This window comes from Cyclopterus lumpus, chromosome 1, assembly GCF_009769545.1.
Source record: "Cyclopterus lumpus isolate fCycLum1 chromosome 1, fCycLum1.pri, whole genome shotgun sequence".
Taxonomy (NCBI): Eukaryota; Metazoa; Chordata; class Actinopteri; order Perciformes; family Cyclopteridae; genus Cyclopterus; species Cyclopterus lumpus.
This window is the reverse complement of record NC_046966.1, coordinates 5,975,547-6,119,725: the sequence shown is the minus strand read 5'-3', so window position 1 is coordinate 6,119,725 and position 144,179 is coordinate 5,975,547. Positions and strand designations below refer to the sequence as shown.

Sequence of the window (144,179 nt, the reverse complement as noted above, 5' to 3'; positions counted from 1 at the left end):
TTCTTGTTTCCTCAATCAAACAAGTTTATTTGTATATTGAGTATACTGATGCATTGGAGACAGTTGGAATCTGTAAATTAGTAAAAAAAATGTCCCCTCTTGAAAAAGTTATCACACATTCCCTCCTTGTCAAACCACACTCTTTTTTTAGGGGTTGTACAAATGTGTTTTTGTGGACTTTTGGACAGAGCCAGGTTACGCTATACCAGTGGTTCTCAAACTTTTTTTTTAAATAACAAAGTGCAACCTGTGAAAAACTAAATGAAACAAGTTAGAATATTTGGTAATAAAGAGTTTTACACTGCATACATTTTCAAACCAATAACGTGCAACCTGTGCGAAAACAAAAATAGTGCAGATATGTGTGTCAAGTTTTGTTAGTATTAGTGGCTGCAATGAGGCCGCTTTCCACTGCACATCTTTTATTAATGGGGTTGCAGGCTTGATACAGCCACTCTCAATTCATGCTCAATGTTGAGCTCTTGTTTTGAAGGGCAACAGCAGAAAAGAGTGGCCAATAATCTTGGCCGTCGCGAAGGTACAGGCATTTCAACATGTATTTATTAATGACTTAGTTTTATGTCCGTGTACTTTGAACTGGTGTAATATGTGAAGTTCTCAATTAAGACCGTTTTGCATTTCCTCCTGCGCCCCACCTGTAGTACCACTGCGCCCCACTAGAGGGGCGCGCACCACTGTTTGAGAACCACTGCACTATACTAACCTGGCATCACTCTCTTTTCTTTTTGTCCAACAGAAGCCGAGTTTGTCATCTCACTTCTGAACATTGCAGCTATCTTCGACTTCACCAAAGAACTCCAGGACTTCATCCTGCAAGAGTGAGGAGCCATCTTGCCCAGCCATTCAAAACAGAACGTCACTGCTAAGCATGAATGTAACCCCCCCTCCTCTCACCCCTCTCATTGTATTGCAGCTTACAGACCAACTACACAGCAGACAGCTTGACGTGGGATTTCATGGCTAAGAGGGAGCTGGAGGCCCCGGGGGCCGGGGAGGAGCTGCAGACCGCCAAAGGCCGAGCCTCAGACATCAACCGCAGAGAGGAGCGCTGCTGCCAGGTCTACGAGGAGGGGGTCAAGAGCCTCAGCGCCGGTAGGTGCTCAGACACACAGGGCTATTTTCCGAAAGGCAACAATCATGGCTTGGGACTGAAGGTTTTTATCACCATGCGGTAACGCATTTCTTCCCGTTGCATGTTGTAGTTTTTACAATGTGAAGAAAAGAAAAAAACATTTTATTTTGAATGTCGTGGTAGCTGTATTAGCAGAACCCTTTTTACTTCTCATTACTTATTAATTCAATTCCCGCAGTCTATTGTGTATATCAAAGTTGTTTCCATTGTTGAATTTGAAGAAAGTCAGCTTCTGCCAGTTAAAATAAGAAATAATAATAATAATAATAATTCAGACCCAGGTAGCCGATAAAGGTATTAAACATCTGGTGCTCTGCCCTCTAGAGCCCATGTGGTCCTGCTACGCGACCTTCTGCTTGGAAAGGCTGAAGAGAAAAACCAACGTCGAAGAGCTGAAAGAAAAGGTAAGTGAGTGCACACAGGAACCAATGTCACAGGCTTCAGTGTACCTGGAGGTGGATGTTTACGTGTGTGTGTGTGTGTGTCACACAGAGGCAGCAGCGGCTACTGGGAGTGCTGCAGCGCGCCCACGACTCCTCACTGCTGAAGGAGGATTATTACAAGAACTGGGTAAGATAATTGCATCATTAAAATGTGTATCACAGGGCCCCCTGAAGCCTCAATAGTTCAGTCTCCCCATATTTGAATAATGGCTCCGGGTGCCTGCGTCCTTGCTTTAGTTGAGCTTGCTCAGGGCCGGGCCCGTCAAAGTTCGGGCAGGGGGGGGGCATGAGTGCTCGGTCCTCTTCTAAGTGCACTTCTAGTTGCTCGTTCTTGGAGCCTCGAGCGCAACAAAATGCAACCAGACGGTCGGAGACGTGTGCGAAGTCTAATGCCAGGCAGCCATCTTTGAAACGAGTGGACTTTTGCAATGCCAGACCACATTTTCCTGTTGATCTCTATTGTTCACCATTTCATTAATTCAGTATTTTCTGCAGAGGCACAGCCGGGAAAAAAAAATGGAGATGGAAACGGGAGGAAGTCTGTTCTTGGATTTAACATTCTCTTTGATTCTCCAAACAAAGTTGCAGATCCTGCTCTCCACCGGAGACGCCGAGGGAGCGGCCGGCGTTGCCACGGCGGCCACGCGGCGTTACAGCCAATCGGCGGCGATGTGGAGCCTGAGTCTGCGGACGCTGATGCAGCTGGGGAGTGGAGACGTGGGCGGGCTATTCCAGGAGGCTCTCGCACACGTCAATCCCAAGGTACACACACACACACACACACACACACACACACACACACACACACACACACACAGACACACAGACACACACAGACACTACATATATTACTCTGAATCGAATCAAGTGTTTGCAATACTCTCTGCTCACACCGAGCACGTGCACCACATCCGCTGTGCTCCTACTGTACACGTTTAGTCGCTCTCCTTGGAGCAGGGAGACACTTGGATACGCACACTGCTGTATAATTGGGCCATCTTAGTGGCCCATTTAATCTCCATTTCCTTTTATTAAAGTTCCACAAACGGCCTCTCCTCCCCCCCCCCCCCTCTCCCCTCCCCCCTCTCTGAGCGAGGAAGGCTTCAGGCACTTAAAGCGAGTTTGTGTAATTATTCATCATTTGATGTCAGAACCAACATGTTATCTTAGTTTAACGTGACGGGTAAATTCGACAGGATTACTTTTTAACTCTATATTCTGAATATAACTATGAACTCTGGATGGATAATAACATAATCAATAGAAATGTGGTTTCATTTGTATAAAAAAAACCTCGTAGGCCACACATTGCTTTCCTTGGTTTTGCGTTACCCGTCACATCGCAGTAATATACCATGCGGTATTTCTATGAACACACTTGGACACAGAGCCTTTTCAGTAATGAGCAGAATAACTGGTTGTTGATGTGGGTGGGCACTGGGGGGGGGGGGGTTACATAATGCCGCGGCCCTGAGAAGTAGCAGTGGGAGGATTACTACACGCTGCTCATTAGGCCGGCCTTTTGTCTCAAGAGGACGCTCTCCCGAAGTGTTGGGCAATCGCGTAAAACCTTCAGGCTACGTCAAACAATTAAATGTTTTCCGGCGCCGAAGCAGAGCGCGAGATTAATGAAGAAAATGTGGACGTGCTCTCTGGATCCAGCTCGATGTTTGACGCTCGCACACTTTCTACAGACGTCTTTTTACCCGAGCGACAGTCATCTGTAGAACGGCCGTATATTAAAGGGTCCAAATGAAGCTTGGTGTGTTCGCGCCGAGACGCGTGCCAACAAGTAATACATGTATAACGATGCAACTGTAACGTTGATTAAACACATTGGCGCTTTATTTATTTGACCCCTACATGATTTCTAAAAATCATAATTTTATGGTTTAAAATCAGTCCTAATGTTGAAGCCCAATTCTGACATGTGACCGGTTGGGATTGATCTGTGTCACCGGGACTGGAAAAGTTGAATCGGAGCATCGTCGCTAACCCGCCGCGCACCGCCACTTTAGATTTCGAATCCGACTAACGCCGCCGTCCTTTCTGTGTCCACAGGAGAGTCTGCCGCTCTGGCAGCTGCAGGTCCAGTGGAGCGCGGCCAGCCAGAGTCCAGAGGAGACGGACGCCGTCTTCCAGGTAGTCCGCTAGCACCTCGATGATGCTTACAGCTGAATACTAGATGAATTGTGCTTGTTTTGGCCTCTGAAATGACACAGTTTGTGTGTGTGTGTGTGTCCCTGTTTGTTCCCAGAGAGGTCTGCTGTCTGCAGTCGCAGCAGTTGCCATGGCGATTAAAGAGAGCTACCTGGATTGGTCGTACTCCACTGGAGGCTACAAGAAAGCGAGGAGGAACTTTACGAGGTAAAAACTAGATCCCCTTGCTCATGTTGTGATTTATTTAAATGACAGCAGTAAAAGAATGCAACATGAGTCTGCTGCAAAATACCGTCCAGCGAATGTCATGTGACGAAGCCGACCCGGAAAAGAAAAAACTTCTTTTTTTTTTCTCTCCTCCGGTAGCTTACAAGAAAACCGTCCCTTGTCCAAGGCCTTTTTCACCAGAATGATTGAGATCGAGAAGGAACAAGTACGTATAGCACCTCCGCCTGTATGTCGTCTTTAGGATTTAGGTGGAGAACAGATAATATTGACTCTAGTTTGAACCCTTTCTGAATGTTTCAGAAGACTTCAAACTCTGCCAAAATCAAAAAAATAAGGAAGGAAAATTGCGTGGGCAGATGGTGGACTTTGGTATTGTTTGGATTAGACAATCCCGAGCTGTGATCACACTCTTGTCTGTTCTTCCAGGAGACTCCACGGATGAGCAGTCTGAGAGACTACTATGAGAGAGCCCTGCAGGAGTTTGCTACCTCGGATGACGGTGAGCAGAGTTTGAATGCCAAACAAAAGGAAAAGCAGCATTAGTTGAAAATATTTATTCACAAGTATGGAGGAAAGCCTCTTTTCTTTTTTTTTTTTTTTTCTTCTTCTTTCGTTACCTTAAAATGTTTTCTGTTCTCCCCCCCCCCCCCCCCCCCCCCCTGAAAGATCTGTGGCTGCAGTACATCCAGGAGGAGCTGGGCCCCCTCGGACAGCCAGAGAACTGCAGCAAGATCCACTGGAGAGCCATGAAGTTCCTGGAGGGGCCGAGCGTGGAGAGCTTCACCTCCAAGTACACGCTGATGCAGACCGGACACTTATGAGGGGTCCCAAGGGGTTCAGAAACAGACGCCAGCAGTCAACATCTGGCCCCCCCAGTGCTGTGCCCATCCACAAATTGTTTCTTTGCTTTCAACTGGAAATGCCAGTATTGCAGTTTCTAACGTTCGCTGTCTATTAAGAAAAAAAACAAGTGTTTGGGGGGGGTAAAATGTCCTCGATTGAGCTGCCTCTGATATTTGCAGCTTTTGAGTACTTCTACAGCTGTAATTCACAACTTTCCATTTTTTCCCGTGCAGCCGTTGCTGCATTCGATACCAGACTGAGGTTGGTCACCCGTAGTGTCGTAAAGGGCGTCCACATTTATTTGGCGCTTTGAGAGGACACGTATTCGGCGCTCTTTTGCCGATATTAAAACAAGTCTTTCACTCTGAGGCGTTTCACTGTTGTGTTCCCTGTGAGACGGGGGCGTTACACGTGCACACAGGTTGTTTGTAATCCGAGCTCTGGGTTAGTTCTCAATGAGACACTACTTCTTTAAACAGTTTCTCAGAGTAGCTTAGTGCAGTTAATATAAGTTACGGCAACAAAAACAAATCTTTATCCTCAATTTTTTTTTATTTTACACATCGATCCACTTGTTGGGAGTCAGTACCAAGAGTCATACTGTACAACACGCTGCCTTAAAAAAAACATCCATAAATATCAAGCAGCAGTAGCACTCTGAGATAGTTAGACATCTCTGACACATTTCAATGGCCAGCAAAAAAATTAAAAGTTTTAAAATATATATATATATATATATATATATATATATATACACACACAATTATTATTTTTAAGGACACGTTAAGCCAGCTACATAAATGTATAAACTACGAGGTATAAAAGAGGTTTATTTAAAAAGCATTATACAAACTGATCCTGAAGTCTAAGAATATAAATAATACACCCATAAAATTCTTTTTCCAGTGTTTTCTTTCTCCTTGCAGTTGTCTGCCTCCACCAAACAGTCAATGAACAGTTTACATCCATATCTGTCAGAAATGTCATTCTATCCTGGGAGACATTTTGGGAAAATCATCACAATTGGCAGTTAAAACACGTTTTATTTTAGGTCACAGTAACCTTGACTTTTGACCACCAAACTAATCGGGTGTCGTGTTCACATGAATGGATGATTACATTTATAGTATATAAATATTATAATATAATATATTTATAGACCGTTGCGATATTAAAAAGTTCCTCTACACTCAAGATACTCGTTTCAGGGAAATCTGAAATCTGTCAGGCTTTGAGGAAAAACATTAGTGCGAACATGAAAACGACATTCAGAGCCTAAAAAAACAAAACAAAGTGCTTTAAAGGCAGAATTAGTTATGACAATGATCCCTTTAGCAAATTGGGGAATTACCAAAACCACATTTAATCAGCTTCGTCGTGTAAATGGAGTTTGAATATTATACAGTGTGAGTACTGGTGTGTTGATATATTAAGGAACTTGGACTATTGAAAAAGAAATGCAAATGACCAGCTTACTGCTGCTATAACGGTGCGTCTGCCAACGCTCTTTTTGTATCCAAACTGAGAAAATATGAAAATGTGTTAAGAACATGTTGAGAAAAAAAGTCCCCCCTCGTCTGTCCGGTCGGCGTTTCGGTTTTGCCTCAGAGCTTCTTGAAGAGGATGTAGGTGAAGAGGACCAACACGCCCGCAGACAGAAGTCCAATCGCACATTGGTGGACGGTGATGACGTCCTCCAGGGCGTGGATGCGCTCCTCCATGGCGTTGGTGTGGATGTAGTCATAGACGGAGGCCCCGATGCTCCACACCACCCATGCGGCATCCACCAACGCTTTCATGGTGGGAGAGACCATTGGGAGGGCCGCGGGCAGCCGGGCGCCAGCTGCTTACTGGCCCCACTGCCCTGCTCAGAGAGAGAGAGGGAGAGAAGAGGGTGACACATGGTGCAGGGAGGAGAGTGCCTTGTGTGGGCAGACTGATACAGCAGGCGCAGGTGCACGTCTACAAACACAAGCCGACCACTAAATCTTCCTCTGGTCAGAGTCATTTTAAAGTTGCCATTTGATTCAACCATACAGTATAATTATGGACAATTTTGGAATAAGAAAGAGGACGAAGTGTCCAGAGTCCACGGTCCCCTTTCATCAAACGTGATAAAGTGCCCTCGAAAGCAGTGGGTCAGGGGTCACAGGGGTCACAGGCATTTGGTTTCGCAAAAGACTTTTGCAGAATTTCGTCTGCAAATTTATATTGTTACGATCATTTCAGCCGACTTATAACATTGAATTGAATATGAAAGGCGAGCGTACACTCCGTTTGTTTAGGAAATAAAAAGAACAAGATGTGTTTTCAAAAGCAATACAAAAGTGTTTTACTGAACGTTGTTATTCTACAGGTCTTTACTTATTTCTTTACAATTTTTCTTTCTTTACAATTCAGAGTAAAAAAAGTTTAATGGTAGACTTGTTGCTTGCCATTGTTAAGTAATGCGAGATGTGTTTATGGACCTGCTTTAGCACCAGATGCAATAACTTTCAGTATGTTGATGCCTTGAAAACAAAAGGTCCTTTACTCGCTGACGTCATTGCAGTATCAATAAACTACGGATCACTGGTCTCGTGGTGTGACGTCATGGTCTCATGGGATCAGTGCACTCTGAAGGGAGACGAGGGCGCACACGGGCTTTATGTTGGACACCGAGACCAAACTGCGATGACGTCCATTGACGGACTCGAGACTCACCCACGGGTGTCAGACGATAGTGAGATGATGATGAAGATGATGATGCACATCCGTCCTGCTGTTGCGGGCGTGGTGGGGTGTGTTGTTTTTTGGGGGAAAGCCGGGTTTATTCCCGACTGTTAGAACATCGGACGCTGCTATTCGGCGTCAAGATCGCCGTCAGTCAAACACACCTCTTCCGGTCAACACCCTTATCAAATAAAGCGGAAAGGCGCTGACCTCGATTACCAGTCATCTTAGTTTCAGAAAGTTCCAAAGTTAAAGGAAATGTGCACGAGCGAATGGTACACGCTGCCGAAATACACCACGTGACAAGTGAAATTAGTTATTTAGAGAAGCAGCAAGCGAGTTATTTTATTCTTTAAATTAAACCGCCCAGTTTCCGGCGCTACGGTGCGCGTCTCTCTTCACGGAGCAGCTGACTGAAGAGCGTCACCACGGGCACTAAAAGTGGAGCGCGACCTCGAGAATAGAAAAGAATACAATAGAAACGAATAGAGAGTAAAACGTGAAGTATGACAATGAAGGAAGATTTTTTTTTAAAGAACAGTATTTTATTATAATAGAAAATAAAGCAAAACATGACATTAGTATAGAACGTCACATATGATAGTATCATAATAGAATATAGACACCTTAAAACCTGGGATGAAGCTGCTGATTACATCTACTGCAAATAATCCAGCTGTCATTAGTCCCCCTGATGTGCGGAGCGCTGCACGTGCTCACACTCAGTGATCTATAGAATAAAGAAATGAAAAGCATGTGATGAAGTGTGTCGTGGCGCGCCGCTGCCGCCAGGGGTCGCAGCGCGCTCACGTGTTGCCGGTTTCAGGGAGGTGGTAACGTGAGAGGTGTGATGAACCTGGGATGTTCGTCGCCGCCCGGTCGGCATCGATACAAAAGAGGGGAACACCTTCCAGAGCGCCGCAGACGCAGCCGCGGCCCGCGGTGGCGCATGTGGGACGAGTTGACACACCGCGAGAATGTGTGCACTTTACAGGCAAACACACGCACGCGCGCGCGCACTCGGACGTTACTCAGTGCAGCGCTCTTTGGCCGTTATTTTTTTTTATTGTTATTTTTTTAAAGTCCTCTGACAGGAGTATTGGAAATACTGGGGAGGGGGGCACACCGACGGAAACCTATAATTGGAGACGAGCCAGTGACGCGCTGAAAATAACCAAGTTACCACTTAGCGCCGGTCCATTTTGGGGAGGGCCCAGCACGAGGGCGCAGCTCCATATATCTGCTCCTTCCAGCTGTTTGGGAATATCCTGCTCGTGATATCGAGGCTGTGCAGCATGGCCAGTAACGACAGAGGGCTCCGTTTCCCCCCCCCCCTCCCGGCTGTCGCTTTCTGGATATTGGGTGAACTGGTTGGGTGTGCACGGGGATCTCTAGGTGTTTTATTATTTTTTTCTTTAAAGGGAGAGGGGGCGGGAGGAGTAGGGGGGGGGGGGGGGGGGGGGGAGAGAGAGACTGGCACAAGGCGCAACACTGTTGCGTCTGCATGTTGCGTTTTTCCCCCATCGGACAGAGGGGTAAAGATATAGGCCTAGGGGGGGCGGGGGGGTGGGGGGGGGGCTGTCCGACTTTTTACCCCCCCCGCCCCTCCCCAACCCCCAAAAGGATAATCTTGCTCAATCTGGGATGCGTGTCACACGGAGCGATCACATATCACCGGGGCGGCGGCGGAGCCGGAGCTGCCACTGGATGGACGCTCTAAGTTCCAACTTCGCTCGCGGTCTCCTCGGAGCAGCCGACGCTTTTTCACGCGAAGTCTCCCCGCGTGTCTCGCGGCGATGCCGACACCTGCGCGGCACGCCGACCGGGGCTCAGCATCACCTCCTTCAGCGGGTTCACTGGGTACGTATCGGCCAGATCGCAGGGTTCTTTTAACACCCCTCCTCCCCCTTCCTCCTTTTCGCATTCCTTCATCACTTCGCCTGGAAGTAAAAACGTGTGGTATAAAAAAAACACACTTGCAGGATCCAGTGGTGAACCTTTAGTAGCTGCCTCCACACTGAGTGATGGTGGTGGTGATGATGATGATGATGATGATAAGGGTGTGGGTCAGAGGCTGGGTCTTTGCGGGCAAGGTGAGTCCGACATTTGTTCAACTGGCCTACAAAGTCCCAGTTTCTGGCTCATGTGACCACCAAGTTACAGTTGATACAGCCTGCTGCATATTAAGAAAAAGCAATAGGGAACAGATGGGGAGTCTTTCGGAGAATATAAATAGTTTTCTTTATTGGAGCACAGGAGATAAAGTCTCACGATGAAGCCCGATAGTTCAGTCAACATACTGCTGACATGTAATAGGATCTAATATATTTTTTTGTGGGGGGATATTATGGCGATGCCATCGAGACAAAACGTAGGGTAAAGTAGGCTCCAACAAGGCCATCACAGAGTCACTAACAGTACCACAAAACCCAATGTTTAATAAGTAAGTAATATCGTACGACCACTACACAAAATTATTTCAATGTATGAGAACGGCTATAGGTGGTCCAACAAGAGGAAATATATATGTCAAATTAATTATCTAGTAGCTCAGAGGGGACGACCGGTGAATATCTTTGCTTAATAGTCAGTGAAAATCTTTTGTATTTGTCTTGAACTTTAACTTTGCAGCCTTGCGAAAGAGAAGCATGCTTCTTAAGCGAGTCAGAAGAGCAGAGGGCGTTTCTTGTTACATCGATGAACAACTTTCCCGTGCCCACTTCTCCAGAAAAAAGAAAAGAGAAAAAAAACTGGCCTCATTCTGCAGTGCAGTATTTGATTAATATTTTTTTAATCAAATCCTATTCTTTTATAGCCCAGTCAAAAATAGATTAGAAAAATGAGAAAAGCTCAATTCAAAGTGAAAATATACTTTATTGCATGTATCTCTCTTCAAAGAGCACAAACGAGTACAACTTAAGATTGGCTGCGTTACAAGCACCCTCCTTGAATTTTAGACTGGCAATTTAGTCCAAAATTGAACTATTTCGACGTAAACACACTGAAGGGAATACAAATCCCAGAGTGCCAAACTCCATTATGTTGAACAAGAGTGTCAAGTGGAAAAGAAGTTGTTTCAGAGGCCCGTTTCTATATCCGTCCTGACCCTAGCATGCCGTAGATGCCTCGCTAATGAATTTAGCATCCTGACACGAGATGCTTTATGTAATTAATAGAGCGCAGGGTCACCATGGCATCTCCATGCTGCAAGTGACACATAGGTAAGACATTTGCTGAAGCATGGGATTTTAATTTGAAAAAAAAACACGAGACCTCAGAGATTATTAAAACGCACCTAAAAACAGTCCTGTGAAGTGACACAGACTCCCTTCTGGGCGCCGCCGCGGTGAGTGGGAAGCGGTCACGTTAATCATTTACGTCAGTTTTATTTATTCAAAACTTAAGCGCCTGACCATACGTTATTTGCGGGCTGTTGATGTCAGCGGCAGGTCGTCCGTTTCTCCACGCCCGCTGTTACTTGTTACGTCTGCAAAGGAGTTGCTCGGGACTTTGTCCAACTCCTCAAGTTCTAATTCAATTATTTGCGATTGTTACGCACGTAGGAAACATTTCATCCGAGTAATCAGATGATATGAAATAAATCAACTAAAATAAAACAAAATATAGAGAATTAAAAGAGCCCAATGACATCATCCCTGGTTTCCCCTGCAGCGTGGCCCATTAAAGCTCTACGGCACCTTCGCAGAAAGCAGCTAAAACCCCTCGGGCCAAAAGCGCTCCATATATGCCGCAGGAGAGGACGAGCCAGTACGAGTACGAGAGCCGAGGGCCTAGTAAGGGAGGCCTGGTGGAATGAGCCTGCTTTGAATAAGCAGCATGGCTACGGGTGAGCTCTGGGAGAGTCACCAAGAGCGCTGATTAAAGTTGTGATATTAAACAGTGTGGGCTGCTCCCGCCTGCCAAGCCTCTCCCAGTGGCATTTCATATTGTTTAAAAAGGCCCAACCGGGCTCATCTCGCTACGTGCTGCGCAACGTTGCTTACATCTTTTTTTTCCACCAGGCTGTCTCATATTCTCTCCTCGCACCATTTGTTTGCAGGGTTGTAAACTTACTTTAAATAGAAGGTTTTTTTTTTCCTACAGGTTGTTCTGCGCTCTCGGTCACTGGGTTCGCTCAGCTCTCAGATTGGCCATTTGTTATTGTGAGCATCCTATAGAAAAGCTCTTCACCTTGTGTTTACCCTTTTACGTGAAAGGTGAGCTTCTTATGAACACGCGAGAGCTCCCCTTCTCTGAACTCATTCAACCCTCCAAAACGCCACTGAAAATCCCAATAAAACTCGGCCACTATAAATATACAATTCATAAATACTGTAAAGCGTGCTCGCTTTTCGTGAAAAATATAACCCGAACCGCCCCTAATGTTACTCTAAATTGTTGCGTTTCTTCAGCTGAGTGAACAGACACCAAAGCAATGCACCGAGCCAGCATAATGTTGTAGTTTGATCTAAAAAAATTTTGGAATGAGACGGAGAGAGAGATTAAGCTAGGGAGGGAGGGAGAGAGAAAAGGCAGCAAGAAAAGTGAGGGACTTTTAGGGGCAGCTGTGTTTTATTAACCCAGTCATAATGCCCCTAAAAATCCTTATTGCTCTTGCAATGGTCAACAAATCTCCTGTTTGCAACGTGCAGAGGTATCTGTGAGCGGGGATGCACACGACAACCTGTCGAGCTGGGGGGTGGGGGGGCACAGGTCAATGTATGCTGTATCTAGTGGCCACACGTGTCGCATTCAGAGAGCGTAGAAGCACTTATTGAATCACAGAGCACGTGGGGGGCTCCATCGAGCGAACAGTAACATTCCTCGTGAGTTTCCCAACACGATGTGGATCAGCACAACTCTATCCGAACCGCACGGGCTGAATGAGCAACGCACTAACAATACCAATGTTTCCCTTTTGGCAGACTTGTGAACTGCGGCTGTCATTGGGGTTCTGCCCAAGTCTTCGTAGTTTAACATGCAGACGGGGGAGTCGACGCTACTTGTCCTTCGGTATTTTGACTTTGCAATCAGGTGCCAAGGGACAGACAAAGATACTGACAGACAGTGAGAGAGAGAGAGAGAGAGAGAAAGAGGCTAGCAGCAATGACAGACTCACAGTATCAAGATACACAGTGCAGGCCGCTAAAGAGACAGGCGGGCAGATGGGCGCATGAAGACAGGGAAACAATGAGACATCTTGACAAGACGGCAGCGCCACAGAGAGATATGGGGAATGGCAACAAGGCAGACAGGAGAGGAAGAGAAAACAACAAAGGACACGCAGCGATACAGGCAAACCACACAAGATAGGGAGAGAGAGACAAGCAGGAGGGACTGGGATCCAGGTGTGGCGAGGTGGGCTGTCGCGCCGGGAGAGCGGGTGGTGTGGGGTAGAGCGCTCGATGTCGGTGAGTGAGTGAGTGAGTCATAGGGAGGTTATTCTGTCGAGTTTGGGGACGGCCGCCGCTGAAGAGAGGAAGGAGGAATCCTCCTCTCGTCGGGGGGACAGAGGCAGACAGACAAGGGAGTGAGGGAAAGTGTGGACGATGACTCAGGACCACATGGCGATGAAGGGAGGGAGGGAGGGAGGAATTACTCATCAGAGCATGTGGACTCTCATACGAATATCACAGGACTGACGGTGTGCTTCCCCTCACGGCTGCTACTCGGCCTCCACCCAGCCGCCGTCCCTGCCCGAGGCGCCGACACCTCGCTTTTACCAACCGAGGAACTGAGTGAGCCGGGGGTCAAATTATTTAGTTTTTCCTTTTTTCATTAAAGCCGATCCCTTCCAGTTTTAGCACCCCAGGGCGTCATGAGGCACAAACTGACTTTTTTTTTCTTTTTCTTCTTCCATCAAGCTCCTCCTCCACCCCCAAATGTCTCCGTCACCTGGCTTTCCGCAGCCTGCGCGTGACTGCCGAGTGCATGCTGAAGAATCAGCATCACTATCTGACAAAAGGCATTTGAATTTCAGCGGTGGCTGTGAGAGCCCTGCTGATAAACAAGGGTCATTCTGGGTGTGAGACAGAATCACAGGCCAAGCGGGCCAGGCTGCTACAGTTTTTATAAAAACCTGGCTCAGGTCCTGTTTTTAATCAAGACAGATAAGTATTATCGCGTGTAAATATTGAGGCATTCTGAAACAGTTTCACAGCGGTCCCCGTCTGCTTACGTTTGGGTTTTAAATTACAGCAAGTCGGTGCAGGCCTCTCTGCTCTTTCTCCGAATTAGGCAATACTGTCAAAATGTGTAATCAAAGGAACTGTTCAAAAGTATTGAAAATGGCTTCGTGAGCGTGCGCCTACAGTTCCCTGAGAACAGACATCTTAAGTCCAGCAGCTCCTTTTCTTCTCCGAAGCCGGGCGGACAAAACGGCCCTTTCATGGCTGCGTAGATCCATCTTCACGGTGATAAATGTGCCACTACAGCGAGCCTGTGGATGACAGAGTTGTCATGAGTGATGACAACACCGAGAATCATCAACGGGTGAAAGGGCTACAGGCCAGGCATGCACCATGGCTTCTCTTTATCTGCTCGAGACTCAGCAGCTGAAGCTGCAGATGTCCTTGAACGTGAGTGGTGGTGATTCAAGCTTTAAACCACAGCTCAGCGGTGGAGGGGCGGGGGGGACTGTATAAAAACACACATGCCGTCAGGTCTACTTTATGTGTGTGTCCTATACACCTGATTCTCCCAACTTTTTAAATGTTTGACATCTAAAAAGAAAAAAGAAAAAGATGTCACTAAGTACACCGCAGTGGCATGACTCAACAGGTGAAAGGAGTTCGCACCAGAAGACTAGTTCAGCCTCCCCCCCCTTTACCAGTGGCCAGGTTGCCTTCGGGGTGTGGGCTGACGGAGCTCCGACATCAGAAGAACCACTCAAATCCAGAGCAAACACTGCAGACAAAAGAGTGCAAGAAAAACTGGAGCAGAGCTTCCCTCTGTCGAGCAGCAGCCCGCTTCAAAAAGGAGAATGAACCCTCCTGAACTGCTTTTAGCCAATCAGCTTGTGCTCGCTTTGGTATGACTGCAGCAAATTATAGCGAGGAGGGCAATAAGCAATATATCAATATATCTGTGATGGTAATCTTGGTCTAGGTAATACCTTTAGCCAAAGGAATGTGAAGCTGTTTGACGTCCACTGCCTTTGTGGCTTGTTGAATTAGTTCTTTGGATTCATTCTTGTGATAAGTGTAAGTGTTTACAGAGTGGAGATTTAAGAATCACTTAATTAAAATGGGTTGCATTCACGTGAAATGAGTTGTTTCTTGATACTTTTACCCGATAGCTGTGTAGCTAACGGGATTAACAAAGCTAACGTTAGCTTTGTTAATCTGCATGTGGAATATGGGCTTAATAAAAAGCTGTTTGAAAATGTTGTTAATTGGGAAGAGTTTAATTTATTTAGTAATAATTACAAAATGTTATTCGACACAGCCTGCCTAGCATAAGCAGCCTGTTAGCACAGCAGCTGCTTCGGTGCTCCGCCTGTGTCCGCGTTCAGGGACAGTACTGAGTGTAGGTCGCCTGCGTTTGGCTCGGGGTCGGCGATACACTCAGCTGTGTTATCACTCAGCTGTGTATCGCCCCTTAAGAGTAGTGAGTGAGGAGTCAGTCGATGGCGATAAAAAGGTGTTTCCAGAAAGAGTACGTCACTGCAAACACGAGGGGTCCTCGACTACGCAGCAATAACTGGCCGCCCAAAATAATATGTTGTTTGCTGCGGCGGGATGCGGAATGAGCCGTGGACAGACACCGCGGCCCAGGAGGGCATAATAATGAGGCTGCACTAAAAAGGTTAAAGACGTCACACAAGACTACAGGTGTAGAAGGTGTGCCTCTGTCGAAATGAGCTCGCTCGACTTGGGGATCAGCACTGTGTGCACACCAATGTGTACTCACACTGCCAGACACTTTAACCCTCGACCTCTCCTCAAAGCTGTTTGCTTTTCATATGGAACGTCAAACTCCTCGCGGCTATGGACCTTTTCCGCGGCGGCCTGCGTTCAGATCAGTTGGTAGCCGGGCCTCATCTCCCAAAACTGTTTGTCTTTGTGATTAGGTTTGTATGGTGTGAGTTTGTGCAATAGTGTGAGCAGAGACAGTTGAGAAAATGCTCCACTTAGTTTGAGTTCGCCCCGACATAGTTTTTGAAAAGTCATTCCTCCTCATATCACCTGGAAACCACAAACTGGGCCACGTCGGGTTTCCAGTTGTTTTCTGTCTATTCGGGGTCAACGATGCATGCTGGCAGACCTCTTTGCATTCTCGGCAGGAGCGATTGGCAGACGTCTGCTCGATGCCGCAGCTATGCGGTCACGCCGTCGTGCGGCGTCAGCAAGTGCGTGGTCACGTGCGCGTGTGCACGGGGGGTGAGGAAGAGCAGGTGTTTGCTTTGGCAGCGGGTAAAAAGTTGCCAAAGAAGCGGTTTAACTGCACACAGTCACCAAACAAACCTGCGGCGGTGAACGTCTGATCCGTCACAGTGGAAACGGTTGCCATTTTACTTTCCCTGCGTCCTCCTCCTTCACAACTCCTTTTAGAGCTAAGAGGGCTAATGCCGAGCCCGTTTCAGTGTGGTGTTTCTTTTAAAATAAAAAACTTTAAAGCGCCGGTCCTTTGTGACATTTGCAGCAAACAAGAGGGTGAAGTAAACATTTGCAGCTAATTGGGGGCACGACAGAGCCTCATGGCTGCTCTGATCTTTTCTTCTCCTCGCTGTGGCTCTCTTGAAGTCCCATCGACTGGCTCGAGCCAACATCCTCCCCGTCCAGAGGGCCGTCCTCTGTGCCAAGCTTGGCTCGGGAGATTTTATTGAATTTTTTTCAAAAAGGGAAAACCCAACTTCCCCAAAAACCTTTCATTACAGAGAAGAGGTTTTCCGCTTCTATCAAAAGCTGTCAATGGAACTTATTCAAGGCGCGTCATTTTCTTTGGGTTGGGAGGGGGGGGGGGGGGGGGGGGGGGGGGGCGTTGGCAAAATCATCGGTCATGGGGCAACGTGATTCAGCCACAGTTGGTTTTCAGAAGAAGAAAGGGCGATTGTGCGGACGTGTGCATGTGTTTTTATATTGTGTTGTATGCAAGTACTGTGGCTCTGCAGAGCACACGTGCAGCTGGTCTGTGGAACATCAGCATCTGCATCGCTTTTCTAACTGTAACCTTTGCAACTGATGTGGCCATGAGTAAGTTGCCTGTGTGTGTGTCTGTCTGTCTGTCTGTCTGTCTGTGTGACCGACCTTGAGCCCGGTAATGCGCCTTCTTGGAACTTGACTCTCATTCCTCGTGGAGAACGAGGAGAATGTATTTTACATCTGCATCCCAAATATTCACATACAGATTAATGAATCTCCATACTTGGGTTGACAGCGTTTTATTTTTCTTCCTTTACGACCTCGTGTTTTCTTGTTATACTTGGCTACTTGTGCCTTGACTCGTCCCCTCTGCACACAGCAGTGTGGACGTGGGAATGTAAACATGATGTACGGACAGACAGTATGACTATACGCAGGAACAGTGTGTACACATGTGTGTTATGTCGGATGTCATGTCGCCACTTTTGACGATGGTACATGTTTGTATATGTGGACAGTACCGACAGCGTTGCTGCTTCCAGCCTTTCTTTCTACAAAGAGTTTTAACCTTTCACGATGGCCAGAAGGGTTCATTTAATTTCATCTTAAATGTAATACATTACAGTAAACCTTGCACTTGATCTTTTTCTGTCTAAAGTGAATTTTAGACAGAAAGAGGTTTGCTCATTTGTAAATAATACGCAGGTCATTTTTTTATTTATAGGGCCGTGTATCTGCAACTGCAAATATTTCAGAACAAAAGCCTGGTGTTATGAAGGAATCCTGTACACAGAACGACTCTGTAGAGATCCCTCTCAGGTTAATATGTAGTATATGACACTACCGCGAGCAGCCTGTTAGCGTAGCTTAGCATGAAGACTGGAAACAGCTAGCCTGGCTCTGCCCAAAGGGGACAAAACCCACGACCAGCACCTCTAGAGCTCAGTAACAAACACTGTTCCACTTTCTTTGAAGCACACCGAGGCCGTTCAGTGCAACAGCAGCACTACGAGTTGCACTTATGCTCATCTGTTCGGATTCTGACCACCTGCATCACGGCCTGAGCTCTCATTCCCTCCGGTTGCTCGCATGTGACGACATTCGAAACTCCCCGTGCACTTCATTGTCAAACGGCCCTTTGGCTTTATCAAGCAAGAGAGCCCTCATCTTGCCAGCAGAGCCTTAGCAACAGCTACAGTCTTCTTTATAAATCAACTTGTTATACAGGAACGTCTGCATGATAGAATAAACACTCCCCCTTTCCCCAAGGCTGAATGGGAGGATGGGGGTCAGAGGGTGATGGAGGTTTGGAGGATAAACTCTGCTCAACTTTGGCAGTCCCCATCCCTCCATCGTCCCCCTGCACCCACCCATCCCTCCATCGTCCCCCCTGCACCCACCCATCCCTCCATCGTCCCCCCTGCACCCACCCATCCCTCCATCGTCCCCCCTGCACCCACCCATCCCTCCATTATCCCCTCTGCACCCACCTGCTCCAATACGTGTTGCAAAGCAGTCAAAGTCTCCAAAGAGAACCTGAGCGACTAACACAAATGTAATTCCCAGTGACCGCCCTTTCTCACGTAAAATAATCCGGTCTAATAGAGGCGCGGCTAGAAAAGAAAATCTAATCGAACTGAACCAATTTAATTAAAAAAATAGTCCCAGAGGATTTTCTTTCCCCTGAAGTTGGGCTTCTCAAGCCGTGCTTACTTTGAGACTGGGCATCATCCTCAACAAGCGCACTGACATCCAATAATAATCCAAGCCATTTGTAACATGATACCTGAAACTAACCCCTTTATTAATGCAGGCAGTTGAGTCGCACTTGAATTTATATCTAAATTAAATCAGATATAGCATTGCTGCATGCCAAGTGCAACGCAACTATATATATATATATATATATATATATATATATATATATATATATATATATATAGTAATAGTTTAATCCTATCATACATGTGAGACACAAGACACCAGCTGACCCATGTGACCACCATTTATACTTTTATTGGGAGTTCATACATAGTGTTGTATTACCAGTGAGCTCTTTCCTGCTCTCTTATATAAACCTTTTTTCTGACATTTCTTTTTTAAACACAATCTCATTTTACTGCTATTGATAGTCGCCCCGGATTCACTCATTTTCTGGCTGCAAAGATCACAAAAGTATCTTTGCAAGATCTCGGTGAGACCAAAACCAGCAAGAGCTGTGCTGTTGCCCGCTGAGGTGTGAACCGGCATGCCGGGCGGCGTCCACCTCGTCAGCAGTCAGATGAACATGGGGAGAATGCAAAGCTCTGGGCTCGTTTACGTGAAGAGCAGCGGACACGTTACCAGTGTGCCGTTTCTCGCAGCTGGAGAAATTATCGAAGATCGCTAGCTGTGGGAATAAATAATGGGTCGTTGGACTCAATATAATATGACGCTCCACCCATTACTACCAAGTCAACGGAGACAGGCCTCTGATTACCCTGATGTACTTCATTTAGATTGGGGAGAACCCGAAACAGCAACTCAGGCAACATGGGCCACTTCTAAAGCGACCCCCCCCCCCCCCCTCTCAGTCCGATAGCTCATGTTGAAGACAATTTGGTAGGCAAGCATCCCATTTGTATGCTGGATGCTAATCTAGAAGCAAACAGCATTTTATTCGCACCGTGTTGCGTTAAGACGACTTATTTGGGTGCACTTTGTCACGCTGCCAAAGATACTGGCGCCTTCAGTGTCATTATGGGACTCTTTTCAACGTCAACGTGATCCACTTTGGTTGTCAAAGCAAGTGGGGGTTGTTTGCAAAACTCTGGCAGGCAAATGAGACCCTCTTCAGCTGGTGAGCGCCGTGTTAACGGCCTTGTTCTTTGTGGCGCCTGCATGGCTCGGGCACAGAGGGATGCGTTGTGTTGCAGATGATCAAGAAAATCAAGCGGTCACAGTGCAGAGTTCCTGGAAGTTGACTGCATGAGCGAGGTCCTCTTTATCTCTCACCTCCTTTCATTTCTTTTTGCTCCCCTCATTGGCAACTTTTACACAGGGACGCATCGGAGTGGGAGCACATTAGAAGACGTGTGTTTAATGAGTGTAAAAAAATGGCTTCTTGTTTTAGCAACTTAGCTCTGCCTCCTGATCGGAAAGTCGAGGCGCTTAATTAAGTTGTCCGTTAAAAAAAAAAGAAAGAAGATATTTGTTGTTTTTGACGGTCACGTCTTGCGAGTGGGATGTGCAGTGCTGGGAAAGTAAAAGAAGTAAGGACTGGTTTTGTACTGTCAGATTTACAGCCATGGGGTCACCAGTTGAAGCGGCGCTGGAGCAGAGTGGTGCAGAGCTCTCCTTCCTCCTCTTCCTGGCCTCCTTCGCCTCCCACCCGATTCCTTTCCTCTCCGTTACAGTGTGTGGGTCACTCCGCCATTGTGTGTTAAATAAGTTCTTCTTTTTCCAGTGAGTGCATGGAAAGAACCATGCACTCAAACCTGTGCCTGTAACCGAGAGGAGCGACGCGGCGGAACAATGCGGCATTTCTATTTCTATTAAATTTTATTCATTTATTTTGCAGGGACAATGCAAACTAATCAAGTGAGCCAGAGTTAGCAAATTTACATCTGCTGTCCCTGGCCAGATGTTTGTAAGGCAGCCTAAAATAACAAAATCTCAAAATAAAATGGAAATAAAATACATAGACAAACTGACAACACATAAACAAAACCAATATACAGCAAAAAGAAAGGGTACAACAATAGACCAGAGACATAACGGGCTGCAGCAGAAGGTCGCGCTCACGACGTAAACCCACGCAGGTGTTGCATCAAAATGGACCCGAGAGTCGCTGCCTTGATTCATTAACCGGCGAGACATACCACATTGCACCTTCTTCTCTGCAACTTGTCATCGCAACGCTCATGCAACCCATTCACACAGCGACATGAACTTTGTGGGGCTCTTGCTCTTTTCACATCTGTTATCTGTGTGCATCCACGTGTGTGTGTGTGTGTGTGTGTGTGTGTGTGTGTGTGTGTGTCTTTGCATGAAAAGCCTCAGCACTATGGCATCATTCGTAATATGGAATCCATACGGCGCCCTTGGTTTTGAGGGATTTGCCCATGGGGCTCCTGAAGTACATTTGGCAATTTGAGGGGGAAAGCAGCGGCGATTGCAATGTTATAATTAAATAGCAAATAACTACGATTGTTGAACAATTATTGCAACTGAATTTGAAATAGACAGTATATGATGTTCTCTTCCTGGAAAAGGAAACCGTGGAAACAAGGCAACATTTCTGTCTTTTTCTCAGCGAGGCTGTAACAAAACGTGTGTGTGTGTGTGCGCGTGTGTGTGTCTTCCCACTAGTTTACCTGCGCAGCCCTCATGAGGTCGAGGCAAGCTCGGTCCGAGCAGGAAGGCAGGATGTTTTTGATGAGGCAGTGGGCTTAATTTAGGACCACGCGTTTTCAGCATCCGTCGCCTAAGTCCTGACGATGTCAACACACAGGGCAGCAGGCGTTTGTGTTTGTGTGTGTGTGTGTTTATCCTGGCAGACGGGTTAAATGTTCACGACGCATACACTGACACTTGCTAAAAGGACTCTCGTATGTGAAGACATGGCCATCCTCCTTTTGAGAAGTTGAACAATAATAACTGCAGCTATACGACTGACTATTGTGATATGCTGTCTCTTTGATTTCACTATGATGTATTAATACTGGCGATTAAAAAGTAAATTGCCAGTATTTAACCCTGCCAAACAACCAAAATCTTGATGTCTCCCTCTGAAAGAATTGGCGTAGCTTCAGCTCCTGCTTGGCCGTAAAATAACCAAACAGGCGTCCTCGTTGCCAGCAAACCAGCGAAAAGCAGAAGACCAATGCCAGCAACCTCTGCCAAAGACTTCAGTTCGCACCCAGTGTTCTCGTACGGGTACAGAAGAGAAATGTTCTGCCTACTTCTTTGAATCAGACTGTTCTTTTCTGTTTTTTTGCCTACATGAAAAAAATGTGTTTTATTCATAAGGCTAGAATAAGAGCAAACCCTGTTGTGAATCAATGTAAGCCCTTTTTCTGAGCCTGAGGCCTATTTGATGAGCACACGCACACATGCTGAAAAGGAGCAATGCGTGTGTTTTTAAATGTTCTCATTTTCTTTTAAACAGCCAGTATAAGAGAACCCCGTGACGCTCTGACCCGAGCCTGCCACCGCGCTAATGTGGCATTGAGCGAACGGGCTCCGACTCGCAGAGAGAGCCCAGAGAAGAGGGCGTGTGGTCGTCACGCATCCGGAAGGAATGGAAAGAACGGAGGACCACACAGTGGCGTGGTCAGATCGGGTTGTCGGGAGGCCATATTTAAAAAGTGGGTCAGAGTCCGCACCCCTAACCTCTCTCTCTCTCTCTTTTCTTCCTCGCCACACAACTTCTTCCCCTCAACAAACTCCACACTTCCACGTCTGTATTTCATGCTCGCCGTTCTTTTTCCTCCTTACGCTGCTTGGCATGTGCAGCCCGAGGCCTCCACGGCGGCAGCAGCTTTTTCCTTCAAGTATCTTCAGATTAAAGGGAACCGTCACTACGGGGTGAACTTTCTGACTAATAGACATCACCATGAAACCTCTCCAGTTTTATTAATAACATAAAAGATACTTTTTTTCTTCTTCTTTCGATTCTAAGTTTCCGGGAAATTTTATTTTGGAATATGAAAACCCGTAGATTTCCTACAGAATATTTTCATATATTCGCGGAACAGAAATGTGAACCAGGTTCATAAAGATAGTTTCATTTTGTTGACATATTTAGAGTCGAAAGGTTTTTACGGAGGGAGTTTTGGATAAATCAGAAAATTAAAAAAACACCCATAAAAAAGAAAAGTAGTTTTGTTTTTAGGAATAGAATACATCAGGCTATGAATAATATATGAACAAACCCCTCAGTAAAGACCTTCAGAATATAGAGAGGAATACAACTGGAAGGTGTGGTGGATGTGAAGTGAAGATTTATGGCTCTGAGGAAAAACTCATTTTGAGGAAACAGCCTTTAAAAGATAAAATATCATTTAATTAAACTAATGGATATCACCATGACACTTTCCTCAGTTCATTACTTAGACGAAGACTAGTTTCATGAAATGTTATCCCTAAATATGCGAATGAGTTATTATCTCGTGCTAAACTTTGGAGAATTCAGGAGGAATCTACAGACGCAAATAGACAAAGTAGTAAAATACAAAATACCTAATGTATATTTTAGGTGCTTTCTTTCCATCCATTAGCACCCGCTTCTCCGGGGTCGGGTCGCGGTGGCAGCAGGTTCAGCAGGCCGACCCAGGCTTCCCTCTCACCCGCAGCACTTTCCAGCTCATTCTGGGGGATCCCGAGGCGTTCCAAGGCCAGCCGGGAGATATAATCCCTCCAGCGTGTCCTCGGTCTTCCCCGGGGCCTCCTACCAGTTGGACGTGCCCGGAAAACCTCTAATGGGAGGCGTCCGGGAGGCATCCTGACTAGATGCCCGAACCACCTCAGCTGACTCCTTTGGACACGAAGGAGCAGCGACTCAACTCCAAGCTCCCCCCTGATGTCCGAGCTCCTTACCCTATCTCTAAGGCTGAGCCCGGCCACCCTACGGAGGAAGCTCATTTCCGCCGCTTGTATCCGAGATCTCGTTCTTTCGGTCACGACCCAGAGTTCGTGACCATAGGTGAGGGTTGGAACGTAGACCGACCAGTAAATGGAGAGCTTTCCACTAGACTGAAAGAAGACATGTTATGGAAGCAAAATAGCCCAAAATTGAATAATTGACCACGGCATGAAAACAATATATTTGCCTGTAGCGTTTTGCCTTCAGAGAGTATTAGATGGATAATTGAATAAAAAAGCATCTGAAAATGTAGTAATCTAAAAAATACAACCGTAGATTTTTAACTATGGCTCTTCTCCCAAAAGGAATGAAGAAATTTGAGGCGGGTTTAAGGAACAGCCATATGATTCATATGCGGGTCCAGTGGCAGCCGGATGAGTTACGAGTTGTTACAATAAGCCTATTCAGTTCATAACGGACAAAGAATAAATAAAGTGCAGATGTTGCTGCACAGGGCTTAAAAATGCTGGTACTTTGATAATATGGTAAACCAATCAAGACTAAACAAATGAGCAAAGTGCCGTAATCAGCAGCGTTTTTTCAGAAATGCTCAAACATTTTGGGAATTCGTCTCGATTGGCTTGAAAAGATGACGTCAGTTTTATCTCAGAGCAGCTACACGCCGCACAGTCGCTGGTCCCCATTGGTTTGTAAAGAGCTCCAACGCGCCAGTCAACGGCTGGTTAAAACACATTGCCTTTGTTTTAATGCACGCGTTATTAAAAAACATTAAATACTTTATAAAGGAGACCAAATAAATGCATGCAGGCGGAGTTAACAGTCTTTTACCTCTCATCGGTTGAACAAACGGGAATCTTTCATTGTAGATTCAATGTTTTAAGTCACAAACATTTAGGCTCCCTCATGAGGCTCAAAAGTACCCAAGATAGAAACGTTAAATAAAAGCTCATTTATTTGGCGACCCTAATAAAAGCCCTTTGGGGAAGCCTGCTTTAAAGTTGTCGGTCAGATAGTCGGCGCATGCTTTTGGGATGCACTGCAGCTCGGAAACTGTTAAAGAGCCAGAGATGGAGTACGAGTTAAGGTTTAGGAGGTGCCACACTGACGCTCATTCTCTGAGGCAGACCTGCAGCAGCGCCCTGGCTGCCATTCATCACGGGGAAAATGGCAACCGGCGTACAAATCGGCCCGACGCAAAGCGGAGCGAACATGGCTGCCAACAATAAGACACGATGACATTGTCCCGTTTTCCACGCTGGAGGGCCTCCCGGTGAGGCGTTTCTTTTCGACTGCCTCGAGTGTGGCGCGGAGTCTGGGCCGCAACCGGTGGCGGTGGAGCCTTCTGCCTCGCTGCTCTTGAGCCTCGCTGCTCTTGAGCCTCGCTGAGACCTGCCAGACCCCCGGCTTCCCCTGCCAGGAGCCTCGGCTCGCAGTCAGAGTGAGTTACAACCCGTGCGGCTGACGCGCACCTTGCTAATCCCGAAACACACACACACACACACACACACAGGCGCCGGCTTAAGCGTGTAAATGCAGGCGCACATTCAAATGTATGCACACACATGCTCACGTGTACTGATCCCACATCAACAGCAGGCACAGCCCTGTTGGGCCAGTTAATGCACAAGGAAGGCCACTGCATTGCACACGCTACTGATACATATAGATAGGGAACATGCAAACAAAGCAAACGTGCGCCCGGCCTGCACACATGCAGTAAAGTGAGCATGACCTCGTACGGGCGCTCTCTGGCAGGGTCAGTTTAAGGTCAAGGTCTGGCTCCTGCTGCTGCTGGATTGATCTGTCTGGGTAAACATGCCGGGTGAGAATAGGCATGTTGTCTGTATTAAAGGCTTAGCAGGAGGTGTGTGTGTGTGTGTGCCTGTGTGTGTGTGCCGTGTGGCATGGAGCCCTGTGCAGATGTGTCAGTATGTGCTTCTAAATCTTTTTTTGTCTCCATCCCGTCTCAGGATGATGAGACGAAGCAAGGGCTGTAAGTTTAGAGAAGGGGATCAATTCCACGAGCTTCAGGTTTGCTGCCAATGATTCTGATTTGTTTTCTTTTTAAGCCAATGCATCGTCTGTCCTTCACAATGAAAAAGTCTTAAATGATTCATACAGGGTGATTTCCATGTTTGTATTGTACAACAGTTTACACTGTTTTCTTACCAGTTGAAAACAAAAAAAGTATTCCACGGCGTCACGTCCCTACAAATTAATTCAATTTTAAAAAACAAGGCGGTGCATCAAGGGCGTTTTTTCGCTCACATAAAGTTTGTTTGTGCCTCCCAATCATACAGTATTTACTAGGGAGAATGAATTGTATTGTACAATGACATGAAGAAAAAGTCCCCAAAGGCTTTATCAACATCACCAACAACGTGACTAAACCTTGTTTTTCCCAATCTCCTCAACTTTCGAAACCAACTCTTTTCAACCAATTCGCTTTCCCAACGCACACAAGTGCCAAATGTAGTACAGTTGCATTTGTTTTAAAGCTAGGGGAAGGTTGTTGTCATGGTGAGGGCATGGTTAAATTTGGGCAACTAAAAACACTTTCTTAAAAGGCAAAATCCATAGATTGTACATATTAAAGTATATTTACAAGTGTTGCTGAAAAATAAAAAACTGTAATAGGTAATAGGTGCCAGGTTTTTTTGTCAAGTTTAAATTGAATATCGCAAAGATCCGCATAGGGTCCATAAAGATGCGCCGACTGTACGCACATGTGTGGAGTTTACGAGGGTTTTTAGAGACACAACTGGAGGAAGGAACCCGAACACACCGGTTTTATTGTCCTGCTTTCAATTATAGAATTGTTGTAGTTTATAAACGGAGCTGCATCTGCAGGAAGTGTTATAGTGTGTGTGCGTGTGTGCATGGGTAGCTATAGAGCTTGTGTCTACAGTAAACTCAGGAATGTTCATGCTGTCCAGAGTTTAACGGAACGAGTCGTGGGTGTGGAGCGAGAGTCCCCCGGAGCAGCGCTCAGGTCTTGAAAGTCCTACAAAAGCTTTGACCCCACGCACAGAGACGCACGCACATGCTTTCATACTTACGCTGGGCGGCCGTGACAAACGCGGAGAGGAAGGGAAGGCGAGGATGTGGACCGAAACAAACAGTACGCCCCTCTCTCACACGGGGACGAGCACAAAATGTACCCGTGCCTCCGCTCCCCTCGGGCTCCAACCCAACGCACACATACGCGGCCCGAAAACACATCCCCGTTGTCTGAGCGCATGACTTAAATCAGGTGCGGTGCATGACCTCTTCATCGGACAAAAGCGGCCCACAGAAAGAACGCGGAGGAGGGGCGGGGGTTGGGCTGCGCCTCCCCTGTTTGTCCTCTCCCGTCGGCAGTCATGAGGTCTCCATCCCGTTCGCCACGCCGTGTCTCGTGGTTCAAAGACCAGAACATGTTGGCGACGTGTTGTCGATAATCAGCTGCTTAGCCTGAGGGGAGTGGCAAGGGGGCGGGGCGGTTGGGGACCTCTTTTTAAGGCGTGATTTGCAAGAATGGCCCGTGATGCGGCCTTATGACCTCTTTTTCAGCATCTCCCTGATATGAGTTTGTATCATTTAGCCTTCATAACAAGATAATATCTGTATGTTGGTATATAATAAGTTCCATGTCTCATCCTCCAGGGATCTCAACAGCTTCCCACCAGCTCTGACGCTTTCCCAGAAACTTCTGCAAAACGTTTTGCAGCCCAACAGAGCTGATATCATATATTTTTATGTTGCATGGTAGGTTTCATAGGCAGGTCGTTAAAATGCTTCTGACGGTGTTAAAATGCCTAATAAAACAAATGGTCCCACAACCCTGGGCAAGGAAGCCGGGATGAGGGTTATTAAAGTTTACTACCGAACATCCTCCCCCAATGTTCCCTCTTTGATTTGGGTGCGATCGCTGAAACAGGTTAGCAAAGTGTAACCAAACGGGTGAAATCAAAATTGAGCAAAAATGTGTGTGCGTGTAGCATCACAAGGTCAGATCATTCAGAGGCAGCCCCCCCCAGGCAGCTGACCACAGGCCTTTAAATCAAAGTAGTGTTCACTAACACAAGGTTATTGGGTTCATCATGAAAAAGGGACGGTTGTCTGCTGATGGCTGCTTGAAAATCAGGCAAAAAGGGGCCTCGAATCGCGGGCCCATGTGTGACCGTGGCTGATTGGGGAGGGAACAGACGCAAAGATGGCCGCCCCTAACGAGTGGCCACTTCCTCCCGGAGGTAATGACTGTGCAAGTTGAGTTAACTGAGGTCTGTAATGAGTTGTGTTCTCTTATTGTGTGTACTGGGTTGAATAAAGAGTCTGTTCAAAACTATACGAGCTGTGTTGTCATTTTTGCGTCTTACTTTATATTCAGAACTTCGTAACAGAATAGAAAATGTGAGAATTATTAATATTATGTCCATGACTTTATTTTGAAGGAGCAAACATTACTTAAACTTGAGTAAATGTTGGGGACTACTTTGATTGATGCGTTTTTAACAGTTTTAGGACGGAGTGAGAGAGGAATGAACAGACAATACCTGAGAGAAGGATGTGTCAATTAATGGTTAGTGTTGTTCTACACATATGATTTGTTGACGAGTACGAATCTAGAATATCTCCAGGACAGCTCTGAAAATCCTTCCAAAACAAAGCACACAGCTCATTTGTGTGAATTCTACTTGTTGTCTTCTTGACTTGCTGCGCATGATAACAGCTTGTTATTACATACTGCTCCTAATGAAGAAAGGAAGACAACAAGTATGATTCATTAATTTTCTTGAGTGCGAGTCACATGCAGCCACACACAATATATTTCCATTCAGAACAGTATAACACATATTTGAGGTAGAATACATTTTAAAAAGTAGTTGGGGCATTAATCTTCATGCAAAGTGGCCGCTAAAGACACAGTCCCCTGAACTCAGCACACGCGCACGCACGCACGCACGCACGCACGCACGCACGCACGCACACACACACACACACACACACACACACACACACACACACACACACACACACACACACACACACACACACACACACACACACACACACACACACACACACACACACACACACACACACACACACACACACACAGTGTGTTTGATAAGCTGGGTCATTGCTTTGTGTGTTTCTGTGGTATGTCACACATTGCTGTTTGCAAGCGAGACACTTTCTTTCCTTCAGACAAACTGTAACTGTAAGATGTTGTTGTTGGTTCGGTACCTGGTGTGAGTTGATATCAACGTTATTCACGTCTAAAGAATCTGTGGCGAGCGTGAGGCACAGTTTGGCAAAAAACGAAAAATTCCTTCAAATCCCTCAAACTAATTATTAACTGCTACAAAGTAAATTGCAAACTGCTTGGTAATGTCACATGAAGCCAAGTTTGGATAAAAATAGAGAGCTGATGTAGATATCTTTCTCATATTAATCTTGACTCAAGTCTTATCAAACCTTATGAAACCCAAAGCGCTTTGGGGAAAACACTGATCTCATGAGGTAAAAAAAACAAGCGGTGATGCGCCCCGCCCAAAGACCGGCATCGTGGGACCTGTCCATAAAGCCCACAAGCCCACGAGCCCGAGCCCGGAGCTGCACCAGGAGGCCCGGTCGCACGGACTTACGCTCCACACCCTGGAGCTGCGTCGGAGGAACGGCCTCCGCGGACCGCCGGGACCAGTCAAGCATTCGCAAACGTGAGGACACGGCTCCCCCGCGCAGACTAACGCGGATTAAAACGCCAAAGAAGGCGCAAAGCCGTAAAAAAACTCACGCCGACCAACTTCGAACAAAAGCCCCCTCGCATCCTACACTCCATAAACACCTGCTGTTAACAATCACTAAACGTGGTCGCAAAAGGCCGCAGTTAACCCGTGTGTGTTTATCTACGGCAAAAACACACAGCTGTCAGCGTCCAGTGTAGCTAGTGAACAATGCTGGCAGCTCCACACCTCCAGCACAAGGGACACATTAAGAGAAATAGGAGGAGTAACTGGCCCACTCACTCTCCAGACCAGTCTCTAGTGTGTGTGTGTGTGTGTGTGTGTGCTAAATGTAAAATGTCCTCATCCTTAAGTGCAGGATGAAACTCTTACAGCAGTCACAATGATTACAACATGCCTGCAAAGTCTCAACGTAAAAGTGCAAAATGAACTAACGCAGGAGTGTAATGAGATCCATTCAAAGCCAAGACTTTGAATTCACATTGACTTTTAACGAAGGCTGCACATGAATCAAGAGCTCGAGAGCTTCTCAGGGAAATGTTGCACTCTGTTCCAGTTTGGTACTTATCTCCGATTTAGGCCACTTGAGAGCTGTTAGCATACGCGCCTATTGGTGGATTCAACTCGCAGAGTTAATCCTAAAAAGCCATCGAGCACGATGACTCATCGTGCCTTTGACCGCGACACGTTTCCTTACTTGCATTAGTCAAGTCCCACAGAGGGAGATGATGTTTCAGATGCAAATATAGAGAGCGAGATGCCGCGCTCCTTTGCTGGCGTGCCCCGTTGCCCAACCCGCTGATCAGGCTCTTTCCCCCAAAGGGCTCCGAATGCATGTTTCACTAGGGGCCGTTTCTGTGTGGCAGGTGGTTTGTCTGCCAACCGCCTCGAGCTAATGCAATACACGTTTGTCGGAAAAAGAAAGATCTAATAAGCCTCTATCAAACATGTACAAACTGCACGTGCAAGTTTGTGCAAATCACCACAAAAAGAAAAAGAAAAAAGAGAGAGAGAGAGAGCAGGGAGCAGAAACACCCTATCTTGGGTATCTAGCAAAGATATCAATAACTATGGGGGGGGGGGGGGGGGGGGGGGTGCTGCTGAACTGACATCGAGTAGTTGCCAGAGAGCGTCTGCCTGGGTTTTGCAAGAGTATGAAATCTCCAATTTCAACAGCAATCCCTAAAGCCTACAGAGACACATGACCCCAGCACCGCACTTGGTCACTGCTATGGTTGGCTGTGAACACACACACACACACACACACACACACACACTCCGCTCCCTCTTTGTGACCCCTCTCCCTCTTTTTTTTTCTCTCTCTCTCTGATGGCCATCGCAAGTAGCAGACGGTTTTGCCATCCCTCTCCCAAAATAGCCACCCGTTAGCACAGCCAGGTCAGATGGTTTTGAAACATCCATGGCAAAACGGTGCTGGAGTGGAGGGGACAACAAGTGCGTGACCGACCTGTAGGAGAGCTCCGGTCACGTATGGGCCCTCGAGTTGGGGGGGGGGGGGGGGGGGGGGGGGGGTTCTTTCACACTTTGGTGACAATGAGTGCCGGGGGAACAAAAGGAGGGGTGTGGTAGAAAAATGGGTGATGAGCGCACAAATGGGATTGTGTGTATCCAAGCTGCAGGTCCGGGGGGGCGTCGTAGCTTTTTTAACGTAGGGATAAAGAGAGACGAAAGTCGTGACGCCACGTAAGCCTCTGTTTCACTGGCTTCTGTCTCAGCGTGATCCTTCTTTGATTATTTATTTCCCTTCAAAATGAAGCATGTTTTCTTGGGGTTTTACTTTCCAGACGACACACAGAAATTGACTCGCCACTTTTAACGACTCGTGACGTTCTCTTCGAGGTGGTCTAGGGCTCATGGGAATTGAAATATTGAATATCATTTTCTTTAAATCACCACCGTTAACAAACCATATGGAGCCGCATGACTCCAGGGCTGGATCTTTAGTTATTAGAACTGTGCCTACGCTGCGTGAATGTGTGCGAGAATGTTAGTCCTGATGAGCAGGTGACACCTTGCATGGTAGCTCCTGTCATCATTGTATGAATGGGTATGAAAGATTGGAAAAGTAGCGTCCATTTAATGTGCCGGAATTCTTTTTTTCCATAGGATTTCCTGATGTGCAAGAATGTGGGCGTAATTATTACAAAAGAAAATGTGAAATTGCTTACAGTACCCTAAGCCTAAAGGCACAAAAATGCTAAATAATTGTGTGTGAATATTATTTGGCTCGGGCTTTTACTGTGAAAGGCAAGAATGGAAGGAGTGATTCTGGTCTGCGTTGCCTTTGTCAAGGTTGAGTAGTAATAACCGGTGTCGTCCTGGTTTGCACTACCGAGTCTGTGCGGTTGTCTCTGAAATATATGCTCAACTCAACTCATTCCGCACAATTGTGCTTGGTCGGTACCTTGTATGGAAGAAAATATTCTTGCTTTTTCACCGTGCTATATTTCTGTTCTGTGTGAAAAATATATATATTAACATACAAATCAATCACACACAAAAAAAGTATGAAAAAATATAACAACGTGCAAACAATCACACAATAATAATAATTTTTAAAAAAAGGTTAAACACTGTTTCAGCGCCTGAAGAGTCTTAAGAACCTGGAAGAACAAACACAGGCTAACAGCTATCCATTTGCGTTTACTGAGTAATCAGAACCACGACAAACGGGTTTATGAACGTCAACTCCTTAAAATGCCGCTGACAAAATTGACCAGCAGTACAGAGCAATCATATGCAGCATCTGGTTTGACTGATGGCATATCGAAGGTACTTTTAGCACACGATGTGCGGAGGAGTTGGCTAACAGTTCAAATGATCTGGAGCCAGGCAAACCAGAAGATGGATGTGTGTGTGTGTCTCTCTTTATATCTCTCTCTCTCTCTCACACACACACACACAGGCAGGCATTTTGGATTATGGATTCATCAGAAAAGTGGGCCGAAGCTTGACATAGCAACCAAAACATTCAGTCTCCTAATGACTTAACCACATCAACTCTTTTTCATCGGTGCCATTCACCCTCCCTCTATCTCTCCCTTCAGGCACCAACCGTGGCTTGAACACTGTGAGTCACGTTGGAACAAAAAGCCCCATTCAAAACACACGCACGCACGCACGCGCGCACGCGCGCACGCACACACACACACACACACACACGCACACACACAAACTCCTGATCAACTCTAGCCAGCCAGCCTCTTCTCTTCTTCAGTATCCTCCCCCTTGTCCTTTCAATCTCCAGACAGAACCAGATCACCACGGCCAAAACCCTACGAGCAAACCAAATCTATTTTTGGACTTCCTTCTTCAAACAAGGCCTCGGTTGCTATTTTTTTGGCCCTCGTGACACATCATCACGGTCACTCACTGGCCTTTCACAGGCCTTCACTCTGGTCAAGATCGGATTAACATTGGCTTGAGTAAAAGCAAGTCTTACAATTAAAATAAGACAGAAGCAAACTCATAAACAATGTGAGAAGTACTCGGGCCAAATATACTTAGAAGTAAAAGTATTACTATAGTTGTACTATTCTTGTTACATTAAGCAGTGTTGCTCCTAAACCACAGTGGAGTACAAATAATACAATATCCTCCTCTGAAAAGAAGTAAAATACTAAATTAATTGTGGTCCTTGTCAAAAGTTGCAAGAGCATTTCGATTGCTTCTCAGCGGCTCTCAACATGTCGACGGCGAGCCGGCGGCTCATAGCTAACAGTGCTAACAGCGAGAGCCGAAGAGCGGTGGCCGTGAGCGAGCCAGTGGGGCACGCTCACGTGCACTAACATGCACTGAAAGCCCTTGTGTGGCTATGTCAACAAAGCAAGGAGAAGCTCTGTTTATAAACACACACACACACACACACACACGGCGGTACGGCGACTTCCTTCTCTGCTCAGGTAGACTTTACTCCACCCTCTTTACATTGCTAATAGTTGTTTGCTGCTATATCAGTGTTTAGAATGTTAAATGCAGCTCTTTCAAAAAATTTCCAAAAGGAATGCGCATTAGAAGACTTTCAGGAGTCGCCGCCATGTTGCCTGAACTCGTTTGCCATGACAGCAGTATATAACATGCTTTCTCTAGGCGCTGTGCCAGTATTCACACCAGCAGTCTACATACGTAGGAGGACTCTCTCCACGGGTCACAGAGTTCGAGTCACACGCAAGTGTGTTTGCCATGTATAGACTGTGATAATAGGATCATAAAGAGAGAGTCCGCCGTCAGCTTTATGGCCTTTTCATCCCATGATCGCCTGTATTTTGACCCTCTCTATGGTTCAAAAGTTTCTAAACCGTCTTCCTTTTCAGGTGGTGGAAATAGATATTCTATTAACTTCACAATTGAATGTAATGGTAATTTTTAAGCTAAAAGTGGTTTCCCCAGAGAGACAGCCACGACCAAAAACAGAAATGAGGCACGGAGTCAAGGTAAAAGGCCTCTCCAAGAGTACAGTTGAACTAATTTGCCTGGAAAAAACTTGGAGGTCATGTTCCCAGTGAAAAAGTAAGTAGATTATTTAGTACATTTGCCTTTGATATTTCGTTGGATGAGGGTGGAGTAGAAACCCCAGGGGGGGAAACAGTCTTCCTGAGAGATATTAAGACAATTATTAAAACACACAAGGCTTTTACTAACGAAAACCTTTCATGTGCGGTAACCGTCTCTGCATGTTCTCTTGCTAAGGACTGTCTGGAAAATAGACAAAGTACAAGTCCAATGCTACATATTGACATATTTAATATGAAGAAGCTTTTGAACTAAGTCCAGTTTACACATTTTAGGTCAAGCTTGCCCACAGCAGTTTTTCATACAAAAAAGGTTAATGTGATGCAGATCAAAGTCCCAATAGGGATATAGTTGTGACTAATAAGTTATTTCAGATATTTGACTCAATGGACTGTGGCCAAACATTGGCTTCGGTCCAGTGTAAGCACAGCCTTACAATCATAATCCAGGTTATAAAGTTATGGGCATGAATGGCTCGTCTGTACATTTTACCTCATAATGCTGGTGGGGGGACGAACTTCTTATGTTTACAGGTCTTTATTAGAAATCAAATGTTTAATCGCGGGAGTTCTCGCTCAGGAAAATGATGGTGATACTGTGGTTAGAATTTAAATGTATGCGCCATTAGTGTATATTTCTATGTAATACAGTCCAGATGTTACTAGTTTTTGTGTAAAATGAGCTCAAAAGTACTTAGGCACAGCGGTGCTTTTGAGCTAAAGGCTAACTTCAGCATGTTAACATCCTTACAGCGAATAAGCTAGCATGCTAATGTTTAGTATAGTTCTTAGTTCAGGGTGTCAGGGCACAAAGTACAACTGAGGCTGATGGCAAGGTCATTAGTTGTGCAGGTATTTGGACACAAACCAAAGTACAGAGCCTTTTACAGGCAGGCAAGTGTGCAGGTCTTTACATCACAGTGTTAGCTGGAGGAAAAACAAAGGAAAGACTGGAGGCAAATGGAAAGAAATATTGCTAAAAGGCTAAACTGTTGAGACAGAGATATGTCTCACTGTTGGGCTTATTTTCTGTAACCAGCGTAGTGGGAAAGCATGGTGGACTTAGCAAGCTAACTAGCAGATTGCTGGCTACTTGGGTAGCTTGCTAATTCTGCCATGCTTTCACGCAACACTGGTTGCAGAAAGTGATTCAAGCAAAGCTGTCACATATCTGGCAATAGCAATGTGCTAGTTAGCTAGCTGCTTTGCTAATTCCACCATCCTTTCTTACAACATTGGTTACAGAAAACGATTGAGCTGGGTGGATCTGTGCCTCACTCTTCGCGGCGAGTAGACTAATTTGCAGAGGAGAGCAGGCGGGAGCTGCGGCTAACATGATTTTATATGGTTAATATAAACTTTCTCAGGTAACACTAACAGTTCCGGAGAGCGAGTCAGTGTTTGTATTGAGAGGAACCTGTATATTCTTCAGCCTTGATAAAAAATGTTTTTTTTACTAAATATTCTGCCTCCACCTACGCTTTGCCCACAAATGATGAACATGTCATCTTGTTGAACAGAAAAGAGGTCTATTGAAACCATTTAAATGTTAACCTGATGATGTCATTGAGTGGAAAGTCAGGGGATTTCAAATGTTATCAAATTCATCCGCACCAACTCTCAGAGCCATTTATCTTAAAGCTGTTGAAACATTGCCCACAAAACCACAAATGTGAACCTTGTGTGGCTGGTGGTAGAAGAAATGTCACAATTTGAAGTCATTTGAATTCGTTGTCTGAGAATCATGAATGTCTGTATAAAATGTCACGGCAATCCATGTAGCAGTTGAGATATTTCAGTTTGGACCAACAGGCAGACTGGCTGATGTACCAACAGTGATGTAACGCCCCCCCCACCACACACATTTCCTCTGTTTCTGTGAACTGAATGAATACACAGTATGTTTTGGAAGAGGCCTACAGTTCGCACTACTGGAGTACAGATCTATACATAATATAATGGCAGCACAGTACAGTTTGAGTGAAGCTGGCCATCAGTTAGAGACAATGTACATATATCTCTCAACATATATTTCCTTGTGAACCCAGACTATTGTGCTTGCTTATTTGCAGCATGAGTTGCATCATTTGGAGTACCGTACAAATGATGCAACTCTCTCCCTTGGCATGAAAAATGGCATATCTACAGGTTACACTCTATTTCATCCTTACAAAGCAGGGATTCTTTGTCTGTGTATAAAATTAAAAAAGAAGCGTTTCACACGCCAATTTTTTCAGAATATTTGAGGCACATTTTAATCTTCCCTTAACACTCAATTGGGTCCTGACCCAGATTTAGAGAAAAAGCCTGCAGGGGACTGTGCAGACCTACAGCACAGTGTACAGTGTACGCAACACCAGCAGGGTGTGGTGAGAACAGGAGCCATGATGCAGAATTATACGAAGAAAGAGGATAAATTAGGCTTTAAGGATGACTCAGTGTCATCACCTAGATTGTATCTCACGACAAAAGGACGGGGGTTAAAACCTGTCTCCCCACGCCCACTCTCCAGCCATCCCATCCACCCAGACAGGATGAGGAAGAGACCAGAGGGTGTTGAACTTCACCAAACCCTACACCAACCCAGATTCAGAACAAGCCAGCATCGATTGAGTGTGAGTCACAAAGGAGTTTCCCTGACATAGTTTTAACCAAAGACTTCTGTCTTTCAACTTCCTATTGGAGATCTGTGGCATCAAGTGATCTGGGTCATGTGCGCGATGGCTTGCGAGTTTCGGCTTCACTCAAGACACACCTTAACCGACATTAGCAATCATCAAAACGTATAAATCCGTCACCACTGGCTTTTCTGTCATTATGCAGCGTTTGCCAAGCAATTATTAAAATAACATGGTCTGAAATTGTCACATAATGGGAAGTTCTATAGTCTTAATCCACTGAATGCTTCTGCTCAACCTGTAAATGAAACCAAAGCTGACAGATGGACAAGACAGATGACTGCCTGGAATGGAGAAAGAGGAGAGTAAAATACCTAAAGCTTCATTGTTTGATTTTTGTCTCAATGCCTTGAAAAAAAATTAGGAGAAGGAGATCAGAATAGTGTGTGTGCGTGTGTGTGTGGGGGGGATGTGTGTCTGTGTGTGATTACAGGCTGAAGGGCTATGAGTTGAGGTGGTGTTTGATGCTTGTCTCAGTGGCAGGCTTCAAACAAACTGTCGCTCTGCATCTGTCTAAGGCGCGCGCACACACGCACAACATTTTGTAGCGCTCTTGCTATGCTTCTCTAGCTCACAGAGGGATTTATACCAGCAACAGGGCTGACTGTATGAAATCCCTTTGAGCCCACTGCGCACTTGCCTGCCTGTCAAAGCACACAAACAACAAAGAGGCCAAATCCAGTTCATCAAAAACACCGGTTTGCACAAAAGTAATTTTAAAAGAGCACTGTAAAGTGTACACACACACACACGTGTAAAACCAATAACGGTTTCTCACGTGCACACACGTGCACAGCACCCTCAGTAGGGTTCCCTTTCCTTTACAGCGCAGGGCTTGACCGTAAGGGTTGCCAGGCTGCCATTGGCAACCGTTAAGAGAAATTCCCATCAGCGGCGACCGCTTTTTAAAATATAAAAAGTAGGGAGAGCAAAGCATGCTTCAGCTAGAGATGATGGACAACTTGATCTTGAGGGACCCACAATCCAAGGCTTCAATGCCAAAGGGCCAGTGGATCCGTGGTGAGAATCAGCACAAGGATTCAGAAATCCAAATAATTGAAAGGGAGAGAACGGCATGAAGAGATGGGTGGATGGAGAATGGATTCATTTGTGAGGGATCTGTGATGTACAAGCCAACAAACGCTTGTCTGTCATTTTGGATACCAGGAATTGAAAGTGGACACGCTAAGCGATAACACTTAAGATGCGCTAAAAATCTGATAAAACGCAAGCTACAAAAAACATTCTGTTTGGTTGCTGCAATAAAGCTTTTGTTCTTTTATATTATTAAGCTGACGTATAACCGCTCAAAATGAAAGGGCGTCTAAAACCGGCAACCGTATTTTGGTTTCCAGCAAACAAAAGCTGGTGCGTCGTTGCAAGCCTGGGAACCGCTTTTTAAAAGTTACGGCCATGCGATGAGTCATTTCCTTAAACAGATTAATCAGCAGTGCTGCACAGGCCATTCAATTATGTGTGTGTGTGTACAGTGTGTGTGTGTGTATGTGTCCTTTGTAAGAGAGTGACCAACTGAGCTGCGTCTCTGTGTGTGTTTGCCTGTGTGTATCAGAGGGCCGTAGGCTGAAGCTATTAGGATCAGTATAGCGGTTAGATGTGTGATCGGAGGGATGATACTTCAGAGCTGAGAACAAAGGAGACGCTATTCCAAGGAAGGAACTGTGCAGGGCCGACGTACAAGCCCTGGGGGACCCCTCCACAATGCTAGCTTTAGAGCAGCTATTGTAGCTGGCCAAATACATTACATCCAACAGTTAAACCCAATACACTATGAAGCACTGCCAACAGAATCTGCTGGGCTATTACGGCCACATTTAACCATCTGTGTGCAGTGCGTTCTAATATTATACTTTTGGAGTTTTGTCCAAATTTCTAATTCCTCTAACATTTTCCCAGAGAGGAGGGGATGCAACAAGGAATTGATTGTTCTCGCAGAAACTATCTGGGGCTTTTTGTTTAGGAGTGTGTGTTTGTGTGTGTGAGTGTGTGTTTGTGTGTGTATGTGTGTATGTGTGTGACAGAGGTGGGTGATGAATAATGAGAAAAGCAACAATAAAGCAGAGCCGAATTAAAAGATAAACAGAGACAAAGGATATTGATCATACAATAAAAGCAACAGTTGAGAGAGATTGAGAAAGCTAGATAAGAAACCAAAAGAAGAGGGAGGGAGGGCATGGAGGAGAGGGGCATGGTGGTCAGCAGATTTAGGAGAGTCCAGGCTAAACACTGACTACAAAAGCCCACGAGATCAACAAGAGCAACGACTCTGCAGTATCCAACGTACAGTCCATAACACACACCTTCACACCACTGACGGCCCGCAGTGCGACTCGCTGCCAGAGCTCTTTAAAAACACATCGCTAAGAAAAGCCAAAGTTTGGAAGGCCGACTGGACAGAGAAAAGCCAGAGCTACCATTTTAATTTTGCTTGGAGCTAAGAATTAGCCACAGTGACACATAAAACCTGAATGAAAGAGCCAAAGTGTTGAGACAAGAAGAAACAAGAACAAGAAGTCTGTTTGTGAGTCACTTTGTAAATCATTTAAAATCCTTCTGGCATACAGTAAGTCTGTGTAATTCATTTAAATGCGTCCCCTTTGTATTTGAATTGCTTTACACATATTTAATATAGATATAATCAAGTACATTATATAACACCGTAATAAAGTTATTTATTAGAACAATTTAAAATGGAAATCTAATTTACTTACAGTGCATTACAGAGGAGGTGAATTGTATTACCGGTAGTTATATTAGGAAAGTGTTCAGTGTGTGTATAATGGGGATCACATGGAATAAAATTAACTATTGAAGATAGAATTGCACCTGTGATTAGAAAATGTTCAATATACAGTGATGTATTATTTAGGCTTATTTAACAGTGAAAGGAAATTAATGAGTAAATGTACCCATATTACCAAATAAAGCAAATGAGCAATATACCCACTGTATAGCACCTAGACAACCTATTATTTGATTTAAATAATGTTAATGTGCTTCTTCTTGTGCTTCTTTAATGAAACATTTTATGTTAGAGTGCAATCACTTACATTTTAAAAGGGAAACTCATTTGTTGAATTGACATGAGAAAATACTGAGAAGAAATTAACTTTGAAAAATTGTCAAGCTTTTAAATGGTGTCCTTATTTAGCCATTTATATTGTTTTGTCATCTGAAATGTTAAAGTGACAATATCATAAGTTCTGGGGCTAATTATGTTATTTATTGTTAATTATTCTAAATAAACATTCAGACACACACTACTGGTGCTATTTCTACAATATATATATCATATAAAATGCATGTATATATATATATATATATATATATATATATATATATATATATATATATATATATAAATACATTTTTTCCAAGAACTCACAGCCTTGAAACTTTGCTACGAGGTTTGCAGCCTTCAACGACAGCGCAGGCACATCGATGTATGAAGTTCAAAGCTGTGAACCATTCGGCCCATCTTTCTCTTTTATTGCACTTATTGAACCCGGTACATCTGAAATAGCTTAAAGCCTCAAACCAGCTAAATTCTTGTAAAGGAATCTTCTTCGAGTTTCACTCCATTTTCATCAGACCTCGGTTTGCGGGAACTGAGCCAAGCACATTTCTCTGAGTCATCAGTGAGAGAAAAAGGGGGGTGGGGGGGGGAGAAGGAGAAGGAGGAGGAGGAGAAGAAGAAGAAGGGGGAGGAGAAGAAGAAGAAGAAGAAAAAGAAGAAGGGGGAGGAGAAGCAGGAGGTGGCAAGTCTGGAGTTTCCCTCCTGCTCTTTGCAGGCGAAAGCCTACACGGAGCAGCAACAAGCTGAGAAAACTGGCTCTATTGTTTTTAGGCCCGCTGGCTAAGTGAGCCTTCCTGAAACTCGGCAAACAACTATCTCTCTCTCTCTCTCTCTCTCACACACACACACACACACACACACACACACACACACACACACACACACACACACACACACACACACACACACACACACACACACACACACACACACACACACACACACACACACACACACACACACACACACACACACACACACGAGGGAGACCTGCCAAAAAACTGCTCACTGAGAGAGACCTGCCAAAATGGAAGAAAGCTGTTGTGTGAGAAGCTTACTTTCGTAGAATCTGTTGTTTTCTTTGCCTGGCAGCCTGAACAAAAAAAATAAAACATCTGATACAATTCTAAAAAAGAAAAGAAAAATGAATCGATGAAAGATGAAAAAAAGCACCTATTAAATGTGCCTCATCATTTTGTTGCAATGAGGGGAGGATTGCAACAGCCTAAAATGTTTAGCTCTAGGTAAACAAAAGGCACCTTTAAAAAGGGACTTTGTGGTCATAATGTGACACTTGTCCCATTAAACTGCATACTTCGCAGCCCAAATATGTATAATTTAAGTGCCTGCCTAGAGACTGGAGGCTGGAGGCGGGACCCGGCAGCTGTAGGTGCTACTTGGAAGAGGAAAGAGACAATGCTGTCGCATGACTGATGACGGTTTCTAGGAAGTGACTGAACATCGCTCACCTTCGAGGAATCCTCGCGTCTCAATAGAACCGTTTTCAACATGAGGTTATATCGATTGTCGCAGCATAGAAAGAAAGAAACGTCTTACAGCTTGGCATCTTCGTACCAGCTGAGTGTGCAAGAGGCTATTTATGTGGCAGAGTGATGTATAACAGCAGGTTGGGACGTACAAGGGGGGGGGGGGGGGGGGAGAACATGACGGCAGACTTATTGTCCTGTGTGTCTGGCAATAGGTAGAAGTGGCGTGGCAGGACAGCGGGTGAAATGCAGCCGCTTCGAAAGCACAATCCGTCCATCCTCTACAGTCCGCAGGTTCCTCATGTCCCCCCGGACCCGTCAGGCAGCGCCACCGTTTGTTTTCCACTCCAAGCGCGCGGACAGATTTGGACAAGGCTGACAGCAGAGTCTATTTTCTCCACCTGGAAGCTTGGAATGGAGAGGAGGGAAACTCAAGACTGGTTGTACCCGCTTCCTGGAAACTGTAAAGTAAGGAGGAGGCCCCACTGTCAGGGAGAGGGGCGCAGAGAGAGAGAGAGAGAGAAAGAGAAACCTCTGGTCAACAGATAAGCGTTATGTGTGAATACATGAGTGGGAGTGTTCATTTTCCTCTGTGTGTGTGTGTGTGTGTCAGGGAAAATGTTAGAATGGTATAGAGCGTGTGCTCCAGCCAGAGGATCTGCTGATGCCCACGAAGATCTGTTTACAGTGAGTGCCTCTGATGACCCCCCAGAGGATGCAGGAGTCACTGCCAACACGCACACAAACACACACCCACATACATCATGCAGGCCACATTTCTCAGCGGACATAGATACAGGGGTGTCTAAGGGCACCTGTTAGAAACATCCGGAAGGCTGGATTCCAGACAAAGCATGCATCCCTGTCGTGACCCCGAAGACCAAGCCTGGGAGGTGGGCGTTCCTGGATAGGGGGCGAGAAACACTCCAGCCGACGATGCGAGGTTGTGCACAAGTAAAGATAAAACAAGCTGAGCGAACTCTGGCGAGCAATGGAGGCCAACTAGGAGTATCGAGTGTGGGAGTCTAAAGGCTTGTTCCGAGGTCCGAAGGTAGGGAGACCGGAGAGGGAGATTTGTGAGAGGAATGACAGACGACGGCAACAGGAGCGATGTGGTTGAAGGGCAAATAACCTTGTCACAATAAGGTTCACCATGGGGGGACTCCGGGAAGTCACAACTTGGCTCTAAACTCTGGATTTTGTATGTAACAAACAGACATAACGTCTTAATTGGTGAGCTTCTGGCTAGTTGGCTCGCTAGCTCACCATTTCCACCGGTTACGGAAAATGAGCAGAACAAAGATGTCACTCATTTAGTGTCATCCAGTGTTCTCTCCTACGCTGTGACGAGAGTCAGTGGGTGAAGCTTCAAACAGTTTCATTTGACTAATTTAGCTGCTGGCAAGTTAGCCAGCTAGCTTGCTAATTCCTCTTTCGTGCCACACTGGTTACAGAACTTGAGCGCACACGGGAGAAAGACGTTTGCCTCTGTCGAAAGTCTCTTTAGGTCAAAAGGCAAATAACCTACATGGTTCGTTTTAGGAAATGATCCTGGTTCGGGTTTCAAATGAGCTCTTTCTAGCAGAAAGGCAAACTTCTGCCATGAGCACACCGTCGCTAAGCTAACTAGCTTGATATTTAGTGTAGACGTGACAGCGGTATCAATCTTATTCTCTTGGAAAGAAAATTAAATAAGCTTATGTCCCAAAATGCTCAACTAGTCCTTTAAATCCCCACCTTTACTCTCTGCCCTCCACAGAACAGTCATGCTGTGCTTTGCACATGCTGGGCTGGTTTTGAGCCTGCCTGTTACATTTCAGTGGTTGACACATATGGTCGTGCACGCCCGCTGACTCACCAACCTGCTTGTCTGTCACACTGATTAAGTGCGATCAATGCCGCGCGGCAAGCATGGCAGCGTTAATGTACAATAATACGACCTGCACAAAAAGGAGCTGACTGGGATGAATAAGGTGGCTGAGACAAAGAGAAAGTCACAGATAACCTTAACATAGGCTCTAAATTATAGGGCATTGCTTTGATGTCATATAATGAGCCTGGTCAAGGTTCAAGGCCTTCATATGGTGGCGTGTAGGCACACCAAAGTACACGCAACATGTACGCTCAGCGTTTAGTGTGTTTGGAAGTGTACCCGTACTGTACGGTGTACATTTGAGTGTATGGGAACGGAGGACGTGTCTGCGAGTGTGACCACAGGCACAGAGATGGAGAAGGAAAGAGAGAGAGAGAGAGAGAGAAAAAAAAAAGTGGGACAGACGGCAGCGACACAAGCTCTTAACTCCATCCTCCTCTCTCTGTTGCCACTGAGGGGAAGCGAAGGAGGTCACCCACTCCTACGAGCACTCAATCAACCTGCGCCGGTGACCTTGCTCGTCCTGGATACAGTGTGCCCCCCCTCCCCCATTAGTCTGCCTGCTAAACTGCCATTAGTCTGCAGCCGGTGCCAGGTTACACCGCCAGGAGGTGCCGCTCCACCAGATGCACACTTTCCTGCCCCCGCGCTGTGCCAGAATTTCCAAAGCAGATAGCTCTGTTTTTTTACGTCAATGTGTCGTGTTGAGGGAGGTCTTCGACGAGGATCATGACAAAACGTGCCCGCGTTAATTAGTATGTGGGGGCTCCTCTCGTTCTTTATATGCAACGAGGACGTGCTGCCCAGAAGTGATTTAGTCATCCTCAAGGGAAGGGATGGTTTTGCTAAAGTGAAATTGTGTGAATGAGCGACATGTACAGTATTATACGCATCATGTGAGGACGCCTTTCAGGAAATCCTGTAAATTACATAAGGAGTCACATTCAGTTATTCATAACCAATAATCTGCTGACCAATGAGATAAAGTTGCAGAATGGAAACAAAATATGATTCAAACCGAGTCCTGCAACTAACAATTATTTTTTATTTGATTAATGTTCAAATCATGTTCAAAACTAACAATTATTTTCAGAATCGTTCAGCAATTTTTCTAAAACTCTTTGCAAATAGTTAAATATGGCCATGAAAATGTCTCAATGTCTTAAAATCCAAGGATATGTGTGTATTTGACCTTTGCCCAGAGCCAGGCTAGCAGTTTCCCTCTGTTTACAGTCTTTGTGCTAAGCTAAGCTAACCAGATATGATACAATATATTATGACAAAACAGAGGGAAGCAGAAACTCATACCAACTTACTCTTATAATTTTTCAGCGATTCATTCCCACTTTGTTAGATTCAAATGGCTTGTTTTGTATGAAAAACAACAAAAGTATTCGAAGTATGCGAATTATCATAAAACACAAAGAAAACTTTCACAATAGGGAGGCAACCTGAAACCAGGAAATATTTGGTTATCTTTTTTTTAAACTGGCTTAATTGATTAGCCGGCTACCAAAATAGTTGCAAACTAATTGATCAATCAACTACTTGCTCCAGACCCCAGAAAACAGCATCCCACTGTATGCTCCTCCATATGTCCTCCTGGATGAACCTACGCCTAAAAAGAGTCAAATTGAACAGAACAAACACATGTTGTGCGCAAACAGAACGGCAGTACAGCTGTACTTTTGGAGAAAGTGTCACCACCGAAACCCGGCAGCATCCCAGCACGACAGATGGCAAAAAAAACACACAAAAAACACATCGCAATATAGGAATCCGCATGTCACTGCCTAATGAAAAAGTGCCGCTCCTCATCTCCAAAATAATCCATTCCTATGCGCATCACCGAGAGCTGTTACAAATGTATCAGGACTAAATCAGACGTGCACTGGAATGATGGAGGAAACAGCTGAACTGCGAGGGTGCCATTTAACACACAATGCGCGTGCAGATATCTCTATCAGCTGTGACAGTCAAGTCACATTCCTTTGTTGTGTGCTGTCGGACGGGCATTCCCCTCCGGAAAGTTAGTTAGATACAGCTGCACAGAAAAAATAATAAGGAAACAAATGGGCCGAGACAGACCGGGGATTAGAGGGAAAAAAGGTTGTTTTTCTGAATGGATGGCAGGAGAGCTGTGGACCCTTGGACTTGGTCATGTATTCGCCTGTTCAGTTCGTTGATTTTGTGTGTGTGTGTGTGTGTGTGTGTGTGTGAGAGATAAAGGGAGAGGCAGAGCGACAGGAAAGTGAACGTAATTCATCTTTGAAAAGGGGCAGATTCCTGGGTGAAGCATGGCGTGCACGGAGCGAGCGCGTGTGTTTGTGTACTGTGGAGGCCGGCGTGGGAGGTGGAAGCTGGCGAGCATCAACTCCTCTTATCGCTCCACGGAGCAATGTGGAGAATGAGGATTCTGGGTTTAGCCCTGCTGATCAAAGACACACAGAGGCTGATATATATATACACACACACCCTCACCCTCACACACACACACACACACACACACACAGATTCACAAGCTCAGCAGATAGCTATTATTCTATGAGCAATTACTCTACTGTGGTTATAAGGCAGAGGGAGTTTAGCTAAATATGCGAATCGGACATTTTTAAATGAAGAACACCACCCGTTTTCTCTTCTTCTGAGATATAGACTGTATATTGAAAAGTCTGTTTGCTGCATCTGACACAGGAAACAGTTAACGCAAGAGGTTTTTAACGGTGTGTTCTACGATGCAACACACGTCAGAACATAATCCTTTTGTACCAAGTGACATTTTTTTTGGGAATGCACATTAAAAAAAAGGGTACCAGTGTGTTTTCATGGATACTGTTTGAACTGTATCGGTATTGTCGAGTACTAATATTGGTGTTCCGACAAGTAAGCATCACAAACAACACTTATTTTCCGCATATTCTCCAAAATCCCATGATTGGCTTTTTTCTTGAGGGAACCAGTGCGATGCCGACTTCCAGGGCCGGCCTGCAAAAGAAAGAAAGAAGCATCGTCCCTTTCACCAAACTTTTGGACCGTAGCACTAAACTAACAATAATTTCATCATCAAAATGCGTTGCAATTAATTGTATGTCACTTGATGGAATGATTTATTAATTTCTAATTCAACGCGTAGCGGTATTTCATGCCCATCGAGGTTCTGGAGAGTCATTTATGAATAGGGGTCGGAGCGTTTGGCCGTTGCGTCATGACGTTGCGTTTTATACAAATGAGTTGCACATCCGTAACTCTGACTGCAGCACTTTACACTAGACCGGTCTCGCCTGTAATTCACATGCAGGTGTCATCCCAATGGCGGTGTGGAGACCCCAGCAGTCTGACACTACATGCTTGACTGAGGGTGTGCGTCTTTCACTCACTCCGATCTGCTTTCCCGGAGCTCAATCCATCTCCTTCATCCTCCCTTTCCGTTGTCTCACATCCATCTACTTTCACTCATTCCTTCCCCGCCTCTCACTCCTTTCTCTCTCCACACCCTCTCTCTCTGCACTCGCTTCCCTCCCTATACCTCTCCTTTCTTTTTTCCTCCCTCCATTTATCTCTCCTTTCAACCATCACAACCCCTTGCCCTCCCTCGCCTCTGTTCTCGTATTGGAGTGGTGGGTCTGCGGGGTGCTTGTTATCCAGCACCTATCCAGACACCCCTCCGCTGGGAAGCCAGACAGCCAGACAGAATGACAAAAGAGGGCCGATTAAGGAGAAAAGGCTGACAGCCCGGCAGCTACTGCAACGAGACTGACACGAAAGAGGAAAAGGAACATTAAATAATTAAATCTAAAAAGCTACCGGACGGGAGGCGTCCAGAGAGGCAGCACTGAGACAACCAGGCGAGTAGTTCGACAAGAAGACAGACAGGTTGTCAGTAAGAGGCTACCAAACAGGTAGGGAGGCGGATAGATAGGTAAGCGGGTAGGAGGCGGACAGGTAGGCAGGGCCGCCAGGCGAGGTAGCAGCAAGCCCGGGGCTACGAGCTCAGCATCCCAACAGGAGGGTCAGGAGCTGCACGGCTGATGAACACTGCCTCTGTCTGGGCTTGGCGCAGTACTGCAAGCATGGAGACTGGTAACCCTGTAATTACTGCGCTTTCACGAGCCCAAAGAGTCGAAAAGACGCCTTCTTCTCCTCCTGAAACCTGAAGGACGTGAGAGGAATAGTGCTGTGAACAGGAAGGTCACTCCGGGGGTTCAACTCAACATGGAACATGGAAAATGTTAGTGGGAAATCTGACATTTAAAGGAGTTTCAACACAGAGCACAGATGCTCAGGTGATTAATTAAACCAGAAGTTCTTAAATATTAATATTTGCTGGTTTTCTTGCAGCAAAATGAATAACTGTTGGTCTCAATGTCAATTTGGATGTAAGGGAACGATAATGGTCATTTTGCACTATGTATAGACATGTTATAGGCCATAACAAAAAAGATCACAGAAGAAAATCCCTGTCAGATTATTTTAGAAAATAAATAATGAGTTGATAGATGATGGGTGTGAGGTGAATGACTATTAAAGCAACAAATCCAGAAGAATCTTTCAATCTCAAAAGTAACTGTGTAATGATAACATGGCTCCTGTGGTGCAAAGGAAGGCCATGATGAGAACACGGACAAGTCTAAATGAGTAAAAACTAATATATCATATATATGTATAAACTAAAGCTACAGACTTTGTGAAAAGAAAATCATCCTGGCTTTTCCCTTTTCTCCCATTTAATTCTCTGTGGAAATGTCTGTGTTAATGGGTTTCAAAACATTTCAGGATGGCACAATCTCCTCCCCATCCTAAGTGTCCACAAACTGGACTGTCATCCACCAACCAGCTCAAAATATGCTGCGGTAATTCAAGTCAGGGGGAATACGTTTTAAACATATGTATTTCCTGAACTGTGCCCTAATTGAAACCATCGTGTTACAACAAGAATGTCATATAGAGTAGTAATACAGTGACACTCCGGAAGTGAACTGACTAGATCCAGGTTGTTCAGCACTGGTGCAGTGCTCCAGTTTCCCCATATGGTGAAGATTTCCCTCCAGGCCCGACGCCCTCTGATTCCAATCACTCTGACTCAGCTAAATCTGTTGCCCTTCCTCTGCTCGACAGATGTGGCAACGGCCTCTTTCACAGCAATCCACCCAAAAGAAAACCCAGTCAATATGCGGAAAAACTTAATTACGGCGCACCTAGATCAAAAATGATGAAACACCAATAAGCGGAAACGTCTTTAAACGGCTGCAGATGATTCGGCGTGTGAGCTAACCTACTTGGACGAAAAGGCAGAAGCATTGCAGCACTTTTGGTTTTATCACAACGTGAAGAAACAGCGCGCTTGTGTCACCAGGCTGCTGCAACCTTTCCAGGCACAGCTGCCAGCTATTTCCACAGGCCATGTGCGTTGCTCTCTTCTTTCCTTTCTGCTGGATGGTCCGTCCCCCCAGATCCCTCCACGCTTGGCTGTCTTCCCACTGGGTCAAGTCACAATGACAGGAAGCCACGGACCGTCTTCTTCTCCTGGAGCGATACGATTGGCTTTATGGAAGCTCAAGAGAGAATCAACGTGTTCACATCCTCAAAAACAAACCGTGAAATACCATCCACCATTTCCAGAAGGTTCAGGAGACTTCTTTCTTCTTTTTTTTTTTTTTAAGTGCCAGGGAGTCATTAAATTTAACGCTGCCAAATTAAATACGCACTGGCATGAATCAAGCCTGACTGAGGCAAATTCTTCCGGAGGGCCTTGTAGTTTCCATCTTTTACCAATTTTCACGAGTGGACTGCACATAATTATTCCAGTTTACCAGAATCCCAAAACACCCAATTTATTTATGTTTTCGCACTGGTTAGCTCTGGCCTTGGTTAGCTAGCCGCAGGCATCTTCCAGTTCTTGCCAACGTTCTGTTACAAGATCAATCGAGGGCGGACGCGGGATGAAAGGAAGCCGGGACTGGAGGTGAGTCACGGAGGAGAAACAGAGCGAAGCGCCTCGTCTGAACTGGGTGTGCAAAGTATCCGGATCTGCATGGGGGTCATTAGGAGGAGGAGGAGGAGGAGGAGGAAGGGGGACAGGATCACATATTACTTGCTGTTTATTTGGAAGAATGTGAAGGAACATTGGACCCCCCCCCCCCCTCTAATTGCACCCTGCATCTATAAAGCCCTTTGGATTAGGAGGACATGCCATGAGTAGAATATTTGGTTACTTCTTGGTTCCCTTTCTTTGTAAACACGCAGTTTGGGAGACCCAAGCTCAAAACTGATAACTTGTTTGAATTGCAGTCACAGAAGATCAATATTCGACAATGTCTATTATTGATTTTCTACATTTTCCTTTGGTCAACAAATCCCAGGAACAGACCAAAACCAGCAATGTGTTAGCACGTCTCACATTACTTCGACTCCCGGACCTCAAACTGTTCACACATTACAAAACAGGGCATATAGATTTCATTAAGACATTTGAAATTGTTCTAATCAGTATATAAATTCTTACCCCCATGGACCAAAATGTTTTTTTGTGAGCTCCCAGTGAGCGTTGACCACCAAATTCTAATCAGTTCAACCTTGAGTCAAAGTGAACGTTTGTGCCAAATGTGCAGAAACGTCCTCCAGGCATTTCTGAGCGATATCACGAGGATGAACCGGGAGGACAGTCCGCAAAACATATTACCTCCGGCCATTGAATCGGTGAACAGCTGGGCACTGTAGCATTGAGCAACGTTACTCAAACAGGAGATAATAGCACACTTGTTGGGGACTATTTTAAGTGGCGCACTGACACACATCTGGTTCTCTAGTGACCATTAATGGCAGCAGGACGGCGCATGTGAGACTGACTCTTCATAGTCAGAGTGCACCGGCGTGTGGCTCACTGATGCTTAACAAAATGAATAAAAAATACTATTTGGACATGACCTTGCTGGTTTTGCTCCCTACACGGCGTGTTTACGTCAAGAGAAGAGTCGACCTTCAGTTACCACGTGTGCAGCAGGGCCGAGTGTTTGGCTGCAGCTCCCACGTGGACGCACAGGAAGGACGAAGCGATTTAGGACGGCGGGTTGAGAAAGAACGCTGACAAATGACCGCTCAGTGCGCCGCAGCGCGTTTGCGTCGGTTAGCTGCCGGAGGTTAAACTGACCACAGCTCCCACCCCCCCCCCCCCCTCCCTCCTTCTCCTGGGTGTCTTCCTGTGTCAGGCTAACAAACCATTATGTTGGCAGATCAATCAAGACGCTGAATGCTAAATGACTGGCCCCGCTGGAACCAGATGAAATAACTGGTGCTGGTGAGTCACATCTGAGAAATGTGGCACTAAAAAAAAAAAAAGGGCCTGGAGCTGATCTCCCGAAGTCATCTCAGCAGGGGAGAAATGTAACTTATCACCAAAGTCTAATACTTTTAATCGTGTGCTTATGAACAAGCATAATAATAATAATACATCGAAACACACACAAAGACGCTTAACTTGACCCTCACAGTAACTGCAGAGTGGACGTGGGAGGGAAAGCAGTCTGAGAACTGGTCCGAACGCAGGATGTGGAGAAACGGGTCCATTGAGACATATAGGGGCCTTCGTCACTCACCAGGGTTACAACACGCCATTTCTGAACAATGCAAATGTGCTGCCGCCCCCACGAAATCACAAGGCAAGACTATGGCATCTACTGCAGCAATTCGAGAGTTGAGAGATGTTTTTTTCGTTTAAATGATGCCGCTTTAGTCGAGACCCGTGAACGTGAAGCATCCTCTCACAAAAGCTCAACGTGAGAGGATGCGAGCTGCTGCAATGACAATGAATACAAAAGACAATAAATAACAGATGGGTTTCGAGAACAGAATCTGAAGGGGAACTTTTTGGAGTGAATAGTATTCAGTTCACCGTGGGTGTGAAAACGGCATCGGTGGAACACTTGGCGCCAAAGAAGCAGCTACGAGGCTTTGGCTTTGAGAGAGAGACAGCGCGAGTTCTTCACACTCACAAATGTTTATTAAAATGTCTGAGATCAAACAAAACGTTGTTTTCACTGTAGGGCGAGCCAACTTCGCAAAGAGGGATCATCGGCGGGGTGAATTAAAGAAGGCGTTCGGAGAAACGGACGCGTCAAACAGACAAAAGACGTTTACACTCGGACGGTCGTTCCATCATCCGTTTTGTAAACCGCCCATCGAACAGTTCAGCGGGGCTTCAACGCAAAGTGCTCGGTGACCATTCACTCCCCATCCCAAGTGTCTGCTAACGCCAGAAAAGTAGGACATCATCTCCGCCACCGCCCCATCATCACTCCTCCAGTCACATCAACAATGAGCTTCCCATAGATGGCTGGGGAACATTAAACAATGCTTCATCTCTTTGATACTCACTGATCTGATGCTGTATACTTTTGAAGGAAAAAAATACTAAATAAACCCCAGCGCTCTACTTTTCAGAATCCAACTACAAAGTCTCATCAGAGCTCACGACTGGAGATTATGACCTCAATCTATTATTGACATGGCGTCTGTGGACATGAATGATTTAAAGCTATTAGATGACATTAATCAGCCGCGCAACAGTTGCCTGCAACGCCATCTTCAGCTTCTGAAGGAAAACAGAAACGGGGGTTTGAACAACCGTGCCTGCGAGTGGGTGCTTGTCTCTCCCAAATCCTTGGGCATGAACCCAATGAACTCCCGGAAGCTGTGTGGGATCATTTGGAGGAAGCTTTAATCTCACAGCAGCCCTCCCATCTAGTGGCCAAAAGTGGTCATTGCTTCTCAAATCTCCCATCAAATATGAAGAGGTGGGATTTGAACTGGGCAACGTCGTGACCAGTGGATATAAACATGCACGGTTTGACCACAAAAAAAGTAGAAGAGAATTTGATTTATTGCCATCAAATTAGAGTCTGAAAGGGCAGCTCTCCATTTGTTGTTGTTGTTACATAATCAAACCAGAATTATCAGGTCAAGTTGGATGTCCCCAAACTAAAATTGCTGCTTCATGTACTTGTTGCGAACGTGCAAATTCGATAAACAGAATTAATTACCAACTATAAGAACGGTGTTCCTACTTAAGGCATTTTAAAACACAGGAAAAACATGTACATAAAAAAAAACATTGCTTCCTTTCTTAGAATTATAGTGAAAAATGAAGACGAGGAAACAACACTAAATGTTGCTGACCCCCAGCAACGTCTGGCAGTTTATCTAAAATCATTCCTTAAGATCACAAAAGTTAACAAAATTAACGTTGCGATATAAAATATAAAATAAAAGCTAGAAATAAAAAAACTAAAATAGCAATATAATTTGATTTTGAAGCTTTGCATAGATGCTAACTTAAGAGAAAATGTCATATTCATCCACTAATGTTTTAGATGAGGAAAAATGGGAAAGATGCTGACCAAACAAATATTCTAAGCAGGATCCCCCAAATCTGTACAATGCCAACGCGGGCGAACTAGATACACAGTGGAACTCCTTAGCTTCTCTTTTTCGGCACGCAAACACGTATTTCTACCAATCCTCTGGCGCAGCAGCATGTCTGCTTACTCGTCAGCGTCTGCGTACTGGTCTTGCTCCGTGGAGACGCTGTAGCAGCGCCAACTGACGGGCCGTGGGTGGTGCACGGCCGGGCTGTAACCGTCGGTCACCGGCAGGTCGACTGTGTCCCTTTGCTGGAGCGTCAGATCCCGCAAAGAAAAATGGATCACATCCTGTGGCCCTGGAGGAGGGCACAGAAAACCAGTCAAACGTGAGTAGAACTAGTGAGACAAACCTTGAAAAACGGTCAGGGGAAATTAGTTACAAATGGCAGACCAAAACGTTTCAACGGTTCAACCACACAGACAACCGAAAGGGTACAAAGAGACAACGATCCCTCTGAGCAACAGTTCCATAAGAACAGAAGAAAGCGTAGAAGAGATAACCGGATGCTTAGCTTCTCAGAAATGTGTGCACATTCAAAATAGGGACAACTCCCTGTTTCAGTGTAAAGTGCACATTAATGCCGCCTCTAGCAAGCTAAAATACATACAGGCTAAAGCAAAGCCATTACAATAGCCACGTCCCAATAGAAATAGAAGGTTAGCACGACTGGAATTGGATGACAGAATTAAACTTTTAAATCTGACCACTGGGTCGACTGCAGAGGAGCTACCCATAATATTTAGATCCCACATGCATGCCGCTGTGGTTCAACGATGATCTGGGCTCACTTCCACTTTCCTGGACTCGAAAAAAGGTATAAAATGGTTCAAAAATTATTCTCCCGGGCATGTAACACTGTGGGAACACCGACTTAACAGAAGTCTTAATCATTTCATTCTTCTTCTTTTTGGGCCGAAACTATTTAAAATGGACATTTGGTGGATTAGAATGTTTTTGTTTCATTGTCATTATTGAAGGAAAGAAAAATACATATCAGTATAACAGGTGACTGATTGTGTATACATACACTAACGAGTGTATGTATGCATCACAGGCATTTTGTGACATCAGCATATGGTATACATAGTGCTGTAGAGGGAGACGTTGTAATATTTAGATGTTTTTTCTTTACCGTAGGGTTCGATGCCGTTATTTTTCGAGTCGGCCAGCGTGACCTGGATCTCATTTTCCCAGTCCTCTTCCTCCTCCTCCTCCTCTCGTGGTGGCATCAGTGGGAGTGGAGGGTTCTTTATACTGGCTGCCGTGTTTCTAGAAATGTTGGAAGATTGAATACATAACAATTTCCTCTTTGCAAAAAGACACCAATTAGCCAATTATTGAAAACATATATAATTGTTTATTATCTGATGCTGTGTATACGTGTATCAAACACACACACACACACACACACCTCAAAAACAAGCTAATGTCTATAGACACCAATGGGATTTTGGAGATATCGTCCGTAGCGATGTCTGCATTCTCTCAAATACAAATACAAATTAAACTATATGGCACTTAGCCTGTGGCGCTCAAAGCAGCAAAACAATACATATCGAAAAATTAAACTCAAGATAATCCGCGAACCTTGTTATGAGCAGTTTCATGAATATTATGGAGAGAAGGCGGACATCTCTACGGACGATAGCTCCAAAACTAGATGGATAAAGAGCACTACAGCCGATACGGAAAATGTTTGTTTCTGATTTTGGGGTGAAATGTCCCTTTAAGTAAGTAGAAAACCACCATATTTAAATCACTTGTCTGATGGAACAGAAACATATCCATTTTAACTGATCCAATTATTTACACCAGCCCTACTTCAAGTTATACCGGGGAGATTCGACTGGCAGGTGTGAGATAAATACAAAAAGGTCGGTGGCGTACCTCTTCCCATGTCGTCTGGATGTCCTCCTTCTCCACTGGTTCTTGGCCGTCGCCGACAGGATGATTTGTGGTGCCATTTGTTCAGAATTACGGGGCGAGGCGGCAACGCGTCCAGCTGAAGCGCTGCCTCCCTGTTTCACGAGTGTCCTCGGGGGCGCTGCCTTCGCGCTCTTGCCCTGGTACCAGTGGTTGACGTCACCGTTGACCACGCACGGGGGTTCGGCGCCATTCACCGTGCCGGCCGGCTTGCTCTCGGTGGCAGCGGCTGGCCAGCCGTTGTGAGCGACGGCTCCATTAAACAAACCCGTGAACGGGAACCGATAGTTGTCTCTACGAGTGCTGTGACGCCGCGTTGCTCCTCTTCTACCCTCATAGTTCAAACCGTTCTGAGGCATCACGTCACCTGTGATGTATAAACAAAGCGTTTGACGCAAGTGCAAAATATATATATATATATATATACTATTTTAGATATCTGTGAGAATATCACATTTGGTAACTATTGGATTCATTGCCATGGAACTCGATACATTCATGGTCTCCAGAGCATGAATCCTAATTACTTTGGTGATCCCATGACCCCTGAAAATAATAAAACCAGTATCCGTAGCTTTGACTTACACTCTTATATTTTAAAATGTTGCAAAATGCACTTATGTGCAATATGCCATTCTTTACAAATACTTGAAATTACTCTAATTTGCACTTCAATTGTGCCAAAAAGGTTTTGGATGGCCTTGAACAGCTTTTGTCAATAGAGAAGAGAAGTGGGAGGATGAATGTTGGACGTCCACGGGTTATGGAAGCAAATCCTGATCAATTACTGCTCAGACATTAAGTTTTGAAGTCTTGCCGTTAAGAATATCCTCAAGGCTTTAATATGTTTCCTTTATTTATTAGATTTTTTACAGCTTTTGCAAATGTTCTACACATATATATATATATATGTATACATATATATATACACATATATATATATATATACATATATGTATATATATACACATATATATGTATATATATATATATATATATAAATGTATATATATATATATATACATACATATATATATACGCACATATATACATACATATAACGTTATATACATATGTCTGTGTTAGTTTATGTATGATAAAGTATGTTTATGTTGATAAATTGACATAATTGTAGTCAGCTGACCTTGAGGTCTTGCATGAGTACCTTATTAATCCCCCCAAATGAACCTCCTCTAACAGGTGTCGATTTGATCCTAAATAAAGCCGATTTATTTGTGTATCTTTTGTTTCTCTACTGGTTCCTCTCACTGTGCTGGATTTGCTTTCATGATGCCTTGAAAATAAATCAGTTTGATACAAATCAATCAAATACACTCGACGACAAGCTGCTCGTGAGACGGGAATTGGATTTTCACACCATCGTTTTAAACGGGTCGTCAAACTATTTCAGAACTTTTCCAAACGCCCGACAGAATAAAAACATTCGATGTTTAGCTAGTTAGTGAGTTAATCACGTGACTTTGTCTCGCGCCGGTCGACCTGTAGCGAGCTAACGGCCCTCATGGGCTAGCTGAGCTAGCGTTAGCTGAGCCTGGTGGTTGACCCCGTTGCGTGTCGGCCTACATGTCTGAAGAATGGCGGAAACAACCATCCATATAACACAATACAGACACGGGAACCTCCCTATTAATCTTTTAATGGTAACCCAATCCCACCATTGACCTCTAGCCGTAGACCTAAATGACCTAGTTAGCTACCCTTACCTTTACTGGCGCCTGGTAGTGTGGGACTGGGACGGGGAGGGAGACGACGGGGAGGGAGACGACACGCAGGTAGGTGGCTTAGGAAAAACTATATATAGTTTGCAGAGTTGGGTTTGTGTAGACATTTTAAAACGTTTAAAAATAACAACCTACAGTCTGCTTAGAGCATCAAGTCCCTCGACCCATGTGGGCCGAAACGGCTATTCAGTTTGTTGATTTGATCCTGAGCCGAGGACGATGGAGAGTTGTACTCGTGTCGTTTGCTTATTTCTGGGACGTTAATGATCGAACAGTGACCCCTTGCGGCAAAGAAAGGAACTTCTCACACAATGCACGGAGAATTAATTAAAATATATATAAAAATGTCAGCTTGCGTGCTACTTCACACATGATGTTGTAAAGGAAAACAAATGTACATTTCACACACATTTATATATGTGTATTTATATGTATACATATATATATATATATTATGTATACATATAAATACACATACATATTTATTTATATATATTTATTTAAATATATTTATTGAAATAATATATATATATATATATATGCATTTGTTTTCATTTACAGCAGCATCATGTGTGAAGTAGCAAGCAAACTAAAAAAGTAGAATAAACAGCGTTTGATATCAAATAACAAATTTAAACTTAGTTTAGGCTAGGCTCAAATTATGGTAATAGTCATGCATTCCCCACACAGTGGTCCAACTTTGAGGCAAGAGACCCTTTCCTGATTCCAGGTTTGGTGTGGAGGAACTCGACTGGCCTGTACAGTGAACTTGAGAGCTACTGGAAAACCCTCCCAGTACAGTGCAGGCTGTTGCAGCACTTTGCATGTTTTCAATGATGGATGAAGTGGATGTAATATTGGTGTACATACTTTTTTCTGCTGTTCACATATATCTTTTTTGGGCCAAACACTATAGATACCAAGATTAACTCACCCCTCCCTCAACATGTCGTTCAACTCCAGTCGTGTGAGCCCCCACTGCTTCTTCGAATGTTTGAACACAACTCTGACGCAACCGGCTTTCAATAAACAGTGATTGTTAATTCTAAGATCAGCGATGTGCCTGGATAGGAATGGGTTATCTTACTGCCAGCAGAGATATTTTTATTTACAGCTCAGGATGTACAAAACAATCAGCAGCATACACGGTCAGCATAGAACAAGTGGTTTCTTGTTTTAGAAATGACACAAATGGAAATGAGGAGACATGAACGTAATTTAAAACAAGAAATTTCACGAGACAGCCTCACTGCCAAAGCCATTTTTATTGCTGTTTATAGTGACTACATTGTATAAGATAGCCCTAATTATTCCAAATTTAAGAGCTACATAAAATGGGTTTGTGACAAATTGTACAGCTTATTGTGCTGCGTATTCTTTTTTTCTCCCATCTGGAGCAGCTAGAGCAGCTATAGAGGAACAAAGATGGTGTGAAGCAAAACAAGACACAAATCAGCAGGTATTGGTAAATAAGTTAATATTGCTCATAATGCTCACCATTTAGTTTAAGTTAGGAAGACAGTTTACAACCATATAAAAGCAATTTTAAAGCAGATTGAAAAGCAATGGACTTACCGTGAACTGAAACATTAAATCCTGACTGCATAAAAAATAAAAAATCATCACATTGACAAAATATTCCCAAAACGCTAACCTGGCCTGCGTGCCACACAAAACATTGTGCTACACCGCTTTTCTAATAGGAAACCTAAACGCAACTTGCCGGTTCCTTCTTGATAAAACTGTAGAAAATAGTTTTTGTAGTATCAATCTGAAAAAAGAGTGGTGAGTGGCACATGAATACAAAGTATCACTATATAATTACAACATTTACAAGTCAAGGAAATATGTCGGACGTAGACATAGAACGTACCCTCGGAAAACTATGTGAATCTATAGCGACGTCGTCTTGAAAAAAAATGTCCTTAAAAAAAAAAAAAAGGCACAGACAGAAGAAAAAAAAGGTGAACCATGCAAACAGAAACAAAGTAGTTGTTTGTTTTTTTTTGTGCAAGGAAGCAAAACTTAAGTTTGGAGTAATTACGTAATACAGCAGAATGTAATCGTTTCCTTTCCCCTGAACAACGCCCTCTTCATTACAGTACCGAATACTGTACGTGTGTGGTCCAACGTACCGTACGACAATTACAGCGATTCAGAGTCAAAAGGCTATTTTTCGGCCTTGACAGAGAGGGGAAATATCCAGTTGTACATTCATGATATTTACAGTATTAAGAGGGTTTCAGGGGGGCTTTTAAAAACGATCTGCAACCCGTAGGCCTCAATGACATCGCCAATTCCAGTTTGTTTGTTTGTTTTGTTGTACCACAAAGTGAGTCTCCTGTGCTGCTCACGTACAATATCTGAGTTGATTTCACTGAGCATCCAGAGTTGGCTCGGTGACCCACGTGACACTGGCCACCAGTCACCACACTACATTCATATCCATACATTTCTGTGCAGCGTCATCGGATCTCCTGCTAGCAACTGCTCGTACTTCCTTTTCTTTTTTTTCCCCCCCAAGCCAAAGCACTGCTGGCAAACGGCAGCAATGGAAGTCACATCTTAAAGACACTCCTCGGTAGCAGCTTCTGCTTAAAGTGACGCTCATCTGAACCGACTAAGGGCCACTTCACGGTGATTCACTATCGGACTGATTGACACCGCACGCTCGCTGGAAGACACGTTCTCAAGAATTAAATCAAAACAATTCACCTTCTCTCAACCATCGCCGACTTCACTTAAACCCTCTTTTCGCTTTGCCCGCCATCCGACGCCCCACGTCTTCTGCTTCCCTTGTAGTCGTAGGGGCTCTCATTGTTTCCCCTCTCTGACCACCTTTGACACTTTTCTCTATCCTCTCTAAGAACGCGCCGGTCCGAATCAAAATGTCAACATGCATTCTCCAGAGAACGCCTACGTGAAGAGAGGAGGCCGTTTACCGATCAGGCGACACTGGACTGGTCTGCCGTCAAGCCTCTTGAGTGTTCTGGTTTCACTGCATTTCCCGAAAACATCATATCAAATATATTAGCCGCCTGTGGATAAGACGGCTAATATTACACCAGGATACAGGCTGGTTACATTGTTCCAGTTGTTATGCCAAGGTACACGTGTCCAGCGCACTACATCGTGGCATGTCACATCCTCAGAGTGTGTTTAGCGCGGGGTATTCCAGCGGAGAAATCACATGAGATCAGAAGTTGTTGACAGCAACTACAGTTCACAGCATAAGACAGCGGATAAAAAAAACAGAGCAGGGTAGAAGAGTCCCAGTAGTATGGACCTGCAGTCAGGGAGCGATCCCTGGTTGAGACAGGAAAACTCCCTTTAGTTCTAGAGGTCCTCTTCCCACCGCCGACAGCAGGTGGCGACGCGCGTGTATTCATAGTTCCAGTTGCCTCGGACTGGCTCTGGTTCCCTCTGCTCTCCTGCACAGGTTCCTGACTCGGGTCGCAGGTTCGGCTCAAACAACTGGAATGATCCCCGGCCCCCCGAGATCGGGAACGATTCTCATTCCAGTTGAGTCACTGCTATTCGCCCTTGATCTCCAGGATGGAGGGGTTGTGGTCCAGGATGGACAGGATGATTTTGTCCATGTACTGTCGCAGGCGTATGTTGATTTCCTCCTGCTCCTTCAGGGCCTCCATTAACTGCAGAGAGAGATGTTTGTTTAACACGTTTCAGTTCATCAACAAGTAGAGTCTCTTAAGTTTACTCTAGGACTTCTATAGGCTATTAATGGATGTATGGGTATACCTGCAATAACCAGGTGGATGAATCATTTTATATATATATATAAAATACATTTTTGGCATTTTGGTTTAAACTAGAATTAGCGCCGTGAGGTTGTGTGCCTGTACAAATATCTTTATTATTTTATCCTCCAAGACATTTTGTTTTTACCAGATGTGCTTGAGTACCTTTTAAAGCACGATACAACATAAATGTATTAGCATTATCATCATCATTATTTATATTATTATTATTATTTGTGTGGAATTGTCATAATTAGCATATGAAATCATGAGCTATGGCCACAAACTCGTTTTGTGAGGTCACGGTGATCCTTTGAGCATTTCCGAAATGTCACGTTCACGAGAATGTACGGACATCCCGAAAACACAATGCATAAACATGACTTTATGACTAATCAATTATCAAATGAGTTGCCATTTCATTTTCTGTTTATCAATCCACCGCCTGTTTCAGCTCTAATGCTGCTAGAGGAAGAGATTTTATCGTGCTCAGCTATTCCAGTTTAAGAACTGAAAGTGTGAGAAATGGCCTCCATATTATGCACAATACATTCAAATCTACAACAATGTAATATCTAGAACACTGTCACTGCTGTGATATGTCCAAGAAACACCTTCAACATTGTTCAGATCTAAGCCCTTAATCAAGTTCCAGTGAGAAGCTGCTGAAGAATGCAATGTGCACGTGCGGTACGTCTCCCCTCCGGATGTTCACCTGGTCTCTGGAGGCGTTCTCTATCTCGGCAGCGAGGGACTGGGCCTTGGTCTGCGTGGCGAACAGCGTCTTGGCTTCATACAGACTGAGGCTGAGGATCTGACCGTTGAGCTCATCGTTCTGCTCCCTCAGCTTCTGGTTCTCCTATAAAGAAAAGAATACGGATAGAGAGAAGAGATAAGTACCTGGACCAGAGCCTCGTCAGCGGCGATGATGCTTTATGAAGCTACTCAAGCCTCACTCAACCCACGCAACTAAACACTGCACTTCAGGCGCCTCATCTAGCAGCAAACACAGCTAACTATTTTGCCAACGCCTACAGGACGTAACACGGTGTAACATGGGTTATGCGTGTTACAGAACAAACTGCTCCCCTGCCCTTGTTTCTTTCCCCCTGGCGTGTTATGAAAGCTCCGTGATTAAGTTGCCTTTGAGCGCCGACAAGAAGTCAGTGTGCTTTTTTTCCCCCTCGCTCCACCCAGAGCCATTAGCGAGGGAATTGCAGCACTGACCCCGGTTCAGCTCGGGCACGTTCACTCTACTCCATTGGGATTAGTGGTTAATAGGGAGGTCACAGACGCAATTTTACCATCAGACCAGGGCGGAGCCGAGCCCCAGACAACACCAGGTGCTGGAGTTCATGGGGGAGAAAGTCCTGGGACGCAAATCGCTGGACACACACAAACATTTACAGAGGGTAAGACAGTGAGCTGATCCTCATGGATGTCACAGGGCAGTGTCTACCACATTAGATCAGAATGAGAAGCTAAAATATTGAGAGAGCATGAAGTATTATCACAGTATGATCATTCCCCTTCTGGTCTGAGGCCACACACACACACACACACACACACACACACACACACACACACACACACACACACACACACACACACACACACACACACACACACACACACACACACACACACACACACACACACACACACACACACACACACACACACACACACACACACACACACACACACACACACACACACACACACACACACACACACACACACACACACACACACACACACACACACACACACACACACACACACACACACACACACACACACACACACACACACACACACACACACACACACACACACACACACACACACACACACACACACACACACACACACACACACACACACACACACACACACACACACACACACACACACACACACACACACACACACACACACACACACACACACACACACACACACACACACACACACACACACACACACACACACACACACACACACACACACACACACTTCAAGGTTTGGTGTTTTGTCTTGAAAACGAGCCAGAACACAGGCTTCTGTGCCCGGCGCATTAAGACCTTTTTTTTTACTATCAGAGAAACACTCTTTGCTTTGCACAAGGTCTGTGCACTTTGCAGGTAGAAACAGTAACGTGACATTTAAGCCTGGCAGGCAGGTAACTATAGGGAAATGTCAGCGGATCTTGGAATACAGACGGCAGAGAGAATGGACTCGACACGTGTACTCGGCAGCTGGTGTTAAGTGGGCATGAAGTACAGCGCGTTGAAGTGCTTTTAAGGGAATGCGAGGAGCCAATGTGATTGACAGAGCGTTGGCCGCCCCTAACTCCACTGGCAATGCGTGATAATATATATAATATAATCACCCTGATTTAATTTGATGCACTTAGCAACCACGAGAAGAACACTAATTCATCGTGGTAAATGGAAACTTCAGAGTTCTGCAGGGGTAAAGTGAACTCAAGAAGCCCATCTGAATCCCTGTGCAGGTACGTTGGCCACAGTTAAGACTGAGGCTCTAAATTGGCCACGGTGTGTGAAATAATGCAGGGGTTGGATAGCAAATGCCTGAAGAGACCGACAGAGTCAGTAAGTAGCATCGAGCCCAGTCATGTTAAAAGGTTAAAAAAAAAACATATATCTTTAAAGAGCTTGTGATAAATAAATAAAATGAACCTGTACCCCATCAGAAATGTGTCAACATTTGAGACACACTTTGGACAATAAAGATTGGAAAACAGGTGATCTGTTCAATTGCTGAATTAAATTAAAAGCCAACAGACATTAAAAAAAAGTATTCACACATAAAAGATAGCGTTCAATCTGTGAGGGTATAATTATATAGGGTGCTTTGAGACGTAGCATCTCTGTACATCTCGTCCTCTTCAGTGCATTTAAAGCTGTACATTCTCTCAAATCAATATGAAATGACCATCTCTGCATGACGTCACTCTGACTGTGCACGTACAAAGGCGGCCTTTTTGTCAGTACCTGCTTGAGCCTCTTGACCTCGTGCTCTAGCTCCACCTCCCTGGTCCTGCTGTTGAAGTCCGCCAGTCCCGAGGAAGAGCTGCGACCGCGGCCGGTCCTCTCCGCGTCCAGCTTGAAGAGCTGCAAATGCTCCAGCTCGCGACGCAGGTCCTCAATGAGCTACACACAGAGACGAGGAGACATGGGCGATGTTACATCACGCCGGTACGGTGTTCTGTGGGTGTACGAGGCGGCGGAGCCAACGGCCCACACAAAATAGTCCCTCCCACCTCCTGCATGGCTTCTTTTTCCTTCTGGAACTGCTGTCTGTTCTGTCTGAGTTTGTCCATCATTTTCTTGTAGAGGTCCATCTCGTCCCTCAGGCGCAAACTGGTGTCCTCCAGCTTGTCCGTCATCCTTTGCTTCTCCTGAGGAAGGACAGTTGGTTTTGTGCGTGTCAAAAAACGGACAGGCAAACATACACTCCCTCATGAGACAGGCGTTCCTATTTACAGTATGCAACCAGTCAACATGTGCAAACCCACTAAGACTCACACAAATATACAACGATAAGACACTTGTATATCTACTATTAAACGTCTTTGACGTGGTATTTCCATATTGAGTTAGAGAATAAGTCAAATGTGTCAGTTGCAGTCAGTTTGAAAACACAACATTCAAAGTTGGTCCCTCATCCACGGAGGCAACACCAGAGGCCACGCCCCTGATCAAGGTTCGGGTTTATGTAGCCTTTACTGTCAGACTCACAATGTACAAGATGTTTATATTGATGGACCTGGAACTGCACTTGTAGAGCGCTTTTCTAGGCTTTCCGACCACTCAATGCGCTTTAATACTACGTGACATCGTTCACATCCAGTCATACACTGACGGGAGGAGCCACCTGCCCATCAGGAGTCAAACACAATCATAAAGTGTAGTTTATATCGGCTCTTTGAACCCAAAATTGCTTAAAAAGTAATGAAATATACGATCCATTAGTGACGGCTAACAGCAGACTGTTTGCATAAATTGTCTTCAAAATACGAGAAAATTGGTGAATGCGACAAGTTCTCCAGAATCACTCGTACATTTAAGAACAAGTCTGTTCGTACGAGGGCTTCTTGCATGAGGCCCTTTGTCCTTTTCCTTCCAAACATTCTTCTACCAAGTCAAAAACCCGGTGCCCTCGTTGCCGATTTCAGTTGGAAATTTGCACGTGTCACGCAAGGAGCGGCTCATGTATGTAGCCTCGAGGCCCTAGCCTCAACGAGGAGCAGCTACAGAGGTCTGGAAGTTCACTTCTTTCTAACTCCACCCCCCTTTGGAGCCACAAGAGGCTTCATGACACTTTTTTTTCAGAGATAAAAGAAACACACAAAAGACGAGCAAAAAGATAAACATGCCTTACCTCATCCAGTTTCTCCGTCTGTGATTTGAGCCGGCACATGCTCAGACCCATCTCACTGTTCTCCTCCTCTACCTGCTTCACTCTACAAAACACAAAATCCCTTTTACATCAGTCCCCATTCAGATTTTTACATTGAACAAACCCTCATCTGTACTGTCTCTCTGCATCGGATTATGCACTTTCGTGAGCTCATGCATTTGCGTAATAACGTGCATGCATTTGTGCTCGGCCGTCTGTGTGCTTCTCACCGGTTGGTCAGCAGCTCTATCTGCGTGTTCTTGTCCCTCTCCATCTTGCTGTAGGACTCTCGGTGTCGCCTCAGCCCCTCCTGCAGACTTTGCTCTGCTCGCGTCTCCTGGTCTTTCAGCTGCTCCTCGAGCTCGTGGACCCTGAGGCGAAGAACACGAAGGAAAATACATTTAAAACCGCGTCCCAACTGCAGCTGAGAGTTACTCTTCTGTGAAAGCCAGTTGTCTGACTCTACCTGTGTACTATGTGCGTGTTCTCCTGCTTCAGCTTGGACTTGACATCTCCGTTCATCAGGATCTCGCCCTCCAGTTCTGCCACCTTCTTCTCCAGAGAGCTCACCTGATAGAAACAGAGACAGTTGACTTAATCCAGAAGTTCCTATACATAATTAATGTGACAGTTATGTGAAAAGATTTAAGATGATTTTTGCTGATGAAAGTTCGGAAGTATCCCTCAACAAAACAATAATATCACATTGGCGTTAAACAAGAACATTGTTCCGACTTCCTAAATGCCATTGCGCAACTCCCGAGGCTTTAAAAGGCTTCATAATGACAACCCTGGTCCTTGAATTTGCAGCCGTAAGAGGAATCCTGACGGGGCTCATCCTCTGAATTAGCATTCTGAAGGCGCGCACCATCCAGGAACGAATCTGCACTCTGTGATTTTATTGCCAAGAGCGTACATGATGCTGAAGGTGAGATACCTTTTATGAGTTTGTCAGTATGCACACAGAAACAGGAGAGCTCAGTTTTAAATACAGGTCCGCTGACACAGATCCACATATGGATGGACAACACACACACACACAAATAAGGACACAAACGCAATGGTACCTTCTCGTTGATGTCGATGTCACAGGAGTCGATGCTGTCTCTGGAAAGGTCTTCCGTGCTGCCGTTACTGCTGCTCAAGTTGCTGTTGTGAAGCAGCTGCCTGCTCAAACACACAGAGACACACACTTAAAGAACCGGCCCCGAATAGACCCAGGTGAGCACTAGCTGGTTCAGAGTGTGTTGAGAGTAAATATATATATATATATATATATATATATATATATATATATATATATATATATATATATATATATATATATATATATAGTTGTGTGTGCGTGTGTATGAGAAAGCGTGAAAGGGAGTGTGTAGTGATCCTACTGCGAGATTGCAACGAAGGTTTCGGACGATGAGAACGGTGCCAAGAAAACACACACACACACGCCCACCCTCTTTTCCCCTTGATGGAAATAACTTGATCCATTACTGAGATTAGCAATATGGAGAGGAGAAAAACTAGAATCGCTGCCTCGTGTCTCTGCCAAACTGCGGTTTAGATATATCAATGTCTGTCTAAAAATTCCATCACCTCATCATTTTTATCCTATCAGCCATTTGAGTGAAAGTGACACATTAGCATATTCATTCTTGAGTTATGGCCAAAAGGTGTGACAGTGACCTTTGACCGCCAAATTCTAAAATAGGATCAACCTTGAGTCGAGGTGGACGGACGGAAGAAAAGTCCCTCCGGTCATGTCTTGAATATCGCGTTCACGAGAATGGACCGGACGTACGTACGAATGACACCACGCCTCCAACCGCGGCTGTTGCTGAGGCATGAAAAGGAGGAAACAGGAAGGAGAAGGAGTAGACGAACAGATAAAGAGGGCAATAAAGTGGAAGAAGTAATCAAACCAGACAGAGTACAGTAGCGGGAACGGGGCGAGAGAGAGCCGAACCGTATATTGAATACATAGATCAGGCCTGACAGGCTGTAACTCAGTTACTGCGGCTGGAAGAAGGACAAAAGCCTGAGACACAAAACATTTCACTCAGTACAGACCAACGTGGCAAACACATGGGGGGGGGACACAAAGCTGATGTCCAAAGTATTTTGGTTTTGAATCAACCCCGGAACAAAAACAAAAAGATTTCACAGCTTCAGATCAGATTGATTCCATCCAGATGTTGTGCGTTTTGTTTTCTGAATGACAAGTTACTAATTAACCGGCTGCCCGAGGACAATGGTCTGGCAGGTCGAGGGATAACTAATCTTTCTGTGTCAATAAATAGAGCAAACACGTGGTTATATATCGCCTCGAGTACAAGTGAGTGACCACACACACACACACACACACGCACACGCACACGCACACGCACACGCACACTCACACGCACACGCACACGCACACGCACACCTCTTACCTTCCGAAAGCAGTGCTGGTGATTTTCCTGTTGGGGCTGCAAAGGGAGAAACAAAATGACAGAAATTATTTTTTTTTATTGTATTGAAATGTCAGCGATACGTCTCGACTCGGTCGGCTCAACAATGCGGTGGAACTAACTGCTGAGGACAAATAAGATTTTTGTCTATTCAGTGTGACAGACGTGCAGGAAAGAGAAAATAGTGAAAGAAAGACTGAAGAACATGTCAATGATAACACAATATCGCTCCCGGTTCAGTGAGCGGAGGTTCAAGCGCCCAGAGACTCAGTCAGCGTGACGTGGCCGTCTGTGTCGGGGATTTACGTCGGATTAACAAAAAAGAGAAAACATACTGTCGGGCCAACACAAATGGGCCTCTCATGTCGTACGATAAATATCTGACAAGGGTGTCCAAAAGGCTGATCTTCCACGATCCTGAGAGACAAAACGATTCCCCTGCAGCTAATGTTTCACTTCACTTAATGTCCTCTTTTCAGTTTCAGATCCTAAGTGGTAAGAGGAGAATTACTGCTTACAGTGTGTATCTTTAATCTCTAAACTTCACTCATTTATTATTGAACATTTTTGTGTGAAAGTGCCGGTGATCTACACTGATGTAACGTCCATATTTTAAGCTTTGTCCCATTGCATGCGTTTCGAGTAGATTTATTTTTACTTGAATCTCTTGTAGCTCACTAGCTGATCTTCAAAAGCCCCCCCCCCCACACACACACACACAGTTTGTGGATCTGCTGCGATAAGATGCTTGTATCCCCACAAACATACGGACATTTGAATTGGTTAACACGTAACCAATATGGATATGGATATGTGGGGAAGAATAGGACATAAATTGCCTTCTACTAAAATATAGCATTCCTACTGAAGCTATAAGGAATCTAGTGTACATCCTCCACATTTAGGCTCATTTTCAAACCCCACCCACTAATTTCCCACGTTCATTACCCATGCTTCACTGTGGCTAATTTAATTGGATTAATTGTGTGTAAAAGAGCTTGACACGCACAAGTGATCCTTTAAATACTATTTGCTGCTACGTGGCAAAAGCTGCTTCCTCTGTCCATTCTGAATCCCTCGAGTCTTGCCTTAAATCCACCATTCTTTGGACTCAGCTATATGGTGCCTTTTTTTCCCCCCCATTCTCATCTTTTCTCATCGAGATCCATTCCTACCACCGTCCTATTTAATCCGTATCCACTTCCTACAGGCTCACTCCATTCGCCAATCAATTTCATATTCATTCTCCTTTACCTCTTGCTCTTCCCACTCTACCTCTTTCTCTCTGCCCATCCCTACTTCATTATTAATAAAAGGGAAGTGTAGGTCTAATTAGGAGAACGCGTTGGATTATAGAGATGTTTCTCTCTGGGGAGGAACCCTGCAGTCAGCAGTGAGTCCGAGGAGGAAAGAAACAAAAAGTAACTTCTCCACTATAATTCAAAAACATTATTCTAGGACGGTGTGTTGTCTCTGTGTTGCACTGGTGCGTTTGCCGGTAGCCAGCGGTCTGTATTAATGGATTATGTTTCCACTAATAGATTCCTATTACAATGGTTGATGAGGTAAGCACAAGGAGTGACCGCATTAGGTAACAATCGATTAGCGTGTGTGTGTGTGTGTGTGTGTGTGTGTGCAATAAACAGGAGGAGGAACACTTCAGACATTAGTTACAGCGGTTACAGCGTGCTGTATAGTTCCTGTGGCTAATTATTCAACGGTGGCTCCGTGGTAGAGCCGTCCGTCAATCAGCGGGTCGATTCCCGGCTCCTGCAAGTCTATGTCGCTCACAAAGTCACTCCCTATTGCACTAACATTTAGTGGGTGTAGATCTTGTTTGTTTGTTTGTTTGTTTGTTTGTTTGTTTGTGTGTGTGTGTCCTACCTGTTAGACTTGAGGTTTTTGAGGCGAACCTCCAGGTCGTTCAGCAGGTTGACCTTCTTGCTGCACTGAGAGCAGTAGACATCCATCAGTTCACCGTTGTAATGCTGACGCACCTTACGAGGAGTCTGGCCCGCGCTGTACACACACACACACACACACACACACACACAGGTGAGTGGCTTACCTTTCGAAAGCAGTGCTTCTAGTATGTCGGAGAAGTGTCGGCCCTCAAAGCGAGACAGCGACACAATGACCTCATTACCAAATCTGTTGCCAAAATAAGGATTGCATTGCATCAGGATCTTCCAAGTGGGTCCTCGGGCCATTACCACAAACCCATATTTGTACAGTTTTTTTAGTTGTAACTTTACTTATGTACAGATGTACACATACCATCAATATAGTCAAAGTGGGTCATTTGTATTGATTTAAAATTGTAGGAACGAGCAGCAGATAGAGAAATACTTTTTTTGTAATATGTGTGCACACCAATAAATGACTAATGTCGTGGGGATTTCTGATCTAGAAACATTGATTTCCATGCAGTGCAACTGGTTGAAAACTATGCATTGACATACATTTTCTGTTTATGGGCCACAAAGAAAAAAGTGTGCCCACCCTTGCCTTAATGCATTACACGTGCCTGAAGATACGCTCCCTGTTCCCGAATTTCAACACAGCATTCTCAAAATCTCAACCTCAAAAACTCAAAGTAATTGATTTTGGAGGTTTTTAACCCACTTTGTACTGTAGTCACTCAAACTTCTTTCAATTCTTGTAAATCCGGGGCCTCATTTTAAATTTAAATCTCCATGCCAACTCCATTTGGTGAGTTTTGTCTGCTTGGTATGCGAGGAAGGAGCGGCGTCGCCACTCTATCAGCCGGGAGACTTAATCCCATTAAACACAGGCTTTTGTTGAATATTAATGTGGCCTTCAGGGCAAGAGCTCCTAAGCTACACTTCTATAGTCCAGACTTTATTAATAACATTGAGTCAGGTTCTGATTCGGCAGAGTGGAGCCTCAAGTCCATCATATTTAAGTTGGAGCTACAGAAAATGGTCAACGTCTTTATCAGAACTTAACCTTTGAGAACCTTTTATCTGCACTGCTGGGCCACCAAACATCTGCTACTGGCCCTGGAAGAAATTATTCTATTCATTTGACCAAACTTGAGTTTCTTCAGTAAGATGTTAGGGAGGGACTAGGGACGAGTGTTTTAATATTCATTCGTAACAGAAATACACCCGGCCACCCTGTTGACCACTTTACAACAATGGAGCCTTTACTGTGTTGAGGTTCAGCATTCAAACACGGGGAGCGATGTCTCACAACGTTTCCCTCACCTAGAGGGAACAGATGAGCCGAGGTCGGAGCACCCGTTGGTTCGAGTCTCGTCGTCCGGGCAGGGGCTGCTGGGAGCGTAGTCCGGTTCCTCCCCTTCGCCGTAGTCCTCAAACTGCTCCTCGTTCAGAGAGGCCGAAGATAGGTCAGAGGTCACTGAGACGCTGGTCTGACCACAACTGTGGAAAAAGAAGGAGGGGATGTGATATTTATTTATTTGAGTTTAGAGGATAGAGGTTTCCTGAAAATGTCCCTTGTGTTTTGTGAATAATGTTTTTATATTTTTATCTGATTGAGAAAACAGCCACGAGGACAATCACGCTAAACAGAAAGCGATATGTGTCCCCATGAATGAAGGTCTCCACCGTGTGAAGCAAAGGAAACGAGGAGCATCACCGCATGTCGACCGATTTAGAGACGGTGAGACCGACAGTAAAGCAGTAGTAGTAAAAAAAAAGAAAAAAAAGAAAGATGGAACAAAGTCGTACTTCTCCCCAGGGAAGAAGAGATGCCCCAGTGCGTCTTCCTTGTCTCCAGGTCTGATCGGCCCGTCGGAGGTGTCTGACCCTTGGGTGCTTTCCACTGCGCTGTCTCTGTCCGATTCCCTCTCCCTGCCCTCGTCTGCCACCTCCTCCTCAGGCTCCTGCACCTCTCCCGGTAACAGCTGGCTCTCAGGGACGAGGTCAGGAAAGGCCCGCGTGCACATGATGGCCGGACAAAGCCGCTCCTCCTCAACGCCCTGGAGCATGATGGGAAGAGGGGAAAGAGTCAGTTTACAGACACATTCGCAGGCCCTGAACTGCAACAGCAGAAACAGAGTTTGAGTGTGGCCGTTATTGCGAAGACAGTTAATTAATGACGTTGCCCAGTGACTCTTTACGCTGATGGCATCATTTATACCATCATTTTCTATTGCAAGCAAACATTAAAAATCCTTTCATTGAAAAAGATGTTCCTTAAAACTTAAAGATGTTTTCTTAAAATAACCCGATAGAGCGGGCTCTATTTGTAGACAGAGACGGGGGTCATAACCTTAGAGGACAATTTAATTTGAAAGAAAACACTGCATTTGAGCGGGACATGAATGAGGAAGGGGCCTTGTCTCTCTTGGTCTCACATGCTCATTGTTGATGTTTTTGTTTGTCCACTATTTAAGTTAAAGAAGGAGGTAAGGCCATATTAATGTTTACTTCTGCATATAACATATATAATATTCATATAGTTAGTTGGTTTATAATTTGCTGTCTATGTTTATTGTTTATAAATGTATACATATCTAATGTATACCATAGGCTGTATATAAGAAGTGGAAGTAGTCATCGTGGCATCACCCATTTAGCCAATGGAAGTCCTGTGTTGTTCATATAACAGCATGACTGTTTTAGTTTCAGGAGGGCTGCTCACAAATCATGGCTGCTGAGAGTTTTAACACTAGTGGATTTCTTTGTTGGGTTAAACCCCCCCACACACACACACACTTAGTAAATTCCTTCACTGTGGGAATGGTCTTAAGCTCACATTGGGGGTGTGGAGGACTAGAAAAGGTAAAAGGGCGACGGGTCAAAGGTCACAGGTCCCGCTCCGGCGAGTATCACTCTTCGCCGCCTCAAATCTCTTCCAATGCAACAGAGAACAAGGACTTAGCATGACGGAGCACTGCAGCACGAAGGAGGAGGGCAGGTGAAGAGGTGATCAGAGAGGACGGCGAGCAGGGTGAGGAACAGAAAGGTGGGGAGGGGGTGGACGGCAGTATGGATGGAGGTTTGGGGGAGGAATAAGTATGGTGGAGAAAGTTACCAAGCGAGGAGAGGGAAAAGACCAAGAGGAACAAAGCCAAGAAGGAGAGCTGTGAAGAAAGATATGAGAACACTTTACAGACCACTACAGCGTTCAGGCTGCTCTCACAACGCTGACTTTTCATCCCTTGAGCTACACTGATCTTGGCCGAACAGCAAATTGTTTCATCCCATAATAGGGGTGTAACGCAGAGCCACTATCTGTAGGTCGCAAAAATTTATTTAGTCGGATTTATAACAGTGAGCGAAGCAGAAAGGTGGAAGAAAATGTCCAGATTGTAAGAATAAGTATGTATGAATAACAAAATAAAAAACAATTTAACCATGTACCAGAATGATAAAATAACGAAACATGATTTGGATTTGATACCTTTTAATGTTCTTGGTGGAAATGAATAGCGGAAATAAAGGGAAAATACAGGTCAAAATTGCATTGTACATTGCTTCTATGAAAAATTAAAAATGTTTTGGTATTTTGCATTCAATTGAATGAGGTCTGTTACGAATGTTACTGCAAGGAATGAATGCAGTTTGCATCAGTTTTGAGATGATTATCTTCTCATATCACAATAGTGTTTACATCTCTATCCTTTACACACACACACACACACACACACACACACACACACACACACACACACACACACACACACACACACACACACACACACACACACACACACACACACACACACACACACACACACACACACACACACACACACACACACACACACACACACACACACACACACACACACACACACACACACACACACACACACACACACACACACACACACACACACACACACACACACACACACACACACACACACACACACACACACACACACACACACACACACACAACAGAAGCTGAACTCATGAACTGAGGCTCTGTACTGTAACAAAGAGACACCATGGGGTCTGGAGCTGAGTCACCCAGAATAAAACCAGGGATAAAGACCTCTTTAGCATTCCTTACACCAGCCTCCTTATTTCCCTGCAGCAGGAAAAAAGAAAGAAAGAAATGGTGCGAGGCCCCCCCCCCTCTCTGTACTCCAACACAACAATAGAAAAAAGAAACGCTGAACAAGCTACCACAGCGGGGAAGAGAGACACCTGTTGTGTTTGTTTTGGTGAAGAGAGACAAGGACGTTTTTGTTGCAGTGCGAGCTACAGAACTAAGCTTCCCAATGAGGGTTGAAAAGGTGAGCAATACACCTCGTGGAGGTTGCATTTAAAAGTGTTTAAAGAGCTTTATTTTCCTGTGTTCAGGTTAACACTCAAGTGTTCAGTTAGTTGCACTCTTTTTGGGAGAACGGAAGGCGCCAATTAAAGTGTTTCTGATTGCTGCTGAATAGTAAAAGAGTGATGATGGAGGGAGGAGCTGTGTGTGTGTGTGTGTGTGTTTACAGTATGCCTCCCTGGACCTGGGGGCCTTTAACTGCCACAACATGAGCCTGCAGAGTGTTACGAGTCCCCCCCCCCCACCCCCATTTTTAGTCCAAGGAGGATATGATATGTTTGCTCGGGTTTTACCCAGCTCTGTTATTGATGATTTATCAGAAGGTTTTTACCATCCGGTAAATTATTTGATGAGCGTCTGAAGCCTTTCAATGTTTGGGAGTACACCTAGTATATTACACCAATATCTATGTTTCTGCAGGGTGCCTGAAGCGAATTGAAAACAGTCATAAATCTTTCAATCTATATCAAATGTCAGGATGACGACTTAAAATGGATCCAAATGCAAAACAGAACATCAATCGACGTTCACGTCCAGAGATTACAAAGACATGAACTACACCGCTTCAGAGCATTATTCTGCACACCATCAATGCTGTTGCACATTTTTCTAATAAACTAGGAAAAGGATTTCTGATCTCTCCGTGGGTCCGTTGCTGCAGGGTCTGACCTAGTTAAAATACAGACATCCTATCTCTTCCATGCTTTTTCTTCCCGCTGTCCCAGGTGAGGCCAACGCCAGCGAAGAACCAGAAAAATGCTGCTTCCATTTTCTGAGATGAGAAGGTGATAAGAGACGTATGCGAAGAACAACTGTAGCCATTCGTGTCTGCGTGAAATCTCTCTGTGTCCGGCTTAGCAGAGCGGGTTCCAGGTGTTTGGCTGAAGAAGCAAATGGTCTCAGACACCTGGAGTCTGGAGTATTAGAAGTAAAGCTTGGTAGCCCAGATTTGTCTGACAAGAATACAGAAGCAGCTCTTAACACGGCCAAGCTCTCAGGGAAAGGTGTATTATTTACATCCATTGCATCTGCAATAGAGATGAAAGCAGGGAGGAGGGGAGAGGGGAGAACAATAGAGAAGGGGCATTTCTCTAAGGGAAGCTGAATAGAGAAAGAGAGAGTAAATAAAATGAAGCAGAGAAAAAAAGACTGAAGCTAACAACAAGCAGTGCCACAGTGTACATATCGGTCCAACTCGCACGCCTCATCGCGAGTACCGCGGGAATCATTTGGCAGCCGCGCCGGCTTTTTCTTTCTCCAGCCGTGCATAAATGGGACTTTATGTAACATGACTGATGACTACGAATCACACCATGTTGACAGAGTCACGCTGCAGCGGTTGAGCGACACCGTGGAAGACGATGCGGTGCCGAAAAACCGCGAGGCGCAAGTGACGACACCGCATCGCGATGGCTGCGACTGGTCGCCGACATACAGTATTTACACGTGTGCGCTTGTGCAAGGGAAAGAACCGGAGCCAAAAACAGGTGACCGGCAATCAAATTATGGAACCATCCGGGTGCAAATCCCTGGCGGACATCACAGAGGCACAAACAGGAAAGACCATCACCAGGAAGTGGAGTGAAATGGAGTCGGTATTCGCGGGAGGCCAGATGTGCACATTATGTCAAATGATGAAGTTCGTTCTGTTTCTGTCTCTTCGCCGTCTTCACTCTGGCATCTCTGCTTTATAAATCGGAACCAGAAACAAACTTTACAGGCAGAGTGTTTCTGACACGCACTTCACATCCACGTGGCGCCACTCACTGGCACAAATCACACTTGCAGCGGCCGACAAGGCGGAGTGACGTGAACAAACTACTCACTGAGAGGCCAATTAACGGGAGGTCACCGTCAGGGGCCAGAACTCGCCATCGGGACCACGCCGCTGCGGCCGTCATTAAAAAAAGATGGACTCTCCATCCGCCTCCTCTCCCTGTAGTCTACGCCGAGTGCTGAGGGTCAATACCAGTTTAGTGCTGAACAAGTCATTAATCAGCCCTCCTGGCAGGGTGGAGAATTACGTGGATGACGATGCGTGTCACGGTTTGATTAATCGAAATGTAAAACGAGGGAGACGATGGCGTTGAGCAGGAAGCGGTGCAACCTGAATGATATTTTCTCAGCTGTCAGGAGAGGTTCCCACGTGCGTCTCATTAACTTTCACTCATTTATCATAATCGTTCAAACTGGTTTTCGGCGTTGACAGAATCTTCCATTAAAAACCAAACAGCAACGTTGAAATCAATAAAAGACACACGAATCGAAAGAATTCGTGATGCAGGTTGATCTTCATTGAACCATAATAATTATTCATTTCAAAAGTAAAAAAAAAAAGGAGAGTTCACCCCAAAATGAAAAATACACATTTCTCCTCCTACCTGTCGTGCTTTTTATCAGTCTAGATTGCCTAGTTTTGGAGAAAAAGATGTCTGCCTTCTCTACAATATAATATGGCACTCGGCTTGTGTCGCTCAAAGTGGCAACAAATCCACAGCAATGTCTCTTTTACAGCAATCGTGACCCGGTTACTCAAGATATCCCTCAGACCTTGTTGTTTTCTTTCAACCATAGTTTCTACACAAAACTGCTCGCAGCGAGGATTGTTTGGCCATTTGCCAAATAGCACTACAGGTAAGAGGCAAAATATGTATTTGGGATTTCGGGCTGAACCGTCCCTTTAAGACAAAGCCTTAAGTGAGCTATGATCTCTTTTGAACATCGCCTTTCACAAATATTTTTGTGGTTTCGTCATTGGAGCCAAACTAGAATAAAAGGACATATACGGCTTATGAAGTAATAAGATGTTGTTCCTGTTGTCACGTCTTGCACAACTAGTTGGGACAGTAACCATCTTGTTGCTCTACGATCACAAGTAAACATGGAGGAGGACAAAACACCAGCGCGGGGAGGGATCGGATGAGCAGGCGCACACAGCGACTGGTTTCCATCCACACTGATGAAGCTTTTGATTCAGTGCGACTCAGCAGCAGAGGGACTTGAGGTTGAGCTGAAGAGTGATGGTCAAATGGAAAGAGGGAGAACGTAGAGAATGGATCGGGGAGAGGACGGAGAGAGAGAGAGAGAAGCAGCGCTCTCTGTGCTTGTGTTTGTCAGACTTGAGCTTGAGATAAGAGGCGTTTCTCTGCAGAGGCTTTCCATCTCTGCCTCTCTTTGTTCATTTCATCCTCTCTTTCTCCTGTTCTTCTAAACCCTGAGCCCCTCGACTGCTGCCGCTACAGAAATATTCACCTATAAAGTGGATTGCTCTGCTTTGATATTCAGCGCTTTGACTAGTTACCGGTCGGGGATTCTGCCATCCTGAGCCTCAGATCTCACCAGCTGGTAACAAGAAGCTCTGGGACAAGAGGGCATAAGAGGCTTTTCAGAACCCTAAAAGGATATTCGGACTCACAAATATGTACAAAAACCGCAGAAAGGATGAGACAATTACTTGATTAGTCAGTTATGCCAAATGTTTCATCTTCTCAAATGTGGGAATTTGCTGTTTTTCTCTGTCATAAATAATATCTAATTGAATTGTTGTACTTATGAAACTGTTGTTTCAACATGTCTCATTTTTGCCAGGTGAGACTTTGAACTATTTTCGGATATTTTGTAGACAAATCATAGACTGTATAGAAGAAGTTCTATAAAACTGAAAACACACTTTCAAAGAAAACACAAACAACTCTTCAACCAGACAACGCCGTGGTGTGGACCTGTCAATCACAGTAGCCCCACCCTAAAGAAAATCCTGCTTTATGGTCTATTTTACTCAAAATGGACCGTAATTTATTAAATGAACATCATGCTGTATTGAAGAGACTTGAAACTAGACTTAGAACTAGAGATTGAGACCATAAACTCATGTTTACAATGTTTACTGAGGGTATAAATCAAGAGAGAAGTAGGATCATTTTCTCATAGACTTCTATACAAACATTTTTTTTTTACAACCAGAGATGTCGCCCCCTGATGGCCATTAGAGAGAATGCAAGTTTACGTGCATTTACACAAGTTTACAGACTAGGAGTAAGCTATCTGAGACAAAGAAGCAATTAAACCAATAAATAATAAACAGAAGTCTGGAATAAAATCAAGTTAGTTCCCATGTTGCCTCTTCAGTGGATGAGTGATGTTCATATCCATGTATAGATTGCTTCAATACCAGTTTTCCAAAACACCATGTCAGTGGATCATAAACACTCCGTTTGTGAGTATGTGCATGTTTCTGTCTGCGTGTCTGTATTATTCAGCTCCTATTATGAGCAATACTCTTCCCACACACACACACACACACACACACACACACTACACAAAGGGGAAGTAATGACTCATATTTATCGACCATTTCGTTAAGTCAACACCGTGTGAAACACACACACACACACACACACACACACACACACACACACACAGCACACAGCACACAGCACCCGAGACTCCCCATGCTCTTTAAGTCAAAGCTGTAAGTCAAACATGAACACTGGGGCTTTTTAGTACAGTTTGACACGCACAACTACACACGAATAAAAGCATCACAGACACACAAATGTGTTTCCAGCTGAGTCTAAACAGGTAGCTGCATTGGATTACCAAGAATGTAGCAGTGGACAAAGAACAATGCAAGGAGGGACCGGAGCCGCACACTGGTGACTGTGTGAAGGTGTTCTCAATGATGGAGCAACGCCAACAGGTGAAACAGTGTGACTGTATGCGTTTTATCATTTCTGAATAAATAGAAATATGAGGAAAGTAGTGAGTTTATTTTGGCTAATTCTGACTTCATCAAGGGAGTATTTAAAAAAAGAAAAAGCAGCATGTCATTGTAGATAAGTGTTTGAATTCTAAAGAGAGTGGGTGTGTAGCTGTATATACAAGAGGCCCGTTAAACAAGGAGAACTTGAAATACGTCCTTTGATTAAGAGCAATTAAGCGGTGTGGGAGTTGTCTGTGATTTTGTTCTACAACCTAAAGTCTTTAACAGTCTGTCCTCAGTTCATGAAAATTAAATCGGAACATGTTGGTTGTTCCGTCGAACTTAGCACCGCCCTCCTGCGGCCTCGACCCATTTTGTCCTGTTTGTGTGTGCATGTGTTCTAAAGACCCAAAAGTCGGCCTCACAGCGTCATTGACATATCGAAGTGTAATTTAGAGAAGCTTTCGCACGAGGCAGGCCGGTTGGGTTATTAGTGCGTTTGCTCTCTGTGGGCCAGTTGCAACACGCTCCAGAGTAAAAGTGCCACTGCTTCACATCAAAACACGGGAGCTGGCATCAACCTGCAGAAGTCAGACCAAAGTAATATAATGTGCTTTGTTTACATACAGACTACAACAAGCACCTTAATAAAGCTCAGTGGAGCTGCTTCTCACGACTTCTGTCAGAGAAAAATGTGTTTAATTAGTTTCATCTTGGAGCACTCTTTTGGTGTTCAGATCATTTCCTCTATGAGCCAAAGTGTGTTGTGTCTAGCGCGCTGATTGTCCTCTCTGTGTCATCGAACTCACATCCAGTGAAAAGAAAAGAAAGTGTTTCACAAAGTGCTTTGTCTGTCTCTTAAGGGCCTGTTTGTCAGCTCTCCTGCTGTCGGCCGTTGAATGGCATTTCAATCAGTGTCGGTTAGTGGCAGACCCCTCGGCAGGTGGTCGGGACCCCGGCCTCTTTTCAGCCGTTGCCTGAGAATTACTTTAAATACTTTCTAAAAAAGGAGAAAAAAAAAAGTCCAGAGACAATAAATGTCTTGAAAATAATGTGAACGTGTTAAAGATAATCATTTGTTTTTTTCCAGGACTAGTCTTCTCTCTATCAATGTGTGAGAGAGCATGATGGACATCAGAGTGTGACTGTCCTAAACGCATGCAGATTAGCCTCCACTCAGCGCGGCACGTTAATCTAGTTATTCTAGTCCCGGGGTAAACATTATAAACACCTGGGGAAAGGAAGAAGAAGCTAGATTACTGTAAGAAAAACGACTTTAGTGAAGGAATACAATATTTGTTGTGTATTTGTTGTTGTTGCCCGAGACAATCCACAAAGAGCGTCCTGCTCGGATGAAGAAGAGTTAATCTCGTTATGTAATGTCCAGTCACAGACCAGGAGCATTCAAAATGACGAGAGGGTGACGTCACGTGTTGCCATTGAAGTAAAGCGCACCTTGCCTTTTCTATTTTGGGACCAATGAACGGATGCATCAAAGTACAATAAGTATCGGTTGTATTGTACATTTAGATCTTCTGAATTCTCTTGATGATCTCAATGATCGTAACTGTGTCAACTGTACAAACTTTCCGGTAGTGAATCACATTTAAATCCGACGACATCCTTGCTCAGCCCCGCTGTGTGTTGCGTCTACACCGACATTTTCAGTGTAGTAGGTCCAAACCACGACGTGATTGTTTTGGTATAAACTTCCCCCCTTTTCCCTGAACCATGCCCCAAAATAAAACAGACTGGAATAACTTTACACCGAAAAGGGACGATTTCTAAATGACTGAATATTTACAGCGAAGACGTTAAAACACACATGACAGGAGGAATCATACCAGCCCACGCGCTCTCATATTTAAATGCCAAACATCCTTCTCCCTTCAGTCCTGCAGGCTCTTCCCTCTTTCCTTTCCCGTTCCGTGTGCACTTTGCTCTCCGCCCGGTTTCCCTGCACGCGTCTTTTGATCTCACTCGCCCTCTGCAGTTGCCTCTCCTCGCAGCCACCGATGCTTTCCAATTAATCACATTACTGTCACAGGGATGTTGAACCGCCGGCGACCGGGGCCGCGAGAGGATATGATGGTGAGGAGGCAGTGAGGAGCAGACTGGGGAGGAGGAGGGGGGGAGCGACGGCGAAGGGACGGGACAGAGTAGCGCGAGGACAGCCGAGCGAGACAGACAGACAGGCACACATACACACACACACACACACACACACACACACACACACACATTCAACTGGGCACACCCGTCAAACTGCCCCCCCCCCCCTTTTCCCACTCACCCCTTCACATACAAACTACCCCTGCTCCCCTTATGTTTACGCCTCTCTTACCCCTCACGTCCCCACACTGACGCTGTGTTGTTGTTCTCATTCCGTTTGAGGGCTCCCTCACCTGCCTCGCTTTTTCCAGCGGGTTGCATGCGGTCTGGTTGCTTACCCCGTTTATCAGTCCATGGTCAGCAGTCCCCCTCTTCCCATCGGCAAAACCCACGTCCACTGAAGTCATCCACTGTTCACCGGGGCTAAGTCCGTTGTTTCGGCGCACGCACACACACACACACACACACACACACACACGCACAAACACACACACACACACAGGTGTTCCCTTTAAAGGCAGGTGGAAGAGGGAGAGTCGGGATAGTCCAAAGGGTGAGTCCTTGTTAGTGGTTTAGTCCAAAGTAGAGGCAGAGGAGCGGATGTATCGTTCATTTTAAAACACTGCACTGGCTGCCAGGCGTCTCACTCACACACACATACATACACTCACTCGCACACACACACACACACTTACTCACACACAAACACAAACACAAGCACAGACTCTGCACCTCACACTCTTTCCCTCCCTCTGACTGCCTCCGCCGGCTGACTCGCATTCACAGTGAGAGCAAAGATTCAGGCAACAGTTGTTGAATTCATGGCCCCTCCTCCCCCCCGCCCCCCTTGCATGCGGGGTTGCTTAGCAACTGGCTTCTGTGGGCGGGGCTTGTGATAGTCCTCACATTGCTGCACACCCTGCTCACGGGCTGCCGCCTACTCAGGCTATATTTGCATGTCAAGCCCTGCCCACCTCAGTGTGAGAGTCTCTTCTGTGGAAGAGGCCAGTGCCTGTGTGGGCTTGTGGGGGCTGTGGGGACGGGGACGGGGTCATTGAGACCAAGCAGGTTGTCTTTAGTGATGCAGCAGATTCCACGAGGTGGGTCCAAAAGAAAAGACGAGTACTGGTTAGTCACAATGGAAAGGAGAAAAAAGGGAGGGGGGAGGAAGCATTAGAGAGAAGGAGAAAGAGAGAGAGGTGACGGCAGAGCAGCTAGGGGCATTTGTTTGTTCACTTCACGCCTATCTATCTATCTATCATTTCTGACATTTTATGGATAATCAACTGATAAATTGAGAACATAACAGACAGATGAATCAACAATTAAATAAGTAATCTACACAGCATTAGAACAACCAAAATCCAATCGCACACCATTGTAGAAACTGCATTCCTCCGCTCTAACACATTGGTTGTAGTGTGAGCTAATCCAGTGAAAGAGACTGATGTTTTTGTGTAGGATCATATGATTAAAAATGGAGAAAATCTTCAAATATCTTTTGAAATCCTTTCAAAAATGTGTGGCGGTCCGTATGCACATGACGTAGTTTTTTGTAATTCCTGAGAAGTTGTTATTTCACAAATACAGTAGGTTTTATGGATGTATTGATAAAAAAAAATGATGTGCCAAAACTCAAAGTCTTCATACTGCTTTTAATTCCTCAGCGGGCGAATGGAAACTCCATATTCCCTTTGAACCAGCGCCTCTCAAAAGCAAAGCTCTTTTTGAAATGTTCATTTCACAAAAACAACTTCTTATTTTTCCTGCCGCGCCATTTCTCCCTACATTTCTAAATCCTCTCAGAGAACTTAAGGTCTTACTGACGTGCCCTTGGGCATTTAATCCATTCCTCAAAGAGTTTTAAATAATTGTGGGGGAATGTCCTTTGAGTGGGCTCTCCGTTAATGTTTACCATTATTTCTTTCTCCACTCCACAGGGCCTTTCAATCATTCTCTCGGCCGCCGCTCTCTGCTCTACTCCTCACGTGTATCTTTTAAATTGCCCCGAGCGGTCTCTCTTACAGGAGTCAGGGATACGGAGAGCAACTTGGAGATCCCCGGCTTCCTCTCATTCAACGTGAGGATCGCGTGTGCTGCTGTTATCTTTGTGGCGTCCGCCCCCAGTGGAGCCATTAGTGAAAAGGTGTCTGTGGCTTCGACGTTACAACCGCCGTAGGCAACTCCTCCTGAGAATGAGGAGCAAGCGGACGTTACCGCCGAGTGCTGTACAGTGATTGCGTATCGAGCGTTGGTTAGATAACGCCATCAGCGTGCTTTAACGGCCAGCGTATCCGCGCCCCCGTGCAGCAATGCATTTTCCACAAAGACACCAGGATGAACCGGTTACGGCCGTGCTGCACAAAGAGGGGGACGCCTCGATCCCACGAGCATGCGCCACTTGTATGTTTGGTCGAGGAACGGCTAACGCACGCCTGTGAATCTGAATCCATTATATTTCCGCTTGCCCTCACTTCGCGCCGTGTGTTTGTTTGTGCACACGATAAAAGAACTGATGACAAACACGCTCACATTTCACTGGGAATCATGTCTCTATGTTTCGGCCTGTATCTGCCCGGCTGAACAAGCTGCTGTCGTGATCTGCTCTCTCTTGACGTTGTCGTCCCTGCCTCCCATATATCTGCTGTCCTACTTTCATTTGAAGGACCGGTTCCCAGCACTGTGGAGACATACAGTAAATCACACACTGGACTGCCATCACAACAAATCCCCTCTCGTCTCTGTGCCACTTGAAATAAATAACAGAAGGATTTATTTTTGCGTCTAGAAATCCTATTAACCTGTATTGTCATTATTATGCTGATACAATCACATGTTGTCTGCGTTTCCAAGCTTTTGTTTGTATGGCGTCAGCTCAGGTTTCACCACTTCACGTCTTGTTCCAGTACATCTGATGGCCGCGGAGCCGAAACACAATCCCGCTAAAGTTACATGGAAATGTCCGCAAACTTGTTTCTTTTCTCTCCCGCCTGGTGACATATTTTCGAGCGCTTCAGCGTCGATTTCACGACTCACGCGATCTCTGTTTCTGGTACACTGTGTCAGAGATGATGCTCGGTGTGAGAACTCCTAGCTGATGGAGAGGAAGAGGGGGAGGTGGGGAGAAAGATAAAGAGGAGGAAAGAGACGTGATACGAGCTGAGGGAGCCAAATACAACCTGATTTCGAGGAAAGGAATGCACCCTTTCTCTCTCTGTCTGCTGCTCTCTTGCTCATTCACTTTTAAAAGATGTTGGCAGTGGCTCAACCAATGGCCTGCTTCTGTTTGTTGATGTGCAATTTGTTAGAGGGCTTGCCCCTTCCCCCCCCCCCCCCCCCCCCCCCCCCCCCCCCCCCCCCTCTTCTCAATGAAGCCATTTACAATTCTATTCATGCCTACCTGCCTCATTCAGAGGGCGACACACAGTTTTGGACCGAGGGCCTGGTTTTCACAAAGTGTTATCACAGTTATGTCAACCCTCTTCAGAGAGGAGAAGGCGTTACTGCAATAAGTTAAGTGCCAAAGAGAGAGACGGTGGTGGAGAACTCTGCATTAAACTCCTCACAGGCGAATGGACACCGGGCTTAATAAGCAAACACACATACAGAAGTAATAACAACGACACACACACACACAACTAAATGTGCGTGTTGCAGCTGAAACCTCTCCATGGGGATTCTCAACCAGCTGCTGGGCTTCGCAATGCAGCAAGACGAATGATAGAGAGGGAGAGAGGGAGAGAGAGAGAGAGAAGGTTGTGGGCAGGAGAGGCCCCGTATAGAGAAAGAGAGGGAGGGGGGAACGAACGCGGCACAGATCCTACCAACCAACTGCTTAGTTGGGCCGAGTGCTGTGAATCTCAGCATTCAAACTTGGCATGTGACAAGTGGACATGTGAGGGAACTAGAATGAAAATGCTACTCATACGTCAACGTTTAGCCCTGTGAGAAGGAAGTTACATATGAGACCATTAGGACGTTTTGAATGATCGAGCATTGACAAGCGCGCATCATTTGAAATGCCATAATCATCATTATACAGGGTCAGGGGTTTGGAGAATGTGCAAAGTGAGTATCTGTTGCAGAGCCTGAGAGCTGACGACATGCAAACACCGACTGCACAACTTTGTGAGATCCGCGATAATGACAATGTCGGCGAGGTGAGAGGAGGGGTTCAGTTACAGCGTGAGAGCGTGAGAGATTGAAAAGACTGAATACTATCTTGAGTATGCCGGGCTTGACAGAAAGAAGAAAAAAGTGACACTGTGAATAACTGAGTGTCAGTACACGTGATTGAAAATGTGAAGGATGACATTTGAAAAATATGGAAGATGAACGATGAATACATCATTTCTATTTCGTCCTGACTGCATCAGGATGCAATGCGCACAGATTGTGCACATACCCTGTATTGACAACCACAGAGAGAGATAGAAATATTCTCACAGACACAGTCTCTCTCTCTACATGTCTGCTCGGCAACGACGCCTGTGGTGTTGCTGCTTGCAGCGTTCTCGGGGACCGCTCATACGAAAGCAGCTTCACACTCGACACTGCGCCTCCTTCTCAGCAATACGCCTGCCCTGACATAGTTCACAATAGTCACAGCTACTCAAGGTCAGAACGGAGAAATGTCACCAACTTTTGACAAAGCGCCCCCATTGGGGGTCCCGAGCAATACGCCCACCAAGTGTGAAGTAGATCGGAGGAGCAGTGCTGGAGACACGTGAAGAACTCGCTTTATGGTTAGGTATTAGTCTTCATTCTGCATATACTCTGCACACGCTAAAGTACATTTTGTTGTCTCTGACATGGTGACGAATGACGGACAGTTACTGTATACAATACACTCCAATTAGAGAGGAGGGTACGCACTTTAGGGTGATGTGCAAACACCCGCCCACATACTGTGACAGGATGCTGTACGCAGCGAGCGTACCACCGCAGTAGAATATCTTCCAAGTCATCCAGAGTTCAACACCCGTGTTTTCCTGTAAACAGACACCAAAACATTCTCTGTGTTTTCATTTTATTTAAATTGGCATTTTGACTTTATATTTATACGCTGTTGGGTAACAAAGAGGACTTTAAGATAAGACTTGTGGCTGCAAACCACCACAACACTTTGTGTTATTTCAAATTGGCGTGCGGGTTTCGATGACAGTCGGATGTTGTCCAAGTCTCCATTATGTGCCAACTAATCATGAGTCAACATGCCTCACAACCCGTTCATGCACGTAGGCCTATGGGAGCCAATGCAATGCCTCGGTATGCCGAACGTCTGCTCCGTTAAAGAGAGGCACACGTAGATCGCTGGTGAAAAGAGACGCGACCAACGCACATAGGCTTCTCCGCCGGTGTACTGAGCGGCCCGGCTAGCGTCTGACTGACAGCAGATCAAAGCCTGATGATCGATGCACTGCGTGGCGCCGCCATCTATCAAATCACCACCAGACACCGTGGGACGGCAAGCGACAGAGGAATCAATGGGGAAGTGAGGAAGACAACGTTTCTGTTTTCTAAGAACAGATGGGAAAGGGGAGAGGGGCTGAGAGAGAGAGAGAGAGCGAAACCACAGTGTTTTTGCAGCTCAGGGAAGATGAAGGAGAAGAACTACAGAGCTCTTGCAGGATGTTCGGGGGTTTAATGGAGGTTTTCACTCCCTTTATTAAAAGGTTACCTTGGGCAGAAAGGGTACTTGTGTGAGCTCAACCGAAACAACGCAACTAGACAATGGCCGCTAATTAGGCCTGACAGACAGGAGGGAACCATGAAAGGAGCTATTGACCAAGGTCATGTCATATGAACACACTTTGCAGAGAGATGAATGATAATGAGTCTTTTCCCCTAACCGGGCGCTTTAAATTCATCCATAATCATGAACTTTGTGGTGGTTTACAGCCGTCGTTAATTTTTTTTGTGGTCGTCGTTCCATGTTGCACAGCGAGCAGTGCAGCAGCGTTGTGGGTGGTTTTCGGTCACGGGAAACATTTACGCCAGGACGTGACCCTGTTGGGACACCGTGGAGGACGCAGGTATTCTGGTGAAACACCTGTTGAAACAGTTAGCCGCAATGTGACCACTGAGGCGGAGGCAACATCTAAGTGTGAAATTGCACATAAACCTGCCACATGCGCTGTTCATCCCCCTACCTCCTCACAGCTGGAGGAATCATTGATGGAGGTGGAACAAAATGTCACAGTGCAAACATTTGCCAAACATAGCTGGAACTCCTCTGCTTCGTGGGTGAGTTGGACTTTGTTTTCAGTTTTTTGGTAAGATCCAATGACGTGTCTGTCACAACAACTTTGAGTTGATTGCCTGCTTGTTTGTGAGTTTGAATGAAGCGTGTTTTACGATGCCTTACAGCCCATTGTTGCCTGGACGGGGGGGACGGGGGACGGGGAACGGGGGACGGGGAAGCTGGTTGTTGTTTGTATTCCTTCAAAACAATTCAGTCCCTTAAAAGGTTTGTGGCGCTTGAGGTCGTTTCCAGTCAGTTTGGTGAATCAACCCCCAAGTGTGATGCAATGCCACGAACTCCCACTGTGAGTGGGAGTTGGTGTGTTTATCTGTGTTGTTGATGAAACAGAGAGAGAGAGAAAGGGAGAGAAGGAGGAGGCAGTGATCCAGAACTGACCTCCTGTGACAGCTCCTCTATTCGGTCCACACATCACAGGACAATCAGCGACCTAATTAAACAAACAGAGAGAAAATGAGGTCGCAAAAGAGAAACAGAGAGGAAAGATGAGGGGAAGGATAGAGAAAGTGAGACTGGAGAAGAAAAAAAGAAGAAGATGTGTGGACCGATCGAAAGCTAGTGAGAAAAACAAAAAGGAGAAAATGTGGATAAAAGAAACAAAAGAACCGCAGAGAGGGGGGAGGGGATGAGAGGATCCAAAGACAATCAATGAGTTAATCGGGCAAGGCTCAAATAAAACATGAGCAGCAGGGTAGAAAGAAGAAAAACAAAGTAGGAAAATGGGAGTTGTGTGGAGGGGTTGACACACTGGTCTTGAGCAACATGAGAAATGCTGGCTCAGATTTGGGGGGGCAATAGTGCTGTTGCAAGCAATTCAGTTGATCTTCTTTGAAAAGAGGAAGACGGGGTCTAGACACTAATACCGGGACAGACGCAGGGACACCAGACCTCCAGCAAGGGAGAGAACCGGAGAGAGAGGCGAGGGGAGAGTTACAGCAAATTAAGGAGGGGAAGAGAGTGGGATGTAACGCTTTCCAACGGCCACAAAGACCCAGCAGCAATCAAATGTCCCGTCATCGCAATGCCCGGAGTAGAGCATGAAAAGTAAAGAGAAAAACAGATACCAAAGTCAGACTGCATGTCACTGAATGATGAATCCTGTTGGTCACGCCGATTCAGCTGCCGGACACTTTGGTGAACGGCATCATTGGGATTCAGTCGGATAGGCGCAGAGCAACTGTTGTGACTGAGTGGGTTGTTAGGAATCTTTTTTTATTTAAATGCATTAAATACTGTTGTTTTGACTTGCCGCTAGCCCGTTAAATACAGCACAATCTCATACCAGCTTTGATGAGGATGCATTTGAGTGCCCATGCGACGATGAGTATTGAGCCTGTGTTTTCCTGTTTTATAGAGACAACTGTATGAAGAAATGGGACTGCGGCATCCTTCTTCTTCACTCTTTGCACAAAGGACACGTCACAGCTGTGCCAGTTGGCATACTCTCTGTTCTGCACTGTGCACTTCGGTCCTATCGTGCGCGGGACGACAAAAACAGGTGACAGAAAAAAAAAGAAGAGTTGTTGGGTAATCGACGGCTAAAAGTGATGGCAAAGCAAAGCGTTAAAGACAGAGAGGCGTCATCAACGAATAGATCACCTGTGAATACACCGAGATGGACGGTAAGGACAATACAGACTGTATAGACTGTCTCCAACTAGTCCTGCAGATTAAAATGCCAAAATACGTCTTTCGTCCACGTAGTGATGACGTAACTAGTTTGTCGTGCGCTCCGACTGCAGAGTGTGTGGATGCTGTGTACGATTGAGACGGGAGTTTACAGAACACATACTTCACCGGCCCAAAATGCATTGCAGGTGACCTCAAGGTGCAGTTAGATCCGGAAAAGATCCAGAGGTAATGTTGATTTACATCTGTGATTTTCATCCAAAGGTAGATTGGTGACGCAGAAGAGACTTGCTGGTGACGTCACACAGAAACACATGCACGTATGCTCGTGAGTAAGTGTGTGTAAAAGCTCCTGCTTCATGCTCTCCACCCAGATGCTCTTGGCAGGAGGTGACCTGGGTCCACGAACAGACGGTCTGGACATTTGGCAACACACACACACACACACACACAAAGTCAGAGTGAAAGTCATGTAAACTTACACTGGAACTATTTAAAAAGGAGCTTAATTCCAGATTCAGAGCATCTTTAGCTATTGCCTCCAAGATGCTGTCAATACGGCGCAGCTAACGGCTCCGTCTTTACTCTTGCAATTAGTTGTTGGTTGCTATGTCAATGCTCTGAATTTCGAATTCAGGACCTTCAAAAAAGAAAGACAGAAATAATGAGCACTAAAACCACCTTCCTCGACTTCCTCTCAGACTCCAGCCTCGTTCGCCACGTTCATTTCGGCTCTCTCCCAAATCCATATTCATCTCACGACACTGCCTCAAGCTTGAGATGTAACGTGATGTAATATTCTCAAATCAGCAATATGAATGTTGCCATAAAAAGATTTGAATCACCTTCAGTGGAGTTTGTAAGTGCACCCTGCAAACTCAGAGACACCCGCGCTACAGCATCATGGTGATCAACTGCCAATGAAACGCATCATTTACCGGAGAGTTGAAGGGTTACTAGTTCCTTATGTGTGATGGTGCGCTGAAATCTGGCTGACAACATAACTCAGAGGCCTGAGAGGATATGTTAATGTGCAGCACACACATGCACACAGAGAGAGAGGGAGAGAGAGAGAGAGAGAGAGAGCTACAGGATCGTCATGTCTGCTAGGTGGCGGCGTGTCCTTGACCGTCATTGGCGGGACTCTGCTGGGCCTCGTCTCCGTTCCAGACCGCGTGCGTGTTGTGTGTGTTTGCATTTGTACAAATGCCTTTCAAAAACTTTAATTAAACAATGGAGCCACACGCTGGCGCCAAAGGAGAAACCGTGAGGCGGAGTTGCTTGTGCTCCTCCGAAATCAACGTAACTGTAAAATTCCCTTCCTTTCCCAGTCAGCCCATTGTTGTACGCGTTTCCAATCCTCTGGGAATTGAATAACTGAGACGACAGCGACGAGGGCCACATTCTGCATTCAATGTTGGGGAATAACTGAGAGCGTGAAGCACCAAGAAGAAATGAGGAGGAAACACAACAATAGTTGCAGCTACACGCACCGTGTCCTATTTTGTTGTTGTTACCAGGACGCCTCGCTGCATTTCCTCTTTGATCGGTCGCTGCCTGCTTGAAAAGAGGTAGAAGGATTTTGCAGCCCCACAGCGTTGGGTTGACTGGACTCTGTGGATTTCTGCAGCACTGTGATCGATGGGTGGACAATTTTTCCCCACAGCTGCATTTCATATGCTGTGTTTTTCCGTGCGATCAGGAGTTTTCACAAAATCTAGGAATACAGATGGACCCCTCGCTTTCAGAGGTCAACTTAGCGTAGAGAGACGCAGAAGTACGCGATATCAGATAGCTTCAAATAACACCGAGACTGAATTGAGGAATATTGTTACCATACTATATTTTCAGTCCCTAAGATATTGTATGAGGGCTGCTAAATAAATTAGCTACATTTCTCACCGTTGTTTATTTAACATTTATATCTGCAGTACCTTTTTTTAGCCATGTGAGGGAGCTTTAATTTTTGTAGTGTTCTCATAATTAAAATCTAAATGAAAGGCTTAATAAAAAGCAGAAAAAACAAGAGCCTGTTAACTCACCTACATTTCTTCTCTTCAAAGTTATGATTTACACCAATGTATTTCTCTACTATGGCTGCCTTTTACCTGTTCAGGACAATACAAGGTGATGCGGAAATGCAACCGGTCAGGAACGTTCATTTACGCCCAGAAAGATTCAATTCAGTTTATTTTGTATAGCCCAATATCACAAATTACAAATTATCCTCAGAGGGCTTTACAATCTGTACACATACGACATCCCTGTCCCAGGACCTCACATCGGATCAGGAAAAACTCCCAAGAAATAGAAAAAACCCTTTGACAGGGAAAAGGAAGGAACCTTCAGGAGAGCAACAGAGGAGGATCCCTCTCCCCGGATGGACAGAAGCAATAGAGGTCATGTGTACAGAAATCTTGATGAATCTTGATGAATTGACAATTAAAATGCAATGTTCTAACCGTGTTGAGGATCTTCCGGTATTGAATGCCTTTTTTCAGGATCGGTTAATCTACTGGAGAAAGGCAGACCCCAAACGCTGGACCGTACCGTCCTGACAGCATCGCCCGTTGGTGTTTCCATCCGAACAGAGAACTGATTGGGAGGCGAGGCCTGACGAGTGTCACCCGCACTAATGAGCCCTGTCACTCGCAATCACAGGCCCAACGGCTCACCCATTAATACATCAGATAAAGCTGCTGCTTAGTGTATCCGTCTGTGCCGTTTGCTTGTTCTCCCTCTTAGTCTACCTCGTATCTCTTCCTTTTTGTTTTCGTCTCTTCGGACCTCTTACGTCTGCATTCCTCCTGCTGCTCTTATCTCGTTTCTTCCCGTCCATCAATCATCCTTGTTTTGTTTTTTTGGCTTTTCCATTCTTCTTCTTCTTTCTACTGTCATCACACATGCTCAGAACACTTGCGTCCCGTAACCTCTTTTATATGCACACAAAGTCAATAAACTATCAACACAACAGACAAATACAATGACTGCCAATAGATTTTTGCTTGAGGCTACATGAGCTACCGCCAGTTAATCCTCATACGATGCTCATGCTACAGTATTCTCATCATGATTGCCTACTGAACTATGTGCCCTACACTATGTTGCTGTACCACGATGCCTGTGACAATTAAAAGTAATTCACCACTCTTATAAATGACAGACTGGTCTTAGTGTGTCTTGTTCCGCGATGCTACCATCCAACACTATTGTGCTGTTCCAAACCGTGCTGGGATGCACAAGAATAAAAGGCCGGCCGAAAAAGGAGAAAGTGTTTGTGGTTTGATGCATCGCCGACTGGAAATGAGTTTTCCAAAAAAGACGTTAACCGCAGCAGCTGAGAAAAGGTCCGGTTCATTAGCAGACCTCACAGTAAAAAAAGCCCACACTGCCAGCGCTGTCCTCTGATCACAAGAAAAACGGCCAATCTAACAGACAGCTTGTCATTACGTGCCATCACATCACATCACACCAGATGGTGGGCGATGGGGGCATCACACATCGTAAGGTTTCCATGGCTGTCAGCGGCGCTATCAGTCAACCGAGTTCGCTTTGAGAGCGGAACGTGTTGGGTCGGGAGTGTCCAAAACCTCACATGCCTTCAGGGTATTCGCACATGCCGCTCCACGAGTGTGCCAAAAACATTAAAACACTCGCCTGAAATGATTTGTCAACCCCGATCTTCCACAGCGATCAGACGGAAGGGAGTTTCGTTGTGGTGCTTGGATTCTTAAATATGAATACATATTTATTCTCATCAATTAGATGCAACCAGATCACCGGTTCTCCTGTTCGCCATCCACTTCCGAGGACACGAATACTGTCGCATTTTCAGATCTGGTGCTAATCAACAAGACAAAATCATTCATTAAAGACGGTTGTCAGGATCTGTAGTGTTGTGTCGTGTTTCCTGTTTTATTTTGAAGTCCTTGTCTCTCGTGTCCTCTGTTTCCCTTCACTTCCTGTCCCTGTGATTGTCTGCCCTGTCCCTGATTGTTTCCTCCTGTGTCCAATCACCTGCACCAGCCCTCTGTATTTAAGTCCTGTTCATGTCATTCCCCTTTGGTCGGTTCGTCTTGTCTAGATCATTGAAGAACATGTGTGTGAGCCTGTTTTGTTTGTTTTGAATCCTGTGGAGCAATAAAGTTGCCTTTTCCAGTGTTGACGGCGTTTGGGTCCAGTTACCTGCAGCTGCACATAACACGGTTATTCAAAATTATTCATGATAGTCATGGTTCAGTCAGGTTTGGGCAGCATAATGTCTTGGTTAAGGCGACGGCAAGACAGTGGTCATAGTCAAAAGAAAACGACTCGGGACTGTCGGTCGTGAACGGATCCGACACAGACACGTTGTCAGCTTGACTACCAACCGGGACCTCCTCTCTAAGAGGTTTTCGAGGTGTCATAACAACCTCATTGGCCGTAGTTACGCTTGTCTTTTCAATGCCACTGTTGTCATCCCCTCCTGCCAGGAGTCATTAACTGTTAAGCCTGTGCGCTCCGAGTTTGGCTCTTGCTCGAATCGGGATCCGATCAGACCGCCCGAGGCTGGAGCCAAGTTGAAAGGGGCCGCGAAGAATTTAAAGGAAACGCATTGCGGTTGTCCACCTGGTTCACAGACGCTCCTTTGACCACAAATATATATACGATCACGATACAATCAGGCAGGTCGCATTGATGTGTCAAGAGTAAACACACAATATGGGGACGGGGCTTTGTTCCGATCTGGCGCATCCGATCACAGAAGTCACATTGAAAAGACTTCAGACTCTAAGTGGGACCGAGTATTTACTAAATGAACGTCATGCTGTATTGAAGAAGACTTGAAACTGGAGATTGAGACAATAAACTGGTTTTCTTCATGTTTTCACTTCATGTTTATCAGTGTATCAACATTAAGTCCTAGGAGGGATTGCGGCTGTCAGTGTGGTTTACAGCATACTCTGATTAATTATGCATGGAACGACACTGTGATATGAACCACGAGCCATTCGCACCATCGCTTTGCTGAGAGGGAAACGGTGCCCAATGCACGCTGCATGAACAAAGACATAACCGCAGTAAACCGACTGATGGTGACCTTTCTGCAAACCTCCGCTGACTCGAGAGAGAGAGAGTTGAAGCACAGAACGAGCAAAGTGTCGACACCCAGCTGTGAGGAAGGCTTGTTGACAGTCATCATGAGGAAGTGTTCATGTTACAGTCAGGGGGAGGCCGCCTCCTCTTCACAGTCGCAGTGCGGCTCGGCTGGACGATTTTCACGTCGCTCTCTTGCACAAACAATGGTAAGCAGCAAACGTGCCCTTTGCACTCTCTCCCTTTGTTTCTCGCTGGTTCCCTTTTTCACCCCCTTCTGGTTGTTTCTTTATTCTTTGATTCAACTTTTGTTGTCTCCCCCCGCCCCCTCCTCTCTCTGCCAGCCTCACTTTCCTCCCATCACAGTTCTTTAATCAGACCATGAAATGACTGCGGAGACCGGAGTAGCAATCTCCTCCTCACTGCTCATCTGAAGTGCTAATGTGGAAGGAGAGAGAGAAGAGGGGGATAGAAGTGGGACGAGATGGATCAATCAAAAGGAAGGGAGAGCAACATGTAGACAAGCAAGGGGTGGAAAGAGAGAGGACGTGAAGCAGCAATGAGTAAAAAGAGAATTCTAGAAAAAGATGAGAGAAGAACAAAGTACGAGCAGCAGAGTGCTGGGTAATAAATAAGAGCAAGAGATGTGCTCTGAACAAGAGCGTGTGAAACCGACGATAGAGGAATAAAAGGAGAAAGTGAGGGAGACGTCATGACGTTCATGAAGTTTTTATGGTCTCACATCTGACCTGCAAACTTCACCGTCTCTCACACACACACACACACACACACACACACACACACACACACACACACACACACACACACACACACACACACACACACACACACACACACACACACACACACACACACACACACACACACACACACACACACACACACACACACACACACACACACACACACAGGATGCGTGTTCACTGAGAGCAGAGAGATCAAACGAAACAAGCAGGAGCTGAAGAAGACACACAGAGGAAGAGCACACGAGGTCTGACAGGAGAGCAGATTAGAGGCAGAGAGCTCCAGTTGATTCCTCTGTGAGGACAAATGAAGTGTAAATTATTAATACTCTTTCTGCAGCGGCTCGGCAAATCCGGGCCGCCGTTCGGTTTTCACATGTTTTCAGGATCTTTGGGGTTCCCTGCTGGTTAAGAACTTCTGTACGTAGAGAACCTCTCACTGAATGTGAAAGGGGTGTTAGACCAATGTTGGACATACGGTTTCAAAATGTTGTGCTTCGTTTATGCACTGATCAACATCTCGCCATTAAGCATTGAATCTGTCTGTGCGTCCTGCGCATATCTCGAGGGCCGTTGGATTTGGTGCAATTTGGACATTTTGAATATTTAATATGAATGAACTTTGACTAAACAAGCAAACAGAACTCTGTGCGGCAGCGGGAGGCCTTCTGCGTAAACATGGCGTCCGCAGCGTGCCTTCACAGGCTCATTGGCCTGCAGTTCATTTCCGCCGCTGGATGCAACGCCAACGAGCAGCACTTCCGGGGGCCCGAGCAACCGGCCAGCTTCGCATTAAGGCCTACGCGTCTCTTTCATGCAATTAGTTTGTCATTTTTGCAACTTTGTCACAAATACTCTTACACAGAAAGCGTCGGGGGGAAAAAAAGAGTTGCGCATATATTTGTGAAACAACCAAACGGAAAAAGACAGCACATTTTAAAACTCATTTTCAACCCAAATAAAAAGGCATTGCAGACCAGAGCCTTCTCCTCCTTTCACAATAAAAGCTGTTGGCACATCATCTTGAAAGGCGAGTGCTTCTCATTTTTCTGTTGTTTCTTTCGTCACTCCCCTGGCCTCCCTGGCAGTTCGTCAACTGTCTCCAAAAACTTGAATGGAGTCTAATTGATCATTTAATGTAAATTAAATGACAATTGTCAGGTTATGTACATAATGTCTCCAGATGACTAAGTTCTAACATTTAACAGGCCGTGTTACTCCAATCTAATCAATCATTTGAAAGGAACAATGGCTCAAATAACAATGTATAATGGAAAAAAAGACTCCTGGTGACACACCTACAATTAATTATCACTCAATTGTACAGACAAGTTAATTGATGCTGCTTTTCACAAGACAAGGTGAAACATAAAATAAGTTGTTTCACATGGAGGAGCATTTGTCTGTGCACATTGCAGGGAGGACATTAAATACAGGGACAGCTGGTTATAACATTATTATTAATGTTAGAATGATTAAAACACAAATGATGTCGATATTATTCACTTTCTGTAAAATGTATCATTTACAGCCGCCTCCCACTCCTATTGATCCTGCAACCCCTGTCTTTGTTACCCTGCAGCTGAGCATCTAGGCCAACACACACACACACACACACACACACACACACACACACACACACACACACACACACACACACACACACACACACACACACACACACACACACACACACACACACACACACACACACACACACACACACACACACACACACACACACACACACACACACACACACACACACACACACACACACACACACACACACACACACACACACACACAAAATATGCCACACAGAAGTCTTTCTACGAATGGTAGATAAGGAGAGATTTACAGAATACCTCCAGTAGACTATTGGTGAGGAGGTTTAATAGCAGTTATTAGTTTCATGTTATCTTTATCCACCACAAGAGGAAAACTCTTTAGATAAAAAAAAAAAAAGCATCCAGCTCCGACTGGCCGCAGCTTTCTCATGCAGCAGTTCAGAGCTGAGCGAGTACTTCCCCCAAGGGAAACATTCAATAAAACACCAACACGAGGTGAAAAGAAGCCGAGGTGTGTACACAGACCAGCCCAGTTGCTCTCAGCTGTAGGAGCTGTTATCACATCAACCAGTACTTCAACGAGCTGCCAATAAAAGATTCACCAAGCTATACACTCGTTCTTTTTCATTGTAGCCTTTCAAAAAAATGATATCCCTTATTTTAACATTTAGTTTTTTACTTGCGTTATCTTCCTTTCCGTTTATTAAGGAAGGTCGATCATGCGATCAACAACATGCATTCGAGTGACCTTTCTACGGATAACCTCACATTGTGCTGCAGTAAACACGCACACAGTTTTGGGAGAGCAGTTTTGGCTGCACGCTCAAGGACCTCTTCTGGTTGACTCACACTTCCTCAAAACACCTTTTGTATTGCCTGTTGCATACTCCTCATTCACTGACCCCCCGGCCGGTAGGCGCCACAAGTGACCACAGAGCCCGAGTGCATCTCCGACCCTCAGCAGTCTGCTCGCTTTGATGGTTTTGGACGCCGCGTTAACAGCTAACGGAACTACGCACACAGCGGACTGCACTGCCTCTCTGCGCCCACAGGCACAGTTCCTCTGGGCCTTTTTTTTTTTTTAAATCAGGCATCCGCCTCAAGTTATCCACATGGTGCTGAAAAGAAACAAGGCTCGAAGCCTATGCAGCCGCTTCAAGTTGCCGTTACACGGCCACGCTGAGATGCGACCCCACACACAGCCCATGCAGACATCTGCATGGATTCAAACGAGAGAGTATCTGTTGTGTGAGACCGGCAGAGATCTGCACTCTACTTTCTAGTTTTTATACAAATGTCATTGTTGGTGGAAGTGTGAGACTTTAGATTTCCGTTGCCAATGACTGCTTCTTCAACTTTAACTCGGTGTGGGGTAAAGTGGATAAGATCCTCTATCGCAGTATGAAATGTCATCATTTATCCTCCGTCTTTCTACACTGCAGAAGCAAAGTCACACGCATATTCTCATCCTGGAGAAAAGGCTAATTTCATGTTCCCCAGTCACTGCAAAGACATTCTCGGGGTAAAACCCCTCAAACGGACATCTAAACCAAGAACTGCAACACCTACCTGTCACCGTGAGGAGCAATTGATGAAGCATGAAAAGTGCTCCTGAATTATAAAATGGTATATCTGCCAACAGAATTTCTTTTATAAGCCGGATTTCAAAGAGAAGTGCGCAAATGAGACAGCATTTCCAAAAAAGAGAAGTGCTTTGTAGTTCCTATGAAAGACACACTGGGTAGTGGCCGTATTGCATTTCACCCGGTCTGAATATTTTAAGAGCACTTCTCTGTTGGTATAATGAAATGCTATACTGTAACAATGGCAGCGAAAACACTTCTCTAAACCTGGGGATTCATGTTAAAAGACAATCTCAGGCTAGAATATATATATATATATCATTGACTTTGTTGCCATGCAAAATATCAATATCCTGAGAGGAAGCGGTTTTGTATGTAAAGTATCACATTTCCAAAGAGATGGTCTCTGGAATTTGTGAAATAAGTGTCACATGTATCACCTCGGGCTCTCAGTTAGACGACGATGCAAAGAACCAGTTATCTCATTGTACACGCACGTCAGGAGAAGTCAAACAAGCGGCCGCAGTACATCTGTACATTCTTGAGGGATAAATGCAAAGAATGTATGTTTAGGAAAACCTTTGATTGACTTTTTGTATCAGTGAACTAAATGTCCTTCAAAGCCAAAATAATATATTTAGAAGAACAAATCCAACAGTTTAAAGACACGGACCTCATCCAAGAAGGATTTTGTACCCGATAACACACAAGCAAGAAGGTGTCTCCATTATTTTTGACATACTGTCTGTCTTCTACTGTTCAACAGCAGTTCAACACTGCCACCAAGTGGACAACATCGTAAATGACAAGCTGCACTTTACTGCAACGTTGTTGCTGATGTCTTAACTTTCAACTCTCTCATCAGGAGGAGGGATTAATTATGATTGTATATGAGGGAAATTATCCTACTTCTCTCTTGATTTATTACCTCAGTAAACATTGTAAATATGAGTTTATGGTCTCAATCTCTAGTTTCAAGTCTTCAAGTGTTCATTTAGTAAATTATAGTCTATTTAGTGTCAAACAGACCATAAAGCAGGGTATGCTTTAGGGCAGGGCTGCCCTGCGATTTACATTAAAAAATAAAAGCATTTTTGTTATTTAGTGTCACACCACTATGTATTTTACATGTATCCATACATCAATTATAACCCACTGACAGTATGCTGGGACTCCTCTCGAACAGGGAGTCACAAAAACTGCAACGGACAAATTCCTGACCGGATCACAATGAACCTGCTGCTCACTTTATGCGCTGCAGACATATATGCAGCATTGACAGGGACATGCCCAATCAACACAGGTGAGTCTTCATTTTGGATAATTGAAAATCAGGTGACATTTGAGCCATTTGGCGTGGTAGATTTCAGTTCAACTATCACAAGTACACATGCACACACTTTAAAAACATACCTGATAGCAACTCTTAGCTGTCTCATTTGGCCCTGTGATGAACCGTGGCCCGGTTTGCTTTTTTAAGATTCCAACATAACCTGCAGAGAGAAGAAAAAAAAGAAAAGAAAAGCCTGTCTGACTCATCTCAGTCTGTTTGAGATCCTGCAGCACAATCACTTCCCATCCAAGCTGCTGAACCTGAAGGTACACGCAATACATCTGTTGGAACTACAATTCAGGTCGCTGCGTCGCCTCAACCAAGGACGTCGGCAGTTGTTATTCACAATATTTTGTCCTGTGTTCAGAATTTCTGGGTGAAAGTAGTTTTAAAAAAAAATGTGGTTTTCATGAAAGAATTAGATCTGGATCAGCTGTGTCCTCTGTAGGAAGGACACCCCGATGAGTGTGATAACATATGCTACGATGGTTCTCATGGCATAAGGTGACCTTTTACCCCTGGAATATCTAACATACTGGTCTCGGGGTACAACTGGTATATCTATCTAAAGCCGAGGAATGATGGCTGAATGCGGTCTGCATTATTCTTTCTTTTTTGTTATTTTTCCCCTGTACTTTTGATACCCCATGAGTAACATTTTGGTTGTGTGTGTGTGTGTGTGTTCCTGGGTAGAGGATAATTATATAAAAATACTTATGTGAAAAAGACATGGGCTGCATAATTCATAATAAAGATGTGTTCCACACCAACAAAAACAACCACTGCAGGTCAATATCAGGACAAAAGGACAAACACTCCCTGTGATAGAACTGGTAGGAGAGCGCAGACAAGTGGTGCCATTATGAAACCAATGTATTATTTAGGAACCCGAGTACATTGAGGGACACAGTTGTGAAGGGGCTCCAATGGGAGACCTTACAGAGTTGATATGAGGTAAAAGACGCAGCACTTTCTCCAGAAACATGCTCAATGGATACAAACTTTAGGGAACACTTCCTATAATGCATCACAATCTGTTTTGAGCAGTGCAGAAATATAGTTATAAGCACTCATAAATACTCATTACTGCTTTATAACAATAATCGGAACACATTACAATGTGATGTGATGTTGTGATTTATACGGTCAAGTATCAGGATACTTCATAAATCGCTGGTCATTTAAAGTTTTTGCAAGGATGCGATATATTTATGATGCATTATAATCACTGTTAATAACCCATAATAATGTGAGTATAAGTTATTATATGTGGTCATTTGCAACATTTTTACTTAAAGCAAACAATGACCACTGATAGCAACTATTCACATTATAAGGCATTATAACAGTGATTATAATTTATAACATAATAAACAATGATCCCTGCAAAAAAGGTAACAATTATTAGTGGATGACGAGCAATTATGAAGTATTCTGACACATGACCTCATATTTATGAGTGCTTATAACTATAATTCCTCATATTACAACTTATAAGTATGTTTATGATGCCTTATAGACATGGGAAGCAAAGTATTATGCGACCAGGCATTAGTATACATGACTTCATGCATTGTATGATTCCTGCCAGGTCAACTCAACCATGCAGAACTTATGGACATCACAGCGGCATTAGAATTGTAACATACATTTATGCACAAGAGATGCACTGTGTTAAGTGGCACCTGGTTAAGAGGTTTACAGCTGTGAATGTAACACATTCATTAAGCAGGGAAGGAGCATATTAAAGCTGGAATAGCTTATGAAGCTTTCAAAGCTGAACATAATTATGTTTTTGCAAGATATGAACCTCATTGTTTTTTTGTCCATAATTTGTAATGTCTGGTTATACAGTGATATGATGGGTTGTATTTGTTAGGCTTGTGACCAGGTAATGCAGTATGACAGGTGTGAGAATATCATGGCACTTCACATGAGTACTTCACATTGTCAATGACCTCATTCTTTATTATTTTCTTCTACTAGAAACCCGATGTGTTGCCCCTCTTACTGGGTTCTGTCCCCTCCTGTGTCCTGGTTGGCCTGGTGTGCTGTCGAGGGTAAGCTGACCTGGTTTTACACAGACTCCCAGTCTGGGCCGAATACAAAGACAACAGACCCAGTAAAATATGATGAGTTGGCATAAACGATCCTTAGTTCCACTTGGTTTAGCAGGGGGAGCATTCTTTAGCTAACCAGCTACATGTTTTGTAGAAGTGTCTCCCGAACGCTGCTGTGAAATACATCACCAACTTGTAGAGGTTTGCCATCAGTCAGTTTGCTCCAGGGATGCCAGGGAAGACTGATGGCAAGGCTGAAAATGTTTTGCTCCAGTGTAGCACAAGTACATTTGGATTATTGTAGGAAATATAAGTTGATATAAATAGCCTGTGCTAAACTATTCCCAAAGCTACAAGTGTGTCCTCTAAAAGAGACACGATGTACTCGCTCAGCCTTCACACACTCTCACCTTTCATGGTGAGCACACCGCGGCAGAAGTCTTTGAAGTTGACCCTCCCGTGAGAGTCGGGGTCCAGACAGCTGGACAATTTCTTCACCTGAGGAGAAGGTACGGAGAAAAACATCACCAAACACATTTCCGTCGGTGCAAAGTAAAATTGTTATGATTGAGGGTTATTCTGCTCCCTGTATCCGTCTACGCAGGGAGCCAAGGGCCCGAGGGGCCCGAGGGGCGATGCTTCTGGTTCATTTGAGACACTTTTGTTCAAACATTATACATTTGAGGGATTATTCTGTTGCATGAAAAAGGGCTTTTGTAATGTAAAGACCCAGAGCATCCAGACTGAGACGAGATCATACTGAGCCCAGTGCCACATGACACACATTTCCCACAAAATGTGGAACATGCAAACCGTAGGCACTTCTCAAATTGATCTGAAATAAGAAGAAATTGCCACAGAAAACCAAAATTCATCCTCATTCACCTTTTTTGTTTGGTGCCATATTTTCTGTATCTATGAACAAATGCATCATGAGATATGTGTCGATCAAGCATTCAAAAGGCATCGCAGGGGATCATTTTGACGTGTGGGGTTTTTCTTTAGTTTTTCTATAAGCAATCAGGATGTAAATAAATAATTCAGAGACCATCGAAAAGAGGTCGCGAGAACGCTCAAGTACAAAAACACCACTGTGGCATTTTAAAATGCAGAGCTACACTATGCCAACAATTAAATCAGCTTTTATCATCTTGAAAATACATGACATGCGCAGCCCAATGCTGTGCGTTTGTTTGGCCCAACAATGGTCTTTTTGTCACTTGTGTTTACGTTTGGTGGGTTTTTGTTTTACCGACTGAATCCGTTTCTGATGTTTAATGGTATGTCTTAATTTATCGAGAATAAAGTTATTCCGATATAGCATTGGCACTGTGACCTTTTACCTCACTGTCAAAAGTCACAGTGCCTTTGGACTACCAAAAAGATTCTGTATTTAGTGTTGGCAGTACATTCTTGCGCGTTTAGTTAACTTCTGTACGGTCACAATTTAGTTTGTCTTTTGAGAAGTTTGAATGAACTCATACTTCTTTCTATTTCTTGGCGTTACCAGTGCAAAGGGCGCCACAGCTGGTTGTGGCTGCTGCTGGAGGGACATGTTGGCAGGCTGGAGCAAAAGATGCCCCCAGTTCAATCAGACGGGTAAATACAGGAAGTGTCCGTGACATCATGGGGTGGAGATAGAGATTTGAAGTTTTGGGATATTTGTTTCGAGTGAAGTTGCTTGTTGGTGTTTTTTGTTATGTATAATTATTTAAATATTTATGTTAATAAACTTGTTGTCCTGTTTTGTTTTATTTGCAGTTTATTTGTCTTTGTTACCAATTTCCTTGAAAAGATTTGATCATTAATTACGTACAGAATGTAACCCTTTTGTCTTCAGTTTGTTAGGTGAGGTTTTGTATTTCGTAGCCCGTTAAAGTTTGTTCAGTTTATCTTTTAGCTTGAGCAAAGTCATATTTAGTCGACCTCCTTTGCAGGCCGAGAACTTTGTTGCTAATTTTTTGTACGTTGTCATCTTTTTGTGGTTAAATGTATTTATTTTTAAACCCACCTGTGATTCTCATGCCTGCCAGCATGGTCCCTCACACAGAACAATGACGCTATATAAATGTAAAAGGTGTCACCAGAATTATGAGAAGATATTTCCCAGGGAACCATAATAATAATAATTACGTGGACATTTGACCAGTAGCTGTACTCTTCATGTTGACCGATGGATAAACAGACTTACAAACAACCCAACAAACAATAAGACGTTGCCATCCTTAGGCAGCATCAGCAGCATGAAAAAGGATTATATGTAAATAACATTGATATGAACCCAGATTGAGGACATTGGGATGGTTTACTAAAAATAATCTAACACACCTCATGTGCAGGATCACACATTTCAACAATTAAAGCATGCCCAAGTACATACACCCTGACTCACGATCCTCCCACATCGCTGCTGCCCTTCAGCGCTATGCACCACGGCTGAATAATGCATTATTCTCTTTGCAAGCTACCCAAAGACATTTCAAATTTAGCTACAGTTTGTGACTGAGACAGAAACAACTTTGGGGTTTTTCCAGGTTAAAATCTAGAATCACAGCCATTGTATGCCTCCGCCAAGCCGTGATGCTGCCGCTTACATCCAAGTCGTTGTATGCTTTTAGATGTTTGTCTGAAACGGTCATAATTAGGTTATGAACTATGGGAGGACACGGTGGGCTTCGACGACTAAAAATGTAATCAAATCACATCATGTTCGAGATAATGGGAGGGGGCGTGAGGTCACAGTGAACTTTGACCGAACTATACTTTTAGGAATGATTTTTATATTAATGAGCATTGCCTTTTGTTCTAAAATATGACACTCGTACTCACACAACTGGTTCTTGGTCACACTTTATCATGCTGCTGATGCTGCTAATAAAAGCTGTTTCAAATGGAGGTCATTAGAGGACAAGCAAGGAAATCTATCTATTTGGAGTGAAGGGGAAAGAAAAGAGGTCAGAGGAGAAAAACTGGAGAATGGTGTGAGCGTTTACACGTTTGCATGTTACTGTACAACGGGGGAGAGGGTCCCTCATTGTGTTCAATAGTAGGTCAGGTGGTCTCGTGGGATTCGCCTATAAAAAGGACAGTGACATGAGAGGGCATCACATGCATAATGCTGCTGCACGTATATACAATGCATATATTAGAAAGTAGAAACCAAACAGAGTACATGTAATGTGCGTGTGTATATTTTTCTGTGCACACTCTACTCTGAATACACTTTGAGTCACATGATCATAAGAACAGGTGTTTTGTGTGTTCATTCTGAATCATTTTCAACAAAAGAGTGAAACAGTACAATCACAAGAACTGGATTATCCTGCTTATATCATGCATCATAAAAGTTGACACAATGCACGGTGCCAAGACGTGCAACACGTTTCGCACTATATTGTGCAGGATCTGAGACCGCGTAGTTAAAAATTGCATCTACTTTATCCTGTGGATCCATCTCCCAGGTCAGTGGAAGGCTTCCCCCTCAGGAGCTAATCAGTGTCTCCTCCATGTTCCTGCCGATGAGCAACACAACACTGGGGAGCCAATCAACCGCAGTGTTCAATTACCTCGACATGCAGTGGGACACAAGGGATATCCACTGTGACACATGCACTGATAAAAACATCTCAAATATAGACTATATAACTAAGCTCTTCGAGTCAAATAAGTTACAGATTACATTTAAGGCATGTCTTTTATAATGAACTATGCTTCAAAGGGGAAATATCCTCAAATCGTTTTAACAACTCAGGATTCAATCCAATAAACACACTTGTTTTGTTTAAACTGAACTTAGTTGACAAGCCCTCGGGGCAGCTCAGCTACTTCATCCTCTCATGTTGGACTGAGGGCAGATCTGAATTTAGAGTGGACCGCCATGGAAACAGATATATAGGTTGTCGACAGAGAGAGAGACAAATGATTATTTGATCCTGTTTGAATTGTGCCGTGAATTATACGTATGATGTTTGCCAATTTCAAAGACAATTTTGCACGTCGAGAAAGTCTCATTTAGGACGTCAAGAAAGTCTCATTTAGTATGTCAAGAAAGTCTCATTTAGGACGTCGAGAAAGTCTCATTTAGGACGTCAAGAAAGTCTCATTTAGGACGTCAAGAAAGTCTCATTTAGGACGTCAAGGAAGTCTCATTTAGGACGTCAAGAAAGTCTCATTTAGGATGTCAAGGAAGTCTCATTTAGGACGTCAAGAATGTCTCATTTAGGATGTCAAGGAAGTCTCATTTAGGACGTCAAGAAAGTCTCATTTAGTACGTCAAGAAAGTCTCATTTAGGACGTCAAGAAAGTCTCATTTAGGACGTCAAGAAAGTCTCATTTAGGACGTCAAGAAAGTCTCATTTAGGACGTCAAGAAAGTCTCATTTAGGACGTCAAGAAAGTCTCATTTAGGACGTCAAGGAAGTCTCATTTAGGACGTCAAGAAAGTCTCATTTAGGACGTCAAGAAAGTCTCATTTAGTATGTCAAGAAAGTCTCATTTACCTGGATGCAAGCCAACTTCCTCAAACACAAATCTGAAATTATTATTGGCCCCAAATCACTAAACAAATTGCACCACAACTCCCTCTACCACTGTTCCTGCTTCCACACACACACATCTGTAACCTTGGTGTCGTCTTTTATTCAACCCTTTCCTTTGAACGCCACGTCAAGCACATCACAAAAAACGTCTTGTTTCATCGTCTACGCTCCTCCCTATGCTCTTCAGCCGCAGAAACACTCATCCACGCCTTCATCACCTCTCGACTGGACCACTTCAACCGCATCCAGTACGGTACATCCACAAACTACAACACATCCAGAATTCAGCTGCTCGTCTCCTCTCCCACCCCCCTGCTCCAGAGATCACCCCAATCTGAGATGACCCCAATCTTTCAAAAGCTCCACTGGCTCCACGTACAGCAAAGAATCCAGTTCAAGATTCATCACACAAAGCCCTTCACAACCTCCCCCCCCCCCCCCCCCCCCCCCATACCTTTCTGACCTCCTGCACCAACACGCTCCCACCCGCAACCTCAGATCTGCAGACGCCAACCTCCTCACCCCCCTACTCTGTCCAAGCATCAGACCTGGAGGGACAGGGCCTTCTTCATTGCTGCCCCCTCCCTCTCTATTTAGCCTGTGCTACCCATTTTTTTTATTTTGTTTCTCACTATTGTCATCTTTCTTGTTTTGCTGTGCCTCTATTGTTTGTCTTTACCATGTAAAGTGTCTTGAGTACGTTTTAAGGAGGTATACAAATAACATTTATTATTATTATTATTTAGGACATCAAGAAAGTCTCATTTAGTACGTCAAGAAAGTCTCATTTAACCCTTGGGGTACGTGAAGGCATTCCAGGGGGTACGTGATATTTCTTTTACATTTTAAATTAAACATCCATTTAAAAAAAAACTTTGAAAATAGTTATTAAATAAAATGTTCAATAAAATATAAGTGTAAGTTCATAAACTGAATTGTATATATTCTATAATAAATCAGAAACTGATGACACAGCACTGTGTATTACATCTTTGTTTCAACCAAAAATGCTTTGCACTGGTCAAGGGGCCCGGTGATCATTACAGTTACTTTCCCACTTTATTGTGCACACAACGTTCAGGTCACAGAGGTAAGCTAAAGGGGCATCTGACTGTTTTGCTGGACTGATCACTACTATGTCCAATGTTCCCACTGTTCCCACTGTTCCCACTGTTCCCACTGCACTAAGGTACAAAACAGTCATTCTGCTTTGGCTCTAACCTGGAGAACTTTCAAAAGGAACCTCCTCTGCAGCTCCAGTTGAGCTCATCCTTAAGAAATACAACTCCCCCCCCCCCATCACATCTCAACGTAATTATAACTTTTAATGGAGGCACGATACCTACGTATCAGAAAATAGCTTGTGAAATTTAATTTGGTTGCACTTTTATGGCGGAAGGTAGTTTAAGAAAAAAACAAAAACAATTAGGTAACAGTTGAAGACACTTCTCACCTGTTCTGCTTGTCCGAACTGAGAACCCAGCTGCACAAAGTGTTCAGGGCGGATGAACCCGTCCGAGTCCGAGTCACAGGCGTCGAACACCTCTTTGAGTTTCCTCACGAATGTCAGCAGACGCTCCGGCTGCGGAGTGAAGCCTCCCTCCATCTCTTATTCTCCTTCTTCTTCTTTCGGGGTGACGCCACAAAAACATCACGTTTGTTTGTCGGGAAACAAGCTGGGTCTGCGCGCGCGCGTGTGTGACACTCGGGTGCTCGTGCATGCCGCTGCTGCTGCTGCTGTTGCTGCGCGTGAAAGGGGGTGTGTGATGCTGGAAGTCCCCTCCCAACCCGGAAGCGAAAAGAAGCACGGCAGTGTGACCCATTACCTGTACAGTAAAGAACTTCCCTCGCCCCTCACCTCCTGTAGTCACGTGTTCAGCTAATTGCCTTAGCAAGTCATATTCTTTGTCAGTTTAGAGACACACTTTTCTTGTGAAGTGTAAACAATGGCCCTGAGAGAGACAGTCTTTGCCCACAGGCCAAGACATAACCCCAGTGGACAGCTCTGTTAGCACAAAAATCACCAAGTACTGTTTTTTCTTTTCTTTTGTCAAGTTTGCATGAATCAAAGGACAAACTATATTTGACCGGTTGGTGGCACTTTAGAGAAAAAATTAGGGGACCGCCAATCAAATTAATCCTTCTGGGGACATCAATGTGGGGCCCATATTCAATTGGCGATAAAACGCTGCATGGATGACGTATTTTTGTCGGCCAACCGGGGAAGTGAAAATGCTGATGTTTTAGGACTCGTTGTAAAGAGTCCTACAACTCAAGACATTTCTTGCAAAACCACACATTTGAACCTCAAGGTGGCACCTGAGGAAAAGCCCAACACAAAGTCCACCACAGTCATTAGATGTATCGCCCAGATGCCATGACAGTAATACATGTGTTATTTTGTTAATCCCAGTTGTATTACTGAGCATGAACTCTAAAATGCAGATGTGATGTGTTTTTAAAGGTTTTAAAATGTTGCACCTGATCACTCTTTATAAGAGGGGGCTCTTAAAGAAAAAGTGCACCCTTGAGGATCTGCCCTCATGGTTAGATTTACTCTCAATAAAATAGTAGAAGCAATCCCCCTTTTGATGAATTGATTATAAAATATGACTCGCCAGTGAAACGTTGCCATGTGATTTACATCTGTACCTTCATCTTCTTTAGGAATATTTACCCCATTGAGCTGAATTTGATTTGTAATGTGCACTCCTCTAAACCACACTCTGCTTCACAGCAGAGATTCAAGTGTGTTGATCCGGTTCATAAACATCTTGTTCCCTCTATCAGTGAGCTCAGTCTCTGTCATCCAATGTCTCTCTTTTTTCTTCTTCTTTTTTGTTCATCATCTTGCAGACCTGGCTGCCTCAGACCTTTCCCACACAAAGTCTACTTCTCTTTGCGTGACAAGAGGCCGAACGTGACGTACTCTCAGGCTTTATTTCCAAGAGTAACAAAACAACAACATGATGACAACAAAACATTTGATTTGAACAGCGAAGAAACAAAAAGCAATGACGTACTCAATAACCACACTTTAATACTCCTCTAGGAGCTATGTTGGACATCTCTGTCTGCTTGACTCAAAAACAACTGGACATTTATTTTCACATATTTTCACATCGACCACCCCGCTTGGCACACGGGGGAAGTTTCAGTTGGTTGCAATTTGCAACCCCGCCACTAGATGACGCCCAAATCCTACTCGCTGTAACTGAAATAATTTTTAGATTAGATTAGATTCAACTTTATTGTCATTGCACATGTACTAGTACAGAGCAACGGAATGCAGTTTGGCATCTAACCAGAACGGTATATACAGATTATAAAATACAAATACAGATGAAATTAACATTAAATAGTGCAGAATATAAACGGAGGCTATACTATAAATGGAAACTATCTAGGGTTGCTAGCGCTAATATTCAGTTCATATTTACTTGAGTGCAAATAGATTGTATCAAAGTATCAAAGTGACTGAAGTGCATAATAAATAATAATAATGTTGTCTTCCTGAAGTTATCATAATAAATATATTTAGAAGAATGAGACATTCAAGTGGCGCTCGATTAAAAGTACTTTGTTACATTCCATGCGGGGGGATTCTGAATCGGCCGTGTCTACATTAGTGTGCTGACACACACATATTTTTACACGTGGGTTACTGAGACGCTATTTATTCTCATCCCGTATTCGACCAGTGGAATCCAAAAAAGGAAGTGTGTTTACTGGTTCAACTTCCCCCCAATCGCTCAGTTTTCAAGAGGATGTGATACATATTAAGAAAACATAGAGGAGAGAGGGGAAGAGAGAGAGAGAGAGAGAGAGAGAGAGAGAGAGAGAGAGAGAAGGGCATGCTTGTTTGTGCTTTCTTATACTATTCAGTCTTCTTCTTGTGTCAAAGATGCAGGTTGTTAGTGGTGGTCAATCCCTGTGGATATATCTGTTATTCACTTCTCTACAACTTTGGGGTAAGTGTTGTATCGTAGTCGTTTCTAAACACATCATATGTATGGCTGAGTTTTATTGTTTTGTCTCAGAACAATATATTTCTAGTAGAAATGTAAATTTGCTGATTTTTTTTCGAGCGGGAGGAGAGGGTCAAAGAAGGAGTAAACGACGTCCGAAACTGCCATTAAATGTATAATCATCAACACATGATTTACTACATTTTTTTAAGTTACCGGCAATATCTGAATCTTGAATTTCATGTTCCATTGTTGTGTTGTCATCAGCTGCAATCGCCGGTGCAAAGTGAGCGCCACCACCTGTAGCAATCACAGCTGGTGCTTCACTGTTGCGCCAGTTGAAAACGTGTGAAACTCAAGTGATTCTGGCTGCATGTAAAACCGTCCTCTCTCTTTCTCTCTCCTGTCTAGGAAGGCTTTCGGCCTCCACCTCCTCTCCTCTGCCGGCGCCTACACTTTATATCTATTCGAGGTCAAAGGGCTCCGTGGTTCTGGCTTGCCGGACTCCAGAGGGCCACCGAGGGGATAAGTTCATGTTGTTCCGGTACACAGAACAGGTATATGTGTTTGTTGAGGATGTGCAAATGTATTTCTGTTTTGTGTCCAGTGTGCTGGGCTCCTGTGGTTTTACTCTTCTCCGTGTGTCCATTCCTTCATCGAGATGGACTCTCAGGAGCTGCAGTCCGGTGCCGAGGAGGTCCAGTTCATTGTGGGGGTAAATGAGGAGGATCCAGTCCAACTCTTCTGCTGTCTGTACAAGGACCAGGGCCGTCCTTTCAGTGCGTTCAGTCAGTATTTGCAGCTCGAGCCCCCAACAGGTGCGTCTGTTTTTTTCTTTCTTCTTTCAAATGCAAAGCTTTTAGGAAATCTGGCCTGTGACGGATTCAAAATCATATTTGACCCTGTAGTTTATTCAAGGCAGACTCTGGTCTAGTAGTAGTAGCGGATTTAACGTGGAACAACAGAGTTTGCGGAGTCGCTCCGTTCAGTCTGCACCCACAAGTGATTCGACATGTGGTAAAACATAATAAACACTCCCTTCCGCTGCGCTCCACCCCCCCCAAACACACTGCTGCATGCAGGTGCTCTCTGTGGTCTCTTATTGTCCTCCGCTCTGTGGGTGTGTGCAGTGGTAGTTACATCCTGCACTTCATATAGAAACCACACACCTACACGCACACACACACACTCAAACATCAAACACAACGTGGGCTGGCTTCCAGGGCCGACGGTTACAGAGGGAAGTGAGGCCGGCAACTGTGGCACACCGAGGTTGTTCGCCTTGCGTTTTACGTGCTCTGCGTGCACTGCTGTGACAAAGTGATGGATCCACACAAGTGTGGAGATAATTGTTTCATTTTCCTCTCCACTTTCTGTCCTTCTCCCAGATGCAACCCCCACTCGCTCCGTCCCCTCGGTCCCTCCTCCCCTCTTGTCTGTGCACCCCTCCTCCGGTGTGGTAAAACGCGGGGACATGCTGTCCTTCAGATGCTCCGCCCCTCTACCGTCCCAGTCTCAGTCCCAGCAGAGCAATCGCAACAAACCGGTGACCTTCCTTTTGCTGAGGGCCTCTGAGCGAACGGGGGCGGCATCTGTCACCCAGCAGCCTCGGGCCAGTCGGCTCTCAAACCCTGAGCTCCAGCCGGGAGTCTTCAGTGTTGGGCCGGTGAGGGGAGGAGAGGAGGGAGAGTACACATGCATTTACCAGATCACCAAAAGAAAGGCGTTGGTGAATTCAACTGTCAGCAACGTGGTTCAAGTCACTATTACAGGTGAGGATGCCCCACATGACTGTTTGCTCTTAGGGGCCCCAAACTCAGCATCCCTGTTGCTTATCTTGTTGCAACATTGACTTCCTTTAAATCTTTACTAAAAACTAATATGTATAAACCTGCTTTACATTAAGTGGGGTTTTCTTTTGATTGATTTGCTCAATCAAACTGGTTCATCTTCATATGTTTCCGAAATATTTCAGTGATTTTACTGTTCTGGCAATTATTTATTTGTTACATCTGACACACCTTTTAACGTAGTTTTACATTTAGGAATAACGTTGTAACTGTGATGCATTCTGAAAATATAATTTGAATGAATTACTGTATGATTGGGATAACATCTGCAATTGTGAATTTATTGGCAAGTATTACAGTGTTCAAACAATTTGAAATATTTTGTAAGAAGGGCTCCTGCTAATAATTATTTTTCATTATGCATTTTTTACATAATGAAATTCATAAATTGTTATGTTTTTAAAGTGAATTGACATATTTGAATGGATTTTTTCAGCCCGATTCCCCCAAAATATTCATTTTACTATCATATAAGATCATTTGAGATGGTGTATATTTTGTTTTAAGCATATACAGTATATATATTTATCTTCTGGCTAATGTTTCATATGATTTTGATTTCAGGCACGTTGCCAGTTCCCACCCTTGTCCTCCAGCAGCAGACGGACGTGTGGCATTTGCTCTGCACAGGGTCGCCCGCTTACCCCGGCGCTGTGTTCTCCCTCTACCTGGCTGATAATGAACTTCCTGTCGCCACTCAACATGCCACCATGATCAACAATCAGGTCACCTTCCCAGTGCCCGTCCAGGACACCCCAGTGGCTTTGTACCAGTGCCAGTACGATGTCCTCCTGGGAGGCAAATGGAGCAAGTCTGAGCGCAGCTTCCCATTGGCTGTAACCAGAGGTGCAGATTCACGGTTGTGTGTGTGGTTTTATTAGAGCGTAATCTGACTTGAAATGTGACCGTTTGGTTCTATTCTCATGTTCGCAGCAATTCCTCCTCCATCATCAACAGGTAGAACAACAACAACATGCCATTGTTTCATATGTAGATGCATATATTATGAATTGTGAGTGGCAGGAAGTAAAAGAAAAGAAAAGAAAAGAAAATGACTCAGACTTATGCCAGTGTGATGTCGGCAGATTTGTCCGGTGTGGACTGGCCTCTCGTTCTGGGCTCTTTCTCCGCTGCGGTGTTGTTCCTCTGTTCAGTGGCACTCGTGGTTGTGGTGGTACACAGGAAAGGTATGTGTCACATGAATCTCTGCTTTCTCACATGACACATTTACACTGTCGTGATTGTCTTCCTTTGTGAAACTTATTATTGTCTTCTCTTCTCTCCTCTTTTCGCTCTTCTTTAAAGTAAAAGCATCAGCCGAGGAAAAGAAGAAAAGGTATTGTCTTTTCAGTCCTCATTAGCCTTACAGGCCAGTAAAGGATCACTGTGTTTATCACGGTCATGTTGTCTTCCTGAAGTTATCATAAACAAGTGTGAATTACCATCAGCACTGTGACAGCCATGACATGAGCAACATTTAGAGGCGGCGTTCACTGTAAATATTTCCTTTAATTTGGCAACATAACAAACGGTTTAAAGCATAAATATCACTAAGCCGTAGAGATCGAAATTGCTGAGAATTTGTCCAAATTGGACACGCTACAAATAAGAGTTACAAACAGGTTCATCCTGAGGGGCTGAGGTTCTACCCAGAACCATTTCCTTTATTATTTTGAGGTGTTTTCCAAGGGTTCTTTGTGGTACAAAGGATTCCATTAATAACCCTTTTTATCCAAAGAACCCTTTTTGGAAGAAAGAGTTCTTCAATAATTGTCGAAAGCATGGGTTGTTAGAAGGGAACAGCACACCCAATCAGAAAGAACCAAGGGGCTGATGTGGTGCCCTGGCTCGTCAGGGTTCTAGATAAAACTCTCGGAAAAAAGAGTAAAAGGTTTCACGGTAAAACTCATTCCTAAAAACTATGATGGTAAACATGATTGATGTGGTTTGTGGTGCTGTAGATAAAACCCGAGGAAAATAAAAGCCACTGGGAGGGTTCCAGATGAAACACTTGGAATACTAATTAGCTCTCTGTTAGCACCCTCAGAAGGTGGAAAGGTTCTGGATAGAACCCCCAGAGAGGGGTCTGGGTAGAACCATACAACTTTCTGTAGAACCTCTCGTAGGGGGCTCTAGGTGGAACCTTTCACAAATTGTTCTAGGTATATACCTTCACGCTGAGTTCTAGGTAGAACCCACTAAAAGGGTGCCAGGAGTCCACCAGGAACCAAAAAGGGTTCTCCTTTGAGGACGAGCTGAAACCCTCTATGTAGTTTGAGTAGCACCTGTATTTTTAAGAGAGTATAAAGGTTAGTAAGGTTAAAGGGCCAGTGGAGCAAAGTTGTGTTGATCCTTCTCAATGCAATAAGAGCATCCCTTTCACATTGCAGGCTTGCCTTTATGCAAGCTGATTTTCATGTAAACCAGAGTTGGTATTGTGGTATAAAATGTCGCTTTGTTGAACTGTTTCAGACAAGAAGCGCAGTTCTGGACTCAAGTTCATGCTAAGGACCATGTTGTTGGTGAGCTTTACGTCATGTTTAGAACTTGTTAATTGTCTATCCATTCACTTCCCTTCAATTTCTTTGGGACGATTTTGTTAGTTCTGCAGTAAATTGCATGAAAGTAAAGAGATAAACTGATAAAAGGGTTCTTGTTGTTTTTCTTCTCTGTTTTGCAGACCTGACACTCAGGCGTACAAGCTTCACCTCTCAGGTAATTTATTCATCAATACCTGAATCTACATTTGAAAATAAAAAAATCAGTTTTGATCAACTATGATTAAGAAACTGTGACCTTCTTACCGTTCTTTATACAACACTTTGGATAAGAACGGCAGGCTTTTTGTCATCGTCAGCAAATCCTATGAAAGGACCAAAACCACCAAAGGTGATCCGCCCCTCTCTCAATACTTTCTGACTCTCAGTTTGTAGCTCGCAGCCTGAAGCCAAAAGGTTCCTAATGAAGATGTGGATCTAAAACAGCTGGACACGGCAGTTCTTGGCAAACAGTACTCAAATGGGAGTAAATAGTACATTTTTTGGGGGGGATTTTCAGCAGTAGATTAATACGCATTTGGTGTTTTGAGTATCGAGGAGGACAGTATTTGGATGCACAGTACTTAGTTAGTAGGAATAATTAATTGATGGTGTTGGTCTCTTCATGGGATATGTTGACATTGAGAAAAACAGAATATGCCCAGACTATGCATGTTCAATTTTGACACAAAAACATTGCATATCATGCAGAGTTTTCTCTTTTCTTTTCTTTTCTTTTGGTATTTCTGGCATTTCTGTGGCCTCTGCAGTATGTTTCTCCTGTAGTATGTTTGTCCTTTTGACAAACAACTGTAAACTTCCCTGATCCCTTTGCTGTAAGCAAAACGTTCACGCACGCACGCACACACACACACACACACACACACACACACACACACACACACACACACACACACACACACACACACACACGCACACAATTGCTCCCGTAGCTGTGTCTACGGTGTATGAATGTGTGTGAATGTTATTTAGTGCTGATGTGTAGGTGGAAATTTAGCTCCTCCCATCAATGTATGAATGGGTGAATGATAGTTTTAATAGTTTTAAATAGTTTTAAAGCGTTTTAAAGCGCTTTGAGTGGTCGGAAGACGAGAAAAGCGCTATACAAATACAGGTCCATTTACACACACACACACGCACACACACACACACACACACACACACACCTTCATATGCACACGCTGCCCATCACCAAACATACTGTCAACCCACACACATTCCTCGTTAGTGCGATAGCGCAGTGTTCGGGTCCGCCTCTCACCAGTTGTAATCGGGTTCATTAATTAGCTCGATGAAGGGCTCTCATTCGGGTAAGGACTCTCTCCAGGCTCTCGCTTCCTGTCTGTGCTCTCTGTTACCGAGCAGCCTTCTTCAAGGACAGAACGTTGTCATCGCCAGCTGATGGAAAGACTAACCTTGTTATCATGAAACAGCTGAAATGAATATTTGATTGAATATGTGTGTCTCTGTCTCAGTGGTGTAGACTTTCCTTGGACTTAAATAGCAATTCAATAATCACAGCTTGGTTGCATATTTTTGTAAATTATATCTCGTTTTCCGACACGCTGTCACTGCACAGAAAAGAGAAATGTAGTTTTGGAAGTTATACGAATGCAATGGATATCTGTTTATTGACCTTTTCACATAAGGTCATTGATAATAAACGTACGCTTGAAGATTATTTTTTGGGGCATGTTATGCCTTTATTTGATAGTAATAGTGGAGAGGGACGTGCAATGTGGGGGAAGAGAGAGTACTCAATGCTCAGGGCGTTCATACCCATGTGGTATATGCTCTCAGGCATCCTGATGTGACCCTTCCAGTGGAGACAACATTACACAGTGCCTTCTTGTACACCCTTATGGTACATAAAACAAGATACAGGGACCTATCTGGTACCCTTCCAGTGAAGAAAACATGATGAGGTGTTCGCAAGGGTGTTTTTCCAATGGCGGAAATATGAAGAAGTGCCCTCCAGGATACCCTTCAAGTGGAGAAAACCAGATGCAGTGCTCTATTGGGTGTCCCTAAATGGAGAAAACGTGACACAGAGCCGTATAGGCTGCTCTGTATGCTATAAAATGTCCTGCGCCTTGGTGCCCAACCGCATGCAGCTGGCCCCTCAGACAGCCTGAGTCCGCCACTGCTAGCGACAGAGTATGTAGACCACGTCATGTTTTAGGAGTGTCCGAAAATGTTTTGCGATGATGTGACGCCGGCGATGAAAGTCATTATATATGAAATACCCGAGACAATGTGGCGTACTGCATTCAGATACACAGACACAGATACACTTGTTTGGAAGTAAAAGCAGAGGTATGCTATGAACTATGCCACAGGAAATGACATCACGGTGAGATTTTTTTTAACAAGCTTGTATGTGTGTGTTTGTTAATGTGTTATGTGTAGGAATGGGCCAGCCTGGACACAACTACGGAGACAGCCTCCAGATCTCCGCTATGGAACTCGCACTCCACATTCACGACCCCCATCCATCCGATCCATTAGATCCAAGTTTGTTTTCTTTAGCTCGCCCCGTGCGTGTTTGTACTTTACTTGAGTTTATCAATGTAGCATCAGTCGGAGTTACACAGCAGGACAGGAAGGGCTGTTTCCTCACTTCCTATTTCATGTGTAGCAGTAACATTTCACAATTTGACAGGATATGATGTTTGTTTGATCTTTCATCAACCAGTGAATATAAATATAGATCTTTATTGTTATTATTAAGTTTGTATCTGTTTCGTGAATAATTTACCTTCAGTTTCCCCTCAAAGTGTATTCTTAACCTGCGGGCTCCTTTCAGTAGCTGCTCTGGAGCTTCCTTTTGTATTATAGTATATTTATATGCAGTTAGACCAGACGTCCTTGAACTTATTAACAGCTAGCGAGTGGATTGTATCAATCTGTAAATTCTTCCTGGTTTGACTAAGATTACAATGTTTTCTTTTGTCGTGCTATTTGCAGATGTGCAATACATTCTGGCACCATTATGTAAAATCAAAGTGTGTACACGTCGTAATTGATATAGAGCATATAACTTTTTGTTTTGCAGTTACATAGTAATGGAGATAATAAAGTTAATCTACATGAACTGGATCACAGGCAGATATGTCAAAGTACTTTCCCTTGAAAAAAGAAAAAGAAAATATACCCTTACTTGAGAATATCTATGAATACATAAATGTTATGTATGTACTGTGTTACATACATTCGGTACATATATAAACCTACCTTACCTTCTTACATTGCATTAGAGGGGATTTAAAAGGCCTCACTGAGGACCTCAGTGAGGAAAAGACTACTAACAACACTGCTGCAGTGTTGCTAAATATTCTGCAGAGGGCACCGTTTGGACATCATTTACATGTGAGAAACATAAACATGAAGAATGTCATTTATCAAATTGATCTACATTATAATGATATAAACCGGCCCTTTGATCAGTGCAACAGCGTGACGCAGACGTCCATGAAGCCGAGCAATACGGGCTGAAAAAAAGCCGGCAATGCAACAGCCGCTAAAATGTGCCGTGGCTCACTTTTTAACATGGGACAAGCACGAACCCTAAGGACATTTAGCCCTCATATCTGCAGTGTATTAGTTTTATTTATTTTTTTTATTTCTAGATTGTCAGAGAATTTGCTGAGTCTTCAATGCTGTGCATTGAGAAAGTAAGAAAGTAAAAGGACTCAGGAGGGGGAGACGCCTCCCACCTGTTAGTGTGACTTTTATGGTGGACAATAACTCAGCAGAGAAGGGAAGCAGCAGAAAGTCAACACTGTATGAGTACTGAGTTTTATTAAATTTGACTGGCCTCTGCAGCGGCACAGGGCTTTCTCTCAGTAGCAGAAATGTAGACAGGGTTCAAGGATTTAAGAATTGCAAAGTCTGCTTGACTCGTCATGCTTGATTCCAAATGTACTCTTTTCTCTGCCGCGCGGCGAAGATATTAGGCTTCTATATTTTTTTATAATAATGATAAGGTGATGAATTTAAGCGGCCCCTTAATTTGCACCCAAGGCTGCTGCGTAAGAGACACGCGGAAACAAATGAGCCAGGTTGATATGAATTGACATAGACTATCTTGAAACTCATGATAATTGCCCTTTTAAAGCCGCCCCATGCTGTGCCTCCATGTAATAGCTGAAGAGTGAGTGCAGAGGCTCAACATGAAGGTGTGTGCTGAAATCTGAAGACGGTGGGAGTTTTTGGCAGTCGGTTTGGGTTCATGGCTAGAGGGAGGATTCAGGTTGAGTAGCAAGCGTCTCATCTCAAAGAAAAATGCTGCGATCAGTCAATTCCTTTCCTGTCTGCTTCAGACACATTAGTTCATCTCTCTCTCTCTTTCTCTCCCAATCTCTCTTTGGAAAAATAATTCAGATTGTAAGGGCGAAAGCAAATTTGAGCTATTGAGAGTAATGTTAATATTACAAAGCATGACAAACCATGCACTCTTCCCGAAAAGATTATCGTTGATGAATATTGCAATTGACTCCATCTACAGAAGACACATGTTTCTGAAGTTGCAGTACATAGTTAGCCTAAAACATTAGGACAAAATGCTTGCTGCTCACGTAATGTTAAACGTACTGAGTGTCCGGATCCATCCATTCTCCCATTCAGTTTTTCGGTTCCGCAGATTGGAAAAAATGAGTTCTGGGTTCTTTGGCCTGTTGGTAGTGCATCCCACGACAGAACAACGGAGTGGTTCAGACAGACGGGGACTACAGATATATTCAGACGGTATGACAAAAAAAAAAATCATGTTTTTTGGACATGTGATACATGTGTAAACATGTTCTAGTAGAAACCCCAAAAAATATGAACCTGAAAATGAGATGTCCCCTTTAAAGATACTGGTACCGATTTCCATAACAAGTCTTGTTTGGAACAGATCCTGAACCACACTTCTGTCACTCTAGTAGATATAAATAGGTCCTCTCCTGCTCTCCATACAGTAAGACAGACTGCATGTGCTGGTATGGTGATACTCTGAGACTCAGCTGTGCCATTGTATTCCCTCTTCTCTTGAACTTCAAAGTAAACACAACACACACCCACGTAAAGCATTAGGATATGTAAAAGGGACATATGTGAGGAGGAAGAATACTCTCCGTATCCCTTTTCTTGTCTGTTGACACAACACACACACATATGACAAACTAAAGGCCTGTGTGTATTGCATCAAACACATGAGGCCCTTCTCATTTCCCAGTTCTCAATTCCTTTCCTCACCTCCTCCCCTGAGGAAGAGACGTGAGGAGGGAGCGGCATGAGGCAACAGGCGTTTAACGAATGAGACACTGTCTATCTATGAGAACATGGAATACAGCAAATTAGTGAGAACGTTGTTATTGATGTAATAATTTGCCGTCAGCAGCAGTTTGCATTCGTAAACATGTCGGGTTTACAGCGGTTGACTTTACATTTAAGATAGAAACATAATATCAAGGTGAAATGTCATTAAGGAATGCGGTGAGGACCGGCTGTCATCTTAAATAACTACAAAATTATGAAATAGTAGCACACATATTAGTGCGTGTTTTCCACAACTGCTTTCAGTTTAGAAATTCAACACCACAATTTAAATCAGTCCTGCTTTGTGAGCTAATGTACTCTCCTCTATACTGTTGGTAGTCATGGAATGCACATATTCTGTAAGGTAGTCAGGTGCCTACAGCTACACAATGCAATCATTTAATGGATGGGGCTTAAATGTTTCGAGTCCAAACGGCAGGGAGAGAACAGCAGACAAGGTCAAACGGGCAAACGGGCAAACAGGCCACAAGAAACAGATCTCTGAACGAAAGTGAACACAAACAGAAAAATAAAAAACGCGCTGGGCCGGACTGACTAATGGGGAAGTGGGAGCAGGTGAGCAGGGGGTCATGGGGTCAGGTGACTGCAGGGCCAAGGAGAGACAGGTAATACTAATCAGGGCGGAAGTGAAGTGATCTGAAACGGGAGGAGAGCATTAATGAGCGGTTTGAAACAAACAAAACAAAAGCTAAGGCCAGGGCACAGTATGACTATATGTGTGTCTTGTTCTGTGGGAGATAGATACACCTTTAATTGGTTACGCTTCCAATCCATCAATTTCCACTTTAGTTTCAAAGAAAGCATCGCAAACATTTCTAACTGAAATTGGCTGAAGTAAAGGTAGCAAAAAATGGCGGCACAAGTACCTTAAATTATACTTAATAACAGCGCTCGAGTGAATACACTTAAGTTACATTCCACCAGTACGAAGGAGAGTTTATCTCCACGCACACAGACAAAACTCATTTGAGGCACTCGCATATCATCCACACATAACAATGAACCCACACTCACACACACCCACACACAAACACACACACACACACACGCACACACACACACACACACACACACACACACACACACACACACACACACACACACACACATATCCCCATCACTTCCTCTCACACTTTTGTCCCCTCGACAAAAGGCATTACTAGAGCGCCGGCTGATCCTCTAAACGTCCGACTGTCTCGCACAATGCTGCTTCAAAGACTTCGTGCCAGCCGGACTTTGAAAGCCGGTGATAATGAAATATCATGGAAATGAGTCTGGAGCTGAGCGGGTGACGGACAGGTGTGCAAGTTTATTTTTGGGTCACCAGAGTGAGAGACAGAGACAGACAGAGAGAGAGAGAGAGGCGCCTGTATAGGTTGCCATGTTTGATTTATTGAGCATAAAAAAAATGAATCTTTGATCTTTAACTCTGATATTATTCATAGCTAATAAAAATATACTGTGCTGTGCAGGTCGTCTCCTCACCGCCAAGCTTTTAGTCTTGTCGTTTGTTTGCTATAATTCGTTTTCAAATATGTTCAGACTGTACATCACTCGCTGTGATGCCCAGCCTTTTGGTGCCGTGCCATCAGACCTGGCAGCGGGGCAATATGAGGGAAGTTGCCTTGTGAGGAATGGAGCTTATTAATAATTTTGAGCACTTAAGTTGGCGCAGCATAATAATAATGTGCTGGTGGTGTCGGCGGGCTACGTCCAGTCAGAATGAGGTGATGAATTATTCACAGGAGATTGAGAGGTCACTAAAGCGTGGTCAGCTGATCTCACCTCCACACACACGCCAAAGGTGCTGCTTCATTCTAGCAAAGCATCTAATCTTCTTCCAAAGCCGTATCCATGGTGATGCATTTCCTCTTTGACCCCCGACAGTGTGAGGGACACAAATAAAGACAGAATGTGGGGCAGACGATTGTTCAGCGGAGCAACATAAATACATACAGTACATATGTTGTTCCTGAAACATAGTGCCAACGGGTCAACGGTTATGGACCTTAAAGGGACAGCGTGCCGCATTTGGTGCCCTCTAATGGTAATGTTGTAGATTGCAGCCAACTGAATACCCCTCCCCTTCCAAGACTGCTGTAATGTGAGCGTAGTTTCAGGTGATTGTACACAAATGAAAACATGGTGATGAATAATATATTCCATAATAGAGCTCTCTAAATCCCACCCACTGTGCCTTTAATTAGTTTATTTTAGGCTGCAGCATTAGTTCATAGAATAACACTCCATGCATTACTGTGATATCATGTCTGCCAGTCAGATACAAAAATAAAATAAAGGAGACAACCTTAATCAGGGGAAATAATCACAGAAATGACACACGTCTAAGCAACGGAACAGCTATTATTTGAATATTAAGTGTGTATTATGTGGCGTCATTCGGTTCTGAAATCCATCTTGGAGAAATCCAGCTTTCAGTGGGGATGCGTGAAAAATAACAAATAAAGGAGCCATTCATGGATTACGGCTGATGCAATAATTCAGATCACTGGCCTACATCCACTTAGTTACCAGATTATAAGGAACACAATAGCGCGGAGGTTAATTACCTTTGTGAAGCTCTCTGACACAATAACCGACCGAGATACACAAAGGTGGGATTTATTGCATGGCTCACTTTGCATTGGGTTGTACAGGTGTAATAAACAAGCAACTCGGTGTAAGACATCGCTGAAGGCATAAAATCAGTGATGACGCATTGTTTTTCGAGCTGGAAAATGTTGCACTCAAGCTATTTTCATCAACAAATAACACCAAAAATATTCAAAAAATCCAAACGGTAAAGAACTTCATTAATGTTTGAAAATCCCATTCTCCCTAAATTTACATTTTTCTTCTCTCCAGTGCAGAGTTATTATTTATTTCTTCGCCTTTTTACATTCATTAGTCTCAGAGTTTTCCAGCACCAGAAACAAGCCCAGGGTTTATCCACGAATAGGTGGCCCTCCTCCTCCTCCTCCTCCTCCTCCTCCTCCTCCTCCTCGATAAAGGACTCTTCAGGGTTTTCAGTTCACTGCCAATCCTTTTCCTCGCTCCCAATCCTCCTGACCCCCTTCGTAGCCTCAATCCCTGACCTCTTTCTCGCTTCAAATTTTCTCTTTCCTCCTCAAGTATGCTCCCACTTTCCTTACACTGTTCTCCTTTGTGCAAATCTCACTTTCAGCCCTCTATTTAAAAATAAACTATAGGTCTCGGTTAACCTTCCTCCCTACTCCAGTTGTTTGCTCCCTCAACGCCTCCTCAGTCGTCTTCCAAGTTGTGTCCGTTAACCAGGCCTGACTCCCAGCGATGCACCAGAGGGGTCTTCTGTCTCGGGGTCCGGGGACTCTGGGCGACCTGGGTTAAAAGACAGGAGTAATGGACAGCGGGAGTAAGTGGCAATTCCAAAGTAAAGGATGACGGAGACAGAGTGAAAGCTGGAGGAGAAAAAGGAAAGAGAATTGAAGAGTAGAAACATTGAATGTGTGGATAAAAAAGGAACGGATGGATTTCGTTTGGACGAGGATCATTAGCTCTACGAGTCAGAGGGAGGTTAATGCGACTGTGGTCCAAGACCGTGTTCGGTGTGACTCAGTCAACAACTGAGGCCAAATTCTCCTGCGATCCTGCGTTTATTCCTGAACTCTAATCAGGAACCAGGTCTGTGCACGAAGAAGATAACGAAGAAGAGAGAGAGCGAGAGAATGAGGCAGGGACAGGAAAGAGAGCAAAACATTGTTAATGCCAGCGTCAAACTGAAGCGTGCAGCTATAACCCAGCGTATCAATGCCAAACTGAATTAAAGAGCTAAAAGCACTCAACTCTAATCAGATACCACAGTTTCAAAGAGATGCAAGACCCACAAGGCAGGTAACGGAAATCTGTGGGACACTATTGACTACACACACACACACACACACACACACACACTCTCCCTCTCTCAGAGCTGTTCGACTTTTTCCCTTATCTATAAAGATAAGCTTCTTACTGTGTGTTCAGTATGTTATCAGATGTTTGTGGCCCATATTTGGTGCAAAAGAGAAGCTGACATCCTCCCAAGAGCCTTTCGCCCTTGGACCCGTTTCAATCCGGCACAGTCTTAAACTCACAGGTTCGTATTCATGCCGCTGAGAGACTGAACTGAACCCCCAAAGCGACATTGTGATTCCCATATGAAGTCTCAGTTAAAGAAGCTTTCCGATTGTGGAACCTGATATCCTTTTTCTGCCTGCATCTCTTTTTCTTTAATACACACACTGTCTTTGTTATTTCAATCTTGCCTTGCATGAGTATTATTGACCTCCTCACACCTCTCACACACACACACACACACACACACACAGTCAGGAAGGTGATTTGCCTACATTTCCATGTCCTATACCAAGTGTACAAGATAGGTAGGGTTGGTTTTATCCGGCAAAAATAAAGCAGCAGTTTAAATAGTGTTGTAATGTTTGAACTCTGCATTAGGTTGACTGGAAACGCTGACTCACCTCTGGCCGGTCAATCCTCTCCTCTTCAGCTTGGGCCGGGGGCCACTGGCCTAACTTGCCAACTGAATGGCGTGCTGCAAGAGAGAGAGAGAGAGAGAGAGAGAATAAATTAAAAAGGGTGAGCAAGAGTTTGCATCCGGGTGGCAATGAGGCAATGGTTGTCTGTGCTCCTTCACTGTGAGCAATGAAGTAAATTAAAGAGTCAACATGAAGAAGAGCAGAGGAATGAAGCGGGTGCTGCTTTTAGGCGCCATCAGGCGGACGGCAAACAGCCCAAAGGAATGGTTTAGGGTGTTAAAAAACACCATATTTTGCTGTGGTGATTGAATGAAATATATGAAATGTGTTATTCTAGTAATTCTAGTAACTTAAACTATGTTCTGCTTGTGTGAAGGAGTGTCATCAACGCATCATCCAGCTGTACTTTTCCGTCTACCTGATTCCGTGTGAGTGCAGCATTAAGGAATGAGAACGTTACCTTGGTGAAAGGAAAACAAAAAGTAGGCACCGGAAATGAGGTTGCATAACTCATTATCTGTAAAACAATACGTGATTGTTCATTTACCAACATTGAGTCATGGCCATTCAGGTGCTGGAGTAGGACACCGCACCCTGTTCGGTTTGTCACGCAGTTGTGAAACCTACGAGGACCGGTGACACTTTCATCCATGTTCAGTCACAAAAAACCTGTTGGCGACACTTCCTGCCTACATAACACAAGCGTGCACTGCAATCTGTTGTCTGTCGTACGAAACCACACAGACCTGCAGAGGAAGTCAAGCAACCTCCTTGAATAACGTAACAAACGTATTGACTTATTTTTAACCAAACCATTATGTTTTACCAAACCTAACCGAGTAATTGTGTTGCTTTGCTGCTTTGCAACCCTAATCTGGGAGAAGATAAATGTCCCTCGAAACTTAATTCAGTCGTATGGGGGCAGAAGTATCCCTGTTTGGGAATCACTGCTCAACAGTGCCCCGCACACAATGGCAGCAAAGTAGAAATCACACAGAGATGAATGTTCATAACTTATCCTCTCAGCAGGCGGTATTGGCAGCACAGTATTTCACATTTGCTTGTGTTGTCTTAAGTCTCTATATCACACTAAGAGCTGAATAAAACTAAGTTGTATGCACATTTCGAATTCTTCATCCCAAAATTGGCCTCTTCCAACGCGTTTCTTTCCTGCTGACACTATAAACTGTTGAGGTATGACTCAGGACTTTTGCCAAACCTCAGCTTTTGCAATTAATATGACAGACTATGACAGCTATATTTATTGGGAAATTACCGAATTTCCCCACTGTACAAAATTATTGCTCATAACAGCCAATGCTGATTTCAAAAGCTGTTTTGGTGTGACCATGAGAACAATGATACATCATATCATTACAAATGACACACATAATCCCACACACCACAAGCATCCAAACACACAAACACATTGCCCCCCCCCCCCACACACACACTTCAAACACTCTGCGCTACACCAACCTGCTGTGGGTCTCGTTCCCCCTCTGGATGACGAGCCAGGTAAGTCAGGAACAGCCAGTCCATTCAGTGACGAAGAAGGAGACAGCGTGGTGAGCGGCCTCCCTCCTCCTACCCGCTCTCCTCTGCCCCCATACAGACTGGCCCTCTGCTTGTGAAGGTCCTTTTCCCTCTCTTGAGCCTCCCGGATGTCCTGCTCCACTTTAATAACATTTGTTGAGGGGCGCAGCTTGAAAAAGGGGTTCTCCTTGTGTGCCTCTTCATCCTCGTCCTCCCTCATTTTAATCCCACTATGTCCTCCTGTCCTGGATGATAAGATGTCAGGACGTCCAGAGTCGACTACAGTAACGGGCTCTGCTTCTGGTTTGGCGTGGCAGAGCTTCTGCGCTGGAACACTCAGATTGCTCTCTAGGATGATGATCTGACAGGCCGTCCCCTCAGAGAACCCTGGTCCTCTGGGAGTCCAAGCAGAGGCACCCCCTCCTTTAACTAAGCTCGGGCTCTGTGTGGGAATCCCCTCCTCATATGAGCCTCCTATGGTGGATGCCTGCGTTGAGATGTCCTCCTGGTTCTCCAGGGTTGAAATGTCACTGGCGGAGGACCAGGATGTGGCCTTACTCGGGGCTGACACAGTCAAAGTTGAGTCACTGGGTTTCTGAAAGGCCTCAAAAAGCTGTTTCCTCTCTTTGACTTGGCGTACCGTGCCTTTGTCATAGAAGCCTGGAACTTTCCCAAGTCTGACCAGGTCCTGTTCCCTCTGGGTCTCATTGTGGATCTCGTGCTCCATCTTTTTGCCCGCAAACTGCCTGTCTTTGCCTTGACTCCTCTCAGACTTAGCAGACTGGCAGAGAACCGTTTTCCTTAAAGGGATCTCTACATACTCTGGCAAAGTGGGTGGATTCGGAAGCCCTCTGGATCTCCTCAGGCTGTGTTCACGCTCTACAGCCCGTCGGATCTCCCTGTCAATGGGAGTCTCTTTGGGCACAGCTGCTGGAGAGACCGTAGAGATGGTGGTGGTTCCCTCCAAAGTGCTGCATGGGGAGAAGTCCGCTGAAACTCCACTGTCGCTCTGGCTATCATCACACGAGTCACTCTCCATGCTTGCGTGTTTACGGGACACAAAGCTGTGTTCTTCGGTCTTAACCTTTTGCGTTTGGACTCTTTTTGAATATTTTAACAGTCCTCCGCCGCGTTGCTGCCCAACAGCCTTGTTCCTTTCAAGTCCACTCTCTTTCTGCCTTCCCCCTCCACCTGTTTGCTTGCTTCCTCCTTCTGTCATGTTCCCCGCCCTGCTGTGTCTTTCTCTCACAGCTACAGCACAACCAGAGCCTGCCCCGCCCTGATTGGACGGCTCCGTGGCAACGGTCGACAAAGGTGAAGAACTCTGGCTTAGCACCTGTTGTGCAGCTTCCTGGTTTCCTCCCCTGGGGGAAAGCTCACTTTGGCTCTGGTGAAACAGCTCCTCCTGCTGTTTGGCTGAGAGACATAAAGGCAGGGTTGCTGTTGGGTCTTGTTCAGTGGGAACAGAGATATTGACAGAATGTGAGGGGTGGAGAGGCTGACCAGACATAACATCCACGCTCACTTCCTCTTCTTCCTCGCTCTCATCAGCAAAAGGAGGAGAGCAAACAGTGTCCACATCATCTGAGTTTTTTCGGTCAAAGGGAGAATGACGAGCTGTTGAATTTGATCCAGCAGCTGCAGCCGCTGACATCTTATCTTCAGGTTCACCGTAGTCAAAACCATCCTGTAAGAAGTTCAGCTGTGATGCATCTACCTCTATATTTACTGGCTCAGAGTGAAGAGGGGGCCACTCTTGACTATCAGGAGACGTAAGGGCCTCTGTTGGGTCCGACATGATCTCAGCCACCTCCCCCTCAAGGCTGGAAAGGCTCTCTTTCTCGAAGCATTCCTCTGTTGATGAAGCACTGAGGGGAGGAGGTGGGAAAGGATCCTCACGTGAGACAACTGACTTCTCCTCTTGATCCTGTGATTCTTCAAATTGCTGGGCAACTAATTCTGTCACCATGTCATCTCGTGTCTTCCCGGGGTTGCACCGACTAATTCTTGCAGATTCCTGATTTTCCGATTTGGTTGCATCGGATGTTTCGGTTCTTGAGAGCGTTTGGTCCCGAGCTCCTGGCTTCAGGACGTCTATGTCCTCTTCAGGTTCTGCCCTGGGAGCCTTTCTGTCGTGCAGAGGGGAGTTGTGGCTCACGGTTGCACTCTCCTCACCTTGCGCCCGGAACTCCTTGACCCGCCCATCTCGCGAGTTGACTGTACTCTGTTCCTGCCAGGCCACTGGCTTTGTTGCCATGGTGACAACGAGTCTGCTGATGTAAAACCCTTTGGAGCAATCGGTCTGAGGGAAAGCGGAGGGACACAGAGAGGGAAAGGGGAAACAACACTTTTTTTTTATTTCAATGCAGTTTAAATGATTTGCTGTGGTATTAATACGCGAGGGACTCATCGTATTGTATTTACTGTGAAATAGCTTTGAAACGTTTAATGCTTCGTTTTTTATTTCTGTTTTCAAACCTCTGTCAACCTGTGTTGCAACACTGCACCTGGTACTGAAGAAATAAACTTGAATTTTGGGCTTTCCAGCTCCTCTCTTTTTCTTTAATACACACACTGTCTTTGTTATTTCAATCTTGCCTTGCATAAGTATTATTGACCTCCTCACACCTCTCTCACACACACACACACACACAGAAAACTCCTCTGTCGTCTTCTTTTCAGCCTGCATCCTGACAAACTCCCGTTCCCATCCATGGTGATTCTCACCAAGCAACTCTGGCTGGACTCCAACACCATCATTAATGGGAAAGTGGATCACAGCACTGGGGACGACTAGTCTCTGATGACCAACAGGTTCGGATGGACAGATACAATAGATAAGGATTGGCCGCATGACATGGCAGGACTAATGGGGAACGCTGTGACAATGATGGCAGAGCATGTAGGCCCCACGGCAGAACAACGTGGCCCATTGTGGGTAAATTAGAGTGCGAGCAGTGAGTCATGAGAGCTATGACAGACACTGTGCACAGCCAACAATAATTAGTTTTAGGAACCATTCACCAGCTGCATACCATCACTGACTTTGGGCTGTCATTTGGTAAAATGGTGTTACTATCATTCCACCATTATGTTCTTATGTAAAATCATCAATAGAGTTTCCTACACTACAATAAAGGTGCCACCTATAATTATATAGGGTCCTTTTCAGCTTCATGGTAGAACCTGTTAAATAAGTTCCACCTGGAACCCTTTCAGCGGTTACTACCTATAGAACCCAACATAAAGGGTTATGCCCGGAATCAGATTTGAAAGGTTCCAACCAGAGATTCTACAGACAACCCTTCTCCTGTGTAATGGTTCCACCAAGAACCCTCTCTGAAGGTTGTAGTCCACCATCTGCTTACAAAAACCCATCAAAGGGGGTTCTACCGAAAGCCCTTCTATATTCCAAGGGTTTCATCTAGAACCCTAAGAGCCGGATCTGATGTGGTGCAGCAACCCTTCAACAATCACGGTTCACAATCACAGTTTTTGGGGTTGTGTGTGCTGAATTGCGGGTGTTCTCTTTTAAAACCCATGCTTTCAACAATCCTTGAAGAAATCTTTGAAAAGGGTTTGTAATGGAATCCTTAGTCTTTCTCCACAAAAGGGTTATTCAGGAGCAAATGGTTCTGGGTAGAACTTCAGCCCACCAGGAAGAACCCTTTGTGGCCTTATTGTTAACAGTTTATGTCTACATTATGAACAAACAGCTTATTAGAGTAGACTCAGAATGTGCCATTGTCTTCATTCAATACCCATAATGACATGTGAGAGAGGTAATGGGATAGTTGGCATGACTCAATCATGCCACCTGTACTGATTACAGACAAAGAACTGGGCCATAAACATTCAGCTATTACTTTGAGTAAATTACTTCCGGCCCTGCTGTACAATATACCACACTTTGATCCAAAGTGACTTACAATAAGTGTACAAACTCAGAACAACAAGAATCAAGAAAGTAAAGTTTCTTCAAGAAAGCCAAACTACAAAATGCCATAAGTAAGTCCCATTCAAGTGCCACTGAAGTGCTAATCTGTTTTTATTCAAGATATAGTCGGAAAAGATGTGTTTTTAGTTTCCGGCCCAAGATGTAGACTTTCTGCTGTCATAAAGGTAACATAATGTCACTCATTGACAGAGAGTTCTCAATGAGAAGTTTCATTGTGAAACGGAGGGTGAAAGTGAAACGGCGATTGTTGTAATCGTTCAAACTCTGAAATCTATTGCAAATCTCTGCTTAAACAGTTTTATTCCCCCACACCCGCTGATTCCGTTGAAAATCCTGCTGAGAACAAACTCGCTTAAATCAATTAATACAATGATCCTGCAACGCTACAGTAGAGAAACAGTTCCCTCATTTATATCGTGGTACGGTAATGTAATCTGACTACTCTCTAGCATGCTTCTGTACGATATTTCCCCTATGTACATTTCCTTCAACATCTAATATGGCATGCTGTTAGGTTTCATTTTCTAAGATGCTCGGAGAAAGCTGGCAGAATTGAACCAAAGATTCTCCAACTCTCTCGTTGGGTAAGTGAGGTTGCAAGAGATTGCGGATTAAAACTCCCTTTACATAACAGACTTATGTTTTGCTCATTATCTACAAAGGGGCTCACTTCATCAAAAGAACAGCAAAATCATGATCATCATTAAAAATACATCTGCAACGGGCCTTACAAATAAACGTGCCCTCCTTTCCGGGGTCAGTAGTGTCCTAAGGTAGTTTAAGATCTGAGGCCATTTGACAAAAATGCAAATTAATTGAAATAAATGCAGCCAGCTTCATTCCTAATTAGAATTAGTTCTGCTGCTGTTTAATGGTTGCTGACATAGTTATTTGCACATTTTACAGTCACTTTCTTTGATATGCTTTAGTCACTGTGGCAAAAAAGTAACACCAGGAAAAGCAAGTCTCCACAGACTGTGAAGCATCATTTATGGTACGCGGGTTGTTTTCTATTGTAGCAATCATTCACCTTATGGAATTTAATGAACACAATGTGTCCACACATGTCAAATTCAACAATAGCAGAGTGAAGCCCAGAATACAAGAACCTACAGTTGCACGTACCTGCTAACACAATGTTATGATGCCCTCCATATGACGGACACCTTGTTTTGTTTCAGGTCACTCTCAACAGCTCTGCAGCCTCTCTCGCCCGTACCTCCTCCCTTGTGCACACTAACACCCTCAGCGCGACCATTGTGCACGCCCACATTTGCATAATTTGCACACACTAGCAAACACAATAAGTACACAGGACCGACGTACGCAGACGCATGTGCTTGAGGCTTACCACATTGTTTTGAATCTGTATATATATATATATATATATATATATATATAGCACTAATCCAATTAGTGAACAACACACATGCATTATTACATCATGCAACGTGAGTGAGGAATGTACCAGAGGGTTCACTGGGTGATTATGTCACAAACACACTTCAATTGCTTCCTCTTATATCTGGGGGAGAGAAAAAAACACTGTATGATTGTATAAATCATTACATGCTTTAAGATTTTCTGTCAATTTAAATGTAATAACAGATATCTATGGAGTTCATTGACCTGTTTCAAAGCAACAGCACACTAATGAATACATCTATACATTTGTTTAAGTTCCAGTGAAGTACTTTTATGTGGTCATGTCTCAAATGAATCCTGATGCCTCAATATGACCGACATAGGTAAACGAGAACATCACTGAAGTTTCTATTCTGTTATTCTTTGCTGAAGGGCAGGGAGGCACAGGAGAACCTGGACCAGGACTGAGCCGCGTAGACCGTCAATGAGGTTTTATTAAGGGACTCTGGTGCTCGGAAACACTAACATCAAAAAATGTATTTCCTTGGTGTACTTCTTAATTAGTAAGCAGTAATTATATTCATGCCTCAAATCACAATTCACAAATGTTTCTAAAAGGGCATAAAACATCCTTGGATCATTGAATGACTAATATTTTTTTAATAAGGTTGCCAACAATTACAATTTAATTTCCATTGAGGGTTAACGCAGTTGCCCACATATTGACAGAAGAAGAAAAATCCCTTATAGTTTCATCACGGATATGGCTGCTAAATGACAAAAACAGAAATAGACATTCAAACAAAATAAATCCCATCATGCTGTACTGGCAGCGTTTAAGAGGTTCATTTAGAGTCACATCTCTCCATGAGCGATATGCATTGTGGATTACCCTATTGATTCAAGATATTAAGATGAATAGAAGGAATGTGCCCCGTAAAACTGTCCTACTTGTTCCACACGGTGCAACTGAATATTGTGTATACGTGTGCCAAAGTCCCTCCTGCTTTTTATTCCTCAGTGTTCTCCTCAATCTGAGCTGCTGCTGTCGGTTGGCTGGCTCTCCGGTTGTTCTGGACAGAGCTCCTTCGTAGGATCCATCACGACAGGTGTGGGCAGCCCATAACACTTCAGCTGAGCCCTGAACTCCTCCAACTCCTTCTGGTCCACCTCCCTCCTCCTGCTCAGCAGGTACAAGTCTAGAGACTGCCTCCTCCTGGACCTCACAATCCACCGCATCACGACACAGTCTGGACAGGACGTGTTGAGGAAAGACCCCGTGAGGTCGAAGCGACCGCCCACGTCAAAGGCGAAGCTGCTGCCGTCTACTGAGATGTTGTAGCGCAGGTGCTGGCATTGATCACCGAAGCGGTTGATTTGGGTGTAGGAGAAGTTGGAAGCGTCACTGGAGTTGGAGAAGTACATAGTGATGCTGTCTCTAAGCTCCAGGGCCTCCATGGATGGCTGGTGGTCGAGGCTGCCCGCAACTAAAGCCCATCCACCCTCAAGATGATGGGGATCCAGCTGAGACAACGGGTGGAGCAATGTTTCACAGACCAGATGAGCCGAACGGCACACAGACATGAAGCAGATGAGGAAAACGGCAAAGTGGGAAAACATGATGAGATTATACCGATTCGGTGCCGATAATATTCACCTATGGAACTGTGGTCTCAGTTCGAACCAAGACTGAAGCTGGATGAGGACGTTTGTACAATTTTATAGTACAACTTGCATTTAGAAAGTCCAGTCTTGCAACACAGTGCATGTTCACTGACCCTTATCCAATTATTGTGCAAATAAGAACATTTGATGACTATTTGAAATGTTTTGTGGTTCTCTCCCACTACGGGTGTTGTTGTAGTTTTATTTATTTTTTATATTTTCTGGAAATAAAACAGTGTTTTACATTGAAATCAGGTCACCAGTCTCCAAACTGGCAATCAACCTTGTCTTTGCTTACAGTAATTATATAGAAGGAGCACACAACAATGCACACAGCAGTTATGTATAATCAAGTTCATAATAAAGAGAAGTCATTTTTCTAATTTGTGTAATGTAGAGATGAAAAAAAAGACCACATTCTTGTCACTTCAGGCAATGGACTCTGTGATTCTGTAAATAACATTCGAGGATTTCTTCTCTGTGTCGAAGAAAATACGGGATGAGCTGGGATAAAGACTTATTATTTAAAGACTTTAACAAAGACTGGAGCATACAACTGTATTGATTAATGTGGATGTGGAGACACAAACGTATGTGGGGAAAACATCTGAATGACAGACGTTTAGGCCGGTGAGAACTGTATCAAACCCTGGTGCAGACCAAACAACAGAACCGAGACTGCCTGACAAGGTGGGTACAGTCACAGAGTTGGAAACAAACCAATTGGGACTTTATGATAGACAATATGTGATTTTAGTGTGATTTTATGAAGTTAAACTAGTGACAAATCCATCTATGAAAGCACATCAACGCGGGTAGAGCGCCTCTCTTCCACCTCTAATATGTTTATCCACTTATCTGCATGGTGCTGTAGTCTAATTTACGTACAATAAGTTTATTTAAAGTAAAAGTTGAACATTTTGGCAACACGCACTTATTCACTTTATTGTATTTCCACAGAGAGTAATGGGCAACAAATACAACGTGATAATGCGTACTGCTCAGTCTCATTTCTTGACTTATGTGGTATTTCTCAGCATAATTAGAACTCTATAATGTATTAGGTTAAGCTCACAATTTTACAAATCCCAAAGCACCCACTGTCACAGATATAGAGTATAGTGGTTTCAAATCCATTGACATTATGTGACCAGGTATCATTACATTACATTTAATTTAGCTGACTTTCATCCAAAGCGATTATTAATTAATCAAAGTGTCTTAGGCCTTTCGGCCCTCTGTTTTTGCATCAGTCTGAGCAGCTGGATCCCCGGTGGGCTGTTGTGTACAAAGCTCCTTGTTAGGATCCATCACAACAGGCGGGGGCATGTTCAGACACTGCACCTGGGCCTTGAACTCCTCCATCTCCACCTCCCTGCTCCTGCTGAACAGGTACAAACGCTGGAGTTTCGTTGACTCGTCGTCAAAGCGCATCAACACACAGTCATGACAGGACGTGTCGAGGAAGGTCACCGTGAGGTTCAACCGATCACGCATATTAAAGGTAAGAACGCTGCCTTTAAGTGAGACGCTGTCGTGCCGAGAGTAGCACTTTCCACCACTATGGGCGCTGTGCGTGAAAGAAATGCTGGGAGTCGCACTAACATTGGAGAAGTTAATGCTGGAGCTGTTTCTACGTTTGAAGAATTTCAGAAAGGCTGGATTCTCAAAACCGCCTGCAACCAGAGCCCATCTGCCCTCCAAATGACGAGGGTCCAGCTGATCCAGAGGCCGGAGGAACTCCTCACAGGCCACAGGAGCTGCATGGCTCACAGACATCAGGCAGAGGAGAGCGACTGCACACACAGCAAACATGTGTCTGTGTGTTGAAATCGTAGAACTGTACATCTCGGCTCAATTGCACTGCAGTGTGTAGCGTTACCTGAGAGTGACGCTCCTAACGAGGCACGTCTGGATTTGCAGTTGGATATGAGTTTCATAACATTGGAAAACACCAGAGGCCAGAGTCTCTTATTGATTCTGTGATTGTGAAATACAAATTTGAAGTACTGTGACTCTGGTTTCTGGGATTTAGGAGAAAAACCCCAACCAAAAATGTTGAATTTGTACTGGAATAACTTAAAAATGACTATTATACTACGATACTAAGTTTACATGAGAATATCACAGAGGGTTTGGAATGAGAAACTCATACAGGAGTTGAACCCAAGCTATACAATATATGACCAAATGCAAAAATCAACAAATATATCAACATTTAAATAAGAAATAACATTATGAAGGTGCAAGAAAGCCTGATATTAAGCTCACTGAACATGTACTCATAGGTATGCACCAACACATTGCTCCCTCGAGGCCGAAAGGACCTGCTCATTCTTCAGGTCACAGGTTGCGCTACTCGACCGTGAAGCTCCCACTGACGGCTAACTCGGTTAGGTAATCCGTGTCGCTATTTGAGCAGCACAACTGGCTGCCAACCGTAAACTTAGCCAGTATCTGGCTTGGTTAGCTACTAGCTAGCTATCAATCGCAGTCCACATAGCTATGTGAGCTAACTAGCTGGGCATCTAGCTCAGCTAAAGAGATTTCCGCCTGAATGACGATAACCGTTGTAGCTCATCAAGGTTTGTCACTCATCTTCCATGAACACTCTCACCCCGTGTGCTTCTCTCTCACTCTGCACGCTCTATGACCTAAACAAGAAAACTAACCAAATACACCCTGATGGCATGCCAAAGGCTCTCACTTATATTTTAATAATGCATGAAAAACAAGTATTACATGGTGAAAAGGACGTCTTATGTTTAGTTATTTGATGAAAATCCATTGATTAAAATCAAACAGCTAAACATACAATACAATGTAGGAACATGACTGGGAGGTTGTATATAGAAACCTGGACAATTACCAGGGCTACAATCTTTTGGTTGGTTATTGCAGATCATTCTTCAATATTCATAAGATATTGATGATAACATTATACATTTACGTTATACATGTCGATTACAGTATATAGTGTCCTAATTCCATAAAATAATTTCTATCAAGGCAGGAACCTGCCACCAGAACTAAAGTGTTTTCCAGTGTTCATTTCTCATCTCTTGCTCAGATGGCATATTTCAATTTCAATAGGGAATTTGTATTTACTGCTTGTGAGTCACATCAAATACAAAATAAATAAATCTATATGCAGTTCTATCTTAATGTAATTCTCTGTATATGCATGATAGGGGCAAACATTGTACTGCAACAAAAAGTGAATGAAAAAGGCTCTCTTAAAACAAATCTTGTTTGCACATCCAACTAAATGTGCTCTTGGTTTATTATTGATTCAGAGACACAAATTGTAAGCGTTTGCATTTAAATTTCAAGCAGACATGTACAAAATACACGTTTGGATTCATTTATAGAAGTTTAAGCAGAAGTTCAAATCTGTGGTTTCAAATGTAATCTTTTTACCACGTATAATTGAGCACGAGTAGATTCTGTTTCTACATTGTGTCTCCAAAGGAAAGATTTTTAAAAACGTTACATCAAATACAATAAAAAAAGAATGATTGACGTAATGTAGTTTAAAGGTTGCTTATTTCTAAAAGAAGCATTTAAATAGCAAACTGTCTTCTCAAATGACAATTTAGACATAAAAAAAATCCGGTCAAGCCACGTTGTGTTTTCAGTGTTAAATCAAACTGATTTAAGGATAGCATTCTTTGTTATTCAGTGCATTTCCCTCATTAACTCTGAATTCTTTGCAAAAACAATTTAACATTAGCACGAAGCACTGACTGATAATTAATGAACTCTTATGTGACCATATATCATGAGCCAGAGTCTCTCAGGCCACTGTTTTCTCCTCAGTTTGAGCGGCTGGCTTGGGGGGCGATCTGTTTTGGGACGTCTGGAGGGCGGTCGCGGTGAGGTTGTTGTGTTGTAGGGAGAAGCTGGGGCCTTCCAGTGTGACGTTGGAGCAGCTGTCAAAACCGAAAATGCCCGTGAAGGACATTTTGGAGGTTTTGCTGGCATTGACGAAGTTGGACTTGGCGCTGTCTCTCCGTTTGAAGTTCTCCAGATCGACTGGGTCACTCAGACTGCCTGCGATTAAAAACCATCTTCCCTCCAAATGACTACGGTGTAGTTGATCGAGTCCTCACAAGCCAGAGGAGCTTGATGGCTCACAGACATCAAACAGAGAGTGATGACACACACAGCAAACATGCCAAAAAGCAGAGTCCCCTTTTTTCATGTGTGGATCATGAGGTTGTGAAATGAGGGAACATTTTGGGAGCTGTGGCTATGAAACATTAACAACACTTTTCTCTCGTGTCACTGTGTGCTGTTGCTGTTGTTGGTTAACTGTTAGCAATAATCATGCAAAATCTCTTTGCACACTATTTTTCAAACAAAGCTTTTACTAAGGGTTCTTGGAATGAGCCTTGTATACACTCAAGTTCTCATGGAAGTGTAGGCGGTGTATGTGATGGAGACATCTCGGCCAGAGAAAGACAAAAATAAAGTCTATCAAATCCAATCGCTTCTTTGCATAAAGAGTTGTAAACTTGCACAAACAATGGTGTGAAAGTATGGAGCCAAATTTGTGCCAGCATACAAACAGACATATGAATAAAACTTTTTAATATATAAACTGAAAATCATGTTTGTTCAAATCATTATGAAACAGATCAAAGCTCCAAAGCTACAGTTCTAACACTTCAAACTAAATGTCATCAGAGGTAAATTTAGCTTTTAGATTTAACTCTTCATGGCAAGTTTTCTTTCTCCTATTCAAAGTAATTTGTGACGACATCAGAGTGAGCTCTCGAGGTCTGTCTTTAGAGGACTTTACATCCCATGAGAAACCACAGCACATTATCCACATTTGCCAACAGTGATCCTCATAAAGACGTGGCACCCTCTCCTCCCGATATTTACTGACTCAGCAAGCTACAGGTAGCCCCAAGCCTGGTGTAAATCCACTAACAAGGACACATGGTCATCATTAGCAAATATCACATTTATTTACAACTTTTTTCATAAAGTCAGTATAATGAGGTTGGGATTAGAGGAAAAACACTTTGAAACTGACACACTGTATTAATCGTCCTATATAAATAAATATGAATATAAATAAATCCCTTTTTGCGGTCTTAAAAATGACTTTAAAATCCTGTTGTATAGCCCCTGGAAGCTGACCTCCTGTACTGAAACAGAGAATTTGTTTGCAGAACCTTCAAAGTTACGTTTATAAAATAAATAATTTAATGTAATTTATCAGTATGTTCTATTTTGTGTTTTTCCAATTCAAAGTTTCTACTTAGGTGTACACCTAATTGCATTTACTTATACTTCATATATATATAAATATAATTTGAATATAATGTATTTATATACACTTTCTCTTTGTCTCACAACATTTGGTGGCACTTTCTCTGTCAAGTATGAAGTGTCTGTCTCTTATATTGCGTGAATGTAAAACTCTGAGCGTAATACAAACATTAAATATTTACGGAAATTCACCCCGAGAAAAGGTAAGACACCAAAACACCGTACTCAAAACTTTATTGCATTTCACAATCACAGAATCCACAGGCGCAAGGCAGACTCTGCCCTCTGGTGTTTTCTGTATTGTGAAACTGGAGATCTTTTCAAACAACAGCCATATTATTTAGATGCTACAATGCAACCGAGACCTGACATAATCATCCCGACAACAGCGTGCCCACATCACAATACAGCAGCAATGCAGCTGATCATGTTTGCTGCGTGTGCTGTCTTTCTCCTCTGCCTGACGTCTGTCAGCCATTCAGCTCCTCTGGCGTGTGAGGACTTGATCCGGCCTCTGGATCAAGTGGATCCTCGTCATTTGGAGGGCAGACGGGCTCTAGTTGCAGCCAGTCTGAGCCATCTACCATTCATGGAGCAGTTAAGACGTAGAGAGAGTGCCACCTCTAACTTCTCCAGCAACACCAGTGAAACCAGCACCTCCTGGAGTCGCAGCATGAGTTTGGATAACAAGTGCCACTATGCGTCCTACAACATCTCCCTGGAGGGCAGCAGCTTCACCTTTGACAATGGCAACGTCTCCGCCACCTTCATCCGTACATCCTGTCGCGACTGCATACTGATGAGCTTTGACGTGGAGTCCGGGAAGAGGCAGCACTTTTACCTTTTCAGCAGGAGGAAGGAGGTGGAGCAGAAGGAGTTGGACGAGTTCAGGGCTCAGGTGGAGTGTCTGAACATGCCTCCGCCCGTCGTGATGGATCCTACCAAGGAGCTTTGTCCGGAGGAGACGACCGGGGAAAAAACACAGACACAGAAGGGATGAAAGACAACTTAGACAAGATGGTTAGTTCCAGGTCAAAATCTGTGGATGTGCTGGAAGCCATCATAACTCAATTTCTTAGTGATAGTGCTGCAAATTTGTGAATTAAAATGAGAGAAACAAACACTATATATATATTGGAAATAACAAAATAGAACATATTATGCTCATACTGATAAATTTCTCCTAAAAGGTTTGACTATGTAAATGCAACTTTGAAGGTTCTGAAAACAAATTCTCTGTATCAGTACTTTTCATTACAAAATTATTTCAAATAACAAATCGTGGCTGACAGTGAACCAACAGCAACAGAACAAAATGTTCCCTCATTTCACAACCTCATGATCCACACATGAAAAAATGGGACTCTGCTCTTTGGCATGCGGTCTGGAGGTTTCTAACACAACTATAAAAAACAGCCGTGCTTTTCTTTCAGTCTAATTTCTTTTTTCGACACTGTTGCGTGCAGACAATACAACAAACTACAGACAGCATTTCTTAACACAAAAACATGTTTGGTGTGTGTCATCACTCTCTGCTTGATGTCTGTGAGCCATCAAGCTCCTCTGGCTTGTGAGGACTCGGTCTGGCCTGTGGATCCGCTACACCGTAGTCATTTGGAGGGAAGATGTTTTTTAATCGCAGGCAGTCTGAGTGACCCAGCCGATCTGGAGAACTTCAAACGGAGAGACAGCGCCAAGTCCAACTTCGTCAATGCCAGCGAAACCTCCAAAATGTCCTTCACGGGCATTTTTGGTTTTGGCGACAGCTGCCAATATGTGCATTCCGGCGTCACACTGGAAGGCCCCAGCTTCACCCTACAATACAACAACCTCCAGAAGTCCTGCCCAGACTGTATGGTGATACGCTTCGACAGCAAGTCAAATGAACTCAAGCATTTCTACCTGTTCAACAGGCAGAAGGAGGTGGAAAAGAAAGAGATGGAAGAGTTCAAGGCTCAGGTGGAGTGTCTGAACATGCCTCCACCTGTTGTGATGGATCCCACTAAAGATTTCTGCCAAGAACAGATCGCCCCCCAAGCCAGCCGCTAAAACTGAGGAGAAAACAGTGGCCTGAGAGACTCTGGCTCATGATATATGGTCACATAAGAGTTCATTAATTATCAGTCAGTGCTTCGTGCTAATGTTAAATTATTTTTCCAAAGAATTCAGAGTTAATGAGGGAAATGCACTGAATACATTTGAAACCACAGATTTGAACTTCTGCTTAAACTTCTATAAATGAATCCAAACGTGTATTTTGTACATGTCTGCTTGAAATTTAAATGCAAACGCTTACAATTTGTGTCTCTGAATCAATAATAAACTAAGAGCACATTTAGTTGGATGTGCAAACAAGATTTGTTTTAAGAGAGCCTTTTTCATTCACTTTTTGTTGCAGTACAATGTTTGCCCCTATCATGCATTTACAGATAATTACATTAAGATAGAACTGCATATAGATTTATTTATTTTGTATTTGATGTGACTCACAAGCAGTAAATACAAATGCCCTATTGAAATTGAAATATGCCATCTGAGCAAGAGATGAGAAATGAACCCTGGAAAACACTTTAGTTCTGGTGGCAGGTTCCTGCCTTGATAGAAATTATTTTATGGAATTAGGACACTATATACTGTAATCGACATGTATAACGTAAATGTATAATGTTATCATCAATACCTTATGAATATTGAAGAATGATCTGCAATAACCAACCAAAAGATTGTAGCCCTGGTAATTGTCCAGGTTTCTATATACAACCTCCCAGTCATGTTCCTACATTGTATTGTATGTTTAGCTGTTTGATTTTAATCAATGGATTTTCATCAAATAACTAAACATAAGACGTCCTTTTCACCATGTAATACTTGTTTTTCATGCATTATTAAAATATAAGTGAGAGCCTTTGGCATGCCATCAGGGTGTATCTGGTTAGTTTTCTTGTTTAGGTCATAGAGCGTGCAGAGTGAGAGAGAAGCACACGGGGTGAGAGTGTTCATGGAAGATGAGTGACAAACCTTGATGAGCTACAATTCCAGGTTGAACCCAACGTTTAAGTTACTCATTGAAGCAAAATGCTAAACGGTTATCGTCATTCAGGCGGAAATCTCTTTAGCTGAGCTAGATGCCCAGCTAGTTAGCTCACATAGCTATGTGGACTGCGATTGATAGCTTTCGGCCTTGATGGAGCAACGTGTTGAGTACATCCTCATTGAGCTTAATATCAGGCCTTCTTGCACCTTGTTTTGATTAACTGTCTTCATAATGTTATTTATCCCTTAAGTGTTAAGACATAGTTGCTATTGCATTTGGTCATACGTTGAAAACATAACAACGCCCAGGAAAACCTGCTGCTCGGGCTGAAACGCAAAAAAATGGCTGATGCTAGCTAAAACTATCCGATTCTAGCATGTCAAAGGACTATTTCAGCACTGTATGTCTACCAGGGATGCATTCAAAATGATGAGGGGACAAGTTAGCTAAGCTCATATTAGCTTTGTGTTAGCGAGCTACTGTAGCTAGTTAGCTAAGGCACTTCCAAACTTGATACTGCAGTGCTTTTTGGTGGTTCCACATTCCACTATACATACAAGTTGCATAATGTCAAAATCCAATTAGCCTGACGTTAAAATGTCACAGAGGAGCTGCGCGGCTCACGGACATCAGGCAGAGGTGTGCGACGGTGCACGCGACGAAAAACATATTGTTTGAGGGCAGCCGCAGTCACAGTGTTTCGGTAGACAGAGAATGTGGCCGGTGAAGAGGTCTGGCTGGTTTTTATAGTTGTTTCAGAAACCTCCAGTTTCACAATACAGAAAGCACCAGAGAGCAGAGTCCCCTCTTTGTACCTGTGGATTCTGTGATTGTGAAATGAAGAAAAAAAAGCTAGATATTAACATTTTGTTGCAGGGTATCTTTGTAAATTTAGGTTGAGCAAAATATCGGAGTCAACTAAAATATTCCTGAACAAGCAAAACCTAAATTAAACCTTTGGGCGTGAGGACGTGTTGTCAAATACACATAAAGACCGATGGAAGACAAGATCCCTTCCTATTCACTCCCTACAAGATGAGGGCAGTGCTTCAGTGAGCATGCACTTAAACACATGGACACACATACATACTTTATGGAGCCAGCTTCCACTTTACAGTCACCTCATTTAAGAACAGACTTAAGACTTTCCTCTTTCATAGTGCTTATAGTTTGGGCTGAATCAGGTTTTCCCTGGTCCAGCCCCTTGATATGCTGCTATAGGCTTATAGGCTGCTGGGGGATGTTTTAGGATACACTGAGCTCCTCTCTACTTTTCTCTCTCTCCTTATGGATGAATATACATCTCTCCATTGCACCTCATTAACTCTACTTCCTCCCCGTAGTAGAAGTCTTTGTGACTTCACGTCTCATAGGGTCCATTGGACCTGGCTGTGTCTGAAGCTGGTCCTGGGTCCTGACTCCTTGCCCCTGCTTCCTGCATCCATCCCCTGGCCTGGACCTGGCCTCCATCCCTATGGCCCTGCCTCTTTCATGATGCCTCCTGCCTCCGTGGCCCGGCCTCCTTGCTATGGTGATTTTGCCAAACTTGCTTTGTGGAACCGAAAACCCTGACTTGTGTAATCTCATCTGGAAAATTATCCAGCTAACTACGTTAGCCAGGTACGAGAAATAGGGCCCAGAGGAGCTGCATGGCTCACTGACATCAAGCAGAGAACAGTTGGTTGCACTGTGGTGTCTGACTGAAAATGTGCCTGTTGAAGAGGTTCAGCTGGATTTATCGTCACTGATCCACCTGTGGATTTATTGATTGTGGAATGAAGGAACAGTTTAGTACCTCTCACCTGTGGTAATGTGGTGGGTTCACAGTCCGACTGGCACATGCTGGTAATTAAATAAAATGGGGGAAAAAAAACACCAGTTGTTTTGATATGGTATATTTTAGAAAATGCATTGCGATACACATTTAAGGGCACACATTAAAAATTTGCTTCTGCTTTATTCGGCACAGTGCAAGTTCTTGGTTGTTAAAAGTCTGGAGATTAGTGCCAACCTAACATGTAACACTATTGTTCATTCTGAATATGACAGGAGAAATGTCCTTTTCCAATTTGAAATTCATCATCCCTTAGTCCCACAGTGAGATACATCTCTGACACACACAAGCAAACACAACAATATTTGCTTATGTGTGGAGTTTGCATGTTCTCCCCGCGTCAGCATGGGTTCTCCGGCTTCCTCCCGCAGTCCAAAGACATGCAGCTGAGGTTAATAGGAGTCTCTAAATGGGCCATGTGAGCGTGAATGGTTGTCTGTCTATATGTGCCCTGAGATAGAGATAGATAGAAAGGCGACCGCTCCAGGATGAACCCCGCCTTCACCTGATGTCAGCCCAATGTCAGCCCAATATCAGCCCAATGTCAATGTATAAGCGGTTCGGATAATGGAATAACATACGGGCCTTGAAGATAAGCATGGTGTGCTTTTATGTGTTATCCGCTCGACATATTTGAGGATATGAGAAACACATTTATAAGCATAACCAAACTAACACTGGTGTTTAGCGGTTACCAACTGGGTTGTCATTAAGAAAAAAAATGGACCAGCATGGAGAGTACAAACTGAGCACAAAACATAATACTGTATGTTAAAAACATACTTTGCAGGCTTTTCTGATTATTCATGAAATCTCACATTCACTTTTCACCATCTGCCTAAAAGCAATCACGGACACCGTATATCGAGCCACATCCACTTTATTGATACTGCAAGTATTAATTCTTGCACCAAAGTGTTTTCTCCTCAGTCTGATTTGCTGCGGCGGTACTGGACTGAACAAAGCTCCTTGGTGGGATCCATCTCAACATCTTGAGGCATGTTCAGACACTCCAGCTGAGCCCCAAACTCCTCCAGCTCCTTCCGGTCCACCTTCCGTCGCCTTCACACCTCGGCATCACACAGTCCGGACAGGACGTGTGGAAGAGGGTCCCGCCGAAGTGAGACTGCCCCACCTTGAAGACAAAGTCGGGGCCCTCTGTGGAGACGTTCTGGGAAAAGTAATAGCACGCTTCTCCATAACGATTGGCTTGGGTGTACATCGAGTTTTAGAAATCAACACTTAGGCTGTCGAGGTGTCGAGAAGGGTGCCCCGATTCGATAATTTTCCGACTGTCTACAACTAGAGTCCATCTGCCCTCCAAGTGACCGAGATCCATTTGACTCAAACGCCAAGTCTTTACAGTCCAGAAGAGCTGCATGGCTCAAAGGCACCAAGCAAAGGACAGCGATGGCGCACACAGCAAACATGGCTCTTTACTCAGCGGCACTGCAGCGGCCGTTTTATAGTTGCATCAAATGCCGTTTCACAATAGAGTCCAACTGCGCTTTCTGCTATCGTAAAATAAGAATAATTTGAAACCTAATGCACGTTTACATTTATTGAGTATATGTCTTCCTCAACTTACTTGCACTTTGGTTTTCATGGTGAAATTTGTATTAAAATGTTCCAGCAATACCGGAAATGATTTTTTTTTTTAGTGTTCACCGCCCTCAACGTCACGCCGTCTGTCCAAATTCATCACTGCTTGTTCTTGAGTTTGAATGAAGGGTTTTACAATTGGTGTCTAGAGACACACAATACAACACAATACAACAGTGGTCATTGCAGACACACCTGGTACAGATCTGCACTTTACTGAGCGCAAGTTAGAAATTCTATTATTACAAATTTAATTGACGTCACTGAAGAAAAGCATCAGTTAATTTAAAGCCCATTCTTTAGAACATAGATAAAATATTTAACAGGTTGAATTCCTGTTTTTTCGTTGTTGTTTTTTTCCTTCCAATATACCAAAAGGTACAGGCTCCTCACGCGATGGTTCTCTGAAATCCCATTGCTGTTGGACAGGACCTCCTGGGAGCGCTCAGCTCAGCAGGACTCCTTTTCAGTTACACGGCCCATTGCAGCATCCCTCTCCCCCGCGACCCAGGCTTTGACTTGGCCCTTGAGAGGGCCGTGCTACCACAAGGGCAGGTAGACAAACTCTGTGTACTTGCAAGTGGAGGACTTGTTGCAGGGAACACCGGTCAGTCCCTGTGATCCTGCTCTTTTTCCAGAACGTCCTGTTGGTTCTCTTTTTCCATTCAAGGGAACATTAAACACAAGTGCATGTTAGATAGACAAATACCCAGCTGTCCCGGGGTTAGGACTAATAAATAAATGAATAACATGACATTATCCAGGGTGTTTGTTTTTGAATGGTGTCGTTTTGGAAACATCAAGCACATCAAGCAATTTATCACAAATGTCAATTTAATCATTAAATCATTCATCAATCATTTCATGGCTGACATCTCAGACACTCGATGCCCCGTGTTTCTGTCATGCGGTGTATACATCCAGCCCCTCTTTCAAAAGCACATCTGATAAAAATACAAAATTCATACATTCAGGTATCTTAAAATAATCTCTTTTAAAACTGGCAACGTCCCACAAAATATTCAGTGGCGCACGCTGTTGTTTATAAATTACACCATTTCATACTATTAGTCTATGTATTGTCAAAACCTGTAATACAGTGAACAAAAATGTTCGGGCCCTATACTTGGATTAAAAGTATCTCTAATAAAAGACCAAAATCCATAAAATATTTCAGCTCTAAAGTCATTAAATAAGAAGAATGTCCTCTCTGAAACTCTACAGATCTTTGGATGTCAAATCTCATATTTAGATTATGAAAATGACCTAATGAATGTTACATGTAGATACAACAGTATAAAATAATACAGTTTGTTATTTCCGCTCAACTGCAGCTACGATGTGTGTTTTATGATCCTATGTAGATTGGCTGGCTCATCTGCTAACCAACTAAATTAAATACAAATTTCAAAAAAGAAACCTCATATTTTGGTCCACATTGTGTGAGAAGAGAATTTAAAAAGAGTAGT

At 44.3% G+C, this 144,179-nt stretch overlaps 6 protein-coding genes and 1 long non-coding RNA gene across 20 annotated transcripts in view; 3 read left to right on the top strand and 4 right to left on the bottom strand.

The window, feature by feature from the left end:
• utp6 (UTP6 small subunit processome component) overlaps positions 1-5,195 on the top strand; it is a 7,242-nt gene extending 2,047 nt beyond the window's left edge. The window contains exons 10-19 of the mRNA XM_034542807.1: positions 758-839; positions 935-1,113; positions 1,478-1,557; positions 1,646-1,723; positions 2,179-2,358; positions 3,658-3,738; positions 3,854-3,963; positions 4,123-4,189; positions 4,411-4,483; positions 4,651-5,195. Coding sequence (XP_034398698.1) covers positions 758-839; positions 935-1,113; positions 1,478-1,557; positions 1,646-1,723; positions 2,179-2,358; positions 3,658-3,738; positions 3,854-3,963; positions 4,123-4,189; positions 4,411-4,483; positions 4,651-4,805 — 1,085 coding nt within the window. The 3' untranslated portion in view covers positions 4,806-5,195. The remainder of the gene's footprint in view (positions 1-757; positions 840-934; positions 1,114-1,477; positions 1,558-1,645; positions 1,724-2,178; positions 2,359-3,657; positions 3,739-3,853; positions 3,964-4,122; positions 4,190-4,410; positions 4,484-4,650) is intronic.
• Positions 5,196-56,929: 51,734 nt separating this feature from the next.
• Positions 56,930-96,443, bottom strand: rab11fip4b (RAB11 family interacting protein 4 (class II) b). Of its 8 annotated transcripts, none has more exons than XM_034531711.1 (15): positions 96,281-96,443; positions 79,748-79,832; positions 70,036-70,286; positions 69,550-69,726; positions 68,204-68,338; positions 66,302-66,337; positions 64,937-65,036; positions 64,336-64,439; positions 64,100-64,240; positions 63,852-63,933; positions 62,731-62,868; positions 62,462-62,620; positions 60,746-60,826; positions 60,157-60,300; positions 56,930-59,336 (listed from the first exon to the last, which is right to left on the bottom strand). In XM_034531711.1, exons 2-15 carry the CDS (start codon positions 79,814-79,816, stop codon positions 59,217-59,219), a joined length of 1,737 nt encoding a protein of 578 aa, XP_034387602.1. In that variant the 5' UTR covers positions 79,817-79,832; positions 96,281-96,443; the 3' UTR covers positions 56,930-59,216. The 8 variants fall into 8 exon arrangements, with proteins under 8 accessions (XP_034387602.1, XP_034387575.1, XP_034387627.1 ...); XM_034531684.1 differs by lacking the exon at positions 96,281-96,443 and adding an exon at positions 84,285-84,446; XM_034531736.1 differs by lacking the exon at positions 79,748-79,832 and having other exon boundaries at positions 96,281-96,442.
• On the top strand, positions 84,658-87,666 carry LOC117730177. 2 transcript variants are annotated; one of them, XR_004609420.1, is made up of 3 exons: positions 84,658-85,655; positions 87,026-87,293; positions 87,565-87,666. It is a non-coding gene; the product is annotated as an uncharacterized LOC117730177 (long non-coding RNA). The 2 variants fall into 2 exon arrangements; XR_004609418.1 differs by lacking the exon at positions 87,565-87,666 and adding an exon at positions 87,414-87,521.
• A 3,191-nt stretch (positions 96,444-99,634) lies between the features above and the next one.
• LOC117739392 (rab11 family-interacting protein 4A-like) lies at positions 99,635-105,830 on the bottom strand. Its single transcript, XM_034545765.1, has 3 exons — positions 105,678-105,830; positions 100,098-100,185; positions 99,635-99,678 (listed from the first exon to the last, which is right to left on the bottom strand). Exons 1-3 carry the CDS (start codon positions 105,828-105,830, stop codon positions 99,635-99,637), a joined length of 285 nt encoding a protein of 94 aa, XP_034401656.1.
• Positions 105,831-107,971: 2,141 nt separating this feature from the next.
• Positions 107,972-115,694, top strand: LOC117737007. Of its 2 annotated transcripts, XM_034542716.1 has the most exons (11): positions 107,973-108,195; positions 108,604-108,749; positions 108,854-109,010; positions 109,581-109,964; positions 110,607-110,888; positions 110,976-110,999; positions 111,128-111,229; positions 111,348-111,378; positions 112,515-112,564; positions 112,723-112,757; positions 115,010-115,694. In XM_034542716.1, exons 1-11 carry the CDS (start codon positions 108,129-108,131, stop codon positions 115,106-115,108), a joined length of 1,377 nt encoding a protein of 458 aa, XP_034398607.1. In that variant the 5' UTR covers positions 107,973-108,128; the 3' UTR covers positions 115,109-115,694. The 2 variants fall into 2 exon arrangements, with proteins under 2 accessions (XP_034398609.1, XP_034398607.1); XM_034542718.1 differs by lacking the exon at positions 110,976-110,999 and having other exon boundaries at positions 107,972-108,195.
• Positions 115,695-120,528: 4,834 nt separating this feature from the next.
• On the bottom strand, positions 120,529-129,142 carry si:ch211-207j7.2. Of its 2 annotated transcripts, none has more exons than XM_034541331.1 (4): positions 129,053-129,142; positions 123,913-126,271; positions 122,416-122,489; positions 120,529-121,279 (listed from the first exon to the last, which is right to left on the bottom strand). In XM_034541331.1, the coding sequence occupies exons 2-4, from the start codon at positions 126,224-126,226 to the stop codon at positions 121,184-121,186; spliced, it is 2,484 nt and encodes an 827-aa protein (XP_034397222.1). In that variant the 5' UTR covers positions 126,227-126,271; positions 129,053-129,142; the 3' UTR covers positions 120,529-121,183. The 2 variants fall into 2 exon arrangements, with proteins under 2 accessions (XP_034397222.1, XP_034397232.1); XM_034541341.1 differs by having other exon boundaries at positions 121,264-121,359.
• A 14,387-nt stretch (positions 129,143-143,529) lies between these two features.
• The window catches only part of palm3 (paralemmin 3), a 32,268-nt gene continuing 31,618 nt past the window's right edge, over positions 143,530-144,179 (bottom strand). For 3 of the 4 annotated variants that reach the window (XM_034543700.1, XM_034543709.1, XM_034543718.1), the window contains one exon: positions 143,570-144,179. This exon is cut by the window's right edge and continues 1,202 nt beyond it. The gene's annotated coding sequence lies outside the window, so the exon portion shown is untranslated. The other variant, XM_034543691.1, reaches the window with a different exon arrangement.

Excerpts from the sequence above, each read along its gene's own strand:
- rab11fip4b (XM_034531684.1), bottom strand. The coding sequence starts at position 84,376 with ATGACTTGGAAGATATTCTACTGCGGTGGTACGCTCGCTGCGTACAGC. Across the intron at positions 66,338-68,203 it reads AAAAACCTCAAGTCTAACAG|CCCCAACAGGAAAATCACCA; the intron begins GTAGGACACACA and ends CTCCCTTTGCAG. Across the intron at positions 65,037-66,301 it reads ACCAGCACTGCTTTCGGAAG|GCAGCTGCTTCACAACAGCA; the intron begins GTAAGAGGTGTG and ends GTGTTTGAGCAG.
- LOC117739392 (XM_034545765.1), bottom strand. The coding sequence starts at position 105,830 with ATGGAGGGAGGCTTCACTCCGCAGCCGGAGCGTCTGCTGACATTCGTG. Across the intron at positions 100,186-105,677 it reads AGTTCGGACAAGCAGAACAG|GTGAAGAAATTGTCCAGCTG; the intron begins GTGAGAAGTGTC and ends CCTTCTCCTCAG. Across the intron at positions 99,679-100,097 it reads CGGTGTGCTCACCATGAAAG|CACACCAGGCCAACCAGGAC; the intron begins GTGAGAGTGTGT and ends TACCCTCGACAG.
- LOC117737007 (XM_034542716.1), top strand. The coding sequence starts at position 108,129 with ATGCAGGTTGTTAGTGGTGGTCAATCCCTGTGGATATATCTGTTATTC. Across the intron at positions 111,379-112,514 it reads GCCGAGGAAAAGAAGAAAAG|ACAAGAAGCGCAGTTCTGGA; the intron begins GTATTGTCTTTT and ends GAACTGTTTCAG. Across the intron at positions 112,758-115,009 it reads GTACAAGCTTCACCTCTCAG|GAATGGGCCAGCCTGGACAC; the intron begins GTAATTTATTCA and ends TGTTATGTGTAG.
- si:ch211-207j7.2 (XM_034541331.1), bottom strand. The coding sequence starts at position 126,226 with ATGGCAACAAAGCCAGTGGCCTGGCAGGAACAGAGTACAGTCAACTCG. Across the intron at positions 122,490-123,912 it reads GGGAACGAGACCCACAGCAG|CACGCCATTCAGTTGGCAAG; the intron begins GTTGGTGTAGCG and ends TCTCTCTTGCAG. Across the intron at positions 121,280-122,415 it reads AGAGGATTGACCGGCCAGAG|GTCGCCCAGAGTCCCCGGAC; the intron begins GTGAGTCAGCGT and ends CTTTTAACCCAG.